Source organism: Vulpes lagopus, chromosome 21, assembly GCF_018345385.1.
Source record: "Vulpes lagopus strain Blue_001 chromosome 21, ASM1834538v1, whole genome shotgun sequence".
Taxonomy (NCBI): domain Eukaryota; kingdom Metazoa; phylum Chordata; class Mammalia; order Carnivora; family Canidae; genus Vulpes; species Vulpes lagopus.
In genome coordinates this window covers 37677444-37821622 of record NC_054844.1, presented here as the reverse complement: position 1 = coordinate 37821622, position 144179 = coordinate 37677444, and the positions used below count along the sequence as shown (strand labels likewise).

Genomic DNA, 144179 nt, shown 5'->3' with positions numbered 1-144179 from the left:
TCGGGTTATTAATCTAATAATATCAGTTTGGGATCAGTATACTTTGAAAAAAAAAAAAAAAAAGGAAGAAGTATTTTTGCTAAAGAGGAAAAGAGTTCCCAGGTTTACCTTTTTTCTTCATCTAGCCAAAGCCATATTTCTGGCTAAAGGTGTCTCTTACTCACCTTGTTATTCAATTCATGGTTTAGAGATGCCCTGGAGGCAGAGATGATTGCTGAAGGCTTATGCTATCCAGCCCTATGACTCATCAATCCTATGAGTCCACAGTTTGTAATTATAACATAATGGAAGATATTATTTTATGAAAGGAGAAGCTATGACTTGTCCAAAAAAGGAATACAGCTTATAGTAAATATAAGAGGAATTAGAACACAAGTTAACAAACACTTTCCTTTTGTATGAACAGGATTTGAAAGAGTCATTTTAGATAGGAAACAGAGACGCCTAAAGCTTAATTCATTATTTAAAACATTTGGTTTATTCTTTATGAAAAAATTATCCTAAATTATGTGGGTTTTGCTCTTGAGAAATTAAGCTTTTGAAGAAAAGGGTTTAAATATTTTAATATTAATTAAAGTGTATTTTTACTTATTCAGTTACTTAAGTTTATATTTTAAATTTCCTTTTACTGTTGATATACTTTCACTTAATTAACAAAAAATGCATCACTACCATAATATAAACACACGTGTTTCAAAAAAAGCAAGTGATCTGCCAATATGATGAGTAGCTACATTTAAAATGCAAATCCTTTATGAACCAACTGACTTACAGTAATTGTGCTGTATTTTTCCATTACAGACAAGAGCATTTTGGACTATCTTATGAATTCAGAGTCCAGGGAATTCCAATGAGATAATGTCATTGACCTTGAGTACAAATAATCGGTGGTGAATATTGTAATATGATAATGTGAAAGTTGCAAGGAGTTCATTCTCAGACTCTACCAGAAAACCTGCTAAATCAACAATAGGATGAGACACAGTGTGAACTAAGAGAGCAGAACTCTAAGGCATGTTACCTAAAATAGAAAGGCTTCTAAACAACTGAGAGATTAAGTGTGAGCTCTCACGATTAACTGCTATTAAATTAGTTTGGCTTGTGAGCATCTATCATGTACCTATCAGCCCTGTGTCACTTAAGTGGCCAAAGGTAAATGTCAACTTTCAGCTGAGCGATTCTCATTGGGTAGTTCCTTCTGCCTATTGTATCACTTAAATCAACTAGTGTTCCTACCACTCGGAAAGCATGCAGCTTCCTCAGAAATGCCCCTGTTTCTGCAAGCAGCACAGTCCTCTGTGTATAAAAGACAAATACTGACTCTTTAAAGGGGAATACCATAGGAGAACGGGATTATCTGAGCCACGCTATGTATGTTTACACCCACAGGCTGCCAAAAAAATCCTTGATATTTGTCAGAAATGCAGTTGTAATTAGGGAAAGCAGAAGAAAACCAACCTCAGTTTGCTAACTGACCTGAGGCATCTAATTTATGTACATGTTCATTTTGTTAAAACATGCAAGCAAAGAGCTATTGGAAGCCATATGCCATTCGTTATGAAAAGCACATTCCTTTAGTCTTTGTAACAAAAGCCATATGGCTTTCCGAAAGTTAATTATATCATAAATATGCTGTAATAGTGGGGAGTGTGGTCTAGCAATTGCTGGAAGAAACTTTTGAGACCTGGCTTTGAGTCAATTTCTCAATGGATTCCATTTAGAACCTTGGGGGAAGTGACATGGTCATTGTGCCTCCGTTTTCCAATATTCAAAGTGAAGACCATAATAATATGGAACCTACGTGGGAGAAGAAAATGGAAATGTCTTCCCACTTAAAGGTAAAATAATGCTTCAGACTATAACTCGGGTCAATAAAACGGTAAAGCAGTAAAAGATTTTTTTTTGAAATACTGATTGGTTCATCAAAACGGTCTCTTCCTCCTTCTAATACATCCTTCCCACCGTTGCCAGAGTAGTCTTTCTGGAGGTTGTTTAACTCCATTGTTAAATGTTACTTATAAAATAGCACTTGAACTCTATAAATGGCCTTTATAGTCTGCCCCAGCCTGCTGTCCAGACTCATCTGCCAGCAGTCTCTCCCTGCCCTGACACACAGGCATACACACCACATCCCAAGACAGATCATTCTCATTTATTTCTCTGTGTGTTTCAAGGTCTGCTCCTCTGGCCTGCTCCCTTGGAAGAGGCCCTTACCTCCTCTTCTCCACTTATCTCCTATATGTGTGTGTCAAGACCCGGACCGTCGTCTTACCCATGGTGAGATGTTGGACTTCCTTAGGCCATTTGTAGTTCCCTGCTCGAAGCTACCATGGCACTTGCTGCATACCTTCTTAAACACTTATTAGAATGTGCAGTCTTTATTTGTAAACATACCCCTTCTCCTCCACCAGAATTGGGCTTCCGAAGTAGAGAGTCTAAAGCCTGGCAAATAGTAGGTACTCAATAGTATTGAGTTTACTAGTTTATCGTCCACTTTTTAAAAATAGAGGCAACTGGCTATTTGACCCCGGGAGTCAAGTTTTTAACTAGTTTCCATATTCATTTCAACCTTTCAACTCTCCCTCCATCTGTAACATTTTCTAATAGTCCAGAAAATGACCCCAAGGGACTCATAATGTTCTACCAACAACAGACTCTTCCACTGCGCTATCTTTTTGATGCAAGAAAATGAAAGGATTTTAGAACATTTTTAAACAAAGATTAAAGCCAAGAGTTTTCTGGTTAAACTTCAGCTAACCAAAAAATTAAATGAAACACAGTCCTCATTCCTGAAGCATTTCAGTTAATCATGGTTTTATGGAAACTTAATCCAGCACAGAGGCTGAACTGAAACAAGACAGCCAACAAGTCCAACAGATAATTACATCTCCATCTGACATAACCAAACTGGGTATAGTTGTGCATGGCGTAATAGTAATGAATGTAAATTGTCTAACATTAAATTCTCATCTCAGCGATACAAAACATTGCTCTAATAGCCTAATTTGACTTTTTAAAAATGTTACTTCATTATGCTTCTGGTTTACACTTAAATGAGACAGAAAAACCTCTCTCAGATTCCATAGGATTTGGATTTTCTAAAAAGTGGGTGTCCAAAGAATCCTCGTTCAGAAACTAAATCATCTCCACATGTGCTAAGAGTAGCAAAAAGAAAGAAAGAGAGAGAGAGAGAGAGAGAGAGAAAGAAAAGAAGAAAAGAAAAGAAAGAAAAGAAAAGAAAAGAAAAAAGAAAAGAAAAGAAAGAAAAGAAAAGAAAAGAAAAGAAAAGAAAGAAAAGAAAAGAAAAGAAAAGAAAAGAAAAGAAAAGAAAAGAAAAGAAAAGAAAAGAAAAGAAAAGAGAGAACATTTATGTCTCTGATACTCACATAACTTGGAAAAAAACCAAAAGAATGTCTGAAAGTTAAAGAGGAGAGAGGGCAGAGAGTCTGACTTACAAATTGGTTGGGAGCTATTTTATAGGGAACAAGTTTTAGGATCTGATTTAAGGGCAAGGCAACAGGGAAATACTAATAATAATAAAGGCAAGAGGGAATCATTGATATAGTTGAGCTCCAAAACTTTAATCTCCTCAAAATAGTTTCCAGATGGTTAAGAATGTCTTTCTATGTACAGTATTTTCAGGAGCGAAATAAAGTTATCCATTTGCTTACATGGTAATTTTTCAGCAAGATGCCACATTCATTTTAAATTGTCATTGCTGATATCAACCCTTTGATGTTGGAGACACCTGCCTGGGGGCCAGCAGCATACTCTATCAGAATGTCAGGAACTGTCACGAGGACCTGGGCCCTGGGAGACAGGGCTGTGCGTCATGGATATGTAGCAATTCTGTGCTTTGATGTCTACTTTCCCTCCAGAAGGAGAGTACTAACCAAATGTCTCAAGATTTTCTCCTTTCTTCCCTCTGCATCTATAGGATGCAAGTCATGGAATGATTACAGGGGAGAAGTAACGAAAAGATTACAGAGGGAAATAAGGTGGCATTTCTTGATTCTTCTTTTCATCTCAGTGACAACAGACCCAGACTGGGACTCAGAAGACTGGAAGCTCATCCTCAAACCCATTTCTTTGCTAAATTAATGAATTTCTCTGTACTTCACTTTCTCTGCCGTCCTTCTATTTTCTTAATAGAAATATGACAGTATGAATAACCCTATTAACTGCATGTGCATTTCTTAAAAGTCTACTATATACACACAACGACTTTTTAAATTACCAAACCATGCATTTATTCATTCATTCGACAACTACTTTTGAACGCCCACTATATATCAGACTCTGGTTGCTGAAATTTAATGGTAATTAAAACACGGTACCTCTTCTCATGGAGTTTAAAGTCTAATTTGGAAGCCAAGGACTGATCAAATAATCACACACATAGGGAGTTACAAACTGGTGTGTATATAATTATAATACACAGTTAGTAGCGGTGGTGGTATTCTCTTCATTCTACAGATAAGGAAACTGAGGCCCACCCCCCGGGATTAAATAACTTACCTGCTGTCATACAACCAGTAAGTAGAGTCAAAATTCAAGCCCAGCCTCTTGTTCCTACCGTTTGTCTGCTGAAACATGTCGAAAACTATGGTTTTTTGGTAAAATAATCTAGACAGCATGTTCAAAACCTATCTCTGTCCCCTCACTGTTCTGCTGGTGATTTTAACTGCCTCACACAAAGGATAAATTCCACTTGGTAACTCTTTGTGAGAGTTACATTTAAAACAAAGAAAAGCAAAACTTTCAATTCCTTTCAATCAGAAATTTGATCTACTAGGATATAAAAAAAAAAAGGAGATGATTTCCTAATTGCTTTTTAAAAACAGGAGGCTCCGTTGCTCATGTTTTAGCAAAATGTCTTCTCCCATTGTCCTTGCACAGTAAGATGTACACAGGTTGATAGAATTTCTACCCTGAAGGAAATGATTCTAAAATTTGATGCAATGCAATGTGAAATGGTGCCATCAGTCTAAATTTGATTCTTAAAAATAAGGTGGGAAAGCCAGACCTGAACAGACCTCGTTCTAGCTCCACACCATTTTGAGGCTAGAAACGCATCTACAGAAGGTATGTTGACAACTACAACATTTTCATCTCAAATCATGCTGCTTCCCAGGCTTCAGCCATGCCAGAAGATTTCAAGAGCCAAAGAAAAAAAGGAGCACAGCAAAGGAGACGTGCTCTGACAAGTTAGTGTGGAATGCCTTTTGACTTTTTCTTACAGCGGAAAGATTCTTTGGGGGATGAAGATTAAGCAATCATCAGAAATGAGCCTCCTCATATGACTAGAGAATTAGCACGGAGACTATTTTTTGAACTTAAAGCATCAGAAGCCCAGATTGAAATGAAGAATTACTACAAACAACTAACCATCGTTATGCTTGATACTGCTTACAAGACAAAACAGGAATCTTTTGGGCAACTGCCATCAAGATGTGTTAGGGAGCAGGAGTTTCACTCGTGCGCAGAAAATTGAGAACATGAAAAATTGTGTATAGTTGTTGAGATGTGTAAACATCTAAAACAAAAATAACACAAAAGAATCTATAAAAGCACTTTTCTTCTCAGCAGGGTCCATGAAATACATGGAGTGCTGATTAGTCCTTATTTTGTAAATGGGGAGGGGTGGGGGGGGGGGAAGCTCAGCTCTAACATGACAAGTTAATACTTTAAGAAAAAGAATATACCAGAACATGTGGGCCCACATCACTCCTTAGCAGAACTCCAACTTGAATCTCCTAAACTTGTCATGAAAATGTTAGCTTTAAGCAGCTGCGCTTTCTCAGGAATGGGAGGGGTCAAGCTAAATAATTGGTGATTGGCCACCAGGAAGCAAAATGTAAATGAGGAAGATAAGTGGGGGAACCTCCCCACCCAGTATCACATTAAAAATAAGTGTCTTCACATAGGTCAGAATGGCAGACTATTTTCCATTCCCTTCACTCGACTCTTTAGTCCTGTAAATAAATAAGAATGCTCTTTCTCCACATCCTCTCCAACTTTGGTTGTTTCCAGTCATGTTAATTTTTGCCATTCTCACTGGTGTGAGGTGGGATCTCATTGTGGTTTTGATTTGTATTTCCCTGATGGCAAGTGATGTGGAGCATTTTCTCCTGTGCTTGTTGGCCATGCGGATGTCTTCTTTGGTGAAATGTCTGTTCATGTCTTTTGCCCATTTCACGATCGGATTGTTTGTTGCTTGGGTGTTGAGAAACGAACAAAGGGTAGTGGAAGGGGAGGCGGCGAGAGGTGGGGTGACTGGGTGACGGGCACTGAGGAGGACACTCGATGGGATGACCACTGGGTGTTATACTATATGTTGGCAAATCGAACTTCAATTTAAAAAAAAAAAAAAAGAAAACAGGTAAAGCTTAATAAAGTTACTTTCAAATGGGTAAAAAAAAAAAAAAAAAAGAATGCTCTGAGCAAGATACACCCAGCAAGAGACACACCCCTTTCAGACAAAAGCTAAGCTTTGTCTGCTTGCTTTGGCCTAGATTTTACAGCTAAGATACTGAGGTGGGAACAATTGGAAGAACTGCCTAAACTAACTTTCTCCGCCAGAAATGGGCGTAGGAATGATGTAGGAAATAAAGGGATCTCCCAGACCAGCTTTTCCTGTTTTAAGCCACTGATAACCAAGCTTAGGGGTCTTAGTACATAGGAGCCTGGTGACTGGGTTTCAATTTGAAGAACGAAATGATTTAGAATGAAATGCAGCCAGCCGCAGCACCGCATGACTGAGTCCACTGAGGCAGACCTTTTGTCTATTAACAAAAGACCTAGGAAGTGTTATGCCAAACAAATCAAAGTTCTGTCTTTAGGGGAACTTAACAATTGTCTGGGAAGTGCCCACGAAACAGCCATGCAAATTTTCAAAGCAACAAACGGTAAAAGCGAGCCCGTATGGCTCAAACTGGGTAATAAATCACAGCCAGTGTTTATCAAATGCCAGACACTTTACAAACATCTTAACCTCCATTTCACAGATGAACAAACTGAGGCTCACAGGGCTTATTTGCCTTGCCCAAGGTTACATAGAGCTTGGCTACATATCCTGCTCTTCTCTCTACCATCACTCCCCACCCGTAGATACAGTGCCCTACTACTATTGTAGTGCAGGTAACCTGGAAAAGTCATTATAAAATAATGTTGAATAAAAAAAATAATATGAACTGTGTACTTCACAATCATGTAAAAGTTCATATGCAGGTAAGAAAGAAATGGAAGGAAATAGGAAGCACATTTAAAAGTCGTGTTAGTGTGGTAGGGTTACGGAGGAGTCTTGAAAATTCCTCTTTATGTTTTTGCAAATAGATAAATACTTGTCAAATGTTTAAATGATTATGCACTGAGGAGGGTGTTCAGAACCAGGTAAAATCAATCACCAGGGAAGACTGCCCAGATAAGGCGGGTTTTCATGACCATCTCGGGTTTATGTTGGCCAAAGGGAGAAAGAAGTTGCCAGAGCAGTGACAAGACTCTTAATTCAGCAAATTCAAAGGCACTAAAATAAAGCAAGGCCAGTGTGGCATGGAGACAGTTGTCGGGAAGGACGAGATGTCTGAATTTTATAAGCTGGAAAATAAAGAGTAACACCATGACAGCGTATGAGGAACTTTATTCTAACCGCTGTGTGCAGGATGGTTGAGAGGACAGAGACCAGGGCAGGGAAACCACCAGAAAACTGTGGAATGAGAAAAGCATTTGATGTGGTGCAAGTTTCCAGTCTTCCCTCAAAGCATAGCATTATCTAAACTACCCCATAAACTACCCTCAGATAAGCACATCCGCTGCATGTTACTCTTCTCTTAAGTGAGAGTTGGGGTACCTACAATCTCAGTGATCCCGTGAGACTTGTACCACACCAGGGTGATCACACGCATGAAGCTCTACGGGTATATAAATAATATGAATTAGGACTATTCAATGCACTGAAGTGTTGCTCTTCCCCTGCCCTTGAGAAACCCAGGAGAGCTTGAATAAGCCTCACGTGTGAGTGGGTATCCACGACGCACCCATTAGAGAAATAATGTAATTAAAGTGAAATGCTCTGACTTGCATTTCATTAGTCACCGATAGATAAGCCAAATATAGCGCAAAGTTTAAATATGTCTAGCTGGGTGGTGGACAAGCTGCTAGAGGTAAGTAAGTGAATAAATTGATGTTTAAAAATAGCTGCTATTTTAGGACCATACAACACAAGGGCTTTGTGCGCTCACTTTTGTGTGACTTCACACCACGGTAGGAGCACATACTTCAGGACGACTGCTCTTGTTCTAATTATGGAAATGACGGGACTGATCGAATTACTCACAGCCTATCTTGCATTACACCAAAGAAACGACTGGGCTTTGATATGATGACTGAGAATTACAGCCATTTGATAGGATGATTGAGAATTACAGCCATTTCTCCAGGCCTTTGAAGGAAAGGAAAGCTCAACTGATGATACAAACGTAAACCAGGGCGGTGGAAGGTTGTTCGACCTTCCAGACCGCTCAGGTGGGCTTGGTTGTTTTTACCCTTAGCTACTCCTGCCTCATTTAAAGGAAACTAGCTCGTAGGAAAAGGAGCTATTGTAATCTGGACAGAACTACTATTTTTTGATGGTACTTTTTATAGGTATTTTAGATGGGTGTCTCCTTTGTATAGTATCGGCTAGATTTTATTTATTTTTTTAATAAATTAATTTTTATTGGTGTTCAATTTACCAACATACAGAATAACACCCAGTGCTCATCCCGTCAAGTGTCCCCCTCAGTTCGGCTAGATTTTAAAATAAGCACTTTGTCCAACTAAAAAGGATCGGGGGAGAGGTAGAATGACTGATGAGCCTGTAGTGGCCTCATGTCCATAATCTGATTGGTTCACTCCGCATGTCTTTGCTCCTAGAAATACCACCAAAGGATTCAGAAGCTTCGCCTACCTCATGGGTTCGGTGGCTTGCTGTGGGTGGTGTGGTTAAGAAAACAACCAGGTTGGTGGCGGGGGACCCCCCTTCATTCCTGAAGCTGAAACCCTGGGCTCTTGTGCAAAGGGAGAGAATGAGACTTCTCCTGGGCTGCCTGGGGCAGGGAATAGAAAAATCAGTGGCCACACGGACACAGCACAGTCTTGTCCCTTCATGCCCCAGACACTATTACATGCATGATAATACGGTTTCTGCTCACATTTATTTTCACCTCCAGGTAGATGGTGGTTATTAAAGAGTCAATTGATCCACTTTCTTGGGCAATGCCCATTCATTTTTGACATTCACCCTTCCCCATCCTGCAGGATACTCCTCCACACGCACAAACATGTGCCAAAAGATGAGAAAGCCAAAGTTCTAAGCCAACGTGTAACAGGATAGCTTCCCAGATGCCAGTGTCTCAATGGTAGAGTCATAAATGACCCTCCCCACGGTGCTGCAGGTCAAGTATGGAAGGACACTGAGACGTCATGGCTCCAGATCCGGTTTTTTTCTCCCCTTCTCTGGTTAGCCTAAGCTAGGGCAAAGGGTAATGAACAAATGCATGAAATAAATTTCTACCAGCCCATATGCACGGAACTGCATAAAAATAGCATAATGGTTAACCCCGATTGGTGTGTATTTTCCTGCCTTTCCAAATCAGGTTTGCTTCCTCTCCCTGCTGACCCGCACTGTATTCTCTCCCGCCCTACCCTCAAAAAGTGTTCACAAGAGGGGAGTCAGAAGACTGATGGTCCTTCAGGACAGAACGACTAATGAGGCTTTCAGTGGGCCCTTCTTTACAATAAAGAGCTGTAGGTCCCTGCAGCTGATAAGACGGGGGCCCAGGAAAGGTCTGCTTGGAGCCTCTGAAATGCTGCCTGCCTTCCCCCAGGATTCACACACATTCTTGAGTTGGCCCCGATGCCAACTGCCAGGAGAACCAACTAGCCGCTCGTTGCTTATATTTCATTTATATCCATTCCACCAATATTTATTTCTTGGTTGCTGTGGCAGCATGTTTATTTGGAGTTCAGTATTTAAAAGGAGACTGTGAGGGTAACGTCCTTAACCAAGAAATGTGACCAGTAGCTTCGGACGCCCGGCCCCCGTTCTCTGTTGGCATTCTTCCTAAAACTGGAAATACTGACCCAAAGAATCGTGCTCCTCAATCCCTCCTTTACCAACAGCGACTCTGGAGGAGGCAGGAGAGCACCATGATGTCAGCAGGACGTTGACTGGGACCTTCTTGGCACCTCCTTCCCCGCACTCACCAACACCCCCAGGTGAGAGCAATACGGCTTCCGTGCAAGCAAAACTCAGCACAGAACTGGCCGGGTTGGGTTTATGTGGGCACACACTTATGCTGCGTGATCACCATCTTCCCCCTTTCCCCCTCCGAAGCTTCTCGTCCTGGTCCCTCAGCCCCAGGCCACAGTGACTGATGGCATGAGCTGGGGAGACGGATACTGAATTCAAATCCCAATGCCATTGACTCCATATCAAGTTTTGGGCAAGTTTCCTAATTGCTCTGAACCTCACCTTCTCCATCCGTAAAATGGGGATATACGACCACTCTGCAGACTGATACAAGGATGAAATGGAATCATGCGTGCAAAGCAGTATGCCAGCTACCTAATAAGCACTCAATGAGTGCCAGCTACTATTATTAATGAACCACCATATATGTAGGTGCTCAGTTGAAGTGGTACCCTAGGCACCATTCCACTTTTCCTTCTCTGTAGTCGACCTGAACTTTGGGCCAATTAATTCTACTTCCTAAATCCCAGTGAAATCCATTTCCTCCTCCCCTTCCCTGCGACAATAGCTCAACGTCTTTTCTACTATTATAATCTTTTAACTTACCTGGTACATTCACCCTCTTCCAACCATTCTGCGCACTTCCCAACAGTGTGAATTTTCCAAAATGGAAAGGTGTTCCTGACATTCCCCGTGTTCGGGTCCTTGGGGGGCTCCACGTGTTGCCTTCAGGATGCAGTCCTGGTTCCTCCGAGCAGCATTCAGAGCAAGGACCGCATCTCACTGCCCCCTCTCCTTCCTCACAGAATGGTTTCTACCTCTTACAACAGCCTCAGGTCCAACTGCCTTTGCACAGACTGTTCCCTGTACATGTTCTTGTCTTGACAGGATGGACTCCCATGTATCCTCTTTTTTTTTTTTTTTTTAAGATTTTATTTATTTTTTCATGACACAGAGAGAGAGGCAGAGACACAGGCAGAGGGAGAAGCAGGCCCCCCTTGGGGAGCCTGGTGTGGGACTCAATCCCAGGACCCCGGGATCACACCCTGAGCCCAAGGCAGATGCCCAACCACTGAGCCAGGCGTCCCCCCCCCCCCCCCCCCCCCCCCCCCGTGTATCCTCTTAAGACTCCATAGCCAGAGTTCTTTCCCAACAGTCTTCCTAACTCCTCGCTCACACATTAGACTAGTTTATTTTCTGTTCACTTGTCTGTCTCCCTTTGTTTAGGACTGAGTTCCTTGAGGTGAGGGGCTGTTTATCCTGCTGCATCTGGATCCCCAGCAACAAACACAGATGCTGGGTCAGTTCATCCAACAAACATTCAGTGAGCCAAGCGCTGAACTCGGTGCTAGGCACACACTTGCTTTCCACCACTGCATAGGCCCCTGTGGCTCTGTGAGTCTTGGTGCCACAGGGAAATGTGAGCAGGATCTGACTACCTAAGCTCTGTCGTCAGGATTCCCACGCAAACCTCAGTAGCTGCCCACTGGTAGATGCAAACCCTTCCGTGTAAGTGTTGCCTAAATTTAGTCTCACAAAAACCCCGGAAAATATTACCTAAGTTTTGCAAATCAAAAAGCTCTGAGAGACTTAATGGCTTGTCCAACGTCAACTGGCTGGTGGTTAGCACCCCTGGGTATTAGGAGAGGCGGCCTTGCAGGCAGCTATGAGATAGCTTTTGGAGCAAGACCAATACCAGTTCAAATCCCAGCCTTTCCACATCTGAGCTGTATGGGCTTACAGAAGTTACTCCATCCCTTTGGGCCTGAGTTCCCCTCTCTTGGAAAGAGGGGGAAATAATACTTATCTGTCAACTTCACATGGGTTGTGTGAAATCCAAATTAAAAACAACATAAGCTTTTGGTCCCAGAGCCTCTAAGATTCGCAGGGGGACCCAAAATCATTTCAGAGCCCATATTCTTAATCATTCCATGGTTCTTACTTTCTGAAGAAGGATTGAGACTGAGAGGAGAAAAATCAATTCGATCTGAAGTTATATAGGGAACCTGAGGTCCAAACCGAATGCTCTGTGTCCAGTAATCAAGGACACCAAGAAAATGACCTGTGCGTCAAGTACATTCTAGATATTTCCTAGAGAATTCAGATCTTGTCTGCCACCAAGTCACGAGGCTTTGTGAGGCAGGGAAGTCCTTCAAAAAGTACAAATAGACAGAATTGTTTTCATTACTAACAGTCTGAGTTGGGGCCTTCTGAAGGTCCGGTGAAAATGTCAGGTTATCTAAACATCATCTCCTTCTCCTATCAATTCTGTGGGTAGTAGGCATTTGAATACCCACTAAAATTAGTTGTCAATTTTGTCAGGTAGAGTATTTTGGTCCCATTTTGTGAAAATAACGTGACCTACTTATAGGTGTGGTATAAACGGAATAAAATTGTTTTCACCATTAATCGTAATCTTAAAGCTCTAGACAATGATAATAATATTACACAATTATTAAGCTCATACTATGTGCCAGGTACTGGGGATTTTTTTTTTTAAATACGTTATTTCACATAATGGAAGAACCCAGTGAGCTATCTGAAGCCTAGTTATCCTCAGCCATTCTGTACAAAGTACCTATTAGATAGTAGGCCCTGGGCTCTCAGGGACCCAATATAAGTAACATGCCTCCCCTGTCCTCAAGGGACTTACCATGAAGCTCCAACTTAGATCTCACCTTGGACAAAAGGAGGGAAAAATAAATACCTAGGTAGACTCAGTGGAGTAGTCCGCCTTAATCTAATACAAGCCAATGGGCAAAGGAGGGTAAATCATCACTGCAGTGTAGAGGCAGTAGGAAAGGAAAGTAGAGCTGGGAAATTAGGAAAGTCTCCATGGAAAGACACTCTCTGAGATCACGAGGCCTCCATAGGATCGTCTTAGCTCTCGACTCCAGTGTCCTTTGCTATTCTCATTAGAATTTCCATTCTATTTATAATTTTGATCTAAGTCCCAGCACCTGTTGTGACTCTATCTCGCAATCAAAGTAAGAGGATCTGGCTTGCCTCTCTGTGTGTGTGTTCACAGGGTTGCTCCCTTGCAAACCCTATTTTCCCATGATCTGCCTCTCACCCTTGACATAGTGTGACTGCCACCAGAGCACAGGTCCCTTGGTCCGTACCTCACTGAGTCTGAGTCACGGAAACATTCCAAACGAGGATGGGAAATGACAGAAGGAGTTCCTGGCTTCAGCAGGATTTGTCTTCTTTGTGAGGACAACGTGACCTCAAATTAGACTGTGTCTTTTGGGTTGGGATATCATACCATTTTGTGAAACTGCTTCTAAAAATCATGTTTTATAATAAGACCAAGTTTTCACTAAACAGTGAAGCCTTTCATTTGGCACATTAGACGGTGTTCTTTAAAAACCCCAATATTCAGGAGGCCTGGGTGGCTCAGTGGTTGAGCATCTGTCTTTGGCTCAGATCAGGATCCCGGGGTTCCAGGATCAAGTCCCACATAGGGCTCCCTGCACAGAGCCTGCTTCTCCCTCTGCCTTTGTCTCTGCCCCTCTCAGTGTCTCTTGTGAATAAATAAATAAAATCCTTAAAAAAATAAAAATTAAAAAAAAATTAAAACCCCAATATTCAGTAGTAGTCTTAGGATTACGTTTACCTTTGAGTTGGATCTAACAAAATTTCACCTTATTGGTAGTTCTGGTGTTGACAGACTACTCAAATGCATTAACAACCTGGAAACATTCACTCCGAATATACAAATAACAACACTTGTGCATAAGCCGATATAACTCATCCAAGATTTAAATCATTGCATTCCTTTGTCCTAATACGTCTTCCTGGTTTGGGGAGGCTTTGAATTATATAACTCAAAAACCACACACTAGCAACTCAGACACAAGCATACACATGCTTGAGGCTTGTGTGTATTTGCAGGCTGTAGACGTGACTTTTATGCCGTCCTATTCCCCCCTTTTCAGGGTAGCCTCGAGCTGTAGAATGTGCCAGAAGCCATTTCTCAACAAGGCAGATCTGGCCAGGCCCCTTGCCCACATAGAACCTCGCCATCAATTACCGAACCAGGTTGAAGCTCCCTAAGGAGGATGAAGGTCTGCCACGGTGTCTCCACCTGAGTTTCAGCAGCTTCCCCAGCTGCCCCAGGCACCTCAGGATTTCCAGCCTTCGGGAATGGACCCCCTCAGTCCCCTCCACAGGCTCCAGCTCGCCTAGTCTGTACCCTTTGCCCAGACTCCCCCTCAGCCTACAGGGCCTCCTGTCTGGAGCCCTTCCAGGCAGACCTTTGTCCTTGTCCTAAAGACAAATTCAAACGCCAGTCTCCCTGAGATGGCTGTCACTCCTCCCCACGTCCTTCCTCGGGGCCACAGCATCCTCTCCCACTGCCCCACCTTATGACAGTTCGTACACGGTGCTGTCACTATGGGCTGACGGGGCTGCCTTTCCTACGCCCGGGCCCCCCAGGCCGAGATGACTTCTTCCCCAGTCTCCATCAATAGGGCCCATTCGCAGTAGATGTTTCTCAAATAAATAAGTGAACAGAATAGGTGAAATCGATCTTTCATCTTCCTCCACCTTCCCCATCCCCGGCTGCCCTTCCTCACCCTTCCTCCCACCCCTGCCCCGGCCCTGACTTCCCGGCCCTCGTCAATGCCCACTCTCAGTCCCTAGATGTCCATTCGGTTCCAGCCACCACACTCCTCACCTGCTCTCATTAATGGTTTTGATAAACTCATGAGGCCGGTTGATAAACTCAGCGATCATGTCAATGCTGACGTGGGGTTTTGGAAATTTGCCAGGTGACAAAAGCTTTGGCCAAAGTAATGAATGTCTAACTGTAGGACTTTAGGCCAGTCGGAGGCTCTCTCACCGTCCCTGCACCCACGCCTGGCATTTTGTGTAGGAGCTGACTTCTCATGACTGTTACAGGTGCCAGTATCTCTGTAAACTCTTGGCTGTGCGGACCTAGGCACTGGGGAGTCAGCCGGCCTCAAACCGAGGGGCCCAGCCATTCTAGAACTACCAAATTATTGAAGCTGCTTGAAAAAAATAGATGTTTTGGGTTTTATTTCATTTTGTTTTTTTAACAAGGGTCCTCTCGTGTAAATTACACATAAGGGAGGCTTTACCTCTGAAAACAACAAAAAAATTAAACTCAGCAGACCTTATTTAAACACATTAGTTCATTGCATCTTCTTATTTGGTGAACAGTTGAACACATAGTTATTTCCTAATGGGGGAAGGGGATATAGAACCATTAAAACCCTGGTGAGAGCTGAGCAGAGGAAAAACTCTATCTCAGTGGTCTCTGAGTAGAGATAACAAGGTAAAGGGTAAACAGAAGATGAGCTCAGAAGAAAACCAGAGTTTTCAATGAACATCCAGCTCTGTTGCCCAGGAATCTGCAAGCTCCCTCTGTTGGGTGAGACACCCTCTTAGGAGGATAAAGGACGCATAGTGAGTCCTACCACCTGTACTGCACATCAAAAGAGGGCATGAACTATATGGAAGACCCACTCTCCCCAATTTCTGTACATCGGGCTGCTCGAGCTATAAACAGATAAAGAGGATACCGCCCGCCTTAGCATCCTCAGAATGGCCCCTGAAGCCAAGGCCACACTAACCAAAGCAGGAAAGCCAATCACAAACCATCTGGATACATAGAAAGATCCTGAACTCACCTCCCCCCCAATCCCCAGACTGAGTCCACAGCTACAGATGGAACAGTTTCCTCTTCAAAAACCCTAAAGGCTGGCTGAGTGACAACTACATGGTAGGTAAATGAGAAGAAAACTGGGTGGGAGAGGCTGTGACACACTCTCACCATAAACCCCATCCCTGGCGCAGTGACTCATCACTGGGAGGGAACTCAAAACCCAGAACTCCTTCCTCCCTGAGGAGCAAAAGGCTCAAACCCTACGTTGAGCATCCCAAATTTTATGACACACACATAAGAGATGACCCTCCCAAAGATCTAATTTTGAAAACCAAGGGGGCCCACGGTCCCAAGAGCCATGAAACAGCTGTGATCTGAGACAGGGCTCTTAAAGGGTCCACTACTCACCAGGGCCAGGGCCCAGCTCACAGGTAGCCTTGGCACCACACTTTAGTGAAGGAGGCTCACCCACTTCTACTAAGCCCTGGCTGAGAAGCAGGCATCTGATTGACGACACACATTTAGGAGGTGGCTGGAATGCTGTGCAGGGACAGGCACTGGTGGCACCATCTAGGCACTCCCTTTGCATGCTCCAGAGCACCAGTGTCTCCCAATAGGGAGACTTTAAATGCATCTGGTGCCCTGATTTTTGCAGTTGCCACCCAGGGGATGCCTGCTTCTTGATCACCTGGCACTGGAGGCCAGGGGAGCTTGTGTTCCTGTCACATAGCACTGGAGTAATTCTCCTGTCCGGCACCCCAGTTTTTGTGCTGCCAGGGGATGCCTCTTCATCACCCGGTTCTAGGGACCAGCAGGGTTGATGCTGGTGGCCCTTCAGAACTGTATGTATTTGCATCCTGTTATAAAGTGTTGCCTGAGAGTCTGGCTTGAATGTAGGTGCTGAGATCCTCCCCTTTGGGACACTGACAGGTCTTGGCACATCCTCCACCGCTGGGTGCCACTGAAAATATATTAGGCTGTTTACACAAATACAGGAGTTTGAGGAACAACCAAAAGCTGGGGCAGAGCTAAACAAAAAGCTTCAACTCCTACATGAGGCCGCTCCTTCGAGACCGGGGAGCTCTTTGTTTCCTTATTTTCTCAGGTGTTCATTAAAAATGCCCCTTTCCTACGGAGGCCTTCCTTGGCAGCCCCAAGTAAAATCTCAACCTCTCCTTAATACTTTCTAGCCCCCTTCCTTGTTTTTCTCGAACACATTGCTATTTAACATGCAAAATATTTTCATACTATTTTGATTTCTCCCACATTACAACAAAATCAGTGATTTATATCTATTTTTGCTTCTTTTTTTTTTTTTTTTTTTTTTTACTGCTTAGCTCCTTCTTGTAGAGCAGCACCTGACATATGGTAGGTGTTCTATACATACATAGCAAATGAATGGATAAACATAAATATATCAGCCTTCCACATATGTGTGGGTTTGTTCCTGGGCTCACTTTCTCATGCTATCATTCTCATTGTTTACCCTGCATAAATATGGCACTGTCTGATTACAGCTTTGATATAAAAAAGTCTTCATATCTGGTTAGGAAATTTCCTGCCTCTTTTGCCCCAATTCTGTATCTTGACTTTGCTCAAAACTTTTTGTCTTATAAAGGGGCGCCTGGGTGGCTCAGTAGTTGAGCGTCTGCCTTTGTCTCAGGGCGTGATCCCCAGGTCCGGGATCAAGTCCCACATCGGGTTCCCTACAGGGAGCCTGCTTCTCCCTCTGCCTATGTTTCTGCCTCTCTCTGTGTGACTTTCATGAATAAATAAATTAAATCTTTAAAAAAAAACTTTTTGTCTATTATTGCTCTTTTGCTGTTTTATATATATTTTAGAGTCATCTTGTCAAAACGCTATGGGGTTTTTGATTTGCAATTTATAGATGAATTTGGAGGAGGATTCACATTTTCACAATATCGGGTCTTCTTGTCTGAATTGTAACAGGTAGTTCAATAAGTGAAAGAGCCCAGATGAGAATCCAGGTCTGTCAGCCTTTCACAGCAACCAATTCTATTTCCTTCTGTTGAACTTTGTGAAACTGATTATACATGTGGCAGGACTCTGGAGCTCACTCTGCTTAGTGTCAGAACCACATCCGAAAATGCTGGCCGACTGCCCTCCTTCACTTGTAACACGTTCTGTAATTGACTCAAGGGGCTGTTGTCATCCTGTGGTCAAATGCAGTCGGTCCTCTATGTCTTCTCTGAGTGTGGCAATGACCTTCACCTCTGGAAAACATCTTTGTAGTCACCCTGGGAGGAGGGTTTTTGATTCACTTTTAAATTAATTGCCTTGGGAATAAAAGGGAAAGTTTAAAAGAAGGTAGTGACATAGCACCCAGGCTCCTCTCATTTTACTCTGCTAACATGTTCCTCATGAACCATGAGAATTCATGAGGCAATAATTGGAGTGCTTGAGCAATCCCTTAAGGGATTGCAAGTTCCTGTTAATGTGTGCTGCCACTCTCCTGCCCCATGCCAGTGAGAGACTGCTAGTCGAACATCATCCTCTTCACCAGTGGGCCTAGACGGTCTTAGAATCCTTTCAATAGGGATCCCTGGGTGGCGCAGCGGTTTGGCGCCTGCCTTTGGCCCAGGGCGCGATCCTGGAGACCCGGGATCGAATCCCACATCAGGCTCCCGGCGCATGGAGCCTGCTTCTCCCTCTGCATGTGTCTCTGCCTCTCTCTTTCTCTCTGTACGACTATCATAAATAAATAAAATTTAAAAAAAAAAAAAAAAAAAGAATCCTTTCAATATGGTGCTCCAGTAAGGTCTACTAATTGATTGGCTTTGGTAAAAAGGGGAAACCTATTTACCTTTTTCTCTTTTAGTCTAATAAGTTTTAAAACACTTAAAACTGGGATGAGGACAAAGTCAGGGTCTGCTCTGTGGCTTTGGAAGGACACTAGGAACACTCACTCTGAAAGAGCATGTCAGCCCCTTTGTGTAAAGGCCTTGAGTGGAGGAGCCATCTGAATTTGTGAAAGCAGAGGTTTGGCTCTGATAATGGACTAGATAACAAAGTACGTGTGGGTGCCCAGAGGGTACAGAAAGAACTGGGCTTAGTAGCAAAAGCAGATGACCCAGCAGGTGGTGTTGGTCCAGAATGCAATGTATGAATACTGCCTTTCTTCAAGAATAGCAAGGGACATCACCGGTTGGGTTATAGAACTACTGTCATGTTAATTTTAAATAATAAACTTGCACATCAGTAAAATCATATTTAACACCAAAAGTAAAGGGATTCCACTCTTACTTTACTATTATTGATCCAAACTGCCTATTATCCTGTGGATCCAGGATTGACGCTGAGCAAGGCAGTACTTGAACACGGCTGAGCTCTGCTGGGGTCAGACATGGGTTCAAATCTTTGCCACTTTCAAGGCATGTGTCTTGAAACAACATATATAATCTCCTTAGTTTCCTCCTTTGTAAACCAGGGATAATAATAGAACTTACCTAAAAGGGTTGCTTGAAGATTGAACTACTGCATTTTAGTGCTTAACTTGGCACCAATAAGCGCTCAACCCTGTATTAGTATCAAAAATTTCTCTGTCTGTCTTACTCATAGACAATGAGCTTAAAAGTGATGACAGAGTTTGGGGGTGTCTGGCTGGCTCAGTCAGTGGAATATTTGACTTTTAATCTTGAGGTCATGAGTTCAAGCCACACATTGGTCATAGATCTTACCTTAAAAAAACAAAAAAACTTAAAAGAGAGTTTGGGACTGATTAGAAGAATGGATTTTCTTGATGTCTGAGTCTTGAATCAATATAAATGTGACATGATCTTTGCTGCTAAGAGCCCGATTTGACTCACAAATTATACCTACACATTTTAAAGAATAAAATTTGGGCTCTAAGTTACAAACTGTATCAAAAAATTCTCTTGACTTTTAATGTCATCATTTTAGAATCATGGATTCTTAAAATCATTTTAGAATCAAATATTGACAGGTTAAAAAGAGTTTTGCCTGAAATATTAAAAGTTAAATATTGCTGAAGGTATAGTTTTAGTTTTAGTTTACATTTTAGTCTTAAACTTTCAGACTATTAACAAAATAAGCATTAGGATAACTAATACAGTTTAGAAAAAATAAGAAAAAATGCAAGGGTTAAGAATTTCTGATAGGTCTATGTGATTTAAGAGACATGAAAATGGGAATATTTCATATATATTTTTGACAGAACAATTTCTTGATGCCCTAAAAAGGGGACAGAAAATGTAAACTTTGACTTAGTTCTCTGGAGAGGGTTTTGATTTACATAACAATCCTTACTGTATATATGACTAACAATCAAGTGTCAAAATATGTAGGCAAAAACTGATAAAATTGGAAGGAGAAAGAGATGAATCCACTATCATTTTGGAGATTTGAACATGCCTTTTATCAGAAATGAACAGATACAGCAGACAGAAAATCAGTAAAGACATAGTTGAACTCAACAGTACCATTAATCAAAAGTATATAATTGACATTTATGGACTATCTCATCCAACAACAGCAAAATATCCATTCTTCTCGTGCTCACATGGAACATTCACCAAGATAGACCATATTCTGGGCCATAACACATGACTTAGCAAATTCAAAATAATAGAAATCAGGAGTGCCTGAGTGGTTCAGTCAGTTGAACATCTGACTCTTGGCTCAGGTCATGATCTCAGGGTCATGAGATGAAGCCCTGCATTGGGCTCTGCACTCAGTGAGGAGTCTGCTTGAGATTCTCTTTCTCTCTCCCGCTGGCCTTTCCCCTGCTCATGTGTGCACTCTCTCGCTCTCTCGCTCTCTCTCTCTCAAAAATAAATAAGTAAATCTTTTTTAAAAAGTAATAGAAATCATACAGGGTCTGCACTCAAACCACAAGGGAATTAAACTAGGAACCAATGAAAGGAAAATATCGGAAAATGCCAAAATACTTGGAGATTAAGCAACATACTTCTAAATAACATGCATCAGAGAAATTTTGAGAGGAATTTAAAAATATTTTGGACTGAGTGAAAATGAAAATACAACTTATCAAAATTTGGAAGATACAGTGAAAACACTGCATAAAGGGAAACTTACAGTTTTGAAGATATGTTTGAAGATAACAAAGTTCTAAGTTTCCACCACAGAAAACTAGTCCAAAATAAGCAGAAGAAAACAAATAATAAATAATAGAGCAGAAATCAATGAAATTAAAAAGGAAATCAAAAGAAAGTCAATGAAATGAAAAGCTGATTCTTTGAAAAGATCAATAAAATCAATAAGTCTCTGGACAAAGAAAAAAAGACAAATTACTAATATACTAATTACTAATAAAAGACTTCATACTGTCAAGATGTCAGTTCTTCCCAACTTGATCTATAGATTTAACACAATCTCAGTCAAATTCCAGGCAAGTTTATTTCATGAATATCAATAAACTGATTCTAAAATTTATATGGAGAGGCAAAAGCCCAGAATAGCTAAAAAAAAAATCACTGAAGAAGGACAAAGCTAGAGGACTGATACTACCTGACTTTAAGACTTAATATGAATGTATAGCAATAAGATAGTGTATTACTGACTTATACACACACACACACACACACACACACAAATCAACAGAACAGAATAGAAAGCCCAGAAATAGACTCACATGAATATAATCAAGTTGCCTTTGACAAAGGAACAAAAGTGATACAATGGAGCAAAGATAGTCTTTTCAACATGATGGTGCAGCAACTGGACAATCACAAGCAAAAAAAAATTAATCTAGATCTTCATTGCTTCAAAAAAACTAACTCAGAATGGGTTATAGATCTAAACGTAAAACACAAAACTACAAAACTTCTAGAGTATAACACAGGGAAAAATCTAGATGACCTTGAGCAAAGTGATGACTTTTTAAATAAAACTCCAAAGGCACAATCCATAAAAGAAATAATTGATAAGCTAGACTCCATTAAAATTAAAAATTTGGGGGGCTCCTGGGTGGCTCAGTCAGTTAAGTATCTGCCTTCAGCTCAGATCATGATTCCAGTTCCTGGGATTGAGCCCTGTGCCCTGTGACGGGCTTCCTGCTCAATGGGGAGCCTGCTCCTCCCACTCCTTCTGCAGCGCCCTCTGCTTATGTTCTCTCTCTCTCTCTCTCCCAAATAAAATCTTTCTTAGAAAATTAAAAACTTTGCTCTGGGAAAGATTCTGTCAAGAAAATGAGAAGATAAGCCACAAACTGGGAGAAAATATTTGCAAAAGACGTAACTGATAAAGGACTATTATCCAAAATATACAAAGAATTCTGAAAGCTCAACAGTAAGACAAACAACCCAACTATTAAATGGGCAGAAGACCTGAACAGAAACCTCACCAAAGAAGATATATAGATGGCAAATAAACATATGAGAACATCTTCAACATCATCGCCATTAGGGAATTGCAAATTAAAACAAGATACCAGTACACATCTGTTGGAATGGACTAAATTCAAAGTGCTGACAACACTAAATGCTGACAAGGATATGGAGCAACAAAAACTCTCATTCATTGTGGTAGGAATGCAAAATTGTACCCCCATTTTAGAAGACGGTTTAGTGATTTCTGACAAAATTAAACATTCTTTTACCATGCAGTACAGCAATGGTACCTCTTGGTATTTAATCCTAGGAGCTGAAAACTTATGTCCACACAAACACTTGCAAACAGAAATTTACAGAAGCTTTATTCATCATAATTGCCAAAACTTTGAAACAACCAAGATTTCCTTTAGTAGATGAATTGATAAATAAACTGTGGTATATTCAAAGAAAGGAATATTCAACACTAAACAGAAGTAAACTATCAAGTCATAAAAAGATGTAAACTTAGATGTATATCATTAAGTAAAAGAAGATTTAGCAAAACTATGGAGATAGCAGAAGGATCAGTGGTTGCAGGGGGTAGGGGGGATGAAAGGATGAATAGCAGAGCATATAAGATTTCAGAAAGCAGTGACACCACTCTATACACTATAAGTACATGTTATCATGCACTTGTAATAACCTATCAAATGTGCAACACCAAGAGGGAACCCTAATGTAAGCAAAGACCTTTGGAAAATAATGATATGTTAATATAGACTCATTGACTGTAATAAATATGCCACCGTGATGAGAGATGTTGATGGTGAGAGAGGCTGAGCCTATGTGGGGATTAAATAGTACATGGGAACTCTGGACTTTCTGCTTAATTTTGCTGTAACTCAAGACTACTCTAAAAAATAATCTATTTTTAAAACCTGTATACCTAAAAATGTAATTATTCTTCTTTCATACACATGCTGTATCCTGTTTTCTCTCATTTTTCTTTCTGTCCTTCGCACTAGCTAGATATTGGACGTCTTAGCTTATCCTTCTAATTTTGTTCCCTTTTCTTTTTTTTTTTTTAGAAGATTTTATTTATTTATTCATGAGAGACACACAGAGAGAGAGGCAGAGACATAGGCTAAGGGAGAAGCAGGCTCCATGCAAGGAGCCCGATGGGGACTCAATTCAGGATCCCGGGATCACACCCTGAGCCAAAGGCAGACAGATGCTCAACTACTGAGCCACCCAAGCGTCCCTGTTCCCTTGTCTTTCCATTGCTGTTGGTTTGTCTTTTTGTTCTGCTTTCTGAGAAATTTCTTCATTATACTCCAAACTTCTTCCTGATTTTTTCCTGCTATAGCGTTTTTAAATTTCTGTATGTTTCTTGTTCTCTGCATTTTTCCTCCTCCTATCCTCTACCTCCCAGCCCTAGATTCTGTTTATTTCTTATAATATCTCCTCTTATGCATAGGTCTTATGTATACAGTTTTGGTTTTGTGTTTTATCCTCTTTCCTTTTTTTTTTTTTTTTTCCTCTTTCCTAAAATGTCTTGGGTTTTCCATTAAGTTGTAACTTTTAATGCCTATGTGTTTTTCATATTGGAAGTTTTCCTCCTATATCTGCACATTGTCTCTCTCTATTCATATTCAAGAGTGAAGCCCTACGAAGTTGATTGTGAACTAAGTACATGGCATCACTGTAGGATGATAGGGCTGAGAGTTACCTTTTCTGTTAATTGACCCACGAATATGGTACCTATGGCTTTTTAAGTATCTGAGCTTGGTTAGTTTTGTTTCTCCATAAGAGTTTCCAATTTTTTGTCTTGCTTATATCATCCTGGCTGCCAGTCAGTGTTCTGGAGGGATCTCATCTCTACACTTACAGACTTTCACTCAAATCTCCATTTTTTAGTCTCTTGTATCTCATGTAGCTTTTCTCCTGACCCCTGTCATCCTAGACAATCACAAGTCTACAAGGGTTCTCTGGTTCATTTTCTCCAGAGAATGAATTATCTGTGTCTTTGGATAGGAAGGGATAGTCTCTTGGCTATACTCTGTTTTTGTAAAATCCTCCCATGTGATCCTGACCATTATCATTATCATTGTTATTATCATTCCTCAAATTTAAATGTCCAATGTTTTATTTATTTCAAGTCATAATCATGCTTTTTAGCCAGTGAGGTTATGGGGCCACACTTATTTCTGTGGTTTAGTAGAGTCAAATCATTCAATCTATTTGGTCACAGAGTAAAGTAAAATTAACTAAGTTGGGTATGCCCTGCATTACTTTGGGGGGTCAGGGGATATTTTACTGTTTTGTTGGGAGTGGAATAATTTTCATGTTTTATTTGTTTTGTTTTTGGATAAAGCTCAGGAGGTCATGGTTCCCAGCTGTTTTCCAGCAGCCATGGCATTTTGTATAGCTTAGAGCATTTTGTGGGAGTGTATTTGCTAAAATATGTCCGTAGGTGCTGGTTATTGTTAAATTATACAGCTGGAACCCTGAGATATAAAGGCATATTATCTAATTTTCAAGCAAATGCAATTTTAATGAAAGTAATCATTCAGGGATTTTCTTCGCCACATTTGCTTTTTACGTCTGGGCTACTTTTATGAAAGGAAATGGGAAAAATAATTTGAGAATCTAAAGTAAATCAGACTTTATCCACTGATATTCTTAAACTGGACTATCTGAACTCATAAATGGTGGAATTTACAATAAATTGCATAGAAATGATCAGTTCTTCTTAAACAATTCTTAAAGCCTTCCAGATCGAGAGTAGAGATGTGTTCTAGACCTAGCCCTGCCACTAAAAAGCTCTAAGATATTGCTATTATTGCTATTAATAGCAACTTTTATTGAAAGCTTAGTATATACTAATCATTGTGCCACAGGCTCTACATGCATGAGCTCTTTTCATCTTCACTACACCCCCATCAAAGGGTTGGACTAAATAACTCCCCATCCCTTTTCCAGGCTTAAATGGTTCCAGGAGCTATGTCTCTGAAGCCAGACCACAGTCCCACTAGCAGAGAGGGGAGGAGAATCAGAAAATGAAGAAATATCTTCAGTAAAAGAAATGGGTAGACAAGCTATTTGGAGCCTGAGATGAAAAATTAGAGGCAGGGCTACCTGGGTGGTTCGGTGGTTGAGTGTCTGCTTTTGGCTCAGGTTGTGATCCCAGGGTCCTCATGGGGATCCAGCTCCTCATGGGGAAACTGCTTCTCCCTCTGCCTATGTCTCTGCCTCTCTCTGTATGTCTCTCATGAATAAATAAATAAAATCAAGAAGAAGAAATGAAAGAAAGAAAGAGAGAGAGAGGAAAGAAAGAAAGAAAGAAAGAAAGAAAGAAAGAAAGAAAGAAGAAAAAGAAAGAAAGAAAGAAAGAAAGAAAAGAAAGAAAAGAAAAAAGAAGAAAAGAAAGAAAAAAAAGAAAAGAAAAGAAAAAAAGAAAAGAAAAGAAGAGAAGAGAAAAGAAAAGAAAAGAAAAGAAAAGAAAAGAAAAGAAAAGAAAAGAAAAGAAAAGAAAAGAAAAGAAAAGAAAAGAAAAGAAGATCCCTGGGTGGCTCAGTGGTTTAGCGCCTGCCTTCAGCCCAGGGCATGATCCTGGAGTCCCAGGATCGAGTTCCGCATCAGGCTCCCTACATGGAGCCTGCTTCTCCCTCTGCCTGTGTCTCTGCCTCTCTCTCTCTGTGTCTCTCATGAATAAATAAATAAAATCTTAAAAAAAAAAAAAAAAGGAAGAAAGCAAAAGAGAAACATTAGAGCCATTTTTTATTATAAACCAATATATAGGGGCACCTGGTGGCTCAGTGATTGAGTGTCTGCCTTTGGCTCAGAGTATGATCCTAGAGTCCAGGGATCGAGTCCTGCATCGGGCTCCCTGCATGGAGGCTGCTTCTCCCTCTGCGTGTGTCTCGGCCTCTCTCTCTTTGTCTCTCATGAATAAATGAATAAAATCTTTGAAAAAATAATAAACCAATATATAATCTAATATAATGTATATTATAATCAGATGTTTTAAATGGGTTGTTGTGGTAGCCCAAGCATCTGATATCCAAAAATAACACTGCCTTCTTAGATCACGGCCTACTTAAATTGGGCAAGGAAGAGGTGGCTTGTAATGACTTGCCCGTCAATGTGGGGTCTTGTGTTTGACTACTTTGCCAATAACTCTACCAGTCAAGTGGCATAATGTCTTCCATCACAGTAATACCACCACCACCTCATATTTATAAAGCCCCTTGGGGTTTTAAATGCATCTCCTCGCCCATGATCTCATTTGATATCTAGTCCTCAACACTGTATCATTATATTACATGGCTGGAAGGTAAGAACTTCTAGAATATTATTTTTACTGTCTGAGTGCAGGAGTGTGTCACCATCCAGTGGATTTAGGGAGGGAAGGTAAAATCCAGAGACTTATTCTCAGTTCTGACTCAGCAGACTGAAAGTTTTCACTGCCTAATGATTCCTTTTTTCCTTCCTTCCTTTTGTTTTTCTTAACTTTTCTTTTTTCTTTCTGGTTTTCTTTTTCTGAAATTTTACTTAAAAACAGCTCACCCACTTCCCCCACCTTCCACCTCCTGCCCCTTGTAACCACCAATCTGTTCCCTGGATCTATGAGTTTAATTTTTTGTTGGTTTGTCTAGATTCTACATATAAGAGAGATCATGTGATATTTCCTTTTCTCTGTCTGACTTATTTCACTTAGCATAATGCCCTCAAGATCTACCCATGTTGTCCTAAATGGCAAGATTTCATTCTTTTTTATGGCTGAGTATTATTTCATTGTAAATGCATATCACATCCTCTTTATCCATTCATCTGTGGATGGTTAAGTTATTTCCATACCTTGGCTATTGTAAATAATGCTGCAATGAATATGAGGATGCATGTATCTTATTGAATTCATGCTTTCTTTCTTTTTTTTTTTTTTTTTTTTTTTTTTGGCTAAAAACCCAGAAGCAGAATTACTGGATCATATGGTAGTTCTATTTTTAATTTTGGGGGGAAATTAATCCCCCCAAATCCATACTGCTTCCCATAGTGGTTGTATTAATTTACATTCCTACCAACAGTGCAGAAGTTTCCCTTTTCTCCACATTTTTGCCAACACTTGATACTTCTAGTTTTTTGTCAACCTTTTGATGACAGCCATGCTAACAGGTGCTTAGTGATAGATCATTGTGGTTTTGATTTGCGTTTCCCTGATGATTAATGATGTTAAGCATCTTTTTATGTACCTGCTGGCCATATGTATGCCTTCTTTGGGAAAATGTCTATACAGATCTTCTGCCCCACGTTCATTTTTTACTTTTGAGTTGTATGAGTTCTTTAGGTTTTTTGGATTATTAGCCCCTTATTGGATACATGATTTGCAATTATTTTCTCAGTTGTCTTTGCATTTTGTTGATCACTTCCTTTGCTGTACAGAAGCTTTTTTGGTTTGATGTGGTCTCACCCATTTATTTTTGCTTTTGTTGCTTTTGGTTTCAATTTTTAAAATGTCAGATTACAAAAATCATCTCCAGGACCAATGTCAAGAAGCTTACTGCTTACATTTTCTTCTAGGAGTTTTATGATTCAGGTCTCATGTCTGTCTTTAATCTATTTTGAGTTAATTTTTGTGTATGGGGTAAGAGAGTTTCATTTTTTTCATGTAACTGTCCAATTTTCCCAACACCATTTATTGAAGATACTATTCCTTCTCTCATTGTACACTTACTCCTTTGTCGTAAATTAACTGACCATATATGCATGAGTTTATTTCTAATCTCTCTATTCTGTTCCATTGATCTATGTTTGTTTTTTTTTTAATGCCAATACTATACTGTTTTTGGGCAGCCCGAGTGGCTCAGTGGTTTAGCGCCAACTTTAGCCCAGGGCCTGATCCTGGAGACCCAGGATTGAGTCCCACGTCGGGCTCCCCCTGCCTGTGTCTCTGCCTCTCTCTCTCTGTGTCTCTCATGAATAAAGAAATAAAATCTTTAAAAAATATATATTATACTGTTTTAATTACTATGCATTGTAATATAGTTTGAAATCATCATGGTGAAACCAACATGGAGCATGGTGCCTCCATCTTTGTTCTCTTTCAAGATTAATTTGGCTATTTGGGGTTTTCTGTGCTTCAAAAAAAAATTTTAGGATCATTCCATTTCTGTGAAAAATGCCATTAGAATTCTGATAGAGATTGCACTGAATCTGTATATTTCTTTGAGTAGTATGGACATCCTAACAATATTAATTCTTCCAATCCATGACCACGGGATTTCTTTCCATTTATTTGTGTCTTCTTTAATTTCTTTCATTAATGTCTTATAGTTTTTATTGTAGATGAAATTTACAATGGGATTGTTTTCTTAATTTCTCTTTCTGATAGTTTGCTATTAGTATAAACACAACAGATTTTTGTATATTGATTTTATATCCTACAACTTTACTGAATTCATTTCTTAGTTCTGTCCAGTCTTTTGATGGAATTGTTAGAGTCTTCTATATACAATATCATGTCATCTGCAAACTGTGAAAGTTTTACTTCTTCTTTCCAGTTTTATTTCCTCTTTTTTTTCTGGCCTAATTGTACTGGGTAGGACGTCCAATACTATGTTCCGTAAAAGTAGTGAGGGTTGAACCTCCTTGTCTTGTTTCGGATCTTGGAGGAAAAGCTTTCGCTTTTCACCATTAGGTATGATGTTATCTATGGGCTTGTCATCTGTAGCCTTTATTTGTTGAGGTAAGCTCCCTCTATGTCTGCTCTGGTCAGAGTTTTTATCATAAGTGGATGTTGAATCTTGTCAAATGCTTTTTCTGCATCTTTTGAGATGATCATATGTTTTTAAATTTTTTTATTGAAGTGAAGTATAATTAACATACAGTGTTACACCAGTTTAAGGTATACAACATAATGATTCAACAAGTTGATACATTATTTGGTGCTCAGTATGTAATTGTAGTCACCATCTATCACCAAACAATGTTATTAAAATCTTATCAACTATATTCCATACACTGCACTGTTCATCTCCATAACTTATTTATTTTGTAACTGAAATTTTGTACCTCTTAATTCCCTTTATCTATTTCAGACAGTCCCCTGCCCACCCCTCTTCTGGAAACCATTAGTTTGTTCTGTGTAGTTAAGAGTCTGGGTTTTGTCTTTTTTTTTCTTTGTTTGGTTTCTTAAATTCCTTATATGAGTGAAATCATATGTTATTTGCCCTTGTTTGTGTAACTGATTTCATTTAGCATTATACTTTTTAGGTCCATCCATGTTGCAAATGGTTAGACCTCATTATTTATTTATTTTTAATTTTTTTTAATTTTTATTTATTTATGATAGTCACACAGAGAGAGAGAGAGAGAGAGAGGCAGAGACACAGGCAGAGGGAGAAGCACCCCCCATGCACCGGGACCCCGATGTGGGATTCGATCCCGGGTCTCCAGGATCGCGCCCTGGGCCAAAGGCAGGCGCCAAACCACTGCGCCACCCAGGGATCCCTAGACCTCATTATTTATTATAGCTGAGTAATATTCCTCTGTGTGTGTGTGTGTGTGTGTGTGTGTGTGTGTCTCACTTGGGTTGCTGTTTATCCTTCATTTTATTAAGATGGTATATCACAGATTGATTTATCCTTGCATCCCCAGAGGAAAGCCCATTTGATCACGGTGAATGATCCTTTTAACGTATAGTTGAATTTGGTTTTTATGTTGTTGAAAATTTTTGCATCTAGGTTCATCACTGATGTTGGTCTGTAATTTTCTTTTTGTGTGCGTGGCATCTTTGTCTGGTTTTGGTGCCAGGGTAATGCTGCCCTTATAAAATGTGTTTAGAAGAGTTCCCCTCTTTTCAATTTTTTAAGAAGAATCTGAGGACTAGTATTAATTCTTCTTTGAATGTTTGGTAGAATTCACCAGTTAAGCCTTCTAGGCCTAGACTTTTGTTGATTGGAGGGTTTTGATGACTGATTCATTCTCCCTGCTGATAATTAATCTGTTCAGATTTTCTATTCATAATGATTCATACTTGGTAGATTGCATGTATCTAGGAATTTATCCATTTCTTCTAGGTTGTCCAATTTGTTTGCATAGAATTAATTGTTCATAGTAGTCTCATGATCTTTTGTGGTTCTGTGGTGTTGGTTGTAATATCTCCTCTTTCATTTATCATTTTATTTATTTGAGTCCTCTCTCTTTTTTTTTTTTTTTTTTTTTTGGTGAATCTAACTGAAGTTTTGTCAGTTTTATTTATCTTTCCAAAGAATAAGCTCTTACTTTCATTGATCTTTTCTGTTGTCCTTATAGTCTGTTACATGTTTTCTGCTCTAATATTTATTATTTTCTTCCTTCTACTAACTTTGGGCTTCATTTGTTCTTTTTCTAATTACTTGAGGTATAAAGTTAGGTGTTTGAGACTGTCCTTGTTTCTCGAGGTAGGCATTTATCACTATGAACTTCCTTCTTAGAATTACTTTTACTGCATCCCATAAATTTTGGCATGTTACATTTCCACTTTTGTTTGTCCCAATGTACTTTTTAATTTTCCAGTTTTCTTTATATGATTAATTTCTAGTTTCATATCACTGTGGTTGGAAAAAATACTTGATATGATTTCAATCCTTTTTAAATGTAGTATGACTTGTTTTGTGGCTTAACATATGCTCTATCTTGGAAAATGTTCCAGGTATACTTGAGAAGACTATGTGTTGTGTTGCTTGGATGAAATGTTCTGTAAATATCTAAGTCCATTTGGTCTAACATGTCATGTAAGGTCAATATTTTCTTATTGATTTTTCTGTCTAGATCATCCATCCATTGATAGTGGTATTAAAGTCCCCTACTATTACTGTATTACTATTTATTTCTTCAAGACTGTTAGTATCTGGGTCATATATTTAGGTGCTCCTATGTTGGATGCATAAATATTTACAAATGTTATATCCTCTTGTTGAATGGACCCCTTTGTCTTTTAATAATGTTTCTTTTATTTTAGTTTTTGTTTTAAAGTCTATTTTGTCTGGTATAAATATAGCTACTTCAACTTTCTTTTCATTTCTATTTGCATGAAATATCTTTTCCAGTTTTACTCTCAGTCTGTGTGGCCTTACATCTAAAGTGTATTTCTTACAGGCAGAGTATAGATAGGTATTGTGTTTTTATCTTTCCAGGCACTGTATACCCTTTGATTGGAGAATTTGGTCCTTTTACACTTAAAATTATCATCAGTAAATATGTGCTTATTGTCATTTAGTTAATTGTTTTCTGGATGTTTTTATAGTTCCTCTCTTCTTTTCTTGCTATCTCCTTTTACAGTTTGAAGATTTTCATTAGTGGTACAGTTACATTCTGTTCTCTTTATTATTTGTATATTTACTATAGGTTTTTGCTTTGTGGTTACCATGAGGCTTCCACATTACAATTTATATCTATAAATTTATTGTAAGTTGAAAACAACCTAAGTTTGATCTCATTCTGAAGCTCACTATTTTTACTCTCCTTCCATGTTTTATGTTTCTGATGTCATGTTTTACATCTTTTGAGCCCGTGTATCCCTTAGTTAATAATTGAAGTCATAGGTATTTTTCCTACTTTTGTCTTTTAACCTTCATACTAACTTTATAAGTAATTAACCCACGATCTTTACTACTACCTTTACTTTTCCAGTGAGATTTAATCTTCTTTCGTATATATTCTTATTACTAATTAGTGCTCTTTATTCAGCTTAAAGAGGTCCCTTTAATATTTCTTGTAAGGATGGCTTAGTGGTGATCAACTTCTTTAGCTTTTGCTTGTCTAAAAAGCTTTTTCTTTCCTTCAATTCTGAATGTAGGTAGAATATTCTTGGTTGGGAATTTTGTTCTTTCAGCACTTTGAATATATTGTGCCACTGGCTTCTGGCCTGAAAAGTGTGTGCTAAAAAATCTGCTTGTGGTCTTATGGGGGTTCCCATATCATTGTACATAACAAAACAAGTTTTGTGGGTTTTTTTTTTTCTTGCTGCTTTTAATATTCTTGTCTTTAAATTTTGACATTTTAATGTGTCTTGGTGTGGGTATCTTTGGGTTCTTCCTATTTGGAAGTTTCTAGGCTTGCTGGATTTGGGTGTGTGCTTCCTTCCTGAAGTTAAGAAAGTTTTCAGCCATTATTTCTTCAAATAAGAATTCTGCCTTTTTCTCTCTTTCTTCTCCATCTGGAAGCCCCAAATTGCAAATGTTAATCCATTTGATGTCCCATAATCCCTTTATACTATCTTCACTTTTTTTTTAATTCTTTGTTTCTTTTTGTTGCTCTAATTGGGTGAGTTCCACTGCCTTGTCTTCAAGCTGACTGATCTTTTTTTCCTGCTTCATCAAGTCTGCTATTGAACCCCATAATGTAGTCTTCAGTTTAGTTATTATATTCTTTAGCTCTATAACTCCTAATTGATACTTTCTTACACCTTCCACCTCTTTGTTGAAGTTCTCACTGTGCTCATTCATTTTTCTCCCCAGTTCAGTATCTTTATGGCCATTACTTGAACTCTTTATCAGGTATTTTACTGATCTCCATTCACTAAGGTTTTTTCTGAGCTTTTATCTTATTTTTTTCATTTGGAATATATTTCTCTGCTTCTTCATTTCACTTGACTCTCTGTGTCAAGACACAAAAGCACAAACCATAAAATAAAAGACTGATAATATGATAACATGATAATAAAGAAAAGATCTAAACATAAAAAGACAGTATGAACAGTAAAAAGTAAACAAACAAACAAATGCCAGACTGGGAGATAATGTTTACAAAGCATAATGCTGGCATTTGATTTGCATCCAAAAAATGTACTTTAAAAGTCAAAGAAAGGATCCCTGGGTGGCGCAGCGGTTTGGCGCCTGCCTTTGGCCCAGGGCGTGATCCTGGAGACCCGGGATCGAATCCCACATCGGGCTCCCGGTGCATGGAGCCTGCTTCTCCCTCCGCCTGTGTCTCTGCCTCTCTCTCTCTCTCTGTGACTATCATAAATAAATAAATAAAAATTTAAAAAAAATAAAATAAAATAAAATAAAAGTCAAAGAAAAAGAAAAGATAAAAAGCTAAATTTAAAAATGAACAAAGGGTATGAGTAGGCAATTTTAAAAGATACATCAGGGAAATGCAAATTAAAACCCGACATCTTACAGATTAGAAAAAGTTTAAAAGTCTGACAATTCCAAGTATTGGCAATGATGTAGAAAGATGACTCTTACACTCTGTTGAGAAGAAGCATAAATTGGAAGAACCAGTTTGGAAAGTGTACCATAGACACCAAAATTACACTTCTAAATATAAGTTCTCTAAAGCCATGATTTTCAAACAGTAGGTCTCAATCCATGCAAGTTAATAAATCACACTCACCTTTTTTTTTTTTTTAATGAAGTAAGGCAAAAATAAAAAGAACAGAATATGCCACAGAGGCTCACAAATAGTAAAAGTTTAGTTTTGTGAAACTTTTGTTTCAGTTATAAATTTTCAGGTAGGTGTATACTTACACATATATGGTTATTCTGAGCACAGCATACAAAATTTATTTCTTATTGGGAGTCATGGTCAAAAATATTTGAAAACCATTGCTTAGAACAGCAGTTCTCAAAATGTGGCCCAGAAATTCCTGAGAGTCCCTAAGACTCTTTCAATAGAGCTACAAGTTAAAAACTATTTTTATAACAATACTACAATGTTAGTTACCTTTGACTCCCACACGGGTACAGTGGAATTTTCTAGAAGCTACATGATCTATAATATCAGAAGAGAATAAATGCATTAGTAGATATGAGAATCCAGCTACCTTCTATTAAAGAGATTTATAAAAATCTAAAGCAATGCTACTCTTCACATTATTTTTTTTTTACTTTTATAAAATATATCCTATAGCATACTTTATACTACTTTATAGGGTTTTTTAAAATTTTTTAAAATTTATTCATGAGAGACATAGAGAGAGAGAGGCACAGACACAGGCAGAGAGAGAAGCAGGCTCCATGCAGGGAGCCCGATATGGGACTCGATCCCCAGTCTCTAGGATCACGCCCTGGGCCGAAGGCGGTGCTAAACCGCTGAGCCACCCGGGCTGCCCTACTTTATAGTTATTAAAATAATTGTTATTCATGTTAACATATAATGGGTTTATTACATTATTTTAAGTGAGTTAATAAATTTCAGGTTTAATTTACAATGTGATAAATACTAGACATAATAGACATAACTCACATAAAGGAAGATCTTTGGGGTCCCTAATAACTTTTAGGAGTGTACAGCAACCCTAAAAACAAAAAGCTTAGGAAATGCTAGCTCAGAGAAACCTCTCCCATATGTTCCCAAGGTGACAATTATGAGAATTTCATTGGCACACTGTAATAGCAAAAGAAAGAAAAGAAAGAAAGAGAAAGGAAAGATGGGAAAAGAGGGAGGGAGGGAGAGAAGGGATGGAAAGAAGCAATTTAAATACCCATTTACAGGGAAATGATAATTAATTTTGATATATTCATACAATGGAAGATGATACAAAATTAAAAATTAACTAGAGGTACATATAGCTTGATAAAAATATAATGTTGAAAGAAGAAAGCAAGTTTTAGAAGGACATATACAAGGATAACACCACTTATATAAAGTTTGAAAACACTCAAAATAGTACTATATGTTTTTTATATGTATATAAAAATGGAAATTATGAGTAAGTATAAAGTCATGCAGAAGAAGATAAACAGTATATTCAAGATGGTGATTCCTGGAGTGGTGGTAATATCAGGGGAATAGTTGAAAGTGATATGAGATTGGGAAGAGCTTCAGTGAGAGGCTTCAACCACATTTGCAAAGTTTTGTTCCATAAGCTGAATAGTATGTCCTGGATGCTTATTATTTCATTCACTATACATTTTATATTTTTTAGATATTTCAAAAAGGTTTGCATTTGTATTGGTTTTGTGTTATATGACTACATTTGACTTGGGGTTTAACAACTATTTAGCTTTATACTATGTCATCTATGAAAACTGGAAAACTATAGGATGAGTGGCAAAAGGAAAAGGGAATTTGTGTGCCTACCTATGTGCCATCACTGCACTGGATAGTTTTTTTTTTTTTTCTTATTTAATCTTCACAACAGAATCATAAAGTACTGCACTGATTTTAATAATGGTAGAAAGAGGGGCACCTGGGTGGCTCAGTGAGTTGAGTATCTGACTCTTGGTTTTGGCTCAGGTCATGATCTCAGGGTTGTGGGATCAAGCCCCATGGGGGCTCTGTGTTCAGAAGGGACTCTGCTAGAGATTCCCTCTCTCTCCCTCTCTTTCTGCCTGTGCCCCTCCTCCATCTCTCTTGCTCTCTAAAAGTAAATAAATCTTTAAAAAAAGAATCTTAAAAAAATGGTAGAAAAACTTTCAAGTTGAGTCATCCTCTCAAAGTCATCACCAATCATTACAATACAACTGAAATGTTTAGATTATACAAAGTGTTAATGGTAGGTCTTCATGAAAATGATTTTTTTTTTTTATTTAATGTTGTCCCAGCACACACAGACCTGTGACTTATTTTTCACAATTTATGCGACTGATTTCATGTATTTTGACACTTTGGAAAATGCATTTTTTTTCTTTCTGATAAGTTGGGACAACTTGTGCCCCTCCATCTCTATGATATAATTATAGGAGCAGTGCTGAGGCATGTATTACACCAGTATAAACAAAAGGGCCACATCCAGAATGAGGGATAAAGATTTAATCCTCAAAACTGGTAATTGTCAAAATTAGAGATGTGACATTTTTCCTAAGCCAAAATCTCTCAAAAATAAGGAGGAGCACACACACACACACAATTAGCAAATGATAGTCATATGTAGTCCTATTCTCTCTGTTAAATAAAAAATACCACACTAAAATCATGAGATATTATTGTTTTGTCTTTCAAGGTAGCAAAGATTTTTTTTATAGGAAATATTCCATGCAGCAAGAATTGGACAATACATACAGAGTGAATTCATACATTTTTTTAAAGGAACAGAAATATATGCTGTATATACATTGCAAGCAATATATATACAATATGTACATGTGTATGTACATGTATACAAGTATACATCACCTATAGACACTGTATTACATAACATATGTAGTGTTTCCCAGAGTTCCTTTGCAAAGCCTTGGCTAGGCACACAGGTCTAGCACCAGGTACAACACTAGCACTGTAGAGTGTTGAAAAGCATTTGGTGACAAGGTATTATCCTAGTCTAATGTGACTGGGGAACACTGTGTTAAACAAACTTAAATAGATTTTCTTTAATAAGCTGATGTGCATAATAATAAACCTCCAAAAGATGATCTTTTGAATGCAGCAGTACCCAAACTTATTTATTATGATACCCTCCTTTCAAGGAAATTTCCTTGTGAATAATCTCACTAGAACACAGTCCAGGAAATGATGCACCTCACCATCCACAGTGCTCCATATCTCTATAATCTCATCCCTAGAATCATAAAGGGAATTGGCACTTGTGTAATAATTCATACCGTTGGCAAGGCTGTGCTCCTGTATAGATGCTGTCTTGTTATTACAATTGAAAGCATAGAGGATTTTGTTGATATTCTTTGAAATAAGACATCACCCTTTACAATGAAAACTTCTGTCTTCAAGCTCTCCTCACTTGCTATATCCCTAATAGGGACACTTCTCTGCTGTGAAAACCATCACTGAGAAGATACACAAATAGGGAAGTTGGAACTTTTTCTACTTTATTGGCAAAACACAGAAATGTCTCTAGAATTTTTTTAGACACAATACCTGTAATTCTTCCATGAAAATGTTAAATACCCAAAAGAGAAGAATTGACTTTACAGAAGTCCACACACGGATTCATTCCTGGCCTGTAACGTTAGATTTGCCTGTCTCGGTAGACTAGTTGTTAGCATCCCTGCCTGAGGGAGTAGAGCCGGGTGGGGGGAGGTGCAGGGAGGGGTGTGGGGCAGGTAATGCCATCAGCTGTTGCATGTGGAACTGCACCTGTGTGCCTACCCAGAGCTCTTTGAAGAAGCGTAGTCCCATCCAGAATATTTCCAGCCACTTGAATATTGGTGAAGACAAGTACATTGCTCCTTACCTTTGGCAAAAATGCCCGAGTCATGCTGGCTCCTCTTTCTTTTGGACTCTTACAGAATACTAATTTCAACTCAGACAATCTTGGAAAGGGTAGAAGGAATTTTTTTCCTCCTCTTCTCTGCACCCTCCAGCCAAGCTTTATTTATTTATTTATTTATTTATTTATTTATTTATTTATTTATTTTCCCCAGCAGAGGAGTCCTCAATCCCCTCTATTCCCTGCCAACCCAGATGGCCTAACTTTCCATTTGGTGAAACTATTATGTCCAAACCCTTGACCATGGCCACCCACTCTGTCTTCCTCTTCTCTTCTAGCTGACTTAATTTTTTGTCTTCCTTCCTTCTCTCCATCTAGATCTCAAAGCAAAACCCCATTCTTTGCTTCTTGTTTGTACCCTCTTTATTATTTTCAGGGTGAAGTTCCCAGCAGTCCTCCTCGACTTCCTGCCTCGAGGTAGAGAAGTGTCAGACAGACCAGGGCTCAAACTCCAACTCAGCTACTGTGTGGATTTGTGCTCTGGTTCCCTCATCTGTACAACAGGTATTTACTTTCCAGAGTTTGGGGAGAAATAAATGTATGCAAAGTACCTGATACTTAATTGGTGCTAACGAAATGGGACCAATTATTACTGTTGTTACGTTAATTATTATCACTTCAATCTACCAGTGATCCTTTTTCCCTGGACTTGCCCTCACTGTGCTCCGATCACTGTCCTCTCCCTTCTCCGATAGAGGCATGGGGCCCTGAGCCATCCCAGAATTCCTAGGTCTTTTGGCCAAGGGCATTTGGTTACTAACAAGAGCTTCTCCTCCTCCCATCTGCTTGGGAAGTGACCCACGGGTCACAATATTTTGCCGGAAGGCAATTACAACTAAATGAGAGTAGGAGATTTCACAACACCAGGCCACTACCTCTCCTGACCAAAGTGAAAATGTGGAGACTTTGGCCACAACTGGGAGTAAGGACTTCCGGTGCTTTCTCCCGTTAATTTCAAGGGCGAGGCCTCATTCCAGATAATCTCCAGGGCAAGAGGCTTCCCTCTCTCACATTTTAACTGTAGCCCCTGGCGCCAGACCCTCCCTCCATAGAGAATGTGGAGAACTCATTGTCTGGCCCAGAATTTGCTAAACTGAGGAACCTCGCCCTTACTAACCTGCTGTCCTGGTCCAGTTCTCTCTGGAGAACTCGGCGCCCCAGGGGGGGTCCAGCACAGCTGCGGCCTGCGGAAAGCAGCCCCTCAGATAAACAGGCACCTCCCTTGCCAGCACTGAGAGAAAAGCCAGGCCCCCGGGGCTCGGGGCCAGAGGAATTTAGAGGGCCTCCTCTCCCCTGGGTCAGCCATTTCCCTGAGCCCCAAGGCCCTCCGCACCCGCCCTTCCTCTGCCCTCTCCAGAGGGGCCACAGCTCCTCAGCCCACCCGTCCACTCCGGCTCAGCCCCCTTGTCCACCCCAACCTGCCTCCACCACTACTTCTAGGCTTCTCCTTGCTCCTCCCCGTACATGGAAAAAGCCAGCACAGTCCCTCCCATTCTGACCTACTACCTTGGAAGGCACAGATGGAGAGATTTTTTTTTCATTGTGCAACCGTCTCGACACCAGCCCTGTTTTAGGGAGAGAGGAGGAGGGACCACCAGTGTCTGGGTCTTTCCAATTTCTCTGTGGTTGAGCTCTCCTCCATGGGACTCAGTTAGCAAGACTGCGAATAGTAGAGATGACAGCTCTCAGGCGGACTGTACTAGATATTCCTACTTTTTTCTAGAAAACCTGTTCTGCTCACTGTCTGACAGAGGCAGCTTTAACTTTCCACAAGATCTTAACTGCACAGGCCATGACTGATTGGATCACAGGTTAACAGCTGACCAAAAGAAAAGCCAGTCGACTGGCTGGGCCATGGCTGGTGACTCATGTGGCTGGGCTCAAACAAAGTGGCCCAGTCCAATTTCTCTCATACATTGTGTGTTAAAACACACAAGTCTGTTGCAATCAATGGTGGCTAGGAAGCCACTGGAGCCACATGCAAGATGAGTAAGCAAAGGAATCTGGCCAAGAGAGAGGAAGAGAGTGCAGAAGTATGGGCAGAAGCACAGAGTGGAAGGCCACATAGGGACTGAGGAACAGAGAGCTACCCCTGTTGTGGGTCCCAGCCCCCAGCAACCCCTCTGAGCCTGACTTGACCGTTCATCTTTGTCCTGTGAGATTCTTCTATAAACTCTCATTCACACCTCTTCTGACCGGAGCTAGCTCCAACAGGCTTTGTTTCTTTGCAAGCATAAGAATCTTGACTAAAACAGTTTATTCCGAAGAGACACCAATGTCTCCAATGATTCCTCCAAACATGCTGCATTACAGTTTGAGTCTCCTGTTAGTTTGTCTACAAGAGTAAAAAACATAGCCATCACTTCCTGAACACTTTCTTTCATGCCAGGGAATGTGCTAAGAGCTTCATACACATTGTCTCACCTCTTCTCATCTCAGCCCTATGATGTAATATTATTATTCCTGTTTTACATGTAAGAAAACCGGCACCTTGAGAACAGATGTAAATTGCCCAAGGTCATGCACTTTCCCAGGAGCAGAACCCAGCATCGAAGTCTAGTTGGTATGATTCCAAGACTGTACTCTCCACCACCAAGATTTGTCTCCCATATAATCTGACAAGGCAAGATGAAGCCACGTCACTGCTACCTACAGGCATGTGGTTACAGGCCTCCAGAGGCTCTCCTGAGAATGACCCAATATTCCAGAGCTACAAACCAACAGGGATGCCCAAAGCGGGATGCAGAATTATGGAAACAACTACAGATACTGCTCACAACGCCTAGTGTCCCACAGGTGTGTCCTAAAGGACATGAGACATGTACAGGCCCAACCCCCTGCTCACTGCAGGCTTTCGAAAGCAAATGTGGGGGCGCCTGGGTGGCTCAGTCTGTTAAGTGCCAGACTCTTGATTTCAGCCCAGGTATGATCTCAGGATCTCAAGGTAGAGCCCACAACAGGCTCCTGCTCAGTGCGGAGTCTGCTTGAGAATCTTTCCTTCTCTGTCCCCCACTATTCCTTCCCTGCACCCCAGCTTGTGCTAAATAAATAAGTAAAATCTTTTTTAAAAAAGAAAGAAAGAAAATGGAATTAAGCAGGTTAGAAAAGGCAGCTACACCTGCAAAATTACCTACAGCAGTGATGACCTTTTGAGGAACAATTTCAAATATACTGAGTAATAGATCCATTTGATTTTTTAAAAATCCTCCCTCAGTTTACCCCTTGTGAACCCTAAGCATTGTTTAAAATTGACATTTTCTAAAGTAATTTCCTGGGGATGTTTTTTATTGTTAGGCTCCCATTTCGTTGCTATTCAACCCATTAAACCTGTCCATTTGTGCAGGAAAAGATAAAAATAGGTGCAGGTTGACGCTCTTATGAAGTATAGATGGCAGCAAAATATTCACCAAGAGGCTCAAGTCCCACTTCTGATCAACGACTATTGATTATCCCTCCAGACTATCTTCTAGGATAATGGAAATCATACTAGATGAAATCGTTTTATTGAAAAACACATTTATCTTTTCAGGGCAGCTGAGTGACTGGTCCAGGGGGCCATGCATAAGTAGAACACTCGTATGGGAAGGAAGGCGATGATAAAGGCAGATAGTAATTAAATGTGCCCTAGAAGTTGCTGGGGGTTTTTTAAACTAGATCTGTAATTATAGGGCTACTAAAGATGTGAAGGATATAGTTAAGGTTTCGTCAGCACTTTTATTGTAATACTTAGTGGGATTAGTCATTTTAGTGTTGCCTTTCTATGCCAAAAATGGAAGACAGCTGTTTGTGCTCCAAAAACTGTTTTTTAAAGGATAGTTCTGTTTATCAAGTGTCTTTTGCCACCAGGAAAACGTATGTTAAAGCTTTTGCACTGTCAAAATGAAGTAAGTCGGAATGATTACCTTAGCTGTTCTGTTACTCCAAGATAATGACAGGAAGCTTTCAATATGCAGAAAAGCCATGCAGGGATGTTAGGGAATATCGGGTACACAAGTATTCCAATTCCCATCTCCTGCCAAAAGGTATTCCTGATGGCACTGGTCGGTCCCTAAGTGCATTCCCTGAGCTCGAAAGCAGCGCAGGAATATTGAGAGGCAGCTGTATGAGGGCTTGGTGACCTATATCAAAGCCATCTTGTCACCCAAGGACAGAAAGCCAGATTCTTTTCTAAGACGGCACCTCTCACTGAATCAGATCTAGATCCAGGAGTTGTGACTGGCCTGGATGTAGTCCTCTTCCCAAGTATAAACCTCAAGAATGTGTTTCCACTAGTATATTAAATATTTGCAATCTCACACACCAACAAATCTGGAACTTAATTAAATTTTAAACAAAGTTCATGTTTATCATTTGTTCTTGGTTCCAACTTGTCAAGTTTCTCCAAGAGAGGTCATATTTATTTATCTCTCTTCTGTGAATGTTTTGAAGACTGTCTTATTCTTTCTTCCAGAGGTACCCAGTTATTTTGTTTCTCAATTCAATCAGTGACCGAACAGGAAATCTGATGTGTGGCTTACAGAAGGGGTTAAAAAAGAAATCCATAAAATGACCCTGACTCTTTCATTTTTTTGTTTCCTTTTTACCATATATTATCTTGTTTGGGATTTTGTTGTTGTCCTAAGGCACTGACTTTTAATAAGGTTATACTCCAGTTAGTGTATAAAGACATAAAACATTTAAATGATGAACACAAATCGGCATGCTAAAGGTGCTACTGGCACAGATAGGGCCACGCAACTCAGATCCCCCCTTCCAGAAAGGACTCACTGCCCCACTGCGAGGACTATGGTGAGCCTGCAGCCTCCAGCTGTAGCTCCCTCAGCTTTCAGGTCAAGGCCATGCTCCTCTCAGGAGGCCCCCAGAGAGCTGAGCAGCACAGTAGTATAGGGTCTGGCCATTTCCACCCAATGAGTAGCCCTCTAGCAGGCCATCTTTGCCCCAGGACTCTCCATTGGGCCGACACTACCAAGTCAGCGTGCAGGGCGATGGCTCCCTGTGCCTGATTCCACCTCCCCTTCTTTTCCTTTCATGGAGATCACTCCTCAGTAAACTTCTGCAATTCTAACTGTATCTCAGAGACATACCCTAACCTGCAACAATGTCAAAATGTTAACAGAAATCAAGAATGGGTTGGGACCAGGATGCTGTGGGTGTGCTTGTATGTCAGGGGGTGTTAGAAGGAATATTAAAGTTCCCCAAGGGAATTGTGAGGACTCATGAATTTTGGGCTCCACTGCCTTGAAAGATACCTGCACTTGGAAGCCAGGGAAGATCAGGAGCCAGTGAAGGAGACACCTGGGCAGACCGGTCCAGTGCAGGTCAAGGCAGAAGGGCACCGGGCAGTCGGCCCTTCCTCCCACCTCTACTGAAGAGACCGTTGCAATGATGCAGTGGGGGCACTTGCCTATCTCGCATTCAGAAAAACTTACCTTGAGTCCTAGCTCCCTGATGACCTGTGTGACACTGGGTGGATCCCTTCACTTCCCAGGACCTCCTTTGCTCACTGGGGATGATGCTGATTCTCCTGGCCAGTCCTACAGAGCGGTCAGGCTGAATCAAGTAAGACAGTGAAAGCGCTCCGTTGGCTGAGTGGCCCTAGGAAGACGGAAGGTATTATTACCGTGTCACTTCTGAAAGGTTAGGAGGAAGCTTGTATAATGGTAGCCCCAGGGCAACAGCACCGCCTCCTCCAGGCAGTGAGGTATGCAGAGCTTATCCACCCTGGTGGGGTCACTCCCCTGCCTTGCAGCACCACCCTGAATCTGAACATACATTTAGCTTATCTGAACTTAATGCTGAAGATATATTAGCATATCCCTACCTTTTCAAACGTATATCAACTAATCATTTTATTATTTTCTTCCTGGTAGAGTTGTAATTTAACCTGGTGATCCTGGCATCAAATATATATTCAATAAATATTTGTCAAATTGAATTGAACTGACCCTTTCATTATTTTGTCTCTGGTCTCTAAATGCTTTGTGACAGCTTTCACAAACTGATCTTTTATGGTACTGTACAATCCTGTTCTTTATACCAGAGGGATGATTTAGCCCCTGGCTCTTAAATAACATGTTAGCTACTCCCTTCACTAGAATTTATCAAGGCTGTGTGAAAACAAATATTCACGGGCTTTAGCTTATCTTTAGTGAATTTTATCCTGAAAAAGCTGGTTAGGATTCGAAGGTATTTCTTATGATGTATAATGTATGATGTAAAAATAATTGTGTTCTAGACAAATGGTAGATATTGCCATTTACTCTGGTTTGGTTTGATTTTGCTTTTTCCTACTCAGAATCCCTTCCCCCAATTTCTTCTGATAATTACACTCCCACTTTTTTGGGAGAACCACTCTCCTTACCTCCCCTTAGCCTTGGTGAAACTGCCAATCCCAGTAAGTGTGGCCCTGGCCTCAGAGTGAGGCCACAGTCCAGATGTACTACATCATGGTATTCATCCCTTTGGCCTAGGAGACTGGATCCAGGAATGTAGATACAACCCAAGCTGGACAAATTGAAGTAACTTATAGATGGTTGCTAGAAAAGTGGAGATATCTTCTTCCTGTAGGGTCAAGGCCAAAGCTGGTGTCAACATAGAGTTATCTATGGTCAAACCCCTCCTTTTCCACACAGGGATGTCTGTGTGCCCTGCATGAAATGAGGTCAAACTATAAAAGAAGCAAAACTGAGGGAGGGAGAAAGGAAAAGAGAGGTAAAGAGAGAAAAGAAGGAGAGAGAGAGGAGGAACAGAGAAGAAAATAGATTAAAGTGGAAAAGAGAAGAGATTATGTGCGGGCAGAGGGAGAGATGGGGGAAGAACGAAGAGAAAAAGTAGCAGAGAGGAGAAGGGCGAGGAAAGAGAACAGGGCATTGGAGAGATGGGTAGAAGTGGAAAGAGAAGGGAAAGAGATTAGTAAAGACAACAGTATAAACACACTATAGACAAAGTGAAATGTCTCTGCATTATCATGGTGGCTTACTTGCTAAATCACCAAAGAATTTTTGAGAAAGTACATTTTGTGATTGAGAAAATAACATACTTTTCTAGACTAGGGAGTACAAATAATCATAGAGTAACTTTAGGATCGTGGCCTTGAAAACTTTTGAAACACCATGTCAGACAATGCAACTTTACTATTTCTCCACCTTATACAATTAGGTGATTAAGATTCCTTAGTCAGAAATTACACCTTTATTCCCTTCCGTGCCTTGGACACAGTACTCAGTGAATGTCTGTGAAATTAATGTGGGATGGATGGACAGAATGAACACACTGAAATTTGGAGGCTCTCAAATTGCATCCTAAAGGCTCCTTCTAAGACCCCTTAATAAAGTGAGAAGTAACATTTGTCTGTGGCTTTCTCAGCCTCCTCTTTATGGATACTTTCATCCCTTTTTGGCACCTGCTCCATCCCCCAGTGCTTTTCCCACTTCCCATATAATAAAACCTGCCTTCAAAGCACAATCCAACACCCCCGCTATAAGAGTTGTAAATAGCCAGTAGAACTTAATGGTCTGTTCTTCACGGGTCCTCCTAAGGGCATTTTAAGAGGAGACAAAGAAAGAAAAGCTTTAAAATTCACAAAAATAAATGTGTAGTTCTGGAATTTCTGGCCTAAGTGAGCCAGTGCTAGAAGCATTTGGAATGATGGCACAGGAAGGCAGGGGCCTCCTGGGATTCCTGTGGTCACATGAGTGGTTTGGGTAACTGTGACACAAAGTCAGGGTTCAGGTTCAGAATTCCTGAAATACTGACCACTGGGCCCCAGAAGGAAACCCATCTGTTTGAGTCTGATTTCATCTGTTTACGTTTTGCATTTTTTTCTGGTAGGAAAAATACATAATTATTTTGGCCATGTTGTGCCCACTGAAATCACAGAATGTTTTCCAATGCTTTTAATGTCCACCCTGAAAAGAACAAATTTATTATTATTCCACAACTAATGACCAGAGTGTTTCTCAGAACCTATAAACAAAATATTCCTTATTAATAAATGAACACATACAGAGAAAAACAAAAAGGAAGGGGAGGGGCAATTAAAAACGCTCATCAATGATCAATTTGAACCTTGTTATAGAATGCTTCCAGTCTGCTTCTGCCTTGATTTACTGATGAAGAAAAGCATGGCTTTCTCGAAGAAGTATCAGGTAATTTCTGCCTCAAATCTAATGTTCATCTTGCTTGCCAACTCTGATGAATTGCTAATGGCTGAGTACAGCAGTTTATTGACAAGGTTGCCAAAACCATGTCCAATACAGTAGGAAAAAATGTACCATGATCGATTATCATCTGCCCTGGATGCAGTGGGACAAAAAGGTAGAGCACACGCCCTCAACTGTATTTGCCATTCTTCTTCAAATAACTGAAACCAGATTACCAGATTTCCCCTGGGTAAACAACGCAGCCTTCCAAGCAAGCCCATATACATCATAGAAGACCAGGTCTCAGCTAGTCAGTATTTCCTATTCTCTGGATTATAATTATAGGTTTCTGAATGATCAAATGACCCAATCAGAGCCAATGAAACTTCAGGGGATGCCACAACAGTGCCTTTTTTTTTTTTTTTTTTTTTCTGCAGGATCTCAGCTTGGAAAGACTTTATATTTCTTGGTAACTATCTTGCCATCATGGAAGAATCAATTCCGAGGAAGTAGAACCAAAATCTACTGCGCAAGAAAGAAATTAACCCGGAGGAATGGTACCAAAATTGACATAAGCAACTCTCGGTGGCCTCATCTTGGCCCCTATTGAAAGCCAGGCCTGAAGCCATACTTTTGCTTTGCTTAAGCTACTTTGGGTTCAATATTCTATTACTTGCAGAAGAAGAATACTAACAGGAAGAATACTAACAGACATAGCTGTCAATTCTATTTTCTCCCTCAGCTGTAACCTTTAGCAAGTTTCAAAATTAGTTTATCATAAAGAAGATATCAAACAAAAATTGAGGGTTAAGACTTGCAGGTACAATTTCAGAGGCATTCCGTAATTCTGGGGTCTCACGTGCCAGAGAACTTCGAAACACTCCAAGCCAAAGAAATATAAGCTTCACGAAGATTCAGACTTTACCTCCCATCTACCCCACTGGACATCCTCACTCCACTCTAAGAAATTCTGAGAAGTGACTGGAGGGCACAAAAAGGAATTCCTGGAATATGAGGGTGTTCTTCTGTCAAAGAACCTTGATATAATCAATGACTATTTACTGAGCACCTGCCACCTGGTAGGCCTGGTAGGCCCTAGTCAAGGAACTGAATCTAAGAGATGAAGATAGGGATCCCTGGGTGGCGCAGCGGTTTGGCGCCTGCCTTTGGCCCAGGGTGTGATCCTGGAGACCCGGGATCGAATCCCACATCAGGCTCCCGGTGCATGGAGCCTGCTTCTCCCTCCGCCTGTGTCTCTGCCTCTCTCTCTCTCTCTGTGACTATCATAAATAAATAAAAATTAAAAAAATAAATAAATAAAAGATACTTGCTTGAAGTATCTTTTAAAAAAAAATAAGAGATGAAGATAAAATATAATCTCTGACATCAGAGAGTCTGTGAGGTAGCACAGGACACCAACCTATATAAGCCACCTCATCAGCACTCCAGCTGTGTCTGATCCAGCGCTGTGAGGAGAAGTCCCAAGTTTATTTAACTCAGGTTCCATGCACGGAGACTAGAGGTATTTTTTTTTTCTCATAATAACTCATTTGAGTACACTCGGTACTCTGTAAGGAAAGAGAAATCTCTTGGATTAGCAGCACCAATGGAAAGAACCATTTCCCTTACTGGTTTATGTTTTCTTCCACCTTACCAATGAGCGTTCTCAAAGTGCCAGTCTCAGAAGTTCCCCACACCCTTCCCCTAAAAAGACTATGAAGACCTTGCATCTTTACAGCATCACCATTGTAGGGGTGCCATCAGGACTGAGAGAAACAACGGCTCGCTTTAACACACTTGTCTCAATGCGTTCTGGTCTAGTCTCGCAATGTGTATCTCCACCCCCAGATTCTTTTCCCCATCACCAGACCTGTAATGACTACTGGACACCTCTACTTGGCTGTAACAGAAGCATTTAAAGTACACTATGCCGTAAGTGGAACTACTTTTTCTATCTCAGCCTGCCCTACCCCATCTCAGTGATCAGCCCTGTCATCCACCGGGCTGCCCACACCAGAGCCTTGTTCCATCCTCACCTCCACTTATTCACCCCTCATTTCCCGCCAAACACAGCCTGTTGATTTCTTGTCTCCATCACTTCCTTCCATGACCACCAGCACCGCTTTGGTTCGGTCCACTGCTCCACTGCTTGCTCTCTCTCAGATTCCTGTTATTCTTCTAACTAGTATCCCCACTATGGCTCTAGTCCAGTTGCCACAGTAGTTTTGATAATTCAAAAATATATGGGATCCCTGGGCGGCTCAGTGGCTTAGCACCTGCCTTGGGCTCAGGTCATGACCCTGGGGTCCCAGGATCAAGTCCCGCATGAGGCTTCCTGCAGGGGGAGGGGAGTCCCTCTGCCTGTGTCTCTGCCTTCCTCTCTCTGTGTCTCTCATGAATAAATAAATAAAATCTTTAAAAAAATTCAAAACTATGATCATGTATCCCCTATTTCAAACACTTTAATAAAACCTCATTATCATCAAAATAGTCCTCACCATATTTTTCATTACATGACTTCTTCTGATTGCTCTAGCTTCACATAACTCCCTATATTATTTGCCACAATAAATAGGATTCTTTTTTTTTAATGCAGGACCTGAACTCACCCCTGAGATCAAGATCTGAGCTGAGATTAAGAGTCCCCAGCTTGGGATCCCTGGGTGGCGCAGCGGTTTGGCGCCTGCCTTTGGCCCAGGGCGTGATCCTGGAGACCCTGGATCGAATCCCACGTCGGGCTCTCGGTGCATGGAGCCTGCTTTTCCCTCTGCCTGTGTCTCTGCCTCTCTCTCTCTGTGTGTGACTATCAAAAATAAAAAATAAAATAAAATGTCTTTAAAAAAAAAAAAAGAGTCCCCAGCTTAACTGACTGAACCACCAGGTTCCCCAATAAATATGGTTTGAATTGCAGTTCTCCAAGTAGAAATTGCCCTTCACTGCCTCTGGGATTTTGCACACTGGCTGAAATAATCTTTCATTGCCTTCTGTCTGTCTTTTCCACCAACTCCACATTCCTTCATTTCCTACTTTCCCCTGCATTTTAGTTGACATGTTTACTCACTACATATGTGTTATATACTATTTCTCAATCATCTCATTTCTATTTCAATGACCTTGTGGTAAGCATATGACAAGAGGATTGAGCTATGAAGACACTGTTCCTTGAAACTAATGACCTGGTATTGCAATAATTTCTCCTACAATCGTGCAAACTATAGCTATGGAGTGTATAAGAAACCACCTGAATTTTGATTACCTGTGTGTGTATCTGTGCGTGTATGTGTGTGTCACATAAAACTTTAGAAACTGTAATTTCTAAATTCAACACCTCTCATGGGTGCAGTAACCCTCACTGTCCCCTCTCGGGGCCCTGCCCTTGATGGCCTCTGAGACAGGTCTGCACTGTAATCCTGCCCCTCTCACCCCAGCTCCTACATCCAAGGTAGCCTAACCCACACCGGCCCAACAAGACTCTTTCTCTTAAGAACAGAAATCTGGTGCTTATCTAATGTCCCTAGAACTGAGTCCATTTGACATGACTTCTAAATGTCCATAGTACCTCATCTTCAACTCACCAAGCCCACCTGTTCAACTCCTACTTAGGGCTTATGAGAATCTTCAGAATCGTTTAAGTGAATTCTCTCTTTTTTTAAAGTTACTGTCTGTGACTTCTCCCTAAAAGAACCTTTCTAACTTATGCAGCAGCAAAGTTACGAAAACCTATGAGGACTATATTTTCCTTATTGGTTCAGGTTTCTCAGTGGTGATATTATTATTAAAGGCACTTCATTCCATGAGTTACAGAATGCCTTATTAGATAAAAGGAAAATAATTCAATTGTATCTTGTTAAAGGTCTAAATTTCAAAAAGACATTTTTTTTTTAATTTTATTTATTTATGATAGTCATACAGAGAGAAAGAGAGAGGCAGAGACACAGGCAGAGGGAGAAGCAGGCTCCATGCGCCGGGAGCCTGATGTGGGATTCGATCCCGGGTCTCCAGGATCGCGCCCTGGGCCAAAGGCAGGCGCCAAACCGCTGCGCCACCCAGGGATCCCTCAAAAAGACATTTTTAAGAAAATCTTTCTCAATCATTTTTAAACCTTATATCCTGAAGCTTCACTTTAATGCTCTACTCAGAGCCCGTGTTTTGGAATCTAATGAAACCCTAAGAGAAGAACATGGCCTGAAAGTTCTACAGAATCTCTCATGTTGGGCAGCCCAAGTGACTCAGGGGTTTAGCACCGCCTTCAGCACAGGGCATGATCCTGGAGACCCTGGATCGAGTCCCACGTCCGGCTCTGCATAGAGCCTGCTTCTCCCTCTGCCTGTATCTCTGCCTCTATGTGTCTCTCATGAATAAATAAATAAAATTTAAAAAAAAAATCTCTCGTGTCAGAGGGGCAATCCTTATATCTTCCTTAACATGTAATCTGGTCCTAAGTGAAAAGACTATGGTGTATTTCATCAGTTTCTTCTAGCAATGACCAGGCATATTTTGAATACTGACTCCTTTCTCAGAATCCTTTCTATATTGAAAATATTACAGCAAACTGGGTTTTATAATTTAAAGCTGGCATTGAAAAGCACAATGATAAGACAATAAGAAAGGTCTGTAAATTCTGAAGGAATAATGAGTCTCTATTAATTTATAATTCTACTATATGTGTTGCTATTTGTACTTCATGCTGCTTCTGCTAAATGATCTTTTGAGTGTCCTTAAAGCTGACCTTTCTGCATCACACACAAAAGCTATAATTAGTTGAAGAAGAGAAATTCAAATTCCAGATGTCTGAGTGAGTATTTTATTTTAAAACCAAACACTTCCCCGCCACCCTACCCCACTCACCCCACACACAATCTTCTATTTCTTTTTAATGAATATGCAAGTAAGAAGAGGCTAAGTTTTTTTACATGGTTTCTTTGATAATTTAGGTTTGGGTTCAAAAATGCTTCAGACTCTTAGAAGTTTATCAAATTATACTAGACAGCAGAAAATAATGAAAGTAACTTTAAACTCAAAGGTTTTGCCTGTTAGCAGTGGTGCCCAACTGATCGGTGAAATTGTTCTGCACACAGGGAAGGACGCAAGGAACATCTTTACCACCAGCTCCCCACATTTGTCCAGGGTCCACCAAGCCCACCCGGGGGCAGCCCTCATGACTTCCATACCTAATGAACTTTTAACAATACTCCATAGGATGAGGGCAGCCCCAGTGGCCCGGCAGTTTAGTGCTGCCTTCAGCCCAGGGCGTGATCCTGGAGACCCAGGATCGAGTCCCACGTTAGGCTCCCTGCATGGAGCCTGCTTCTCCCTCTGCCTGTGTCTCTGCCTCTCTCTGTGTGTGTCTCTCATTAATAAATAAATAAAATCTTAAAAAAAAAAATACTCCATAGAATGAGCAGTCAAACCTACAAGTGGCCAAAATTCATCGAATTCATCGAAGTCTTTGTAGATAAACATGGGTCTCTCTGGGTTAACTATAGTCCTATGGAAAGGAAACTTATCATAGACTTCCCCAAAATGAGGCTTGCTCTCTCCACTAAGACAGATCATTAATGTCCAAAACTTTTGAAACATTAACTATTCACTTAAATTTTGGGAAATTGATGTTACCAAAAAGTCCCAGCAATTCGAGTCTCCTTCAGAGAGCAGTGATACTGGCTGAACACCATGATTTACATTCCATCTTCAAAGCGAGATAATGCAAGAATGCCAAAAATTCAACAGAGCCTTCTCAAGTAACAATCTTGTCCTTGAGAGAGCAGTGGGATTTTTGAGTTGTGGGATTTTCCACTCATTTCTTCTATCGTTTTCCAACTTCCTTGCCTTCAAGTGTCAACTGGCTCCTCTCAGTCACAGCTGTACAAATCACAAGGACTTTCATTGGCATGAGACATATATATTATTCATCTATCCGGTTTCATCTGAAGGAAATCCAATAAAGGCACAATTTTACTTTCCAATGAAATATTCAAAGCTGCTTTTTCCCCATGAGAAACTGGGCAGACAACTTCATCCATGATCAATGTAAGTACAAAACTTTTTTGCCTATTAGAGCATGTATGAATTTGATTTTATAAAATCCATGCCTGCTTTCTTCCCCTATGCTTCATAGCACTTTGTGTATAAATATGTAGCAAATTCAATGTTTTCACTAATTTATGAAGCCTTCTGTAACATAATGATACCAAGAATGAACACCCTGTCCTCTTCCTTGCAAATATTGACTTAAAAGGACACCTTGTTTACATTTGTGCTACATCCTTGATAGAATGCTTGTCCATATGGCAGGATTTGTTTTCCTCTAGTTGTAAATACAGTGGAGCAGAGTGGCGATACATTAAGTAATTCCCTTTGCTTCTGGGTTGCTGACTGAACTAGAACCCAGGTTTAAGGTCATCATGACCCTCACTTAACAGGCCCTCTGTTGCTAGAGGAAGTAGCTTGTGCCAAACTCAACACACACACACACACACACACACCTTCCTACTTGACAGAAGCCAGTTCTGAGTCCCAAAATCCCTAAAGAAGAAAATGAAGCTAACACTGGCACGGAGGTGTTTATCAGCCCCTGCATTTGCCGCAATCATGAGTTAATTATATGCTATAAGGAGACACCTTTCTCTCCTCCAGAAGATAGTTCACCACCCCACTCTGTGAGAAGGTTGTGGGAGACACAGAGTAGCAGAGAGAAACGTCCACCTGTCCCCCAGCCCCATGTCCTCACGTTCAACCGAGTTCTCTATGACTGAAGAATTACATCCTCAAATAATAACCATCAACCACTGAACAAAAAAAAAAAAAACAAAACACAGAGCAAAAGAAAAAAAGATGTGAGATCCATGCTCTCTGTCGGAAGATAAAAGTTACATTATAAAAGAGACAGCCACGTCTTTATAAACAAAACAGAACTTTCTCAACATCTCAGAGCCATCTCATTAGCCAATGCTCTCTCATCATGAGTGATCATGGTTATTTAGAGTCACAAGCAAAATATGGAGAGATCTGTCTGTAGGCAAGTGGAGACAAGGCATAATAAAGGAAGAGCTAGGTGTGTGAGGAAAATGATGAAGTGGACATACTTCAGTGCTTAATTCATAAGGAAGAAAATGTATCAACTCGAGCAGGGATTTAACCCCTTCTGGTTGGAACGTCAAATCCCCATGTAAACAGTTACTTCTATTTCCTTCAGCATAATCTGCTCTATATGGTTTGAACTTGACTTGGGTTTATTTCAAGCCTTGGTAAAGTCATCTCATAAAACTTCAACATGTAAAACGGTATGCATTTCAGTATATATAATTGTTATTTAAAGCTCACTGATTCCAAGTCAAGAAAGTTATAATCTGTGATGATTCAGTTCCGAGCCGCAGCAAGGTGTACTGTTGAACTCACTGCTGGGCACCTCAAATGACAGATGGAGAGAATGTCTGGGGGAGCTAAGAGGATGGCCCTGCAGCAGCTGATGTTGAAAAAGACCTTAATGTCAAATAATCCAGTGCCCCTAGAACACACTTTACCAGCATCACACAATCAGCGAGCCTATCTCTTCTACAAAGGCTTGTTCGCAAGCCTTGATGTTTATTGGTGACATCACCTTACTATTTCCCCATTTCAGGTTGCCCTCCTATTCATTTCCACCTAATTTTGTTGTATAAACATGTTGGGGCAAGGGAAAGAACTTTAGACTTCATATTCCTTTGTAAAGCATTTCATATTACCTCTGAGAAAAGGGTCCAAAAATGAATATTTTAAGAAATAAGTGGGAGGGAGAAGGAGTAGTTATTTCCTTCCCTGTTTTTCCCAAGTTAAAATGTTTTGAAGGGTTAGCACACCTGATGTTTATATATAAATAAAAATGATAATGATATGTGGCTTTTGCTTATCCCTGGAATTAGGCTAAGGTGGAGCAGGAAAGGGTAGAAAAGGCTATGACGAGACAGCCTTAGATCCACAGAGCTTAAGGTAGGATGTAAATGGGGGAGAGGGCTGCTAGTTGTGGAGAACTAGCACAAACTCTCAAGATCAACTGATTCAACCCATTTGTTTGAGAGCACAGAAACTGAAGCCCAAAAACAAAGAATAAAACAGTGAGGGTTATTATATAAAAATTGCAAACATTGTGGGAGCACCCGGCTGGCTCAGTCAGAAGAGCAGGTGACTCTTAAAATGTGAATTGTACATATTGGCCAATTGCTAGCTGTGTCACCTGGAGCAAGTTACTTAACCTCTCTGTGCCACAGTTTCATCATCTGTAAAATTAAGATAATAATGGTGCCTACTTCTCAGGCTTACTGGGAAAAATCAAATTGGTTACTACTTGTAAACTACCTAGAACAGAACCCAGAAACAAGAAGTATTTGATCAATGTTAACTCTTTTTATTTTTTTATTCTTATCATTACCACTATTATTGATACTTCAGGCAGGCCTTTCCCAACTAAATGTGGTTTTGTTAATGACCTGGAAAACTCAATCCATTGTGGATTGGCATGTCACATTGGCATGGATGTCAACATTTTGGGATACATTGGGTTGGGGCCTCACCTTGGCTTAGACCCAAACACAGGTGGGGGCAGGATGAGTCTCATCTCCATGACTAATCGCCATTCATACTTAAAAACACTTAGATAGCAACTCCTGAGTAGCCTTAAAAAAAAAAAAAAAAAAGCAACTTCCAGGAATGGAATTGAAAACCCAAGCTTTCTTGAATCCCAGTTTTGATTTTTTAGGAACTTTGGCCAAGCCGCTTCCTCCTACTTGGTAGTTTCCATATCTGTTGTTAATAACAATCTTCACCTGAATTATTGTAATGATTAAATGTTTTGAAAGAGCACTTTATGATCAAGAAATTTTACAGAGAAGCGTTCATCCTTAAAAGCACAGTGTCTTATAAAATATTTCTCTTATTTTGAAATCATAGGAAAAAAGTCATTCTTGCTTTCTTTCAAGGATTTAGCGTTGACCATGAAAATAGAATATGTCATGAGAATGTGCATGGAAAATGTATTCAAAAGAGAAAACACTGAGCTGGCAAGCTTAAAGGTTTGGGTTTTAACTCCAGCTTTCCCATGGACACGTCCTATAGCTCCAGGCAAGTCACTTAGACTTGCTGGCACCCAGCTTCCTTTCTTGTAAAACAGAGGGTGAATTAGATGAGCTCTCTCCCCTCTAAATCTATAATTCCGAGTGTCATATATACGTTTGCATGAATCCATGAGTCACTAAAACCTGGTAGATTTCAAAAATTTACTTAATAAACAAAATGTCTTATAAGCAATTCAAGAGATCTTGGAACTGACTCTCAAAACATTGCATAATCATGTTTAGGCAAAGACTTCAAACCCAAGAAGAACATCTTGGAATTGGGCCTCTCTTCACCACTACTGCAATCTACAGAAGACAGGCTGTCAGTTCACGTGTCCACACGCCTTCTGCCCTGAGGGCTCAGAGCACTTGAATGTCTCATTAATTCAAGGAGGACCTTAATAAATAGAAAATGGTATTGCCTCGTTCAAAATGAAATGAAAGCCTAAAAGCATGTTTTATTTCCATGACATTCTCAGCATCTCAAAATACTTCGATAACAACTTTAGCTTTCTCTCTCTCTCTCTCTCTCTCTCTCTCTCTCTCTCTCTCTTCCTCTCTCTCATATCTGACTGACTTGATCAATGTAACAACTTTGTGAAGTAGACAGGGCCCAGGGATTATTGTGCTCATTTTACAAATGGATATCCTGGGACCAAAAAAATAATTTGCTTCCTACTAAGAGTTGATGGTCCTCACACTTGGATCTCCTGATTCACAAACAAACCCCCAAGTCAGTTTAGGAGGGACCCACTGGCAATTATACACCTGCCTGGACTTGACCAGCCCCTCCCAATGCTTGGCTCCACCCCTCCAAGGACAAAATGCTTTCCTCTCACTTACTGGCCCAACTCACTGTCTGGGACCCCCGATGCAATGGAAGTGGTTCTCTGAATGCTTTAGCCCTTTTACAGGATTTCCATGGAAAAATAAAATTCCCAAATAGGAACAATGGGCTTACTGATGAGTGAATTAGACCCTGCTTCCCATACCCTGTGGTTTCTCCCCATAAATGTTTTTCCAGTAATTCAGTGGCTGCTTTGGGAGAGCTGTCCAGAACACTTTCATCAGGGCTATTTTTTCATCCTACAATTTTGGCCATTTCTCAGTTTATTTTTCACAAGGGGAAGGGGGATGGATCATGTCCTAGAGAGAAAGATCCTACAAAATCCTAAACATCTTAAGTCCATGAGATAATTAAGCGGATTTGAGAATTATAACTCCATTAACTGACTGAGGAGTGGATCAATGTCAAATCACAAATACAGGATTCTGAAAACAAAATGTAATTTAACATAACTCGCTTCCCAGCCCATGTGGTAGAAATAAGGCTGTGATATGTTTGATGTGCTTGCCCTGGGCTTGGTTGGCAACTAGAATCCAACAGAGCCAGTGGGTTGGGGACAAAAGATCACACAGAGATAAGCTCCACAAGAAACATGCCTGTGTTTGCGTAATATTCATGTTTCTACCTTCATAATACCTTAATTTTATTTAATCCCAAACTGAGTGGCAGAGGCAGCTACTCATCGTGGTATATATGGTTACATTGCTTCTTTTGATGGTCCTTTGGGAGAAGCATTATTGCTTTCCTTCTAGCTATTGAAGCAGAATAAACACAGCTTTAAATCTTTGACTCGTTTTTTCACTTACAATAGAAGATAGTGGCAGCCAGACACATCATTTCACCTGAGTCAGGTCCACAAATGTTGAGAACCTACTGGAGGCAAGGCATCATTTTAGATGCTTTGTGAGGCATTTTAAATCTGAGCAAGACACAGCCCCATCTCCCAAAAAGATATTTTGAAGTTTCCAAAAGGGGATGGTTCTTAAATCAAAGGGCTAAGAAATGGTTTTGTGAAGGAAGTGGCATTGAAAAGGAGTCCTGAAGCTTGGTAGATTTTTAGTAAATGGGTAAAATGATAGCAAATATATATATATAATGCACAACTTTAAATGGCACTATTACGTATATCATGCTACTGCTTAAGACAAGAAGAAGGAGTCCTGCCAAGAAGAAGCACACTATACACCAAGGCAAGGATAGGGAAGCAGCAGACATTTATAGGAATTAGCAAATCCGTTTTCATGCTCATGACAAGACTTTAGTAAGCACCCACTGTGTTCCAGGCATGCAGTATAGGTGATACAGAGATTCTGAGGCATAGATGTCTGTCTTCAAGTGTCACACAGCCTGGAGGAGAGGCTGATGTACTCAGCTCAGAAGTTAGGTGTCAGGAGGTGGTAGGAGATGAAGATGTCAGGCTACATCAGGACCATGTCAAGAGTGTCCTTAAAATGAAGTTAAGGGTCAGTACGTAATTCTGTGACAACAGGATTATTAAATATTTGGGGCTGAGGAGTGACAGTGATGGGTTAAATACAGAATTCACTTAGAGCAAATGCAATGCATTCGTTCAGAGCAAGAAGTGAGGAAGAAAGACAGGTTCAGAGGCAACAGCAAAGGTCCACCAGGCTACAGGCAACAGGGCTCTGAATACGGGAGCACAGGAAAGGATTAAAGAGAATGAAAAGGAGAAAGACTCAACCAAAATAGACAGTGTAGGACACTGACTTGCTTGAAAAGAAAACGTTTGAGATCAGGACACTGACAGGATATGGAGGGGAGGTGTTCCGGCAGCAGTTGGACATTCAGATGTAGGGTACCCAGGTGCTGGCAAACAAGATACATTTTGGTGCTGTCCACAAGGGAGTGGCTATTAAGGCCACAGCATTGAGCAAGATAGCTGAGGTAGCAAGGGCAGGTATAGAAAGAGGCAGATGGACACATTCCTGGAGGGTATTTACATTTATAGGGTAGAAGTAGAAAGAGAAGCTCGTGAAGAAGATAGGAGACATGAGAAAAAAGTTGAGGGTCAAGATAGTGCAGTACCAGGGAAGGGGAATGTTTTAATGAGGAGGTGTCAACAGTCAGATGCTAAGGAGAAGTCAGGAGTTGTAGACTGAGATGACATGAGCCATTGGATCTAGTGCGGAGGAGGTCACTGGCTGCATCTGAAAGAGAAACTTTAGTGGAGCCAACAACAGAGAAGTCAGCACTCAAGACAGGAAAGGGTGAGCAGTGGACAGCAAGGAAGTGGACTTTAGGAAGTGTGATGGAGGGATATAAAGTGGAAGATGTAGGGCACCTGGGTGGCTCAGTGGTTGAGTGTCTGCCTCCAGCTTCAAAACAATAAAGATGTAAATGAAGAGGGAAGGACTGATGGGGGCGGGGACAAGGGACTAAGGTTTGCAGAGAGGGTTAGCGCGGCAAGGAAGAGGGCACATACACCTCCAAAGCAAGTTCAAGAGAAGAAAGCCTGGGAGAGGAGGTGAGAATACAGAGGCTCTATCCCTAGATCATCTAGCCCACACCTGCGGCCATCATCGCCACCTCTCCTTGGGACGACTCACTAATTTCCACCTCCTGACCTAACTAAACTCCTCCTGAGCTCTTGATCTTTACATAAATGATCTACTGGACAAGTCCACCTGAGTGTCAGAAAGGCACCTCAGACTCAACCTGCCCACATCAAATTCATGAACTTTTCTCCCAAAAACAGTCCTCTCCCGCTCCCTTCTCAACAAACAGTATCATCATCCACCTAATCGCCCAAGTCAGAAAGCACTTCTACTGCTCTCAAACCCTCACACTCCAAAGTTTGAATTCATCTCCTGAAATCTGCCTTTGCCCCCTTCAAAGCTCCATCTTGCATCTAGACTGACCTCTTCTTGACTCAGGTCTGATCACATCCACCTCCTGTGGCTTCCTCTTCGTCAGGGTCAGAGTCTGACGTGACTGTCCGGACCCTGCCCACTACCCCCCCCGTCTCACCTCTGACCCTACCCAGCCCTCATGCCCTCTCTTTACTTTCTCTTCCTTCCACTCTTTTTTTTTTTTTTAAGATTTTATTTATTTATTTGAGAGAGAGAGAGATCACGAGCAGCGAGGAATGGTAGAGAAGATCGCAGAGCAGGGAGCGATCCGATGTGGGACTCAACCCCAGAACCCTGGGATCATGATCTGAGCTGAAATGAAGGCAGATGCCTAACTCGCTGGGCCCCCAGGTGCCCCTCCACTTCTGTGCTCTGTACACGCTGTTCCCCCTGCCTAGTACCTGCTTCCCTCCATTCTTTTCACCTGGTTAACCTCTATTTCAGGCAGTATGGGAAATAGTCTGCAGAATGGTTAGGACCAGCTCTGCCATCACACTGAATTCCAAGCCCACCCCTCTGCTCACCGGTGCTCTGCTCACCTCTGCTCCTCTGCTCAAGGTGCTTACTGTCTCCACACTGAATTTTCTCACCTGTGTGTGACGGAGTCCATACCTCACACAAAATTCATTGAAAGCACTGAAATCTGGGCCCAGCACATAATAACCACTTAGCAAATGTCAGCTATTTTTAAATCTTCTTCTTTACCACCTTGAGTCAATCACCACTTCCTGGAGAAGCCTTCCCTGACCAGGTCACTGCCCTCAGCCTACACTCTGAGCCTCCTTCTTTTTATCACAGATTTTTATATTTATTGGGGAGGATGAGTGGCTCAGTCAGTTAAGCAGCTGATTCTTGACTTGGGCCCAGGTTGTCATATCAGGGTCCTGAGATCAAGCCCCACATCAGGCTCCACACTCAGTGGGGAGTCTGCTTGAGATTCTATCGCCCTTTGTCCCTCCCCCTGCTTACACACACACACTCTCTCAATTACATAAATCTTTAAAAATTTTTGCATTTACTTCAAGATTTTTAGATTATGTCTGTCTTCTCTACCAGTTTGAAGTCTCCTTGAGAATAGGACTTTACCTCCTTTGCTCACACATACAGCCTAGGCACAGAATAGACACTCAACCAATATTTGTCCAATAAATAAATGAATAAACAAGCAAACAGGAGCAGCCCAACTGTGGCTAGAGTATGCAATAGTTAGCATACCCAGCTTGTCTTCTATGGAAAAACCCAATATTTTGCCACTTAGCCATTACATCCCTGCTTTTGCAGGGGCTAGATTAGCAGTGTTTTGTTTTTTCTGTGAATACCAGCAAATTATTATTAGCAATATGTATTTTTTTAGAAATCAGATGAGTCTGGGATAAAATTCATATTTGTGTGGCCCTCACTGACCCAGGACATTTGGTCATTCACGGTTGAGGTTGATGAAGATGATGATGACAATGATGACAATCTCATAATCATTAACAAGGCTTATGCATATTAGCATATTAAGTCCCAGCTACATCGGGCTCATCAGTGGCAAGTACAGGACAGAAAGCTCTTGAAGGTCATCTCATGTGCCAAATGAAAAACACTGAGAGAGCCAACCTCCTTGCTCCCTTTAGCCCATCTAAATTCTCCGTTGTAGATACACACACAGATGTCTACCTGGATGTGACATTCTCCTGTCTTCTAACCATGAACTGTGACCTTTGGGCTCATGAGGCAGGCCACATGGTTCTGCATCCTCCCCTCCCACCATGTCACCTTTCCCCGAGGTCTTTTCCAAGGAGGACCACTAAGATGGCTCAGATTTTATTCTAGGGAATGTTTTCTGAATAATTCTCTTGGTGTCTGATAATGGGTTGATACTAACCCCCTGAGAAACTCCTACACAACCCTGGACAAATATGAGAAAAGCAGATGAAGGATCCCTACAACTCCCAATAGATTGCTTTTACTACAACATGCAAATCCTTTAATGCCTCCCTTTGCTTCTACTAACAAAATGTTCTCTCTCTTGGATGAACAGCTTGGGAGCTTTGGAATGACACAGTGAACAACAGATTCTGTATTGTCACTAGAATGTATACTATTATCAATGACCTTTCTTTTATTGAGTCCCTAGGAAAGATGGCAAACCACAAGGCCCTAGGTGTGTTCCCTTCCAGAAAACGAGTTTCAATGCCTTGAGGGTAAACTCTAAGAGACTGTGCTCTTTATAGAACAAGGGAGGAGAATCAAAGTCTTCTTAGTGTTCACAGATATGTCTTGATCTCCTAGGGTTGTTTATCCTAGGAGCTCCTTTTGGCTCCTGGCAGACTGTTGTCTTAGTTGCAACAGTAAAAGTACGATTAACCACAATATGGTAATGTGGAAAATAGCACTGAAAACCCTTTGATTCCAGAACTTAGTGAACCTTTTTGGAGAAATCCATTATTGCCTTGCAATTCTATTATAAAACACATTAGGGTTTCAAAATGCAAAGTGACTGGGAAAAAAGGCTTATGTAACATTAGAAGTGAAAAAAAAAACAGATTGTAAAGTTGTGTCTATGCAAAGATTGTAACTATATGAAAATGAGATAACATATTGACAGTAACTGGAAGGAAACATTAAAACAGCTGGTTTTTAGAATGGCAAGATTACAGATATTTTTTTTCCTCTCTTTTTCGCTTGCTTGATTTCTGTTATTGTCATAATAGCATTGTTTGTACAATAGAAGGTTGTCAGCTAAACATATACTTTGCTTAAAATATTGTAGAAAATCATAATTCACTTGTAGCACAGACATTAAAAATTATACTCTACCTTAAAATTGAATATGGAAAACACGGAGCTACTCTATCTTATCTTTAAAGGCTACTCTTTATTTTGCAAAATAAGACATAGAACAATTTCTAGCGTTATTCTTAAAATTGGTAGAAAGGAAAAAAAAAAAAAAAAAAAATTGGTAGAAAGGAATTTCATTTACCTCCTTTGGCATCACTGACGACAGCTTCAAAAATTTTATTTTCTTCAATGAGAAATGATAGAACAAAATAGTTTTTTGTTAAATTTTCTTTCTATTATCTAGCAGACCAGAAAACCTCTAGGGATACCTGGTTGGCTCAGTTGATCTCAGGGCACTGGGTTCAAGCCCCACCGTGGGCACAGAGTTTACTTAAAAAAAAAAAATTAAGAAAACCACTCGGAAAAACTATCATCCATTTGCGGAATCCTTAGTAGGCCTGGGTCAGAAAATATTTCATCAAAAACATGCCATGTGACAGCAAATGCTTACAGACAGAATGCTGGCTGGGTGCTGACCACTAGATTGGAACCACTGAATTACAGGTGTACAGATTCAACTCCAAAACTAACCAGACAGTTCCTCCATTTCTTAGCCTTCTGGTTATTCAGTGTTTCACCCCACAGCAACCTATTGCCTATCAACGACACTGAATTTAGGGTTAGGATAAATCCCACACCAAATGGATGTTTCCTTCTTTGCAGAAATTTCCATTTGCATTTTAATGAAATGATGCTTATCCATAAGTACAGAATGCCTATTCCCTCCAGCATGTCATTAACAGGTTAAGGTAGTCTGTGGCTAGTTTGGACTTTATGTGCCTTTTAGAGCTCAGGCCTCCCCTTCTGTCCCTTCTATGCAATTGAATCCAACAAAAATATACCCAGCTGAGTGACTTCCAGAGCTTTGGGTCAATAAGCTCTACCAGGAGGCTATGGAAACACCATACTGGCTCTTGGACACAGCATCTCACACACATTAGTAGTTAGCACAGCTCATGCTGGACTTCTAAACAGTTCCATCAGGAATCGGCTGGACTGCATGTTCCTAACCTTCTTCACATGACTGTTATAGGTGGTAAGAGTTATCAGCTGCAAAAATAAATAAGCCCAGTGCTACAATAACAAGCAATATGCTGAACAAGAAATGAACATCCCAATACTGATAAACTGATGGTCACACTGAAGATAATAAACTTGGACCTGGGGGCAACAGGGGCCACGGAATGACTTTTGAGGAGAACAGGGATAATAATAACCTAGGTTTAGGATAAGAGCTAAACTGAGAAGCTGGATGAATGTAAACTAGAGAGAGGAGAAACTGGCTAGAATCTGGGAATTAAAAGGAAGCGATGGGAAAGGCTGAATTGGCTTGAACCCATGCAGCGACACAGTCATGGAAATCAAGTAGAGACGAGTTTAAATGGATAACCTGATGCCACAGATATGAGGCATGTTAATGAAGGAAAGCACGATGTAAAGAGTGAGTCAAAAAGAGTCAACATTTCTAGAAACTTGTAAACATATGCATGAAATTTTCATTTATATTTTTTGTCTGTTCTCCCTCTTCAATTAGAACGTCCGTTTCTTGACAGCACGTCTTATTCCCCACTATATCCACAGTGCATGGCATTTAGTAGGATCTCCATAAATAACTGTGAATGAATGAATGAATAAATGAATGAATACATGTGGAAACCCGTGGATCCTTAAAGATAAAGGATTTAGTTCCAGTAAGATGGAACACTGACTCAGAAATAATTCCATGCTGTTGAGCTACTCTAACCTGGATGTTTTGCTGAGGTAAGCCAATTAACCTCTCTGGCCCCCATTGTCCTTCTTGCTAGAACAAAGCCAACAATTGCCACTCTCTTGCTGAAGACGGAAGCAACGAAGAATAAGCAAGATGAAATCTGATGAGTGCCTGGAGTTTTATAAGAGGAAGACACTCTACTTAACTCTTCAACCCACCATCAAGATGACAGACATAGGCCAAAACAGCATAATGAAAGGCTCCAAAGTCACTCAAATAATTGGGCTACAAATCCCCAAACAGCCCTGAAACAATAATAGCCTCTCTGAATTTCCACCAAGCTGCGGTGTTAATGTAAACCCCAGGATGACAACTCAGTGTGGTAGTTCCTGAAGTACGAAAAACAAGGCCACTCCCCAGAGGGATTAATGATTGCAAAGAGAACGCACATGCCCTAGGCCAGAGCAGGTCAACTCCAGTACACAGGAGTCCACTGCTGCAGCAATGGGTCAGCAGCCCCAAGAAAGCTTACTTTCAGATCTTTTTGAGATCTATCCAACCAAATTGAAAAAAATAACTTAGTCTTAAGCTTTTTTATAGGTCCCACAAATGGAAGGGCAGCCCTGGTGGCTCAGCGGTTTAGCGCCGCCTTCAGCCCAGGTTGTGATCCTGGAGATCCAGCCTGGAGCCTGCTTCTCCTTCTGCTCCCTGCATGGAGCCTGCTTCTCCTTCTGCCTGTGTCTCTGCCCCATTCTCTCTCTCTCTGTGTGCTTCTCATGAATAAATAAATAAAATCTAAAAACAAAACAAATGGAAGCCAGCTTTTTAAGTATAAGATAATGGCTCAAGTAGGGACAGCTCTGACTTAAGCAAAATCACCATGAACCACCCTATTCTATACAGCATCTTCACTGCCCTTATCACTATGAGAAATCACCTTGTTCTTTTATTCATTTGTTCTTTGCTTGTCACCCACACTCTAGAACTGTGCTATCCAGTACCATAGCCACTAGCCAAATGTGGCTTTGTAAATTTAAATTTTTTTAATTATATAAGATTTTAAAATTCAGTTCATCAGTTGTCCTAGCCACATCACACAGGCTTAAGAACTACACGTGGCTAGTGGCTAACATTAGACAGCAAAGATCTAGAACATTTTAGAACATTTCCATCACTGTGGAAAATTCTTTTTTTTTTTTTTTTAAGATTTTATTTATTTATTCATGAGAGACACACAGAGAGAGGCAGAGACACAGGCAGAGGGAGAAGCAGGCTCCAAGCAGGAAGCCCGATGTAGGACTTGATCCCAGGACCCCAGGATCATGCCCTGAGTCAAAGGCAGATGCTCAACCACTGAGCCACCCAGACGTCCCACTGTGGAAAATTCTAATGGACAAGTTCAGCTCTGGAAAAAAAAGTTTCATGCAGAACCTAGAAGAATGTTTTTCAAACCATAGGCCTTGTTTCATTCATGAACTGAGATGTTCAGTGGATTATAACCAATATTAGTGAAATAGAAGATAACAAAACATATCACATTAAACACAGAGTGAGAATTCCTTAGGAGAATTTGTTTATATGTATGTATGTCCTAGTTGGTATTATAAATTGTATTTTTTATCATATATCATAGTTATTTAAAAAAAAGCTTCTGTGTAGTATCTGTATAGTATGGGCTGAAGATGTTTGTCGAATCAATCAATAAATGAAATGTTTTATAGAGTTTATCTGATTTAATTTACTCCCAACTACACCCCTGTGAGGTAGGAATTATTATGCTTTTTTAAAGAAGAGGAAACTAAGGTTATGGGAGTTAAGTGACCTGCCCAGATGACCAAACTTAAAAGGGTTGGAATTAAGAGTCAAATGTGAATCTCATAGACCGGAGATACTACGATCTTAAGAAGGGATCCATTGCTCTTAAAGCGCTCGATGTGGCTGGCTCTCCCACAGTGGGACAAGATGAGGAACTTGGGGAGAACTGAGAGAAAATCCGGCACCGGGAAATGGGCAAAGAGGAAGAGTCTTGAAGACCACTGAGCAGCCAGGGATAGCCTGGAGAAGGAAGATATGTCAGAAAGGAGGGAATGGTCAATGACAGAGTGGCCCAAATTTGAGGGGGAAAAAAGACTAGAAAATTTCAGTAATTTTAGCATTGAGGAAGTCACTGCTGACTTTGGCAAGGGTCAATTCAGTGAGGTAATAAGTTCAGAACCTACCACTGAAGGCTGAAGGGCAAGTGGCAGGTGACTGTAGACAACTTCCAGAAGCTTCGACTGTGAGTGGGAGGAGATAGGTGCAGTCAAAGCAGAGTCTCTGCTTATTTATTTACTTTCAAAATAGGATCTTCTGAGCAATTCCATATTGATGTGAACGGAGAGGCTGATATAAAGAGCAAGGGTGAGGAAAGGAACAGACTTCCGGAGCAGACAAGAGGTGGTGGAACCCAGGGGAGAGATGGACAGAGAGCTCCTCCCAGCTGACAAGGAAGAAGGGAGGAAAGGGAACTCACTGGAAGCAGGACATTGCAGGGGCTCCTCTCCAGTGGTCTCTTCTTCCTCTGGGAAGCAGAAGGAGCCTCTTCGTGTTTTGAATGGAGAGCAGAAAAGATGTGGAAAAGGTGTTTTTGGAAAATAAACAACAAGGCTTTATCTACTTTCCAACGTACACAAATCCTCAAAAGCCCTGTTCACAGTTGTCCTAAATCAGAAAGCCAGAACTTCCCTCCATCACAGCACAATAAAGAGTAGAAATACAAAATGTTGACAGAAGCACGCTCTAACCAGGTGAAAATGAAAGACAGAGCTGCCAGCAGCAAGCAGGACGGGAGGGCAGCATGGAGGGCCCGGGGAAAGCTGGAGCCTGTGAACTTTTAGCGACACCAGTCAGCAAACTTCCTGGAAATGCCTGGACAATCTCTTAATCTAATTGAGCCATTTAACACATCAGACCTTTAGTAGTAAGAACCTGACCTCATCTCTCCTGTGAACACTAAAAGCCTAAAGAAACAAACATCTAGCTAAGAGCAGAAGAAAAATGTAATAAATGTAGTCATTTCTGCAGGACATAAGAGGCCCTCAGGTACATAAAAATGAAAATTAAAGTTGGACTTTTTTTGTATCCAACTAAGAGTACCAGTACCGTATGTGTTCACTGAAAGTTGCCAATCCTGCGCTCAGAGGTGCATAGGATGATGCTACTATCACAGAGTTTATCTGAAGTTAGATATACTTAAGCCCTTCATATTCTAAAAATTCAGTTCAGTCTACCTCCTGAGTAGGAAAAAAACCAGTTCTTTCCTACTGTGTGTTTCCCTCCTGTCTATCTATCTCCTTTACTACCCACATGACACACTTCACTTCTGGTCACCAAATGTGTGGGAGGTTTTATCCACATCAAGGGCATGTTCTCCATTGCCAGCTGGGTGCCCTACAATTTAACTCAATTCTGGCGAGATCTGCCAGGAGGTAGCATCAGATCCCACAATATAAGGACGCGGTCTCACTAGATTGTCTCTCACTTCAGATGCCACTCATAAGTCCATGTTGTCACCTGTGCTTCTGATCGATTGGCTATAAATGTGAGGTTCCCACAACCCCCTCTTCGGGTTCAATTAATTCTCTAGAGTGGCTCACGGAACTCAGGAAAACAGTTTACTTATGTTTACTTGTTTATTACAAAGGGAGATGATAAAGCTTACAGATGAACATCCAGATGAAAGAGACGTATAAGGCCAAGTACGTGGGAAAGGCACTGAGCTTCCATGTCCTCTCTGGGCACATAGTTCCCCCTGAACCTGTACCTGCTCCCCAACAATTAGGACAAGAGATGCTCCTAGCACTTGTCTCACTTAGGAAATTACAAAGGTTTTAGAAGCTCTGTACCAGGAATGAGGGCAGAGACCAATATATTTTTTTTCTGTTATTTTACACCTTCCAAAACCTGTTCAGAGTTGTCCTAAATCAGACTTTTAAAACCTCCTCCATCACAGTGTAGTGATATAATAGGAATACAAAATATTGAAAGTAATTCCATTCCCAATGGCAACAACAGCCCTTGTTTCTCTTTTCTAAAACGTTTGTCTTCTCTACTTACACTGCCACCCTCATAACCTCTCACTCCAGCTCCCTCTGCTCCAGTGAGTCAATATTCTCTTCTTCCCATAAAAGTCAACATTCCTTCCAGAGGCCTCCCATGTCTTGATTGCAAACACACCGGCAATGGGATGGCACACTACCTTGTACTCTTCAGAGCCCAGTGTAGCTCTACAAGGCAGGGTCACATCTTCTCCCCCGCCGCAGCCATACCCTACCTAGCTTAGGGATGCCCAAAATATAAAACTCAGAAAGTATGCAAAAGGCCCCCACAACTGTCTTGGAGAGAAAATTGGATTCCTATCTCACACCAGACACCTACAAAAAATTCCAGATAGATCAAGATTTAAATGAAAAAGTAAACCATAAAAGAATGAGGAGGGGAAAGGTTGGAGAATATTTTAATAACTGCAAAGTGAATAAAGCCTTTTTAAATTTTGCCATAAAACCGAGAAGGTACAAAAGCAATGATTGATGGGTTCAACTCCATAAAATTTTTTAAATTTCTGCATATTTCAGAATACCATGAGCAAGATCAAAAGAAATTTTACTTTGTATCACAGACTAAGAACTAATTTTGCCCATGAATAAAGAGCTCGTACAAATCATTTGGAAGAAATAGTTTAAAAATGCACAATACATTCAAAATAAAAGAGATGTAAACTGAAATTACAATGAGAGACCAGCATTCAACAATCAGACTTGCAAAGACCAAAATATTTGAGAATATTATGTTGGCAATAATTTACAGAAACAGGTACATTGCTGCATCGCTGGAGGGAATATAAATTATCATAACCTCTTGGAAGGCAATTTGGCAATAATCACTAAAATTGAAAGTACATGTGTTACTCGAACCAGCAGTTGATTCATGGATATTTATCCGTAAATATATTCCCACAGGTGAAAATTCACTTTTTTATGCAATAACAAAAAATTGGAAGTAACCGAAATGTCCTTCCATGCAACATTGAGATAATCAGTCTGAACTGCCTGAATTGTCATGCATTGCGACGCGTAGATCTCCAAGATATAGCTAAGAGGAAAATGATACAGTTGAGAAGACTATATAAAATATGTTACTATCTGTATGAAAAGAGAATATATATACACACATATACTTATCATCTGTATGAAAAAATATGAACAAATGTTTGTATATGTTTATAAATATGTAACAGACGTCTAGAAATATATGAGAAACTGGGAACAGTAATTGGGAACTAGATGGCTGGAAAATAAGAGAAGGAAGATTTTCTATTCAATACACTTTATGTGGACATTTTGAATCTCAAATACATGTTAACCAATGTCCAGCAAACTAACAAGGATACCACCAACTTATATAAACATAAAACTCGCTTAACACTCCATAAAACTATAGGAAGTCTGATAAGGGATCAACTGACATCATCTCTGAAAGAACAGAGCCCAAAATAGGGAACCCTGAGGTTCTTCTCTAAATAGGAATTATGCCTGAACATTACAGCTTAGCATTCCTGTGGGCACAAAAACACACATGTGCAGTGGTCAGTAGCTTCACTGGTGGGCAGAACAGAACAATTCAAGTAGCTGATGTATGAGCCAAGGAAGCTTCCTTGCTCAGCCACCATTACATGACTCTGGCTTAGTTCCAATCTTAATTGAAGGTTAATTTTTTAATACTTTATACCAAGATAATCGCAAAAATTCAAACAATCAGAGAAAAGAAAAATCACCAAATTGTCCTGACTTGATCAGAAGGAGCATTTCTTCTGGCTCCACACCAGGAAGAGCCAAGATGGCCTCTGAGTTAAGTTTGAGTCTGATTAAAACTTCCTTCCCAAGACTGTACTTAGGTTGCTTTGTGGACTGCTTGTCATCAAAGAAATCTGGCACATTATGTAGAAGAGAAAGATTAATGTGATTCCCAAGTAAACCCAACAGTGAAATTCAACCACAGTTACTCAAGTTGATAAATGATTTGGAGTACTGGTACACTGTTGTAAAACACAACTGACTTTTTATAAAACAGGGAAGCAATTTCTTCTCTTACATTTTCTCCTCCAGCATTTCTGAGCAGTTACATTAGGAAGTGGCTGTTTCCCCTGGCAGCTGGGCTCCATATCTTCACCACTAGAGAAGCAATTTCCAGTGCTCCAAACATCTGGAGAGCTGGCTCACTTAAAAAAAAAAAAAAAAAAAAATTGAACTTCTATTTCATTAAACTCTAGTGTTAATCATTGCCAAAAAGGCAAGAGTAGAATGCAGGTAAATTGAGCCTCAACCCAAACTTTGCAGTACCTTGGACTCTAGGTCTTATGAACAATGAGGCTAATGAATCCAGCACCCAGCACACATGTGAGTGTCAGGAGCTTTCCAATTCCTTTATAATTCTAATAATTTATCTTACTGCGCTACCAAGGTATGACTCTTCTTCTCTGTTTCCTTGTCAATAATAATAATAATAAATAATGTCTTGTCTACCTGTATTAGGGTTGGGGTAAAATTCAGTTTACTGTGCCTAGCACCATATCATCTCTGGGAGGACTAGCTCATAAAATAAATACCTTTTAACATTGTAGGCAAAAATGAGAAAGTAAAAGGAAAGCCATTTTACCTATCACAAAATTTTATAGCATAAAAGATATCTATTCAACTATACTCACAAATCCATATGTAGTAATTTTTTCTAATTTGCTTATACATTTCTACTCTTTTCTAACACAAACAGAAGAAAAAATTATCTCTGGATACTTCCCAAAGTGGATGCATTTTTTTCTTACCTGGGCGTATAGCCAATAAAGATTAAACTGGGGAAGGAATTGATATGACCTTGGGTAAGCACGTTAACCCTTCAGGATCCAGTTGCCTCTTCTGTAAAATAAGAAAACTGGATAAATAAGTACTTCTCAAGCCACAGTGTGTTTTGGAATTGCCTGGGGATCAGGCATCTTGGTCACTAGAGGAGGGTCTCTGCATCTGTCTTTTGTTTTTTTTTTAATGGGCTCCCCAAGAGACTCTTCTGATACATGTCAAAGTTAGAGAATCTCTAAATCCAATAATCTCTGAAGTCATTTCCTGCTCTAACAATCATTAATCTTTTTTTAAACATACTTTCCCTGTGTATACTGATAATCTCATAAAAATGCAAAACTGCAATCATAGCATGCTGTAGGGACATTTTCTTCTATTTTCCTTCTTTTGTGGGGCTTCCCCTTCTGCTGTTCATCCCTTTCTGCCCACAGCTTTCATTCTCCTTCCACAGGACCCTAGCTGAACACTCTATCAGTGATAAAGCAGGCAGAGTCCTGCTGGTCCCTTTTTATGGAACTGGATGCGGAATCCCAAGCCTCAGATGTATCTTTCTTAATCTAACTGAAAATTCTGTCTCCTCTCATTCCATCTCCCTGCCACCATCCAAATAACCCCATCTAAACAGCAATTGCTCCTGTGCAATCACAACTGGTTGCCTCTGTCTCCAGGGCCTACCTCGGTGCTTGACAGGCACTTGGTATTGTTTGTTGACTGACTAACCGGCTTTGAAAGAAGAAAATTTCAGGAAATTTGCTATGATTGCTTTGTGAGTCTTCATGAGTCATTGTCTTTACTGAATAGTTGAATGTAAAACTACCCAAGATAAATGAAGGTTGCAAAGGATCCAGAAAGCCAGAAGCCACAGTCTCCCATGAGCCCCATCTCTCTCAACTCACAGGCAAAAGAGACTCTGAAAATGGACATATGTGTATATAAAAATAAGAAGAAATAATGGCTCCCTTCAAAATGGTTAGAGTCCTTCAAAAGATCATACCCAAACCTAAATAAATACTGTGTGAAATCTCATAAAAGGTTTTTATGCTCAGTTTCATTTTATTATACTTTGTTAAATGCTTACATTGGGCAAGAAATTAATAAATATCTTACCGATGGATGGAAATCTTCATGAGACTGAAATTCAATTAGTTTCCTTTGGCAAAACATTTCCTTTGCAAATCTCTATGGATAAGAAATTGAGGTGTATGATTTGCCATCCCATGTTCTGCACAATGCATTGGAGCTCCCTCACCATGTTTTATTTTGTGTCCACCCAAACCACCCTGAGGTATGGGCAGGCACAAGAGTGGACATGACATCGCATTGCCCATCTCTGAAGTGCCAGGAAGGACTGTGCCAAAACCATCAGGGAAATGGACTGCACCGCCTACCTTGGCAACACAAACCTGTGTATAATAGCCCTCCTAGTCAGGTCACTCTTCTGGTGCTGTTAACATCTATTACAAATTGAATTAAGAATTCAGCGAAAGAGCCAAAGATGAAAAGAGTATGGCTCATGACACTCTCTCAAATCCTGAGGGAAAAAAATCAACATAGAGCCCAAACATTGACCTGTTTTTGAGAACACTTGCAACGGTGTTATGCATACTGGATAGCTCTCACAGAAAAGACTTTGGTCCTCAGAACTCTCAAGCAAAGCTTCTGGTACAGCCTTGCAATAAACATTAATCTGTTAAGTCAAGATTGGGACATAATACAGAGTCCATTAGGACCACACTTTCATATTACAACCTTCCCATGTCTATGAGTCACAGAGACCATGTGCAAGCATGGAATGAGAAAAATCAGAGGAAGTGGACAGGAAGGTTCCTCTGGTGAATTATATCAATTTCTGCTCCTGTTTGTAAGACTCTTCATAGATAATAGCAAACAGAGTTCATTTCTTTCTTCCAGGTGTATAATGACCTGCATAGTTCTCAGAACCTAATGTAAAAGGGTGTTTGTATTCACTCTCCACTCCCTTAAGAGGGACAGAGCTTAGTGGGAAGTGTGAATCTTGGAATGTAAATATGTCTGAAATGTTTAATATGGCTAATCCACACTGTTTAGACAAATTTTCCACAGAGTAGTTCCGTTAATGTAGAAGCGTGAACTGGGTCTGAGGTGAAGCAAGGAAGTCAAGCAGTTACTATATGTGAGATCTAGACATAAACAGCCAGTTAGATTCTATTTTCACTAGCCTCCATATCTGGAGAAATGTATCTAACATAAACTTGTGTCCACCAATTTTTTAAGTTCCATAAGAGACATCAATATCTAGAACTACAACAAATATATACTAATTCTTATTTTTTTAATTCTTATTTTTATTAAAATAAATGTTATCTATAATATACTACTAACATACATTTACATGCATAGTCTCCAGCTCTTCTATCAAATCACCCTTCATCCTATTGCTCGAACCCAAAACTTAGTCCCTGTGGTTCCTTGCTTTCCCTCAATCCCACACCCAACCCACCATTAGCTCTCACACAAAATATATCTTGATTCTTTCTACCTCTCCCCAGTTCTCTGGGCACCACTCTAGTCTGAGCCAAAAATCATCTCTCCCGCGTCCAGCCCTGCTCCCATTCCCTCCCATTCACAGATGAGCAACCCTGAGAACACTCCCTAATAAATTCTTACATGCTGGTAGTTTTCTGCATCAGTTTCCCAGGATCCCAGTATACAACAGTGTCATATTCTGGACATGTCTTGAAGGTATAACCAACAAATTTGCTGCTGAATGTGATGAAGGGCATGAACGAAAGGGAAGAGGCAATAGGAACCCAAGATTGGTATCTTAAGCAACTTGAAGAACCAAGTTGCCATTTACTGTTATGGGTAACTACAGAAAGAACATGGCGATGAAACTCAGTTTGGTTCTGTTCCTATGTGATGCCTATGAGGCACTCAAAGGGAGTTTCAATAACCACTTGGACTAACAAGCCTGGATCTCAAGGGAGAAGTCAGGGCAGAAAGAGAAATATGGGAATTGTTAGCATGTGGGTGGTAAAGGCTTACAACTGGATAAGAATACCTTTTGATCAAAAATATATATCCATCATAATTTTGGCTAGCCTTCCCAAAGTAGACTTTCTACATTAGTATGACAGTATTTCACTTTTGAAATTTGAGACTTACTTTGTCACTGATTAGCTATTCTATCTTAAATAAATCATTTAATTAACTTATTGACCTCTTGGTTTATCCATCTGACATGCAGAGACAAATAATAATTATAAACTCCAACTTCAGGGGTGGATCTGAGGATCAAATGAGAAGATAAGAAGGCATTTAGAAGAGTTAAAACATTACCCTAATGAGACATTTTATTTCTATTAGTTTTTTTTTCAAAAATATAGTTTCTTTGTTAGTAGGAATGAAAGTGAGACAAGAATTAAATTAAACATCCATTAAATTTCATGTAAGGGAAATAACAAAAGAATCATCCAAAGGGAAATACAAAAGTAAGTGAAACAGCATTAACAAAAATGGAAATAAACACATTGGAAAACATTGAAATTCTAGAACAGCTAAAACTCAATTTTTTAATAAGTTAAAAATACAAAAACATTTTGCAAATTAATAAAAAACAAAAGATGAGCTTACATATGACAAATGAATAAAACATAAAAGATTTTTGAATAAAGTGATTATCAAAAGTATGTTAATTGACTTAAAAGCTCCATTCAGATGATAATTTTTCATCTTAAAAAGAACATGAAAACAAATTTACTTCTCCTGGAAATTAATTGGAGTTCCTTTGTGCCTGAACAAGATATCATTTTGTGTTGTCATTTTTGTTTCACATCACTTTTTAAAATGAGAAATGGAATTCTAATTGTCTAGAAATATTTTTAAATTTTTTTAAATGGGAAAATATCACCAGACTAACTTAAAATATAAGGCAGTCCCATACTTCTGATAACCCTTTTCAACTATGCTGTGTAGGTGCACCTCATCCCGCTCCACCCACTGCAGTGTTGCTGGGTGAGGCTCTGCACAGAAAGGGTTGACTTGGAAGATGTCCAAGTCCTTTTCCCGTGGAGAATAAGGCTCTGGAAATTGAGCAAGCAGAGGGCTTGGGTACAAATATTTTATGTTCTTAACTTTAAGATATAATTAGAGATGACTGGGGCCCTTTCATTCTGGAATAATGTACTATCTTTGCCATGACAAGTCAAGAAGGATAAGAATTCTGATCATCTTGGCAACAGCCCTTCAGAAAGGTAGAAGTCTCTTTGGTGGAAATCTTCAGATGTCTTTTTCCTAACAGCATCTATTTCTCCTGAACTTGCCTCTCAAACTTGGTGTACCCCCTTTGGGACCAGTCCTCTTCTTCCTCCTCTCCTTCTCTCAGGACTGTACTCAGCTCCTATGTATTACTTTCCTATGCTACCTGCTGATGGAGGCTCTGTCCTAATTCTACCCCCCCTAAACAAGATGGGGTAGTCAGCTCAGGCTACCATAAACACCACGCACTGGGTAGCTTAATCAGTAGACTAAGATCAGGGTGCCAGCATGGTCAGTGTCTGGTGAGACCTCTCTTCCTGGCTCGCCAGCAGCTGCCATCTTGCCATGTAAGATCATCTTACGTGATCTATTCTTTGTGCCTGGGAAGGGAGAGGCAGGGCACTCTGGTGTCTATTCTCATGAGGACCCTAATCCTATCCTATCAGGGCCTGTATGACCTCATTTCTTCTTAATACCTCCTTCTAGGCCCTTCTCCAAATACAGTCTCACCTTGGGAGTTAGGGCTTCAGCATATGAATTAGGCAAGGGGTGTGGGGGAGGGGGGTAGGTAGGAGAGGCACAATTCAGTCTATAACAGACTAGGAGAAAATTCTAAAACTAATCTCAGAAACAGTGTTTTGAGATTTCATTTAATCCGATATAAATTTACTTTTACTTTCTGTTCTTTCATCCATCTGCACGGTCTTCCTCACTAACACAGGATGGGGATATACAAGATTCTCTTCTCAGAATGTAGTAGTATTTCAAAAATAGAATTACTTTAAATTCAGAGAAAGATACCAAACTATGAACAGCAATTACTTCCCAGGTGGAACTGGTGGAAAAAGGTTTGTATGAGGGTTGGGAGCATAATCTTGTTGTTTCCTAGTCTATATGATTGATGCGTTTTTTTAGATTATGACAAGAGACATGCATTCCTTTACAACTGAAAAGAAAAATAAAATATAAATATGGAAAAAAATTCATTGAATCAGAAAGCCAAAATTTAAAGATATTTGCTGTGAACGTTAAGGCTACAGGGGAAAAAAAAACAAACAGTTGCCTGCTTTTTTAGCATATTGTTTAAGCAACTCTGACCCAGACTTCTGAATTTTCCTACTTGTCATCCATCCCCTTTTATGTCCTTTTTTTTTTTTTAAGATTTTATTTATTTATTCATGAGAGACACAGAGAGAGAACGGCAGAGGCAGGCTCCATGCAGGGAGCCCGATGTGGGACTCGATCTCAGGACTCCAGGATCATGTCCTGAGCAAAACCCAGACTCAACCGCTGAGCCACCCAGGCATCCCACTCTTTTATGTTCTTTGCATGATTTTAAAGCTGGAAATAGATTCCTTAAGAATTTTAATAAACAAAAAGCTGGAAATTTTTAAAAAGAGCTTGCCTTATTTTTTTTTCATTTTATCTCCTGTTTCCTTCTGCATTCTTTTAAAGAATCCAATCTAAATCTACATCCTTAGGTGCACCTGGCTGGCTTAGTCTGTAGAGCATGTGATTCTTGGTCTTGGGGTTTGAGTCCCATATTGGGTGTAGAGATTACTTAAAAATAAAATCTAAAAAAATAAATTAAAAATAAACCTGCATCTTTTTTAGAGGTGGTAAGACAAAATCACCACGTTTTTTTAAGAATACCTGTTTAAAATAACATTTTAGATCTTATAGCTACTTTACATTATTCTAAGTCATGCAAGGATGACATGGAGATGACCTAAGGGGAAAAAATGAGCTAAGGAGGATGGATGGGTTGGTAAACAGTTCATCTGGCTCATCCATGAAACGCCAGTCAAGTGACCCTAGTTTCATCACGTGGTAACTCATTTTTTCTAGCTGGGCAACAGTCAATTTCCATAATGTGTGACGTGGGAACTGTGAAGATTCAGGAAAACTTGTCCTCAGTAGAGTATTTACTTGAAAAACTATGGCTGTTCAAGAGAGCCCAACACATAACAGGTATTCAAGAAGTATTCAGTAAATGAATCAAATTGGTAAAATTATTGATAACCTTACAGATGTATGATATCTCTAGAAATTAAATTTCTAAAAATTGCAACAGTTCAAAGACACTAATTCAAAAAGCTATCATTATTCTGAATTATTCTTTTTTCACTGGATTCAAGAAGGATCGGGGGAGGATGGAAACTAACTCCGATGATCCGAGGGGAAGAAAAAGAAACAGGAACATCTGACTAGGCTACTAGTACTAGTTCCAAGAGCTACTTTTTTAATTGAATCACAGGTTGGAAGTTGTTTAAATGACTTAATTTCTTTGAGCGGTCCACAGTTAGTGGACAAAGTGTGCCCTCTCCTCAGAATGAAATAGTTTGCTCCTACCCCCATCAACTGAGCCTCCTTTCTCCCCGGTATTTTTAGACTGCACAGGAAACACTCCACCGTAAGGAGGTTGCAATGTGACTGACCTTTTACCTGGAATGATACCAGCAGCACTGGCATGTGCCACCAGTGATGTGAGAACAGAGCTGACGAGAACTCTTCGCTAGACAATTGAACAGCTTCTTTTCATTTGACCTGATGTCTATCCCTTCAGTTTTGCAATGTCCTATAACTACACCAGACATCACTGATTTTAAAACAGGCCATACCGTACTTTATAATCTACTCTTTTTTTTAACAAATCATAAGAATGGATCATTATTTTTGACTGAAGATCCAAACGAATTAATGAAATGGCAGTCTAGCACAACTATCTTCAGCATGTACAGCTAGACCATTCTCTGCAGCCATCCAAGACTTCCCTGCGTGAGGGATCTGGTTACTATCTCGTTAGGATAGCCTGAGTAAATGTCTGTATCATTCCAATGTCTGCTCACATAACATAAAGCAACTGTCCAGAATTCTGGTCACTAAGATTTAATAGTGCAGCGTAATTATCCTTTGAATGTCTTTCACACTTAGCCATGAAATAACTGTTGGATAACTTTGGGCCCAATTTATAGAAAATCTTATAGGATACTTGCTTCCTTCATACTTGTAAACCAAAGAAGATGATAGCATCTTCCTTTCCTCTTATTTAATTATATGAATCAGAATCAGGTTTTTAAGTCACACCAGGTAATAAGTATACAACAGTACCTACACTCATTTTGCATATATTAACTGAAAACACAAATTTATTCTATTACCCTAAAATTCCCCTGGCAGGATTCTGGAGGTAGTAATCACCAAGTCTTGCTGAGGACACCCCCCAAGCTGCTCATCTCCCTTGCCAGTGGCACCACTCTAGTGGCCTGAGCTGCTACCATCACATGCCTACATTACTGCAACTGCCCACTGACTATCCTTCCTCTTACCTCCTCTAATGCATTCTCTGTTCCACCAGAGAGAACTTCCTAAACTCTGATAATGAGTCTGGAGTCTGATAATGCCTCTCCCAAATAAAACCCTTCGATAGATGCTCACTGCTCTAAAATAGAATGTTGGATCATGAAGATGGTCTAAAAATAATTGGACCCCTATACTCTGCCAGCCTTACTCCTCACCCTATTGTCAAACCATGGAGTATTCTCACTTTCGGGAGCATTCACTAAAGAAAATGTATGTTCAGGAAGCATCTAGCTTTTGTAATAATAGAGAGGTGGCTACTTTTATATTATTATACAGAAAAAGTCATCCTTATCAATCCCTAGCCAATATAATAGCTATAATTTGTTGAGTTTTTAATATGTGTCAGACATAGATATGTACTTCACATACATAAATCCTCATCTAATTCTCCTAATAAACCTTTGAGATAGGTAACATACCATATCCATTTTACAGATGAGATACCTAAGTGCTAGGACTGTGGATTCGTTCACTCAGTTTTCATTCATTCTCATTGGAATTTTACAAAGACAAAAACGACATCTCCCAGATATCCTTGAAGCTAGGGCTCTGGAAGTAAATTGGGTCCATAAGACATGGAGATATAGAAGGTAGAACTGAGGCAGACACTCCTTTCCTATCCCTTCTTGACTATTTCTGTGGGCAAGGAAATGACACCTCCTTGGCACCAGGCTACAGGGCCCATCCCATAGCCACCCCGGTGTTCAAAACTGTGGTGATGGCAGCAGGTTCTTGATCCTGGCCTAGTTCCACTGCTGGTCTCAGAGGTAGGAGCTCCCCCGGTGGGCCAGTTATGTTAAGTTTTGGAGCCATTCCTGGACAACTTTGGGACAACCTAGAATCTGCTTCTTCAGCCCTTTTAATGCTTTCATAATGCCTCGTCCTCTGTGTTAAATCCCTTCCTGTTTAGAATACTTAAAGTTGTTGCTTTTTCTTGTATCGAACCTGACAGTGTGCAAAAACCTAAGTGTTAAGCTGCTGAAACAGACTCCTCAAAAATAGAGTGGTTTAGGGGCGCCTGAGTGGCTCGGTGGTTGAGCTTCTGCCTTCAGCTCAGGGCATGATCCTGGGGTCCTGGGATCGAGTCCCACATTGAGCTACCTTCAAGGAGCCTGTTTCTCCCTCTGCCTATGTCTCTGCCTCTCTCTCTCTGTATCTCTCATGAATAAATAAATAAAATCTTTAAAAAAAAAAATAGAGTGGTTTAAATAAAACCAAAGTTTCCTTCCACATAACAGTTCAGAAGTGGGTGATATCACACAGGCTGGCCGGCTCTCTTGTCATCAATATGCAGCTTTTCTCTAGGGCCCAGAGAAGCTTCTGTTTTTATATTATTTCTCAGCCAATAGGAAGAGCCGGGAGATGGAGAGAGAGCAAATACCCAATGATTTTCAACCACATAAAAACTCTCTTTCACAAGCCATTGGCTAGAAATGAGTCACAATCAATACGTAATCACAAAGAAGGGTGAAGGAATATAGTTACTAGGTAGATAACTGTGTACCCTGCTAATACTTGGGGAGGGAAGGGGTAGGTGGTGGTGAAGATATCCTCTAAGAAAAAGAGAAAAAGAAAAACAGTTATCAGGGTAACTTACCAGTCTCTGCCATGTTTACCACTCTGCGCAGTATCCGTGCACACATTCTTCTTCCTGCGGATAGACCACATTCACCCCCACCCTGAAGCAAGATCCCAATCTATTGGCTTCCTTGTGAAAGTAACAAGAGCCAAAGATCTCTCTGGTCACAGCCCTTGAGCCAAGTCTCCTCTTTGATTTACTGGCCTTTAGGCTCAGCCTTTTCCTCTCTTTTTCAACTTAATGTTGGCTACCTTTGGTGAAAGCCATCCGAAACTGTTGGGAAGGCAATGTCTTTAATTCAATCTTTGCTCTGGGCTGACTTCCATTGTCTGGCCAAGCAGAACACTTAACAGAAAGCTCAGGAGAAAGACCTTCATCATCAAATTTACCTGCGGCTATTTGGGGATGCAGACAGATTTTTCCAACCTTGTGTGGCCCAAACTTCTAAGTTCTGAGTCACATTAGATTACAAACCATAAATGAGAAAGTCTCTATTATCAGAGCTCTATTCCTTTCTGTCTCTGCTTACTGATTAATGCTTGCACAACTTCCCTTTCCTCTTATAATACACTATAAACAGAAGTGAGAGCTAGCCAACATAACCTATGTTCTGAGCTCTTCTCCTTGAGTTAAAGGTCATTAGGCGCAGGGCTCATCTTCTAGATATAACCCAGGTTATAGTAGGTGACTACTTAAGCAAACAATATGCCACAGAATAACAAGTGTTACTGATTTTCCTAGCTAAAATATTGTGCCGGTGTCACGTTTTGCCTGTCGCTATCCAAAGCCACAAACTTTAGGTTTTTGTTATGGTAACATCAATTTCTGGTACCAATTTTTATATTAATTAGGGTACATGCTAAGGTCTTTAAAAAAAAAAAAAAAAGATCCCCTCAAATACAATGTCTTCATAACACAGAAGTTTGTTTCTCTCTCACCTAACAGTGCAGAGGCAAGCAGTCACCAATATGTGACTTTCCTCTCTGGGCTCCTTTTAGCTGTCCTATTATCATTTCCCAGCCAGAGGAAATGTTTTTTAAAAGTAATATCCAGAAGGTGCTACATGACTTCGGATGACACCCCACTGGTAAGAATTTAGTTTTGCAGCTACAAAGGATGCTATGAAATACCGTGTCTAGCTGAGTATCTGTGTGCCTTGCTAATACTCAGGAATCCCATTACCAAGACAAGCAGAGGAAAAGGGTCCCTGGAAGATTCTCAGCAGTCTCTGCCACCATGGGGACTAGAGTTACAATTGTTTGATTCCAAGATACCAAAGGCAAAACTACTTCCAAAACCGCCTTCCAATATTTTTAAGGAATGTTACGGCTCTTAACGCTACTCTTTCCTTTGATGACACATACTCTCCAGAATAAGAAAGTTATGATCCTTTGTTTCTCATCTTGTTTTCACTGGCTTAATCTTTCATTTATAGATTTATTCTAGCAGCCATCATTTATTGAATCCCTACCATGTGCCAGACATTCCGTTAGACGGTAGGAATACACAGATAACTAAGAATCATCTGAGATCCTTACTTAAGAGCTGCTATTTACTTGGATTACTTAGAAAATTCATACAACCACAAAAATTTGTTTAGAAGTAACGAATTCAAGGGAAACACACAAGAGAGAGTTTTATTTTTCACTTTCCTCAATTTTGTACTACTTACATCAATTGGCCTAACTAAAATTATAATTTAGTGTAAAATGAATCACTTAAGGTACAGAAATCTTGGCAATAAGGACAAGATTCAACTCCATTACACCTACACACTCTTACTAATCAACTGCTATGTTGATACCAGCTTTCCATCATGACAATGAAGCTGCAGTACACAGAAGACTTTCTCCACTAAAGGCCCCCAATTTGGAATCCTACTTCTTATGGATCGAAGCCAACACCAAAATATGCCCCAAAAGAAGCCAGACACAAATGAGTATGTACTGTTCTATTCCATTTATACTTGAAATATAAAAACAGGGGGGGAAAAAAACAAATATATGCTGTTAGAAGTGAGGATAGAGGTAGTACTTGGTGGAGGAATACAGGATGTTTCTGGAATGCTGATAATGCCCTATTTCTGTATCAGAGCGCTGATTACACAGGTGTGTTCAGTTTATAAATTCCATTTGATAATTTACTGAAAATTCTGAAATCACTGTCCTTATTATTTAGAAGGATCTGGAGAAACTTATGGGGTACTAAGTATGGTGCCAGTCACTGTGAAGGTTTTCGACAACATAAGGTATATGTGCCTTTCTGTTTCCCATAAAACTGAGGCAGGTGCCATATGAAAGAAAATATGGGGAATCAGGAACTCTAGCATTGTGTATCCATGTGTAAGTCCAAGCTGATACTCACCCCTTTCAGCCTCTTTTTTGAGCTACACCTGAACTCTAAGGCTCTTCTCTCTATAAATCTGTCTTGATCAGTCATTGTTGCCATTTTTCTCTTTTGATCTAAAGCAGCTTTTTTTTTTTTTTTTTGGCATTCAAATCATCAAATTAGGTAGACACTGAAAAAAAATTATTATACCATGACAAATCTGCATAGCTCTTTACCGAAGGCAGGACACCCAGGCTGAAAAACCCTGGGACAGGGTACTCCTTGACACAATGCATGGCCTGTCATTTTTCTGGATCTGTTTTGTCATTTGTAAGTCAAAGGAGCTGGATTGGATGATCCTCCAAAATCCTTCTGGATCAACGTTCCATTTCTGAGTTAAATTGTTCAAACCTAAGAAGTAGCAGAACCATAAACTCTGGGTTTACGGCTCAAGCCCAGTTTTCTTTCTACAGAAATGGATGTAAAAAAGCAACTTTAAGTCAGATTTTAAAATTCTTGTTGCCCAGAATGTGCTGGATGCTGACATCAACCATGCAAGGTAAATACATCATACTTGCCTTTCAGATGAGGAAACTGCCCCTCAGGTGGGCAGCTGACTTGCCCCAGTATGTGTGCCTGACCGGTGCCAGAGGCAGAATGGAAAGCCTCACCCTGCAGATTTCAGGGCCTTCCTCTCCCAAAACAGGCTTGCAATATGCCCCCAAATCAAGAAATAAGCTAAAAATAAATCCAGTCCAAAGCAAAAATAGTCCTTCTTTTTCAAGTTTCCTCCAGTTAAGAAAGAAAAACCAGAATTGGGAGTTTTGTTTATAAGAACAAAATATCATGTAATTTATTAAAATGGTAAAACTATGTACAGTTGTGTAAGGTCTCACAATGGCTTCAAAGCCCCAGCATGTTTTCCTATTTGATATACGTGTCTTTTTACTGCAGTTTACATTTTCTCTGGGAAGATATAAATTCTTTGGGGGTATAAAAGGCATTATAAGCGCGGAGTCAAAGATCATCAAGGGTTTTCTTTTTCTTTCTTTTTTTTTTTTAATTTTCAGGCAGACCACTCAACCTGCTATGACACCCCTACTAGGTGTCATGTACGACATGAGCCTGTCTTCATGGAAACAATTCTAGGACACACAGGAGGCATTGTGAACAAACACTCTTAGCAAACTTAGAAATATTTCTAATTGTTGTTTCAAGCTGGCTGATGATTGTTTTAGAACAAGTCTCCCACCATAGCCTGGAACTTAATCTGCAGAATTCCTTAAAAGACACTGAGACCAGCAGACAGTAATATATCATATGCCCAACAAAGACCAAAAAAAAAAAAAAATGTCCTGGACGTTGTCATAACTCTCCAAGAGTTGTTAGAGTTCACTTAAGTTCTTCTAAAAATACGACAGGTTAAACTTCCCCAGCTTGCTTCCTTTAGATGGACCATCAATAAATAGACAAAGAACAGTTGTTACAAAGTAGCTTTGAGAAAAAAAAAAAGTACAATATTTAATCAGTCCTTATTCTGTGATTTATCTGTGCTGTATCTCCCATTCATTTTTTATCTCCAAATTCTATTCTAAACTGAACCCTGAGGTTTGGGGCTAACACTGCATATAATAGGAGGAGTTTCTAAATCAGGTGTCATGAACCTGCCTACTTGTTTTTTTCTGTAGTTGTAAAATGCATGAGCATGTTCCCATTAAAGCTGTGTTCTCATGTATCCCTCACCCCCACCCCCCTGGCATGGTGACCTTATGGAGTGCGAGGAGAACACCTCTTAGAAACTGCTTACGTCCCATAGCACTTTCTAGTGTTCCATGTATCATTTGTGAAACATATTTTTAGAATCTATTATGCCAGAGGCCAGGAGTGACAAACATAGCACAGCACGTTGGACACAGCCCTGTCTCCACAGAAGTGACTGCCAAAAGGGATATGGCCAGGAACCCTGGGGTGCCCACTGGAGGGAAGTGGAGGGTCCTGCGGAAGCTCGCTGGAGGCCAGTAGAGGCTTCTTAGGAGAAATTGTGATTGGGCTGAGACTTGAAGGGCAAGTAAGAATTCACCAAGTGTAGAAGGGACATGAGGGGAGGGGTGCAATGTGTGGGAGGGCCTAGAACTGGAGAAATAGGATACCTCTGACAGGGCCCTGAATGCCCCATCTGAAGGCGTGCAGCAGCCATTTGCAGGTAACAGTCTAAGATACTGATGAAGTGGATAATGGATGTTCTGAGGCACATGGTGCTGAATGAAGACCCTGCATGCAGGGCCCCAGTCAGGGTCCCACCACCGAGGAATGCTCCTCCACGAACAGGACCCTGAATTGTACTCAATACCCATATCTCTTATCAGCATGTGCAGTTCGCACCTTTATTTGGGGCCCTGGAGAGCACAGGGACAGGGGAAGCTCTACTGCCCACTCGTCTACAAGCTTGCATTTGGGGAACGCTCACCACGTGGTGGGCCGTCCAATGTGTGTTGTGACTAGTAACAGCAAACTCTGAGTCAGGCACTGTCCTAAGCCTTTGTCATACGCTCGTGAATTTTTTTTCTTTTAATTCTTCCAAACTCTCCCTGAGGTAGTACACACTATTATCCCTTATTCTACAGATAAAGAAACTGAAGCACAGGGAGGCAGAGTAACTTGTCCAAGGTCACACAGCTCGCTGCTGTGTAGCATTTGAACCCGGACAGCCCAGCTCCAGCCTGAGCAGTTGGGCCCTGGGCCCTATGCTTCTCCACTTCAGCACAAGGATGAGCACACCAAGCCTCTCTTCCCTCCAGGCTTCCAGAATTTTTCATTCTGCAGGGGAAGGTGGACACAGACACCAGCCCAGGGTTCCAGAAACACCAATCACACAAATGCAACTCAAAAAAACAAAGTTCAGGAGGCATAGTCCATAACATGCATATAAAACAGCGTATATGGGCCACAGACAGATGGCTACCACTAACTTGGGGTGCTTCCCAAGTACCTGGCATTTCGTTTAAATTACCTCATTGCCTTCTTATAACAACTATGCAAGGAAGATAGCATCTGTTCATCTGATGTAAGAGGAAAGTCAGGCTAAGGTAAGTTGTGTCACCAGGTCCAGCTGAGGAAGCTGAGGTTCTTCTCCTGCTCACTGTGGCCTCCTTAAACTACAGTGCTTTATCCTTACTCCTGAGAGTCGGAATCGATTTCAGGTAACCTCTCTTTGTTGTAGGGAGTAAGGGGAAGTACTTCAGCTCAAGCAGTTGCCAGATTCACTTCCCAAATTCTACATCATGCTTACAGCTTCCTGATTACTTAGAGAGAAACCTCTAGCTGCAGACCACTCCATCTGAGGCTGCCAGGAGCCCTGCCCAGAGCACCATAAGGTAGAAAGGCATCATCTTGGAGTTCCAGATCCTACTGGGCCAGGGGAGAAGGGGTTTGAAGAGGATCACAAAGCAAAAGGGGGGGGGAGAGAAGAAGGGGAGGGTAGAGGAAGGAAAGGAGAAGGATGGATCACATCCACCCAGACAGCACAGCACAATTAAAGTTTTAATCCTTCCAACAAGATCTTCCTTCAACAGCAACAGGTGCCTAACCTATGCTGGTCAATCCAACCTCTGCTTTGGTGGCCAGGTATTCCAGGAAAGAAGACTAGGAAGCAAGGGTTTATATCTAAGGTCTCAGGAGGGGAAGATACATTTTAACCCTTAAGAACATTGCATCAAAGAAAAAGGAAAAGATGAAAATTATACCTTTGTTCTTAAGCATATATTACAGTTTTATAATAACATCTTCCTTTCCTCCTTCCTCCAGTCCCCCAGCCATGTGGACTAGTACAGTCACATAACCTGAAGATCAGTTTATATTAGTTTTTAACTTCTTTTGGAGAATAGAAAAGGGTCAAGGTATCAGACTTTCCAATGAGAAGAAAAGAGAAAAGAACATAGAGGCAAAGAAAACCAACCAAGCGTTTGGGCATCGAGAGTAGCAATGATTCAAATTAGAGTATAACAAAGGAGGGGGTGTGCAGCTGAGTCAAAAATGTAGTGATGTGTGTGATAAACAAAGGGAAGTGAATCTTGTCCCTTCTGGCCCGTGAGTGCAGACAGTGTGCACGGAGCCTGGTGGCAGCCTGCTTTCCCCTGGGGCTGTTTGGGGGATTAGGTAAATATAAACATCTTCAAATAACCCAAGATGTAAGAAATCGAAAGCATAACAAGCTGGAGTAGTCATCAGATGATATATTTAGGAGAGCTTATTTTGCAAGCTAGAATTACAGAACAGCAAGATGTGGTCAATTAAAAGTATTTAAGGATGAGTTTTTATGACTGGAAGGGAGTCCTGATCTCCGACAAAGAACAAGAAGAGACCACCATTCTCCGAAGATCAGGCAATAATTTTAACAAGCTGGCTCATTCAACCATTGCCCCAACAGCCAGTTTCTACATCAAGACTAGTTCAAGATTTCAACAAGAGGAAGTGGTTTACAAAAGAATTACCAAGAACTCAGAAGTATTTAATAAGGAAAAAAAAAAAAACCTGCTATACAAGGAAAAGCTTTCTCTGTATACCATTTAGGATACACATATTTTTCAAATTGGGGGGTGGTGCTAGTAAGAGGTAGGACCTTAAAAAGCAGATGCTACCATAAAATCACTACATTCACCAATCCTGTGCAGCCTTGAGGCATGGTCAGGCCCCTCACCTCCCTGGAGCCTCATAATTAGCTACTTAGGTAGAACGAGAATCGCACAGGAGGAAACGGAGGCTCAGGAAGGTTAGATATATTGATAAGGTCACACAGCTAATAAATGCAGGACTGAGATAATCCAATTTTTTTTTTCCAAAGCCCATGCTTCCCCCCATCGGGGCCATTTGTATCTCAAAAAATAAATTCTGAGATCAAGGATGTTAAAAAATTGAAAGGATTTCAACTTCTTTGACTTGCAGTTCAAACCTGTGTTCTAGGGGCCCCTGGGTGGCACAGTCTGTTGAGCGGCTGGCTCAGGTGGTGATCTCAGGATCCTGATCTCAGGTTGGAGGATGGAGCCCCGCTTGAGGCTTTGCACCCAGTGTGGAGTCAGCTAGTGTTTCTTTTTTTCTTTTCTTTTTTTTAATTTTTATTTATTTATGATAGTCACACAGAGAGAGAGAGAGAGAGAGGCAGAGACACAGGCAGAGGGAGAAGCAGGCTCCATGCACTGGGAGCCCGACGTGGGATTCGATCCCAGGTCTCCAGGATCGCGCCCTGGGCCAAAGGCAGGCGCTAAACCGCTGTGTCACCCAGGGATCCCTCAGCTAGGGTTTCTAACTCCCTCTGCCCTATCCCCCAACACTGCCTCTCTCTCTCTCTCTCTCATAAATCTTAAAAAAACAAAAACAAAAAACCGTCTCCCAAGTTGCCTTGACTTAGTTATCATAGCTCTTCTCACCTCTTCTGATGCATTTTCTCACTTCTTTGCCACTCAAAATGACCCCATTATCTACATGGAGCTTTCCTGAACACTGCAAATAGCGTCTCCCTTCTGGTTCTAAAGCAATGGTTACTTCACTTTCCCCAGCTGTCAGGTTTTGCTAGGTAACCTTTGGCCTGTATAGGATTTGCCTTACCCATAAAACTGTATGCTTGGGGGTAGAGGAGTCATACATGGGTTCCCTTTTGTGAGCCACCTGCCTTACTCCCTACAGCACCCACCACTGTACCTGACACACAGGAGATGCTCACTAACTACAAACTGAATTGCAAAGAATCACTCATTCTCTCAGCATTCTATTCTTGCATGATAAATTGCTTCTTGGCATCATGTAATTTGGGCATTACAATAACTTGTATGATATATTGTGGGAAATTTATCAATTTCATAAAATATGTTTCAGTTGCATGAGATTCAGGTTGCTGACTTTGTTTTAGTCAAAAAATTTATCTTAATTTCATCTGCCTCCATCATAGGGAAGAGTGGAAAAACAGTGATAGAAAATAATAAGAGTAATAATAATAATAGCTGATATTTATTAAGTGTTTATCATGCCAGACACATGCTAAATTATTTATATTTATTATTTCATTTAACCCTCATAGTCCCTCTCCTGAATTTATAGATGAGGAAATGGAGGCAAAGGAGAGAGAAACAACTTACAGGTCACACAGTTTGTAAATGGCAGATTCAAATCCCGCCCTGAAAGCCACATTTTAAATCAGTCGCTTGGTGCAGTTACAGAAACAATTACTTGGTAGTCTTTTCTAATGGTTCTTGAGTTGTAATCACCTTTCAGGACTTCTCTATTTAATTTGCACAGAAACACTTGAGATTTGTAATTGTTTTCTTCTGAATCCAGCATTTAATAAGCTCTGTAACTTTGAGAACACTACTAAAACTGAGGCTTTCTGCCTCCATTTCCTCCTCTTTAAAACACAAATGTGATTAGTTATTATAATGATTAAACTAGATTATGCGTGGAAAACACCTGTAAGCAGCACCAAGCTCCCACGCCCACGGCAGAGCTCTATTGGCATCAGCTTCCTAGCACTGTTGCTACTGCCTATGGCCCACCTTCCCCAACACTGGTACCATCTCTATTGTAGACATTCACTTACTACCACACTGAAGCATATTTGTGTGTCTCTCCATTGTTCAGGATGTGCTTTAAAACAAATTGGTTTGCCAAATATAAAAGAAATACGCCTAGACAACACTCTATGCTATTATAAAATATAAATGCACCTAAAACGGTGGCACATATTATTAGGCCATTGAATATTTGATGATAAATGCATAAATAAGCGAATGGATGGCCTAATAAAGGAATAAATGATCAAAAGCTCAAACAAGAAAGTGAATGACTAATAAAGTTATGAAGTTTAAATGGCTATGCATAACCTGGGAATAAATGAATGCAAAGAGGAATACAATGGAAGGCACATTTTTTCCCCAAGAACTGTATTTCACTGTAAGCCATGTCTCTATTAAAATGCAATTAATAGTTTCCCAAAATAAGTAGTAGGAAGTAACATTCAAAGCTAATGAAGTCTATATCCAATTATAGGAGAACCTCAATGAGATCTCACTCAAAACTGAGGAAGGAAGTCTATGGTCAGGTTTTTATTTCATCCTTAATTTCCCACGCTTTTCAAAGAGCCATATTCTAACTCTTTCTCAAACATTTGCAAGGAAGTATTGAGACTGTGAAAATAGATACTCCAAATACCTACACTAAATATTTACATTCTGCCTTTTTAGTTAAACAATTGACTTTGTTCTTTAACATTTTGGACAAAATACTTAAATGTTTTAAAACATCAATAACAAGAGGATATGGTTTTTCACCAGATAGTCTAAACTTGCTGGTTTCAGCAAAAGCTTCACAAGCAGAAATTGGGCAATTAAAAAATGTTAATGCGCACACGCCCTGAAAGTAAGAAAAAAAGTGGGTGGCAGTTGGCCATTTATTTTTTCTAACACAAAAACACACCTCTTCCATCTCCCTATGTTTATGTAGTCAAGACTTGCTGAGCATTTACATTCACTTATGTCACTGTGACAATAACCTCAATTTACTGACTTTACATAGGATTTATTTCAAAGGAGGTCTTAGTCTGGCATGCATTGGTGTATTACTTTTCAGAGCATCCCTGTGCATAGGGATGTAACTAGTATCTTATCTTTATCACACAAGGTTCAAACTGTAGGTACTAGTGGCTTGCCCAAAGGATACAAAGTCACGTAACTATTATCTTACGAGACTTGGCTTAGAACTCATGCCTTCTTTCATATTATAAGGTGTTTTCCCACAGGATTATTCTTCTTTTACATGAATTTAAGCAGTCACAGTGCACAGCTGGGCAGGATAGACATACTACCTAGGCAATTGCCAAGAAGGTTTTTGGAGGTTGGATTAACGTGACCCAGCAGGGGTTGTGAGATGGAGGAGAAAGAGAAGTGAGGCAGATAGAACTGTGCATGTTGGGTGACATTCAGTGAGCAACTTGTAAATTATCATGACCAGGTCAGCAAAAGGCAACTGTGTAAGAAAAAGTGAGAAACAGGAGCACGTTATAACATACTTCTTTCCCCAGTGGCCTCATTTGAAACTTCCACCCCAGCCCTCAGTTTTATATCCTTACCTAAAGGTCAGCCCGAACTTGAGCTCTCCTACCTAGGCTGGGGTTGCCCTGGCAGGAGCCAGGAGACCTGGATCTCTAGCAGCTGACTTGGGGCAGGGGGCTTTGTGAGGGGAGACTACAGATGGGGACATCCAGTTGCACCAAACCAGTCATATCTATGACACTGGAAATGGCACATTCTTTGAGGATGAAGCCATTCAAAGGTTCTCTGCTATAAAAGTCACAAAGGCATTTGGAATCCCATGGTCACCTCTTTCAAACCTGACTTGAGCTGCCAGGACTGAGTCACTTTCTTTCACTGTGGGTATCATTACTGCTGGCTAGTTCCACCTGTTTTAATATTTGGTAGATGACAAAAGTGACCCTGGAGAGCTGAGTGACAAGGGCAGCTGAGCAGGCTTCCAAACCAATTGTGAGAGAAACCAAGATAACCTTCCCATTACAAATGGGACTATGAAGGCAACTAGGCCAAAATAACATGTTCTAATAGGTACCTTTGTCTAAAGCTCTTTCCTGGGGTTAACCAGTAGTGGGGGGAGGGTGTTGTGGATCAGTTTAACAGTAGTGGAAGATGAAATGAGCTCAACTTCCAACAGTCAGAATGCAGGGGAGATATATGAAAACACCTCTGGACACATAAAACTAACAAGAGAGAAGAACGGCTGGACAACACAGATCTCTAAAAGAGACAGCTGGAAGCAAGATCCATCACAAGCCCTTCTAATGCTAGAATTCTCTAGAAGGAAACAGGCTTCTGTCAAATAAGGCACCTTGGAGAGAAGAGAGACAAAATCCTCTGCCATCTTGAAATACTCCTCCCTTAAATCCCCTTATCTTTGCCCTCCATGCAAACCCCACCATCACCCATTTTGTAAGTTAACGGCTACATTCTGGGATATAATACCAGAAACAGATTTCTTCCAGCAAAGCTTTTTATCCCACACAACTTCTCAAAAGCACTGGATCTTTCCAATCATCTCTCATGAGTGGATGAAGTGACTAATTCCTAACTATTTAAGCAATGAAGTTCTCCTCTGTCTAAATCTTGCAAATCCAAGAAAGGGTTGTTTGCTCTCATAGAAACAGGGACCAATGTCTAGGTGTGGTAAACAACTACTTAAAGAGAAGCTCAAAAGATCTGGGGTTTTATTTCAATCTTGCCGCCTATTATCTGTGTGGCCTTGAGTTAGTAACTCAACTGCTGTGTCTGCTTTCTTCCTCATAATATCTGCTAATGTCTCCTCTTTATCAAGCATTGTAAATAACAAGGATCCAGGACTCAACACAGTCTTTCTTCCTCGTGCACTTGGTCATTCACACTAACCGTTTCAGGTCACTCCCTAAGGACACTTTTGTTTCTGGAATGTGTATATTCTGATCATCAAAATCCCAGAAAAAGACCACAAACAGGCAAGACCACCAAGTTCAAAGTCGTTCTTTTACAAGTGGTTATATGATGTTAATTATATTCACCTCTCTGAAATCTAGTTTATCACTGAAACAATGTACTCTATAGAACAAGAATAATGTTGTGATTAAAAATTGTTTCAAGTTAAGAATTGTCAGTGATTTCAAAGGTAGACTTGAGGTAATTGTGTATTGTGTCTGAATAATCTGTGACGTTCTTGATGCCTTTTTCTACTGCTACAAGCACTGATATTTTCAGGATATTAAAACATCTGTGTTGGGGTGCCCAGGTGGCTCAGTGGGTTAAACATCTTCCTTTAACTTGAGTCATAATCTCAGGATCCTAGGATCAAGTCCCATGTCAGGTTCCCTGCTCAGCGGGGCATCTACTTCTCACTCTCCCTCTGCTACCCGCCCCATCCCCACTCATGCACGCTCTTTCTCTTTCTTTCTCAAATGAATAAAATCTTTTAAAAAATAATAATAAAAATAATGGTAAAACATCTGGAGTGAGTGGGGTGAGCTTGATGGCTGGCGGTGTTCAGGGACTCTGAGGACACCGTGACTAAGAGCCGGAAGGTAAAGTCCGCCCAGGACGAGATGTCTAATAAAACTTGCTCTCCTCAGGAACACTCAGAAAAAAAATGATATATTTTATTTAGGGGCGGGGCAAGATGGCAGAAGAGTAGGATCCCCAAGTCACCTGTCTCCACCAACTTACCTAGATAACTTTCAAATCATCCTGAAAACCTATGAATTCAGCCTGAGATTTAAAGAGAGAACAGCAGGAACTCTACAGAGAGAAGAGTCTGCACTTCTAACAAGCCACTCTGCACTGAGCAAAATGACTAGAAAGAAGAACTCACCACAAAAGAAAGAACCAGAAACAGTATTCTCTCCCACAGAGTTACAGAATTTGGATTACCATTGATGTCAGAAAGCCATTTCAGAAGCACAATTATAAAGCTACTGGTGGCTCTGGAAAAAAGCATAAAGGATTCAAGAGACTTCATGACTGCAGAATTTATTTATTTATTTATTTTATGACTGCAGAATTTAGATCTAATCAGGCCAAAATTAAAAATCAATTAAATGAGATGCAATCCAAACTGGAGGTCCTAACGATGAGGGTTAATGAGGTAGAAGAAAGAGTGAGTGACATAGAAGACAAGTTGATGGCAAGGAAGGAAGCTAAGGAAAAAAGAGAAAAACAATTAAAAGATCATGAGGAAAGGTTAAGGGAAATAAATGACAACCTCAGAAGGAAAAATCTATGTTTAATTGGGGTTCCAGAGGGCACCGAAAGGGACAGAGGAAGAGAAAGTGTATGTGAACAAATCACAGCTGAGAACTTCCTTAACTTGGGGAAGAAAAGAAGCATTCAGATCCAGGAGATAGAGAGATCCCCCCTAAAATCAATAAAAACCATTCAACACCCTGACATTTAATAGTGAAACTTGCAAATTCCAAAGAGAAAGAGAAAATCCTTAAAGTAGCAAGAGACAAGACATCCCTAAACAGAGAGCAGAATTCTAGGCATGGGTGGTTGACTCTATCTCCTCTCCTTGACTGTGAACACATACACCCAAAGGAATACAGACTTTTCCCCGTGCCTCACAAGAATTAGAATCAGAGAGGTGGTCACACTGTTTGCCCCTCAGCCCCCTATGCTCTACAGGTAATACTCTGAGGCCCACAGAGTTCAGGCATTTGCCCAAGATCACATAGCTAGACAGAGAGGTCTCCCTCAGCACGGCCCTTTCCCAGACCCTGCACCCCCCAGTTTCATCTTCCACCACCATGCAACCAGAATGGGCTCGCTCATTCACTCAGCAAAAATGTACTAAGAGCCCATCAGCATGCTAAGCCCTATGTATAACACAAGTTCTCATCAGCTAAAGCAGGTTAGGTTACCCTCCCTCCCCGGGGCGGGGGTGGGGCAAGCTAAAAAATCAAAATGAGCAGATAAATAGGTGAGAATGAGCCTTAACACAGTCTTTAAGGTTACGCAGACCTGGATGCGTAGCCTGACTGTACCCTTTACTCACTGTAGGACCTTGGACTTCGGTGTCCTCGTGTGTAAAACTAGGACAATTTCTCAGAGGTGTTTTGTAAGGATTAAATAAGATAATGTTGCCATTTTTTTGTCCACAGTGCATGGACAAAAGGTCTTAATAAGTGGTAGTAATTACTACTGCTACTGAGCAAATCACATGAGGAGTGGATAAGTTCTCTTCACTCCTCCATTCCACCCCCTCCCCAAACCTGCTACAGAGCACTCAGCTCCGGCCACCTGTACCACGGCAATGGGGCAAGCAATGGGGAGCCTACTGGGGCTCGCCAGGCCTCAGGTCCTGGCTCTTCCACAGGACTTCCTAACTCTCTGTCTCTCACTTTCTCATACACCATGACACTTAAATTCCTTGGAGTCTATGAATCGTCCACCAGTCCAAACTTGTACACATTCCTGCAAGAAAAATTCAGAACCTTGCCTAATATGTATTTAGTTAACAAGAAGATAGCAGATGAAGATGAGAACTGCTATCCCAAAAAAAAAAAAAAAAAAACAGAAGAAGTGTATTGTGAGCTTTCCCCAACACACCCTTTACCTATTGTCTCTGAAATGCATTTAATATGTAGCAATGTGGGGCATTACATGAAAAGCAGCCCTGGCTCCCTATCCTCCTGAGATCTCCTGGAGGAGATCGGATAAATACTGGTAAACACCCAGTGACGGATATGGAGACACAAAGGCAGTCTCGGCTATATAAAGACAAGCACCTGTTTGGAAAGGCTTCAAGGGAAAGAGTTCTAAAGGGCAGTGGGTGCTGGGCAGACCTCAGAGCTGACCGGAAGCAAAGTGAGGCAGTAGAGGGCAGCAGAAAGAGTGACCCCCTCGGTAGCTGAGGGCGAGAGTGAGGGAACCTGCAAACTTCTCCAGAACACCTTAGCGCCCACAGAGTTAACAAGAACCAGGGAGCTGAATCAGATTAGAAGACAGACGTAAATTACGTTGCACGCTCCACCTCCCATGTTTATCTGTATTGATCAGGTAATGAGTCGGCTCTGTTTACCTTTACCATAAGTGGGAATGCGAATGCCCCAAACCCAAGTAACTTCAAAACCCCAGAAGTGACTTCTTGGCCTCATCTAGATCACTGATGGCAGAACTTTTTTTTTCCTACTAAAGGTATAAGAAGAGCTAGAGAACTGCAAATCTATCTATGGTCTTAAAAATTACATTTTTATGAGATCCTGGGTGGCTCAGTGGTTGAGCATCTGCCTTCGGCTCAGGTCATGATCCCGGGGTCTTGGGATCCAGTCCCGCACCAGGCTTCCCTCAAGCAACCTGCTTCTCCCTCTGCCCGTGTCTCTACCTCTCTCTGTGTGTCTCTCATGAAGAAATAGATTTTTTTTTTTAATTACATTTTTATAAATGTTTTTGTTAACATGTCTTGCCACATAACATGGCAAGTTTTAATGACCAGAAGTCATTAAAGTTTATGTTTTTGCTTTATTTTTATTTATTTTTTTATTTTTTGCTTTTTGGACAATGATCTCTAATACGGCAACATGGTGTTGTCAGTGGATACTGTTATAAATACTTGTTGACTAAGCTGGTCATGCTCCTTACTCAGGTCATAAGGCACACACATATCCCTTTTAAGAAATCTTGATTCATTCCTCCACGAAGGCCCTGCAGGCCACACTGGTGATAATTTCAAGAGTAAAATAATATTTCTCCTTTAACAAGTTCATTTGACGTGACAGGCGCTATTCTAGTACTTTACTCATTACTTCCAGTCCTTGCTGATTAAGGAATCCCACCCTATGATAAAGCAGCTGTCATTACAGATGAGAAAACAGGGCCTAGAGAAGAGAAGCAATGTTCCCAGGTCACACAATTAATAATAAGTCACTGCAGGAGACTACAGTCCAGCTTTATCTAACTCCACACTGCAGCTGTAGGGTCTTGCTCAAGAATGAGACAGTTGAGGGGAAGAATCTGGGAAGACTCTCTCATCCCTATCCTTCAAATTTAAAACAAAAAACAAAAACCCCAGGGGCACCTGGGTGGCTCAGTGGTTGAGCATCTGGCTTTGGCTCAGGGCTTGATCCCAGGGTCCTGGGATTGAGTCCCGCCCGCATCGGGCTCCCTGCATGGGAGCCCTGTGCCTATGTCTCTGCCTCTCTCTTTCTGTGTGTCTCTCATGAATAAATAAATAAAATCTTTTTTAAAAAATGTCTTTGTAGACCTTTAAATTGTCTGTCAAATAGAAAATGAAATGAAATACCCAGTGAATGAGCCCCAACAATCACCACACAAGATTGAAACCAGACTTAAGCCAATGAAGAGCTCTTTTCCCAAGACATGACTATGGAAAAGAGGTCAGGTTTCTTCGGGCTCCCCAAACACCTTCTTCCACCTGCCAGGAGTTCTGCTGTCGAGGTCTAACACCAGCCAGGTTGAAAATAATTGCAGTTTGAGGGCTCACTTCACCACTGACAGCCAAAATAAATCTCACTTGTCAAGATAATCTCACAGGGAACAATCCACTGTGTCATGCAGACACTTGCCACTCAGAAAGATGGATCTTGCACAGCCACCTCCCTGCCCACCCTCCAGCCCCAGGCTCTGCTTGCAGTGAGGAGTGCCTGTGAGCTGGGAGCGGCCGCCAACTCCAACAGCAGCCTGGACTCCCCCGGCATGCTGGCTCCACAGCCCTCAGGAGGGTGCCTGGCCAGGGCACAGGAATAACATCAGTCTCTACAGAGGCAGCAGGGCAAGGCCAGTGTGTTCAAACTGTTGTTTCTGGATCGGTTCAGCAAGTCTGGGCCTTGGGAAACACAAAATTGGGCTGAAAGAGGCCCTTGTTAAAATGGAGCTGCCTCCCTTCTCTCTGCACATAATCTGGAGCGCGCGGCCTTTAGGACTCCTGTACCCCTCCCACCATCTGATCTGAACTTTGAGAAAACGACAGCCACCACCTTGGGAATCCACTGTGCCAATGATGCCACGGAGATGACACTTTCAGCTGACGAGCAATCCGAGCAGTGCTCGTGGAACTCACTAAATAAAAAAGTGGAGGTGAAGTGAGGTATGAAGCCCAAAAGACAGGTGACTTTATTATTTGAGAGAGATAGAGATAAGAGACTGGCCAGGAGATACAGCTCAACCTAGACAAAACCAAAGTAATGCTGGTCACTATAAGAAAGAAAGAAATTAAAAATCTAGAAGGAAAAAAAAAACCTGAAAAACACATCATCCTTCTTAAAGAAGGTACAGATATGGAATTCAAACCAGTTATATTTTCCAACCCAGAAAAATGTTGATCAGACTGCCCATTTATTTGGGGTTTCGATGCCACTCTATAGCCTCTCTTTCCAAATACCCTTCTTCTATTACTATATGAGTAGACTTTTTAAAATATTGACAATTCGTTTTTCTGAATCTCTCCCTCTCTTCCAGCTTGAGTCTCCAGGAATAATAATAATAATATAAAGGAGAGAACAATCTTTTTTAAAAGAAAGAAGAAAAAGAAGAAAGAAAAGAGAAAGAAAGAAAGAAAGAAAAAAAAATATCTGAATTTTTTTAAGATGTTATTTATTTATTTGAGAGAGAGAGTACATGCACGAGCCTGGGGAGGGGTAGATGCATTGCAGAGCAGGGACCCCGATATGGGTCTCGATCCCAGGACCCCAAGATCATGACCTGAGCTGAAGGCAGATGCTTAACCTACTGAGCCATCCAAGGGCCCCGGATCTGAAATGTTTTAGATATGAATTATGGTTGCCTGTAGAGGACATGATTTCTTTCTACACTGACTTTATGAACATATGCTCAGCAGTGGTTTCATGGTTTAATCCCTGGCTACTTTTTGCCTCTTGCTGGGGAGCTAACTACTATTGTTTTCTCTGCCTCTAAGCTCACACTCTCCAAGCTGCCCAGCACCCTGCTACCCAAGCAGCATTCTAAATTTTAAATCTCTCCATCTCTCTCTTAACATTTTTCAACAGCTACCCATTACCTAGAGCAGAGGTTCTTAATGTTTTCGAGACACCTGATGAGAGCTTTGGTTACTGTTTTCCACTTCTTGAAAGTGAATCACCCATAATATACCTAAAGTTCTCCAAAGAAGAAAGGGAATCTACCAAAATTGGAATGAATTGCATCCTATGTACAATACGGTACCATCTGTGGTTAATTTTATAAAATTAAGTCCTTTATGAAGTGGATTCTTCGCAGTTCTTTTAAAATAGATTTTTAAAGTTTATTCCCATACCTGTTTGCTAGTTATGTTGTGTCAAATACTTAAAAGAGTTGTCCAACTAAAAGATGACTTACACATTTTTAAAAATATTTTATTTATTTATTCATGAGAGACACAGAGAGAGGCAGAGACGCAGGCAGAGGGAAAAGCAGGCTCCATGCAGGGAGCCTGACATGGGACTTGATCCCGGGTCTCCAGGATCATGCCCTGGGCCAAAGGCAGATGCTCAACCGCTGAGCCACTCAGGGATCCCCAGACTTACACATTTTTTGTTGGCAAAGAATGAGGCTCTCAAGTTGTGTGACCTTTCTGTGCTGACTAGTGGCTGCCAGGATCACACAGATATTTTCAGAAAAATAAATATGCTTAACATATCTCTTCAAGGTAAAGATGACATATTCATCGTAAATAAGTATTTTTCTAAATAAATCTGCTATTTTGAAAATGGGTGTAGTAGGCAGTCTCTGAGACTGTCCCTTTCCTCCTTGCTCCCCCACATCCCCACCCCTCTCCCTCCATCCTTTCTTCCTGGTTCTTGTATAATTTCCTCCACTAGAGTACAGGCTGGATGTAGGCACTGACTTCTAACAAACGGATTTTTTTTTTTTAAGATTTTATTTATTCATGAGAGACAGAGAGAGAGGGAGAGGCAGAGACCCAGGCAGAGGGAGAAGCAGGCTCCATGCAGGGAGCCCGATGTGGGACTTGATCCTGGGTCTCCAGGATCACACCCCGGGCTGCAGGCAGCACTAAACCGCTGTGCCACCGGGGCTGCCCTTCAAGGCAACTTTGCAGCAAATTTAAAAGCAGACCCTCCAGGTAGAAGGCCTTCTACCACCACCCACCGACACTGCCCCCCTACCCGTCCCCATGCCCACCGAATAGAACTCCTACTTCAACGCCCAGCTTACAGGTCAACCATCTCAGAACATTTCCCGCTCCAACCCTCCCTCCTCCTCTCAATACCCTCACCATGTGGGGTATAAAGAGGTATAAAGGAATCTGTGATGCCTTTATTAGAGGACTCACCACGCTACGACATATTTTAAGGATTTGCTTATTTTTCACCTCCTCCTACTAAACTGAGGGCTTTTGACAACGTTTGCTCAGGAGCAGACAGTCAACAAACATCTGTTGAATAGATGAATGTACGGATTAATTCTTTTTTTTTTTTCAGATCGTTTTTCTGTAAGGCTCAAAGTGCAAGCTGAGAAGGACCTCTCCATCTCATCCTGGCCGGCTATCTGGCTATCTCACCACCAGGATTCAATTTCATAACTTTTTGTTTTTTCTCAAAAAAAATTCAAAAATTGCTGTAAGGATCAGATCCAGCAATTCAGATATCGTGTAAGCGGCGCTGCTGGGTGATAAGGAGCCAGGCCACCTCGGGTTCCATCCACCTGGGTCACTTGGCGCGAGAAATAGCCTCACTGCTGCTCAGTGTCCTCCCCCGATAAATGGGAAAAGGGTAACGCCTGGCAGCGGTGCCCCCCGCAGTCCCTGGATCCCGCCCGGCGTCCCGGGGGTGGGGGGGACCCCAGTGGACCCCGTCATCAGGGGACCCGCGGACCCGCCGACGCCCCTTCCTGCAGCCTCCCACACACACCAGGCCACCGTGTCCTCAGCCCCTCGGGCCCGGGCGGCCGGCACCCTACCTGGGGGTCTGCTCCCGCCCCGCCTGCCCCGCACAGGCCCGAGAGGCCCTCCTGCCCTCCTGCCCCCCACCCCGGGGGCCTCCCGCGAGCGCGACCTGGAGCCCCGCAGCCTTTCGGGCCCCCCAGTCCCCCTGGTGCCGGGGCTGGTGCCTGAGCCCCTCCGCGGAGCCTCTCCCAGCCGTGGACCAGGGGAAATAATAAAGCTTTTTGCAGCAAAATAATATAATAATAATAATAATAATAATAATAATAATAATAATAATTAATGCATATAGGTGTGGCACAGAGTAGTTCGATAAACGTTGATTATTAGCCTACTGCCCCGGCAGAGACATGAAGCAAGCAAGTAGCAAGTGCTAAATACACTCCCAGACTAGACGTGCCCTGCACCTCCGGTGAATACACACATGCACTTCAGATAGAAGTACCTGAAGGGCAGGGACTCTGTCCCCTTGGACTTTCCTTGTCGTGGTCCCATTGCCTGGCATATAGTAGGTGTGCAATTAACGTTTGTTGCTTTATTTCAAAACTGCCCATGTATTCCTGCCTTGTACAAATTTGGATTCACATTGTGTTTCAGATCATCCTTTGGAAAGCATTCTTAGGGTATCTATTGTCAGAAACAGGATGTGGGAAAATAGTTAATGTGGCTGATGTCTCAGGAAAAGCTGAGAAAGACTTGGGAGGAAATTACAGTCAATAGAAACCAAAAGTCAATCAGTAATTTAATGGGAAATGATTCACAAAAGCAGTATTTACACACAAGGACAGCTTGTCCCAGTGACTTTAGAAAGTAAAAAGAGTTTATTTAAAAACCAACAAACAAATAGCAACTTTGGCAAATTCTGACACAGAATAAAAATGTTTGCAATTAAATCAATTCTATTGTCAGAATTCTTTGAATTGCAAGTGACCAATAGCAAATTAACTAGTATAAGAAGTTAGTGGGTTCACATAAGTGACAGTTTTAGGGGTTTGTTGCAGGGACTTACAAACTGTCATTAGGTGGGTCCTTCGATCTATCTATCTACCCCTTTATCCCTACATCCATCCATCCATCTCTCTGACTCCTGATCCATCTCTCTAGCTTTCACTTTTCTTGGAGGCAAGCTTTTTTCATTTGGCAGAGAAAAAAAGGGCAAAGTCACCAAAACTTCAAGCATACATCATCCCAGTTCACTGGCCAAGAGTGGAAAGTTTCTTTTTCCTCTTGGGTCCGTATAGGGTAGAAAGGAATGCAGGGTAACCCAAACAATATTTATCTACTACATCCACAACGGAAAAAACACTCCGAATCCAACTACTCCAATGCACAAAACCCCTATCCATCTCATATTTTTTTCATGTGATATTTTGTCATAAGCATATTACCTATCGCTACATAGACTTCATAATAATCACTTTTAAGTGTCGATGTGACATTTAACTAAGTCCTTAGTCACTATGCAACAATTTACTTACGTCCTTAATGATTAAATTTTTGCAATTTCTAGATGTCGCTGTAATTTTAAAATATGGTAAGTATTCTCTTACCTATAGCACGTTACATTTTAAAAAGTATTTCCTTAATATAATTCTCAGAAATTGGATTAATGAGTAAAATTGTAAGAACATTTGCATAGATCTAGTCCTTAAAATATATAACCAAATGTATGTACCAAAGCTGTACCAATTTCCAGTGCCTCTAGTGAGGTTTTCACGCCACAGCATTGCCATGTCTTCATCAGCTTGGAGGTGAACTTTCATTAAGTCGTGGTCCCCAAACCTCACCAGTTCCTAGCATCTTCGCTAGCCCACTACCTTTTTAGCCTGACTCTCTCCTCTGAGGAAGCATAAGGAGGTTGCCTCGCCCCATTGCTAGCACATAGTAGGCATTCACCACAGGTTGTAAATCTGCAGCTGAATCTTTTATGATCCTATCCACGTTCCTAGGGAAAACTGCCTTTTGAAATGCTGGCTTTGAGCATACAAAGTATGGAACAAAGAGAAAAATGTATCCGCGGGGTTGTTTCTACAAAAAACTATATAAGAGGAAGGACTTACTTTTGATTTGTCTACTCTCTTAAGCTTATCTGTTTTGGCAGACAGATCTGAAGGAGTTATTCACACACAAGTGTAATGCAATCTTCATTGGTCCTCTTCTAAAGAAGGCTGGGGGGGGGGGGTGTTTTGTTTTGTTTTTGAGATTAACCACACCAACATTGCTCAATGTTGTGGGTCAAAAGCCTGGATGCCTGTCAGAATGACCTGTAGAGAGTTTTTAAAATGCAGATGTCTGGGCCCCATCCCAAACCCTCTAATTTAGAATACCCACAGGGTGGAACCAGGTATTTATGACTTTTTAAATCTCCACAGGTGATTCTGACAGCCAGGGTATAGGGACCAAATAAATCAACCAGTAATGAGGTATTAGTATTAACGTCAGTTGTTCTTCATCCTTCTATTTAAATTGAAAACAAACTTAATGAGGGTTTTCTTTCCTTCTACCTTTCCCCTGTCTCCTGCCTCCGAGGGGGGGCAGGGCTGGGGGGAGCTTTGTGGGCAGTCTGAGTCCCACAGGCCGTCCGCCCACCTCTGTGGATCAGCTCCTGGCTCCTGCACATTCCTCTCACCCAGAGGAGGCCTGAGCTTCTCTAGGTTGCCAGTGATTGCACCCGGGGCCTTTGCAGTGTCTGAAAACCTGGGAAGTTTCCTGGGCAAACAGATCCACACCATCTTGTCCAGAATCCACTCAACTCCTGGGTCCCTCTCGGAGTCTCCAAGGTCCTGACTCAGCCAGGAAGAGGGGTGCTATTTCTTGGGCTCCTTCAAAAACCCCACCAGTAAGTGGTCCATTTACAGAGCTTTATCTGCCTTCCTGGACCATGTGCTTGTTGAGGACAAATTTGCACATCTCCCCGATGGTGTGTAAGGCATGGAGCCTGGCACCTAACAGACATCAGTCAGGTATGTGATGAGCAAAATATGAGGGGAAAACTGACATCTACTCCATACCTGCTCTGGGCCCAACATGACGTGAGGCCTTTAGTTACATAGTCTCATGTACATAGTACATCGTCTCATAGTCTCATAGTCTCATCACATCCCTGTGAGGTAGGACTCATTAGTCTAATTTGCAGGCAAGAAGAGAAATTGTCAGCAAACGAAGTTCATTTCGTCAAAAAGGCAGGAGCCTAAAAAAAAGTGAGAATTTATTCCCCTCCTTCTTCCCTCTGCCTCATTTTCTCGAGATAATTTAAGCACACAGCTAAAAGTCTAGAGATCCTTTATATGACAGATGTACAGTGATCTAGAGATGATTGTCCTCTTGGTTGCAAATTATCAAATTGATGAGGTCTAACCCAGACAAGTGCCCTCTCTCTTTCTACATTGTTCATTATCGTGAGATCTTGGTATTTCAAATAGGATTATGCCATTTGGGCTGGGCTCTTAAGATTTCCCTAAGGGCCAAGGCTGAGTAATTTTCAGGTAATGAGCGTTAATGTCCAAGGAAAGAGACATCCTGAATCACCTTCTGAACCTGTGCCATGGAGCTGCTGTAATAGTAGCAGTAGTTCTAGAACCTTGCTTAATTGATCTTGTGACTTGAAACTGAATCACTTTCAAGGCTTCTCCAATATGGTTTTTGCCCTCCTGAACTATACTTTATTACAGTTACTCTTACCCAGACAAATGAAGAGAAAGAAAATGATAATTCTCCAGTGTTCCCACCTTCACTGAGGGGTCTCCAAAGTCATCCTGAGCCTCCTTTATCCACAAGGGCAGAGGGCACCACAAGCAAACTTTTCCCCGGCCTGAAAAATTATTGAGAGTGAGATGTAGAAGAAAGGGATGTTCTTCTACAGACTCAGGATTCAAGTTTCTAGTTCTCCAAGGCCTCTGAGGCACCACCCCAAGGAAGTAACCTAAGTTATACAAATCCTTGTGCACATCACCAGAGACAGAGTCTATATCAGTGTGGAATATCAGTATGCAACGTATAATAAAATTCACTAACCCAGACCCTGCTCACTTAAAATTTGAGGTCACAAAACCTTCAACCTGGCGCTCTTTCCTGGGACACTTGAGGACACAGAGGCTCAGAGAGGCTAAGTGACTTGCCAGAAATCACACAGCTATCAAGTCAGCAGCACTGCGGTTTGAGAGGTTTAAAATTTGAGTCCAGTCCTGCTCTGTTTATGAAAGTACTGCCCTTAACATGAAGGGAAAGATGAAATTTAACCTTCTTTTAAGGTAAAATAATTTATCATCTAGAACACAGCATAACTGAGGAGGGTATAGAGACGAGGGTAGACAGGAAAAATGTATGCTTTTCCCACTGGAAAAGAGATTGTTAGGCAGGAGGAAGAAGTAGGCGGTAAGAATTAAAAGGCTACTCTTCAATTTGCCAGCTGGGTAATCTGAGGAAAGTTAGCTGACGGATGTGAACTTCAAATTTTTTCATCCATAAAAGGGACCTACTCCCAAGATTACTATAATATTTAAGTTAAATCATACAGATAAACTAGCTGAAACTTAGTTGCTCAATAAATATTACATCCCTCCCTCAAAACAGCTATAAATTAATCATTATTCTTCTCCAGTCATTAAAGAGTGACCCTTAATTTTTTCATGGCCCATCATTGCATTTCCTTATTTGCTCAATTGTTTATTTTCTGCCTCTTTCTACCAGGAGGTAAGCTCAAAGAGGACAAGTCCATTTCTGTTCTCATCCCCAGTTCCTACTACAGGGCCTGGCCTACAGAGACAATTAGAAAAAACTGACAAATGACATAAAATAATTAAAAACCTCACAGGGAGAAACTATTTTTCCCTGCCATTATTTTTTTAGGGAAAGGTAATATTTTACTAATTCTTTTATCCTAAGTGTGTCCTATGTAAAGATTGTGTTTATATGCATATTTTATGTGTGTGTATATATATGTACATACATACACACACACATGAATCCAATATAGTGTACACTAATATAATATGTGTATACTAATAAGTCATGTAAAATATTAGGTTATGTATAGTATCATGTACTAATAAGTATTGCGTATATATGCACATTATACATGTAATTTATTACATGTGTAATAAATGATATAAACTAGATATTAAAATAAATTATGTACTAAATATGAGATACTATTTGCCATCAGGGAGAGGTAAAGGAATAGGTACTTGGAGAGGAACAAAAAGAAACTCAACATTAATCCCTAAATGTCTTATTTCTTTTATATGAAAAAATGATAGGCAGAGTAAAAAAGAAAAAAGCTAATTGAATAAGGGAGAAAAACTCGATGGGAAAGAGGCACTGATGTGAAAGAAATTAGCAGAAACTGACTCTGCCCTAACAACCTTATGAAGTAGACAGTCCTATTCCAAGTTTTCAGATGGGGAACTGAGGCCAAGCAATGTGTTCCAGGTCAAGTAGACAGCAGGTAGCAGTGGGGAAGTGAAAACAGAGGGTGTTGGACACCAGTCCCTGCTCCTACCTCTAGGATTCAGCTTGATTTCGAAGCTGATCAGATTACCATCCGAAGAATTCTCAGAGGATGTGTCTCTGGAAGAACCTACATCTTTATGAGAGCAATGTCACTCTCTAGAGGACTGGGATCACTGAGCATCCTTCAGGCAAATACTTGGGTTTGTGAATCGTTGCCCTATAATAAATAAGATAGTGAATTAGCAAGTTTTCACTAGATTATAGTCATTAATAACCCCCAAATCTCAGTTGCTTTTCAACAACGAAGATTTATTTCTCAGTCCCATTTCATTTGTTGGCTATGGCTCTGCTCCTGTTTTTTCATGCAGGATCAAAGCCAAAGGAGCAGCTTCTCTAGGAGACACACTGGACATGGCAGGGGAGAGAAAATAGAGGCCAAACTGCAATGGCCCTTGGTGTTTGCCGGAAACTTCCACTCAGACATGGCATACATTGCTTCCTCTCACTCTATTGGCCAAAACAAATCACATGGCCCACCATGATACCAAGGGGACCCAAAAGTAGACTCCTCCCACAGAAGCACTGTAAGTTGTATGGCTGTCGTGTAAAATTATTAAAAGGTGCACTAAAAAAAATCAACAATAATACAATATTCCATAGATTCCATGTTCTCTGCTTTCGGTAATCAATAGGTAAAGTTTCTGTTTTCATTCCCAACAAACATACTGACACTTTTTCTTACAATTTATTTACTTATTTTTAGAGAGGAGGGGGTATGGGAGAGAGAGAATCTCCAGCAGACTCCTTGCTGAGTGAGGAGCCTCAGGAAAGGCTCCGTCCCACCACCCTGAGATCATGACCTAAACTGATATCGAGTCAGATGCTTAACCAACCAAGCCACCCAAATAGCCCTAACACTCACTTTTTATCATTTACATAAATTATTTCTTTCAGAGGTTCAGGCTACTGAAAAAAAAGTATTTAAATATTCCCTGGAGTTCCCAGAAAGTTCTCTGCAACTTTCTGAGAGAAATGCCATAAATAATAAACAACCATCACCTGTTTTAATACTCTATGGTTCTTTCAAAAATTACAGCCACACCCTAACCCTAACTGATTTAAATATATTCTCTTAGAACCACAGATGTTAGTTGTGTAAAAATGACATTTCAAAAGAAACAAATGGCATAAGTACCCAAACTGGGTTCATTTTGCTAAACAATGGTTTGGAATGTTCTCATTGTGGGTGTTGCAGTCTAAATGAAAGGAAATTCAATTAGAAGTGCCTATGCTTGATTTAGTACTCTTGTCTCTGTATTCCCATTCTTAATATTTTTGAACAAGTGATCTGCATTTTTGTTTTGCACTGGACTCCACAAATTGAATAGACAGTCATGCTCAGAATAGATGTTCCCTCCCCTGGAACAATTTCTCTGTGACCCCTTCAGTAGAGTCAGGTGCCTCTCCCAGGTACATTCATAAGGCCCTGTGATTATGGCCCTTGATACCCTGTACTGACTTTTTCTATATTCTTTCTTTCTAATCTCTGGGTTCTTTGAAAACAGGAACATTGACTAATCCATCATTATATTTCCAGCATCTACTACCAAAAAAAAAAAAATACTTGATTAATAAATGATTATCAGACATGGCGAATATTTTCTTAAAATTCCCAATTTTGTGAAATGTTATTCTCCAGTGGAAAAGAAACCATTCAATCCTGCCATAGCATGCCTCCTGTGCTTCTTGCCAGGAATTGCCACTGTGTGTGTGTAAATATACACAGAGACCTTATCTTCTTTATCCATTTATCCATTAATGGACACGAAGGTTGCTTCCATGTCTTGGCTCCTATAGATAAATGCTGTTATAAAGATGAACTCCTTCAGCTTCTGTTTGTTCAGGAAAATCTTTATTCTTCCTTTGTTTCTGAAGGACAGCTTCTCCAGGTATAGAATTCTTGGATGACAGTTATTTTGAATAATCATCCTGGCCTGAAAAGTTTCTGTTGAGAAATGCAGTCAACATGTAGCCACTTCCCTCATCCTTCTAATGCAGTCTATCTTAGTGTCTGTGGTATAGGGGGTGCCTCAGCCTCATCCTTGTGTTCTGTGGTTCTCTTAGCACTGTCTTGTTCTTGAATAATTGTTAGTTGTTCTTGTGAAGGAGAGTGAAGTCAGAAATGACCCGTGTTGCCGTCCTGGTGACAACATTTCCTCCTCCTTTGAATAAAAATAAATGTCTGGGTATCTTAGTTAAGCCTCAGACTCTTGGTTTTGGCTCAGGTCATGATCTCAGGGTCGTGAGATCGAGGCTGGCATTGGGCTCCACTCTCTGCTCTCAGAGCCAACTCTGCTTGACACTCTCTCTCCCTCTTCCTCTGCCCCTCCCTGACCTCTGAAAGAAAGAAATCCTTTAAATAAATAAATAAACTGGAGTATGTGCCATGTGTTTTCAGAAGTTCTGGGCTGTTAACCAAAAACCAAATTGGGACAAATTACATAACATCAGCATTACTTTGGGATGGAGGTATGCATCATGGTAAAGCATGTAGGTCAGCTTGGGGCCCAAACATTCCTGAGTTTAAATTCTGACTCTGCTATTTATTTGCTGTGAGAACTTGGGTCATTTACTTAAACTTATCCATGTCCATTTCCTCATTTTTTAAGAGAAGATAATAATATCTACCACCTCCTGGGTTTGTTAAGGAGAATAATGAGAAGGCATAGAACACTTAGCACCGAGCCCAGGAAGTACAGGGAGACTCAGGAGCAGCAGGCACATCCCTCAAGTGGCTCAAATGCCCTTCTTCCCAAACACTCCTTGCTTTCCCTCCACCCCATTCATATGCTATTCCCCTCATCACTTCCTTCAAATAAATCTCTGGGTATAGACTCAGTTAATCTTCAATCCACAATGGTCAATAAAATATCATTAGAAAGGAATACCCTCCACCCTTGGGTTTCGTAGAATGATTCCTTTGGTAACACCTTTAGTAACAGAGGACTTAACGTACTCTAAAAATATATGAATACATCAGGGTTGCCTGCTCTGATATCAGTAAGGAATTCAAAGTCAAAAAAAAAAAAAAAAAGTCTTGCTTGCTTTCCTGAAAAGGATATGGCGTCACTGGTAACTTTCTGATAAGAGGCGGCTTATGCACAGAATGAATCTCCTAGGCCCCACCCAGGGGAATTGTTCTCTGTGACATTTTCCTTTCCAGTTGTTTTTAACATTCTTCATAAATAATATTTAACAAAAAAAAAACTCAATAGTAAAGCTATTTTTAAAAAACCTTTCATCAAAAAAGCATGTTTTATTTATTTCAGTTGATTGGGGTGCTTGAATGAAACCTGTAAAGGAAAAGATTTTATAAAACTATACAAAGAGAAAGTGATTTTTTGTTTGTTTGTTTGAAATGCCTTAATGAACCAAAGTCCTGGTCATGTTCAAATGCTACAGTAACCTGAGGTTCACAGATGGACCATCACACCTCCAGCAAAGTATGCAAACATATGGGTGTACCCACACATGGACATTTTTTTGAGTGTGGGAGCCATAGTTTTCATGAGATTTTCCAAAGGATCTTAAGTTCCACACCAGCTTCTCGCCCTTCCCCCAAAAGTTAGGTGCCATCATTCTGATTTGGTATCTTCATTGATACCAAATGATATTCATTGATATTTATAAATTGAATAGCCACTTCTAATTCTATAAATTCAGATTTCTATTTTAGGAATTTTTTCATAAAGGCATCATGTACATTTGGAAAATTTTAAGGTTAGAAAGAAAACTGGACTCTAAACTGGTTTGATGTGGGCAGCCTGGGTGGCTCAGCGGTTTAGTGCCACCTTCAGCCCAGAGCCTGATCCTGGAGACCCAGGATCAAGTCCCGCATCAGGCTCCCTGCATGGAGCCTGCTTCTCCCTCTGCCTGTGTCTCTGTGTCTCTCATAAATAAATAAAATCTTTTTAAAAACATAAAAATAAAAAATAAACTGGTTCAATGCAACGTTTCCATGCAAACAGGGATGGGATTAAACAGTTTAATATCCCTTCCCATTTTAAGGACTTAGTTACTGGTTTGCCACTTATTTAAAGGGATGACTTTGAATCACCTTAGAAATATCCTTGGCTCTGAAATAATCAGGACATAATAGCAACTCTTCATAAAATATTGTTCACTGCAATGTTGTTTATAACATCCTAATGTGAAAAAAAATCAGCAAGTGATTGGATTTCCTACGGTAGATTACTCTGCAACATTTTTTTAAATGATGCTTTCAAAGAATTTTAACAGCATGGTAAAGGTTAACAGAAGTAAAGTAAGCTTAAAACAAAGGGAACAAAACTATAAATATACATTTATATTTATATACATGTATAATATACATTTATAGTATAAATGTGTTGCAAAATTATAGGTAATGTTTGTATATATTCCAAAGCTGCCTCTGTTATAAGTAGCCTCAAAGGACAGATATCAAAATGTTAAAGTTGTTATCTCTAGATGGTAGGATCATAGATTGTTTTGTTTACATTTTGCTGTTGGTGGTGGTGTTCTCTTTTTTTAAAGATTTATTTATTTTTTTTATTTTTTTTTATTTTTATTTTTTTTAAGAGAGAAAGAGAGCATGAGAGTGGGGAAAGGGCAGAGGACAAGCAGACCTGAGCCTAATGCAGGGCTCCATCCCAAGACCCTGAGATCATGACCTGAGCTGAAGTCAGATGCTTAACCAACTGAGCCACCAGGTGCCCCATGTTCTCTTCAATTGTTCTTGTCTTATTTTTTTTTTAAACGAAAATACTTTTTTTGTTTCTGGTTATCAAATAACCATAAAATATTTAGATAGTGCAGAAAGACACCAATTAAAAAACAAAAATCAGGGCAGCCCGGGTGGCTTAACGGTTTAGCGCCGACTTCAGCCCAGGGCCTGATCCTGGAGACCTGGATCGAGTCCCACGTTGGACTCCCTGCATGGAGCCTGCTTCTCCCTCTGCCTATGTCTCTGCCTCTCTCTCTCTCTCTCTCTCATAAATGAATGAAAAATCTTTAAAAAAAAAAAAAAAAACAAGAAAAAATCACTTAGAATCCTGACACTGGAAAATGATACTATGAACATTTTGACATAATCATCCTGAGTATTTCTACACAGGTCCCCCTATACACACTCACTCGTGCAAACACACACACTACAAAAGAGAATTGTACACACGTGATCTTTATAAGTTTTTTTTTTTAAATACACCATTTCTTAGAGCAGTTTCAGGTTTACAGAAACATTGAACAGAAAGTAAGAACAGAGAGTTGATGTATATTCATTCCTCACCCTCCACCACCCAGTCCCCCTATAATGAACATCTTACATCAGTGGGGTCATTTGTTACAACCGATGAACAAATTATTATTATTATTATTATTATTATTATTATTAATCTAACGTTTACATTATGATTCACTTTTCTATGGGTTTTACCAAATGCATTAGACTATCACACAAAATAGCTGTCCTGTCCTAAAAGTCCCCTATGCCCCACCTACTCATCCCTCCCTTCACCTTCCCCCAGCCCCCAGCAACTTCTGGTCTTTTCAAGGTCTCCATGGTTTTGCTTCTTCTAGAATGTTACACATCATGTAGCCTTTCGGACTAGCTTCTCTCCCTTAGCAACAGGCATTGATGGTTCCTCAGTGTCTTTTCTGTGCTTTCCTGATGTGATAGCTCATTTCTTTTTATCACTAAATAATATTTCATTGTCTGGATATACCACACAGTTTACTGATCTATCCACCTACTGAAGAATTGGTTGTTTACAATTTTGGGCAATTATAAATAACACTGCTATAAATATCCACGTGCAGGCTTTTGTGTGGACATCAGTTTTCAACTCCTTTGCATAAATACCAAGAACTGTGACTACTGGATCATATGGTAAGACTGTGTTTGTTTGGCTTTGTAAGAAACTGCCAGACTGTCTTCCAAAATGACTGTTGTAGTCTGCTCTTTAATTAATGATTTATTGAAGACATCTTTTCGTATAAATAAATAATAACTGCATAGTATTCTACAGTCCATAGATCCTGTAGCTTAGCCATTCCCCCTATTTATGAGCATCAAGATCACTTCCAGTTTTTTGCTATTGCAAGCAATGCTGAGATAAACCTCTTTGATCTGAGATATATACCTCTTTGATCATTTGTCCAATTATATCTGGAAAATAATCTGAAAAAATTTTAAAGGCTTGAACATATTTAGTTTTCGTGAATGGCTACACAAATGTGCACTCGCACTTGAGAACACTGTACCACCCTTGTCTCTCATAATTAGTCCTCCTCAACCTCACCAACCCAATTGGTAGAAATGTCCATCTCAGTATTGCTCTGGCTTATCTTTTTTAGATTCCTCAGAATATTAGACACGTTTTCACTTTTGTTGGCGATTTGTATTTCTTTCTTTGTGAATTGTGTTCATATTCTTTTTACTTTTGCTATTGGAGTACGAAAGAGAAATTTCTTTGTTTTCTAAAATTCTTTGTATACCTTATTTCTGGTTTCTAGCAGGCAGTTTATTAGAATATGCACTATTAATTTAATAGTTCTTAAGAGCAAAGGGAAAGAGACATTATGTATACACTAACCTTGGAAAGGGTGAAAAAATAAGGAAATACAGTGTTTCTGTGATATGTGTTGGTTTTTGAAAGAAATCTAACTTTCGTGGTGGCAATTTTGATTTTTGTTTATTTTGTTTTGTTTTTGCCACATTAAACTTTTATGGTCAGATTTGTGAGCCATTCATTTGCATTTTCTGGCCCTGTTGTCACGCTCTCACAAGCCTGCTCTAGTCACAGAGTGTGAGTATAAAAAGGTTCACTTGGGCAGCCCAGGTAGCCCAGCGGTTAGCACCGCCTTCAGCCCAGGGTGTGATTCTGGAGACCCAGGATCGAGTCCCACGTCGTGCTCCCTGTATGGAGCCTGCTTCTCCCTCTGCCTGTGTCTCTGGCTCTCTTTCTCTCTATGTCTCTCATGAATGAATAAATAAAATCTTTTAAAAAAGTGAAAAGGTTCACTTTAAGCGTTGTCTAGCAGCTTAATGTGTCTGTGTTTTTTAAGATTACACATCTTTTATCCATTTGTAATTTCTCTAAGTACAATCCCATACTTTTTTCTCCCCAAATGGCTATAGCAAGTTGTCCCAGCACCATCTATAAAAAGTCCATCTTTTGGGCCACTTTATCATATGCTAAATCTCCATCTATATTTGGGGCAATCTCTGAACTCAATATTTTTTCCATCCTTCCGTGGCTTTTTGGAGCTAAGACCACACTGTTTAAATTACCATAGCTTTTAATATCCCAGATAACTTTATGACTCACCCCCTGCAAGTCTTCACTCAAATACCACCTTCTCTGAGAGTCTTCCTGAGCACCCTACTTACAACCACAACTTCCGTCTACCCCCACCCTGCCCTGCGCCCTCCTTCTATCTAGTCCCTTCTTTGCTTCATTTTTCTCCTTAACACATGTCACTAGCTGACATCCTACATAGTTTACTTGTTGTCTGCGTTTCTAAACTAAGTTCCACAAGAATAGGGATTTTGGTCTGTTTTATGCACTTTCGCGTCCTCAGTGCCTAGAACACTGCCGAGCACAGAGTAGATCTTCAAAAATAGTTGTTGAATGAATGAGTATCTGGTAGACAAGAGCATCTTATGTATAACCACGACCCTTTTTTTGAGAATTCACCAGCTCTTTTTACAAAATGATTTTTCCATGAAATATAGACTTGATCTGACCAACTAAAAAAGAAAAATCCATGGGTTTCTGATAAGATTACTGTTGAATAAAGAGATTGTTTTAGAAAGAATTGACAACTTTATAGCATTTAATCCTTCCAAGTATGAACCAGTTATTTTCCTTTTTTTCCTAGTCTTCTTTTACATCCCTCAGTATACTTGAGTGATTTTCTTCATAAAGGTCCTATGTATTTCATATCACAATGGTTCCTAATCATTTGGGATTTTGTTTTGTTTTGTTTTTTAAAGATTTTATCTATTTATTTGAGAGAGAGAGAGAACAAGCAGAGGGGTGAGGCAGAGGGAGAGAGAGAAGCAGACTCCCTAAGCAGGGAGCCCCATGCAGGGCTCTATTCCAGGACCTCAAGATCATGACCTGAGCTGAAGGCAGAAGGTTAACTGACTGAACCACTCAGAAGCTCCTCTTTGTGATGTTTTTTTGTTACTACTTACTCATTTATTCGATAAATGTTTATTATTGTTTACTATGTACCAGGCACAGCTTTGGAGCTAGGGAGACAGCAGTGAGCAAGATGGTGTCTGCCCTCATGGAGTTCACGTTCTAATGAAAATGGAACTCTTTTTTTCTCTTATATTTTTTAACTGGTAATTTTGGGTAGATAAGAAAGCTACTGAATTTTGTGCATTTACTTTTAACCTATCTTTTTACTAAAATCACTTGTTTCCAAAAGTATAAAGATGGATTTTCTGGCTTTACCAAATAAACAACCACATCACTTGCACTAGTGATAATTTTGTATCTCCTTTCCCACGGTATGCATCTCTAGATCATTTTTCTTTCTTTTATCCATTAGCACAATGGAGTTTTCCAATAGTCCCTATATTTACCCACACTTGAATTTCTGGAAACTATTTTTACAGTAAAAAAAAAAAAAAAGCCATATTTAAAAAAAATCTTTAGGTTCGTATAATATACCAGAAATTTTAATTTAGATGAATCAAAACATCTGATATGATACAATTCACATCCATTATATGCAACTGCTGTAAAGGTCACTTTGAGAAAATCTTATGTTCCTTTCTCTTTACTGGCAGATTTTTGATATAAAATTGATAAAAAAGGAAAGAAGACTGAAGCTGATTTATGTTTAGGTGGCTAATTAATTTATTGAACCAGCTACTGCTGAATCTAATTGTTTTTTGAAACAAAACATAAAACCATATTTCTCCATTGAAAGTTAGAAAATATTAAATCTTCTTACTTTTTATATTATTTTAATTTACTAATTCCTTATGTGAATATTGCAATAGCCAACTATTTCATTTGCATATCTAACCACATTGAAATAAGGCAGCATGAGTAAAGTTTTATGCCACATTTGTAAACTAAGATTTTCTGGGGAGATTCATTTGTCCTATTAAAATAAAATAGAGATTAAGGGCCATGATACAGTGCCCATTTCTACAGTTAAAAAAAATGAGACTCAGGAGTCCTATGTGTCTTGCCCATGCTCACACAGTAGGTCCCAGAGTTCAGACCTAAACTTTGATTTTCTGTTACCTGTGAAATATTCTTTCTACATGCTCTTCTTTTCACTTAGTATTATGCATGTAATTAGAAACACTCAAGTGTGTTTCCTCACCTACTTAGAAGATTTTGTCGACTGTTAGAATTGCATATTTTAGGAGGAAGTTAATTCTTATAAAATCCACATGCGATTTTTGATTTGATGGCACCCTTTTCCTGGAGGTTCAAATAATTAAGGTATGTTTGAGAAGAGTAAATTCTTACCACAGTCCTGTGTATGGGGGAACAGAAATGATGAGTCTCCTATGATATGAATCAACATTCTAATCATTTAAAAAATAGGTGCATTCATTCATAAGTGTCACAAAGCCCTCCCAACTGAATAGGAAGGAATATCTGAGTGGAACTGATAACAGCTAAGTCTGAAGAGGAAGCACAACAGCCCATTACAAGCTATTGAAAAATTCCATAAAAAAAAAAAAAAAAAAAAAGAAAGAAAGAAAAGAAAAAGACATACGGCAGGAAATTCCTGACCAGTAGTGTAATCTCTTACATAAATGTGCTGGCAGATAAATGGATTTTTATGATTTTGCTTACGCCCGCTGCATATTGCCTCTTTAGATATGTCACCTTGCAGATGTATTATAACTTCACTCTAGCGCTATTAAATGGTCAGATTCAATAAATTGTAGGTTCATTTTAATCCCTTCAAAATACTCTTGGCCCTTAGCCCAAAAGTGAGGGGAGGGGTGAGTAAACTAAAATACCCAAAGAAATTTGCTTTAAGTCTCAGGAAATATATTGAGAATTCAATACCCTAATTTACTATTATACATAAGGAATTAGGTAGTGGAAATTTTTACGTACTAATTAAGCCTACAGCTATAGAATTATAAACATGGCAATGAGAATAAAGAGCTAAAAAGTAAATGAAATAAATATGTACTAAGCTTCATGCATATGTTAAACACTGACCTGGATGTTTTACCTACATTATCTCATTGCATTTTTAGCAATACGGCACGCAAAATGACTATTATGTTCATTCTACAGATCAAAAAACTGAGTTTCTAAAACATGAAGTTATATAATCCATGCTCTCTCACTTCCTAGGCCGACCTAGATTTAGTCATTCCTGGCTCTATCACTTTCTGCCTACGCAACCCTGTATGAGTCTTGAACCTCTGTGAGCCTCAGCCTCCCTCTCCTCACTTGTTAAATTAGAGTGATGAGACCCACCTCACCACCTCAGGAGGCTACTGCAAAAACACTGCAAAACAAAGCACAGGTGGTTACTACTATGGACACTAGCAAACAATAGTTAAGGTAATAAGAGAAAATGACGGGAATTGATTTCCAGACTGTTTTCTCGGACACTTTGTTTTCAAATGTTTGATTATGCAATACTGTGCTATTTTCCAGGCAAGGTCTTTTGGGTTGAGTATCAATGAATCATTTCCTTCATATTCAGATGAAAGATATGCCTGGGTAACTCAGGTTCCCACCCTGCTTTATCTTAACGATCCATACATTGCAGGTAAGCAAACAATTAGTATTGTTAAGAATTTCACTTATAAGAGTCTAAGATTCCCTCTCTACAGATATTTCCAGCATAAAAGAAAAGGACTATTGTATTGGGCCATTGACCTACTGACTCTTGGTCTACAATAACAAGCTCTATGCCAGCAAAGAGAGAGACAAGAGAACCAAATCCAGAGTTTTCAACTTTCCTTGTTAACTAAATTTTCTTTTTTTTTTTTTAAGATTTTATTTATTTATTCATGAGAGACAGAAAGAGAGAAGCAGAGACACACACAGGCAGAGGGAGAAGCAGGCTCCATGCAGGGAGCCTGACATGGGACTCGATCCCAGGTCTTCAGGATCACACCCTGGGCTGAAGGCAGTACTAAACCGCTGAGCCACCCAGGCTGCCCTAAATTCAGTTTTCAAATTAAATTCTATGTGGATCTACAACATAAAAAACAGACAATAAAACTAATATTTTATTAGAATATTTTATCATTTCAAAATTGATACATGTGTTTAATGTAAGATTAATAAACTGAGAACAGTGAGTTTTAAGGAACACAAAAAAATTGAAATTATAGGCTATTCATGGTAGTGATACAGATCTTAACCTCTGTATCAAAATATCTCATTTTGTTGTTTTGTTTTCACTAAAGTGAGATAAGCCTGATTCACAAGATTGCATAGGAGAACAGTTTTTGTTAGCTGGTTGTTTTGTTTTGCTTTTGTGGTTGACTGTAGATTTGGTTGTTTTGTTGGTGTTCATATTTTTTTTTAAAGATTTTATTTATTTATTCAGGACAGACATGGGGGGTGGTGAGAAGCAGAGACACAGGCAGAGAGAGAAGCAAGCTCCATGCAGGCAGCCTGACGTGGGACTCAATCCCGGGTCTCCAGGATCATACCCCAGACTGAAGGCGGCGCCAAACCACTGGGCCATCAGGGCTGCCCTGTGTTCATATTTAATAGCATATATTGCTTTTCAGTTAAGCAGTTTGCCAAGAGAGACTTTGTTAGAAACTATGCACATAAGTTAACCGAACCATACAATTTAACATCATCAATAATTTAATATTGTTCTGAAGGTATGTGCAAGTAAGTGATTCCTTAGCTGGAGAATTCAAGAGAATCAGCTGAACAACTATTACAAACAATGAAAAAATCAATAAAGAAACATAATATGGAAAAACAATAGTCTTCATACATACAAACAGTAACCAGGAGACATAATAGAAGGAATCATTACCCAAAAAATTAATAAAAAGATAAAAATTCCTCAAGATAAACTTAACAGTCATTTTTTAAAAGACTAAAACAAGGGTTAAAAATAAATAAATAAATAAATAAATAAATAAATAAATAAATAATAAATAACAAGGGTTGCGTGGGTGGCTCAGTCGGTTGAGCATTTGACTCTTGGTTTTGGATCAGGTCATGATCTCCCTGTTATGGGATGAGCTCTGGGAGTCAAGTTCCATGTTGGGGCTCCCCAAATAAAAAACAAATAAAATCCTTTTTTATAAAAAGACTAAAACAAAAATATCATTTTTTGGTTTTAAAGACTCATCATCTTAAGATGTCAATTCTTTCAAAGTGAACTTATAAATATTGTGCATTCCACTCTCAAAATTACTAGTGGGATTTTTTTTCAATCTAGACAAGTTGATTTTAAGGTTCTGATATAAAACTAAGTCAGCAGTAAGAGCCAGGAAAAAGCACTTAGGGAAAAATAAAAAGAAGAATTAGGAAGGACTGATCATACCAATTATTAAAGAGTGAAAGAAGAAAGGGAGGGAAGGATGCAAGGTGAAAATGTAAGCCTGTATAATTGCTTGTGTCTGCACTGAATATCTCAGAAGAAATTGGCTATATTGGTTGGTTCTGTAGATGTCTTTTGCTCCATTTTAAAATTTTGCATCATATGCATGTATTATCCATCTAAAAATTAAAAAGATAAAATAATTTTAATAGGTAGATGTTAATTGGATAAAGATAATACTTTTCTGTTCTATCAAACTAAAGAAAGCATATCAATTACATTTAAATGTCTGGAATTCACTTGTGTATAGTAGGCTTACAATCTTAATCAGAGATTAGTTATACCTCTGTAATAGAAAATAGCTTATAATGTGGTATATTTTGAAAATTTCATCTTAGAATCTAGGACAGTTGAGGCTTCCAAAAGCCTTAGCACTCAGAATAGCCACTTAAAAAAAGGAAAAAGAAAAAGAAAGAAAAGTACCTGTTTCTATAACGGCTGCCTAGGAGATACATTAAAATACAATTTTTAATACAAATACATTACTTTTCTCCTTTCCACCTCACTAGTACACAAATTTTATAGACTTAATGGAATAAATGAGAAATTATCTTATGATTAACTACTTCTTTGTCTTGAATTTCAGCAGAACTTCAATGATACTAGGAGGCATAAAATCTGTTAAAACCCTTAATATTGTCCCTGGTACACAGAGGCACACAAGAAATACTTGTGGAATAAACACTAGCTACTAAAGATACTTGGTGAGTTGTCTTTTGAGATCCTAATGCCATTAAATGCCATTAAAACTATGCTAATTGGGATTTTTTTCAGGTGTAATTTTTTTTTTTTAAGATTTTATTTATTTATTCATGAGAAACACAGAGAGGAGAGAGAGAGAGAGGCAGAGACACAGGCAGAGGGAGAAGCAGGCTCCATGCAGGGAGACTGACGTGGAACTCCATCCTGGGTCTCTAGGATCAGGCCCTGGGCTGAAGGCGGCGCTAAACAAGCCACTCGGGCCGCCTGGTGTAATTGATATTTTTAAACTCAATTTTGAAAAAGTTGAAATCATAGAATTAGTACCAAAATAGTATCAATACAAAAGTAACCAGGAAAGAAAACAAAGCCCATATTTTCCAATAAATATAGCAAAAATATTCTAGTTGTTCTCCTATGATCATTTGGTCATTCAAGATCCTTGAAATGTATTATTATAAAAAGACACATCATTCCTTGAAGTATTAGAATAGTGGGAGCAAAAGTCTGAACACAACCTAAATATCTATCAGTAGAGAACCAATTTTGAACAAATTCTAGTATCTTTATGGAATGGAACACTATGTAGCTATATAAAAGAATAAATTAGGGATCCCTGGGTGGCGCAGCGGTTTAGCGCCTGCCTTTGGCCCAGGGCGCGATCCTGGAGCCCCGGGATCGAATCCCACGTCGGGCTCCCAGTGCATGGAGCCTGCTTCTCCCACTGCCTGTGTCTCTGCCTCTCTCTCTCTCTCTGTGTGACTATCATAAATAAATAAAAATTTAAAAAAAAAAAGAATAAATTAGGTTTCTATATGCCAGTGTGGAACAAACAAGATATTCTGTTAACTTTGTTAAGAGCACAAAACTGAACAAGGCGGCCTGGGTTCTCAAGTCACTGCATAAAACTGCACACAGTTCAAACGTCCCTCCAAGATCCCTTGGAGCAATGCCAGTTTGGAGGCTCACAAACCCTCTCTCCGTAAATCCACAAACCCTCTCTTGGTAAATCCTGCATTGAGCTGGCATTCCTTTGGCACCGAAAGACATTTCAGTTCTTCAGTTACACATTAGATGAAGCTGAATTCCCTTTAGGGGCCATGCTGTGTGATAAATACAGTCTTTAAAAGCTAGCCGCTCTTCAGCCACAAAGAAAGAAGAAATTCCTGCAATATGCAACAACATGGATGAATCTTGAGGGCATTACACTAAGTACAATAAGCCGGTTACAGAGGGACAAATGCTGCATGATTCCAGTTATATGAGGTCTCTAAAGTAGTCAAATTCATAGAAGTAAAAAGTGGTGGTTGCCAGGGGCAGCAAGGAGGAGAAAGGAAGAGCCGCTAATCACCAGGTATAAAGTTTCAGTGGTGCAAGAGGAGGAAGTTCTAGAGATGTGCTGTACAACACTGCACCTGTAGTTAACAATATTGTACTGTGCACTTTAAAATCTGTTGAGATGGTAGATCTCGTGTGTTCTTACCACAGTGAAATAGAAATAAAAAGTGAGCCTCACCCTCGGCTCAGGCTATGCACACTCTGAGGGTAAGCCCAGCTGAAGGAACAGGAGGTTGGGGTGTCGGTCTCCTGCCCACTCGCTGAGTGAAATGGCAGGTGTGGTCACCAGCACTGATTCTCTCCTGATTTGGTTCCTTTGTTTTGTTTCTTTTACTATTAATATGTTTGTTGCCTACTATATACAATTGATTTTTTTTCACTTCAGATATTTGCAGTTGATCTAATAAATCAGGTTCACTTATAGCGAACCTCCTCTGTAAAATTCTCCCACTTGTATAAAATAATTAAAGGACACATATCCACATATGTACTACCTGTACATGAACTATCTAGAGGGATCAAGAAACTGGAAATGCAGGTTACTTTTGCCAAGAACAGAGGACCTGAATAACTGGAGTCAGGATACTGTTTTGGTATATTGTGTATTGTTTGAATGTTTTACCATGTATAGCACTGTATTTTTTAAAAAAACCTACAAATAAAATACTATGTTTAAAAATGTACACAATATGTAAAGGTTTAAAATTATTTAAGATTTAAGCATAGGCTGAATAACTATTTACCTCCTGTTAATAACTACATACTCCTCTACCCCAGTTCTTAGCTTTCAGGGGGCTCATGGAATTTTTGGAAATTTGATAAAAACTAAAGCCCTCCTCCCAGTAGAATACAGATAGATCCATACACATAAATCCATGAGGTCCATTAACTCTAAATGCATAGCTATTATACCACAACATCCACCTGGGATTCTTGCCAAAAATGTTTAACCTGAATCTATTCATGAAGAAATAATTAGATAAATCCAACATATGGGACATTCTTCAAGGTAACCAGCCTAAATTCTTCGAAGATTCAATGTCATGAAACAAATAAAAACAAAATATAAATTCAAAGAGGTGAAAAGACACAACTAAATGGAATGTGGGAACGGTGATCAAATCACGAATTGGGGAGGGAAAAAATCTGTAAAAGACATATTTAGGACAACTGGGGAAATTTACATATGGATTCTATATTGGATGATATAGAATCATTGTGTATCTCAAGGGTGTGATCATGCCTCTTAAACAGGCAAAATGTCAAGAGCTCTGTAACCTACTTTTATGGTTCAAAAAATACACAAATAGTGCAAATAAACATGATAGAATGTTAACAATTGATACATCTGTGTAAAGGGTATATTGGTACTCATTGTACTATCTTTCTAAGTCCAAAATTGTTCAATTTAAAAAACTGAAGGAGTGGCACCTGGCTGGTTCAGTCAGTAGAGCATGTGACTCTTGATCTCGGGGTCGTGAATTCAAAGCTTCACATTGGATATAAAAATAAAATAAAATAGGGGCGCCTGGGTGGTTCATTTGGTTAAGTGTCTGCCTCCAGCTCGGGTCGTGATCTTCAGTCCTAGGATCAAGCCTCACTTTGAGCCTCATAACAGGCTCCCAGCTCCCTACTCCCTGCTCAGCGGGGAGTCTGCTTCTCCCTCTCCCTCTGCCCCTCCTCCTGCTCATGCTCTCTCTTGCTCTCAAATAAATAATCTTTAAAATAAGATAAAATTTTAAAAATAAAAATAAACTGAAGGGAAAAGTTCCCTTCAGTCTCTTCTAATACACCACTACCACCAAATTTTCCCTGCCCTCCTAACTTACCCTTTGGCTTTCCATTTCTGCTTGTCAAAATGGATTGTTAGTGCTGTTCAAGAAATCTAGTACTTGATTCATTTCTTCCAAAAGTAATATGAAGTACAATGTCTCAACCTGAGCCCATACTTCCTTTGCCTTTGTCTCTCCTGGCTCACCTTGTGAGCTTGGTGTAGTCAGGAACTTGCTCTTGGCATCTTCATAACCTGTGTTGAAGCACAGTAAGGGAAGGCAACAAACGTGAACTGAGCTGAGCCTCTGGACCAGTTCACGGATCTCTAGCACATCCTTTGTTAACCCTTTAGGAAAGTGGCTAACAGATTTCATGAGAAGAAGGAAAAAATGCTGAAACCAAATAATTAAAATGAAATTCTAGGGTTACCCCTTCTATGAGGATGCATAAAGAGAGCCATGCTTACGGTAGCTTTGCACTACCTTAGTAAGAATATGGAAATACAAAGCATGCCTGAAGTAGAATAAAGTGAAGGTTTCTGCACTGCCATCTGTGCGTGCTGCTGGCTCTATCTGACTTCCACCTGTTAGCTTTTTATTCCTTAATATCGTGCTGACGGCATTTTCAGTGGTGATGGAGCTGAAGAGCCTGTCATTGGCAACATAGCACCATCCTACTTTAGAGCAAATAAAACTATTTCAAGCAAATTGGGAACTAAATGACAGAAAGTGCCACAGATGGAACACACTGGGAACAGGAGGGGAATGCTGCATTGTTCATAGTCCCCACTGCCCAGGAATGGAGTGTCTCCAAAATGCTGGCAGCGGACCCGAAGCTGACTATCACCATGTGTACACAGAACATGCCAACTGAATCGTATTCATCTTTGGGAATAAGAAGAAGCTCCTTTATTCTGTTACAACAGGAATCAAATCTATCCACTGTGATCAGTTTTTCACTTTTTTCTTTTTATTTTTTTAGAGAGGGCCTGGGAGAGGAGAAGGACAGATAGAGAGGGAGAGAGAATCTCAAGCAGATTCCATGCTGAGCGCAGAGTCCCATGCAGGGCTCTATCTCACCACCCTGAGATCAAGACCTGAGCTAAAATCAAGAGTCGGATGCTTACCCAACTCCGCCACCCAGTATCCCCCCAAAAAGGGTTTCCTCTTAACTTTACTCATTGCCTGTTATTTTTCCTTCTCCTATACCCTCTCCTCTCTTCAGAGATGTCTCTAGAAAGGAAACACATGGCCCTCAACCAGTCGACATTTAAATTCTGCAGAACCTTCTGAAATATATTTTGTTTACAGTCAGGTTTAAGAGACCCAACAGAGCCTTTATGAAATTCATGATGATTGGTTAAAAACAAAATTAAATTTAAATAAAAGTATTACTAAGAGTATCAGGAAAGGTAAAAAATAGGTCTGAGGACTTTTTCTAGAAGAACCTAAGGCTAACATTAAGTTACCTGGTTTTAGGAAATTGCTTATTCTTTTTACAACCAAGTATTCCTTTATTTCCTGTTCTCCTTTTTTTCTATTAGTCCAGGAAGACATCAGAGGAGAATAAAAGAGGAAAAGGGGTTTAAGAAAACAGAAAATGAAAAGGCCATTTCTTTCCAAGCAGTAATCAGGCCAGAGCCAGTCCACTGAAATTCCTAGATTTAGATCTACCAATGCAGGAGGTCTACTCTGCCTAGCTCTGGACAAAACATGCATAATTGCCCCACACTGGTGTGTGACCTGTTGTGTTACCTGCCTCTAATTATACAGTGGATCCTACCTCTTGCACTTCCTCTCCCAATCACTACTATCAGTTGTTCTGGGCCCGGGAGATCAGATATTCAGATTCACCATCTCCAGCTCCCTGCTAATACCAGAACTCTGGATCTGGCTAAAGGAAGGAAAATGGTGACTCACTTTTCACTGCTGAATAGTTTCAGCCCTGACTTCTTTCTAATTTAAGAGTCCAATAAAACCTAATCTCTTGATTAAGCTTTAAAAAAAAAAAAAAATAGGGCAGCCCGGGTGGCTCAGTGGTTTAGTGCCTGCCTTCATCCGAGGGCGTGACCCTGGAGACCCCGGATCGAGTCTCACGTCGGGCTCCCTGCGTGGAGCCTGCTTCTCCCTCCGCCCGTGCCTCTGCCCCTCTCTCTGTCCCCTCTCTGTGTATTCTCATGAATAAATAATAAAATCTTTTTTAAAAAATAAATATAAATATATAAATAAATAAATAAATAAATAAATAAATAAATGAAGGGTCGCCTGGAGGTGCTCAGTTGGTTAACCAGCATCTGCCTTCAGCTGGTTAACCAGCTCAGGTCTGCCTTCAGCTCAGGTCATGATCCCAGGGTCCTGGGATCAAGCTCCGGGTAAGGCTCCCTGCTCAGCAGTGAGTCTGTTTGTCCCTCTGCCTCTGCACCTTCCCCTGCTCAGGTTTTCTCTCTCTCTCTCTCTCAAATAAGTAAAATCTTTATAAACAAACAAATAAATAAAGATGTTTGTAATAGCAGAGCACACTGGCCCAAGACAGGGGTTAGGAACTAGGAGAAATGATTGGTGATGTAAAATATCTTCCCTATCCTAGCCTCTTTTGTATCTCCAGGTCCTTTCTTCTGCATCTACCTGCCCTCTCCTCCTTTTTTAAAAACTTCATTTTAATTCTAGTATAGTAAACATACACTGTTAGTTTCAGGTGTACAACATAGTGATTCAACAATTCCATACACCAACCACCCAGTGCTCATGTTAAGTGACTCTTAATCCCTTTCACCTAATTCACCCGTTCCCTCCCCCACTCTGGTAACCATCTATTTGTTCTCTATAGTTAAGAATCTGGTTTTTTGTTTGTCAGTATTTCTCCTTTGTTCATTTGTTTTGTTTCTTAAATTCCAAATATGAGCCAAATCATATGGTTTGCCTTCTTTTGACTGACTTATTTTGTTTAGCATTATATTCTCTAGATCCATCCATGTTGTTGCAAATGGTAAGATTTCATTCTTTTTTATATGGCTGAATAATATTCATATATACGTGTATCTATCTATCTATCTATCTATCTATACCATATCTTCTTCATCCATTCATCAGTCGATGGACATTTGGGCTGCTTCCATAATTTGGCTATTGTAAACAATGCTACTATAAACATAGGGGTGCATATATCTTTTCAAAATAGTGTTTTTGTTTTCTTTGAGTAAATACTCAGTAGTGTGATTGCTGGAACATAAGGTAGTTCTATTTTTAATTTTTTGAGGAATCTCCATACTGCTTTTCAAATTGGCTGTACCAATTTGCATTCCCACCAACAGTGCTCACAGGTTCCTTTTTCTCTGTATCTTCACCAACACTTGTTTCTTGTGTTGCCTTTTTTTAAGCCATCCTGACAGGTGCGAGGTGATAGCTCATTGTGGTTTTGATTTGCATTTCCCTGATGATGAGAGATGTTGAACATCTTTTCATGTCTCTGTTGGCCATCTGTATGTCTTCTTTGGAGAAATATGTTCATGTCTTCTGCCCATTTTTTGATTGGTTTATTTGGTTTTGGGGTGTTGAGTTATATCAATTCTTTACATAATTTGGATACCAACCTTTTATTGAATATGACATTTGCAAATATCTTTTCCAATTCAGTAGGTCATCTTAGTTTTATTGATAGTTTCCTTTGTTGTGCAGGAGCTTTTTATTTTGATGTAGTCCCAAAAATTTAATTTTGCATTTGTTACCCTTGACTCAGGAGACTTATCTAGAAAAATGTTTTGTGTCCACTCCCTTTTTGTCTCTTTCTTTTGACCTCTTTCCCACCCTATGCTGGTGTCAATTAGTGACTGCTAAAGGCACCTGACTTGCTAAACTTACTGTCTCCTGGAGTCAAGACTATAAGCTTCCTTCTCCTTGTCACTCATTTGTCGGTTAGTACACAGCTAGTCCAGTAGTTCTACGTGCTCTGATGTTTATTGACAAATGCTCTGTACCAAGTACAAGTGAAGAGAAGAAAGCCTTATCCTTGTCTGCAAGAAGCCTGTGCCCAACAGAGGAAAACAAACATATACAAACAACTAAATCTAACACAAAAGAGAATCACAGGGATGCCTGGGTGGCTCATATGTTGAGTGTCTGCCTTTGGCTCAGGGCATGATCCTGGAGTTCCGGGATTGAGTCCCACATCAGGCTCCCTGCATGGAGCCTGCTTCTCCCTCTGCCTGTGTCTCTGCCTCTCTCTGTGTGTCTCTCATGAATAAATAAAGTATTAAAAAAAAGAGAGAGAATCACAGAGATGAAAATACAGAGGAGAAAGTGATTAAATACTAATGAATAGTAATTTCACCAATCCCTACCCAGATTACACTGTAGAAAAAAAAACTTTTCTAAAAACACTTAAACAGACAAAAGTGCAAAACAAAGACTTGTTGAATGTCAAAGAAATCTCCAACCTCTCCTCCCAAATTTTTGAAAGGGGTGAGGCATTGCACAGTACAAATGCTTATACTTTACCAGAAAAGGAACTATATAGATAGAAGACCAGGGTAACTTCTTAAAACATTACATCCCACCTGTAGTGACTCTTATTCAAGATTAACATTTATTTCGCCACAAGATGCTACAAATAGCTGCTTAAATTGCGTAGCTCCATGAAGACAAGCAAAGGACCTAGGTCTACACAACATAAGCGGAGGTGGGGGTAGGATATCCGACTGGTAGTTTATTCCCCTTTCCTTCTTTTCCTTATTCAGGGAATTAAGGAAGTTCAGGGAATCTAGGATATTAAGGGAATTAAGGGAGAAAGTGGGCCTGAGTGAGTAACCTAATAAACATTTTCTAGTGTTGGGCAACCATGACATATGGAAAGGGCAACACCACTGGGAGAAGACAGGAATGCAGGGGAGAGAAGGGCCCAGTCAGAGGCAGCATCTGAAGCCCCAGAGGCCCTGACTATAAATAACTGCCTTCCTCCACATCCCCCACGTCTTCCCAAAGTTACAGTTAGATTCCTGGCCAAAGGCTACATCACACTCCTGTGGCTTCCTTTCCCAAAAGGCGACATTCCCTAACCCAGTGTGGTGATGACTGTCAGTGACCTGCAGGGGTTTGGGAGGCCAGTGCCTCCTTATTTGATTCCGGCTTCCCATTTGCCAGCTTTTTGAATCTTCATGCTCCCGCTTCCTCATCTGAAAAATGGGGACAGTGATGATGATGACAATGATAACCAGCAATCATAAAATAGACATTGTGCTAAGTGCTTACATGCATTACTTATGTAATCTTCAGAAAAAAACTATGAGGTGTTACTAATCATTACTATAAATAATTATAATACTTTCTCCTCTACAGATGAAGAAATTGCAATTCTGAGAGGGGTGAATTAACTTACCCAATGTCTGACCTCACTGCTTGAACCCTTGGTCCCTTATCCTATTGTGACAATACCTGTCTAAACGGGATGTTGAAAGGGTTAAGAATGTACACTGATTAATGCTCTTGGCATTATTCTTGGTGCTACTGCTATCGATGGTGATACTGTTTTTGTTGCTTTTCTCTCTTTCCAGATGCTGAGAGTTCTGAAGTCTATTAGGCACAAATTATCAACTTCTCCACTGGTAAGTCTAAATCGATGCCTTGAGGACATTTTTGAGCACCAAGAAACAAAACCAATATACCCATTAGATGTTTCATTATTAAAGTATATCTACTGAGAATAGATGAGAGATCAAGAGGCAAGGAAATGGGATTCGGTACCAGTATTTCAACTTACTACCTACCATGGTCCCCAATGCTTTTATTTTTAAAAAGTTCAGAATGACAAAATATTTGTACACTGTTCTTACACGTTTCACTTCAATTTCCTAAGTTAAAATACGTATCATATACTAATTTTTGACTATCCAACCTGTATTGCTCCATCCTTATCTTCTAATTCACTTTTCATTATCGTGGAATAATTGTGATCAACGTTTAAACTTCTGATGTGCTAACATGCCAGTCAAATTAAATATAACAAGCCTTTGGCATACACCTAGAGACTTCCCTAAGTAAAATAAAATTATTGCATTTCATCACTTCCTTCCTATTGCCAACTGATGTCCCCATGTCTGAAAGGGTCATTTTCAAGGTACATATCTATTTATAATACCGCATTGACTGTCTTCCTTCCTCTGGCACATTGTCGGTGACCTTGACCATTTCAGGACTGATAGAATAGTGCCATCAACATATGTTGATGAACCTCTAGACATCTCGTAAGAGATTTCATAGTTATTAAAAGCAATAAAGAGTGACAAGGACAGTTCTATAATGCAATACTGCCTGTCAAGAGAAAAATGTCACACTTACCGTAAAGTACCCAGAGGCATAATTAGGGGTGGAAAGAGGAGTGATTTCCTGAACACAGTAATGAGGGGCTAGGGTAAAACATGGCAGGAAGGGAAGGTGTCTTCTCTCCAACATGCCTGAGTAGGACCACCGTCCACAACAAAGGGCCAGGTAATAGTGGTGACTGCATGTCCAAAATGTGGAGTACCAGTAAATGCCCATGTTAGCAGCACATGAAGAGATGCCAGTAAGAATTTCTGTGTAGAAATAAGATGATCTGAATTGTCTAACTTTTCTTAATGGCATCAATATGAAAACTAAAATAATGAATCCTCCTGGGCACCTTCTAAGAACACTAAAGGAATTTAAACGTCAGATTTCCTGAATGCTCATACACATAAACACAAATCCATACACCCCATAGAGCTATAAATAAATTCTGCCTAAAGGTCTCGTTCCTGTTCACATATGTCTCCATAAAATCTGGTAGGATCTCCTCCCCTTTATCCTAGCCTTTATCCTTGTCATTCCTGTCTATTGGGGACAGGAGGTTAAAAAAAAAAAAAAAAGACAAATAAAATGGGCTCCAGATGCCTGTTCAATTAACTGAAAAAGTCTGCTTGTTTAAGACCAAAAGAAAAAAGTGTCCCTGTACCCCAGCATTAAGTGCTTATGGCACTTCTTCAGGGCTCCAAAGAAGTTTAATATATTCTCAGCCATCCATCTAGCTCATTGTGAGATTCCTGGTGCATGGCTGTAGACAAAGGTCTCAGCAGCAGTCCCAAACCCTCTGTCCTGGTCCTCTGCCTTCTGTTGGCAGGGCGGAGCCGGGGGCGGGGGGGGGGGGGGGGGGCGGTTGACACCACTCCTGCTCCTCAGTGTTAGCAGTGGCTTCAGAGATGGAATAGCTTTCCTCCCAGTGACCTTTCTAACCTTATAGACAAATCATCGTTCCTCACTTTTGCTCGCAGTCTTATTGTCCTGTCGGCACCCACTCCTATCCCAGCTCCTCCACTTCTCAACTATGGGACCTCTCTGGGCCTCAGTTTCCCCATCTGTAAAAGGAGGATAGCAATGGTGTCTACTGCTGCCATGACATTTATGTTGCTTAAGGGGCGGAACGTGCTTAGAACAGTCCATAAGACATCATGAGTACCAAGTCATTGCTCTAGCTTATATTATTCTTACTAGCGGTAATAGCAGTTAGCAGCACTAGTAATGATAGTATTCTCTGTCACCAACTCAAGGGATCCCAAAGCTGATATCTTTTCCTCTTTTAGATTACATTGAGGATGGGACGCCTGGGTGGCTCAGTGGTTGAGTATCTGCCTTTGGTTCAGGTCACGATCCCAGGGTCTTTGGATGGAGTCCCACACCGGGCTCCCCACAGGGAGTCTGCTTCTCCCTCTGCCTGTCTCTGCCTCTCTATTTCTCATGAATAAATAAATAAATTCTCAAAAAAAAATTACATTGAGGGTGAATCACTTAGATCCCCCTTTTAAAGAGCCTGGCTTAGAATAAAGCCTACTGCCAATGCTCTGGGACCTCTACCGGAAGGTTTTCATTTTCTCTTGACAGGAGGCACTGTCGAAAGTGTCCTTGCCACCTCTCTAGTATTAATAACTACCAAACGTAACTAGAGAATCATTAACATGTCAGTGATCTGATTCCATGGGTTTACATCATGATGGAAATAGTCAAGGTCACAAAAAATATGAAGAAGGAAAACAGCAGCTCCTTGATACCGAGCCTAAATTTTCCCCAGCTTTTCTGTCATGGGTACTTTTTTAGGATTTTTGTCCTATATACTGCCTGTGTTTGATGAATTAACTGTTCCCTGACTACATTTTGTTTTTTGAATAATGCCTCAGCTTATAGAATTGAATCCAGGTAATAACAGCAAATGGCAGAAAAATAGTGGTCTAAAATCATCCCCAAACCCAAGCCTCTTCTCTCAGGATGAAGTCCAGAGCTGTGGCAAATAGACTGGCACATTACTTGTTTCTTCTAACCCAAATTTCTAGTAACACTCAAAGGCTGGGGTTTTGAAATATTTTACCTAAGGTTTAAAATAATAATAGATCCAATCACTTAAGTTCTTTTTTGTTCATCCAATATTTGAAATCTTTATAAGCTCTAAAGTAATATGTTCTGGTTACTGAAAATTTCATTTTATGGGATCCTATAATTTCAATACATGTCTCAACCTAACTTATTCTTGTTTCACCCTAAATCTAGAGGGATCCTGACACCAGCCAAAGTAGACATGGTCAGAAATACTGACATAGACTTATTTACTTAGCCATTGTACACATTCTTCACTGGAGGATGACAGATGTGTTCAGAAATAAGTAACTGAAACAATAATAATAATAATAATAAAATATTATTATACTATGAAATTTCTTTCAAAATTAAATATATCCTCACTTCAGTGTGGTTGGAGTAAAATAGTCAGAAGACAATGTCTGCCTGCTGGTGGACTGATCCAAAAGCAACTCTTCTCAACACACTGTCCGCACTGAAAGGGCTCAGAAAGCTGTCCCGTGGATGGCAAGAGAGGCTCATATCCTACCACTACCTCAAATCAACACATCCCAAACCCAAAAGCCTATACAACAGGTTCTGCACTCAAATCCAAGTGATATAATCCATCTCATACAGTGATGCAATCCATCCTGTACAACATCAAAGTATGGCAAGGAGTTGAGAGTGGCATCCCTAGACTAACTCATTCCTAGGTACTAACCATACCTGGAGTGGAACTCACTCTCTTACTTTTGGGAACCCCAGATGGCACCTTAGCAACAGTCAGTGAGTGACCCCCTCCTCACCATCCTTCTATGCATTCTTTCCCTCTCCTCTAGAGCTCCTCTCTCCCTGTGGTTTCCACTTGTCTGGTGTTCTGACCATCAGAGTGGGTTTTCAGTAATACTCATTGTCTACTCCACATGGTTCTATGACTACATAGGCAAGATTCAGATGTCTGTGGGTGGAGGTGGTTGGGGAGGAGTCCCTTACAGTGATCTGATCTCTGAGAGAGACCACCTTACATTGCAAAAGTTACCCTCCATCTCCTCACCCATCTAATTGGCTTCCAACTCAAGCCCGTGTTTCCTCCTCAGTCATGACTCCTTCCTATCTGTAAGAGTCACCATCTCTGTGAAGACTTTTCCTTACCACTGCAGTTAGCAACTGTCATCCCCGTACATCACACCCGTGTGTCTCTTTATTCAGTCAGGGCTTTTCAGGTCCTTTTAGGGTCTCACACTTTCTTGAAAATCTGATAAAAGTCATGGGTCCCCTAAAAATCCACATGCTCTTAAACTTCTATGTAAAATGTCAGGACTCTACATTTTAAACCCTTTACTATAAAAAGCATCATGGTTATTTTGTTATGACTATTTATTTTCAAACCCGTCTGCCTTATTAGAATATATGCCATTCTAGGACATGTTCTTATCATGTTTTATCTTCTTCCTTCAATCCCTTTGTGTGTAGTGCTCCATTTAGTATGCATAAGGTACTAAAAAAGGTCAATGAACTGACTAGTACAATATTTAGGTATTAGGTTAATACAGCATTTCCAAATACTAGTCATTAGAGTAACACTCACAATTTTTGCCATATCTGCTACAATTTGTCCTTTTGTTTACTTTAAGCTTACCACTTGTGGTAGGTTATTTGCAAAATTATTGCCAAAGATTCTTTCCACCTTGGAACATGTGTGCCACTAACCTCCCAAAAATATATAAAGTCTGTTTTTCTTCCCTTTGGTTCAAGATTTGTCCTGTGACTTGCTTTAACCAATGAAATGTAGCAGGAGTAATGCTTTTTGACTCCCAAGTCTAGGCCTTAAGAGACTTTGCAGCTTTCTTTTTTTAATGTCTGGAGATCCACCTATGATGTAAAAAAGCCCAGGCTGGACTACTAAGTTATGAGAGGCCATGTGGAGAGAGAGAGGCTCAGCCAGCTTCATCCATTCCAGGCACTCCAGCTGGGCTGGCAGACATGACGGAAGCTGTCTTGGACCTTCCAACTCTATCCAAGTTGTCAAGATGAAGGAATGACCCCAACAGCAGACATCACATGGAGGAGAAGAATTGCCCACGTGTGCCTAGCTAACCCATAGAATCCTAATAAACTGTTGTTTCTTAAGCCACTATGTGCAGGGTAGCTTGTTTAAACATCAATAGATAAGTGATTTACTACTTTTCCTTAAATAAACTTTTTTCAACTTAAGTACATGTTAAAAGAAAATTTTGTCTCTTCCATAGATGGAAAATTAGTATCACTTTTTTCATAAAACTAAACGCAATAAAAAAAAGTAATATTATTCACTTCTAGCCAAATGCTGCTGCATACAGAAGTCTCTATATTAGTTCCAAAGGAAGATACCTAAATGTCAGACACGTATTAAAGGTACACCAGAAGTAAACTGGAAGTCTCTCTTTGCTGTAAACTGAACTGAAAACAAACAGAATGAAAATAACATGCATACTTATCCTGAAATGTGCTATTATTTATCACCAGAATTCATCATTTTGCAGCTATCGGTACTAAATAATAACAAAGGTGGTAAACAGCCACGGCAAAAATTCAGAAAGTTACTCAAATGACTGACATTTGGAAGATGCTGTATTAACCTAGCACCTAAACATTGAGACAGGCAGGCAGTCAACACCTTTGGTACCTTCTACACAACAACACAATGCTAAACAGAGAGGTTTAATGAAGAGGCGTTAATGCTAAACAGAGGGGTTAAATGGAAGATAAAACATAATGCAATCCTGTCCAAGAAATACTTATATTCTACTGGAGGAGACAAGAATGTGAATAAATAGTGTCAACTCATTAACCATGGTAAATGTAACTGTTAGATTGAAAATGTAAAACCCATGGACTCAGACTCCAAATCTCTTAACATTCTGCATAAAAGTTTGAGGGTAGATGGCTATTTCTGGTCTCATGACTTTCATCAGATCCTCAAAGATGTCCACTGGAGTCCCACTCCATAATTTGGGAAATACTGAATTAGATAATGCATACTATTGTTCTTGGTTCAATTGCTTCTACCTCAAGACTTTTCCAGATCACCTAGACATTCTTTTTTTAGTTTGTAATTCTGAAATCAAAACTCTGACCTTCTCTTTTCCCTTTATGGTTTTATACTTGTCTCACATAATTATACAAAAGTTCTTAAATTCCCTGATGACCAAACTCCCCTAAATATCTCAACCATATTTTAAGCTCTTTGAAGCTAGACATGTCATATAACTTCCTGCCTTCTATTTTATCAATAAACATCTGTTGAATGAAGAATAAACCTCCTAGAACTCCTGCAGGAAGTTTTTCCTGCTGTCTAGGACTGATTAAAATGTGTTTTCTATTGCTCAGACTATGAACACTGAATGTGTATTAAATCTGAAATGTTTGTATAATAAAATAGTTGGGGGGGGAAGAAAGCACCAAGTTCTTCCTGAAATGTTCTATGTGTACATTCATCCACATCTGCCTGGACTGGAATTCTGTGTCTATGTCTGTTTAGGTCAATGTTGAAAATTGTAAATGGTGTGGGGACTGTGCTTGTTTACATACTGTGTGACGCAGCTTTTGCCATGTTATTTACACACAGGGCCGTGGGACCTCTCCCAGGCATGAAAAGTGCTGCTGTTGACATTTATGCTTTTCTCATTCTTTCTTCTTTTATTCTCTTGCTTCAACATAGCAATTTTGCTTCTCTCTGGAACTGAAATCAATGAAAAATATAGATCTCTAAAATTTTAGTACTCTCATCATTCTTTAAAAAGTTAGCCATGTTGAGGACTGAGTGAGCTGAAGTCCCCTCTGTTCAGAGTTCTTGAGGGTTTGACATTTAAATTTATTCTAAAATAGTTTTTGCATGAAAAACCAAGAAAGGGAGGATTGTGGTTTGTACCTTGGCATGGAATTTTATGTGAGTGGGACAGAAACAGAGTGGCGGTGTTGGAGCTGTCTGCAGGATTTACTGGCACTGATTAGGGCAGGAGTGGTCCAGTGTCCAAACAAGCACATAATTCATATGACTAATTCTAGCTTTGCCTAATCCTCTACCTCCACACACCCCCACAACACACACGATCAACATATATGGAGATGTTAACAAAGCTATCATCTCATTCTCTTAGACTGTTTCTCCTCCATGATTCTCCAGGCCTGAACTTTCCCACAAAGGAAAGGGTCTTTAGGGCAAGAGATTGCAAAAGGCAGCAGATCAATGGGAGAATTCCTGCAAAACTTTCTGTGAGGGGACAGAATGAAACATGTTTTATTCCAAGATATTTTCAAGTGAGTAGACTTCTCAGCCATAGGAGCATCTGAAAATATTACATATATATAAGTAAGTTATATTATGTTATATATAATAATATATTTACATATATAAAAAAGTTTATATATATACATTCTATTATTTTTTTCTAAATAATTTTTAACCTTAACTTTCATTTTTTTAAATATTTATAAAAAAAAAGAAAAAAAATATTTTATTTATTTATGAGAGACACAGAGAGAGAGAGAGAGAGGGGCAGAGACACAGGCAGAGGGAGAAGCAGGCTCCCTGCAGGGAGACTGACACGGGACACGATCCCAGGTCTCCAAGATCACACCCTAGGCTGAAGGCAGCACTAAACCGCTGAGCCACCCAGGCTGCCCTTAACTTTCCTTTTTAAGGCATGTTTAAGTACCACGTAAATATACTCCTTGGGACACCTGGGTGGCTCAGTGGTTGAGCGCCTGCCTTCGGCTCAAGGAGCAATCCCAGGGTCCTGCGATCGAGTCCCACATCGGGCTCCCTGCAAGGAGCCTGCTTCTCCTTCTGCCTGTGTCTCTGCCTCTCTCTCTCTCTGTGTGTGTCTCCCATGAATAAATAAATAAAATCTTAAGATAAGTAAATAAATAATAAACAAACTCCTTGGTTACATGTGTTAAATTTTAGTTCTTGAAACATCCTTTTCATTCATTTGTATCCCTGAACTTTTTAAATAATAACACTTCCTTACGAGTTTGATCTGATTAGCCATGACATGACACAATAGTGTACAAAGACTTAATACACGTTATGCATGTGTAATAGAAAACACCTGCCACTTGGAACGTACAGCTCACCTAGCACAAAGTAGCAGATTTTGAGGAAAACACCTGGCACATGGGATAACTGCCAGATGCATGTTAAAGCCCTGCCTCCAGTGGCCTCACATAATGATTGCAGTGACAGCCCTTGAAATAGCAGGCATCAAGCTGAACTCTCACATCATTTTTCTCAGAGCTTCTTCCAAAAGAAAACAAAGCAGATGTGTGTGTGTGTGTGTGTTTTCCTGTGTTGAGGGTACAAAGTTCTAGAAGTAGATGTTCGACGGTGCCTGAGATATCAACATAGCAGATAAAGAAAATGGGGTGCATATGGAAAGGGTTAAACCAGAGATCCTGGAATGATTCCAAGTTCAAAAATCTATTGTGCTCTGGTTCATGGCAATTGAGTGAACACAAAACTCTGTTTCTCCCTAGACCTAATGAACAAAAAGAAACAGTAGAATGTCAACCAAAAGGTGGCTGGAGGATGAACAAGTGGGAAGGTGCAGCCCAAATGCAGCCCATCAAAGGCTGTGGGGAGTAGAGCAGGCTCTTGGGTGCTTTAAGCATCTGCTCTAGTGAATGGGATAAAAGGGCCATCTGTACGTTGCATGCGTCTGGATATGTCCTCCACCTGGTGAAGACATCCCTGTGCACCTGAATGGATTGTGCATTCACACAATCATCCCTGTGGTGGGATCCTCTGTAGATACGAGCCAGAAAAAGACATTGAATCTTAATCTTGGGAAGTAAAACATCCCTTCCTGTTTCCACAGGTCCATCCCGATAGCAGTGTGGAACAACTCAGAAACAGTCAAACTGTCTGGATTCAATTCCTTGCTCTATTGTTTATCAATGTGCGGCCTTATGTTATTGGCCAAACTGATTTGAGGCCAAGTTTGTTTTGTTTTGTTTTGTGTTTTAGAGAGAGAGAGAGAGCGTGCGCACACAAACAAGTGGCGGGGGGTGGCAGAGAGACAGAGAGAATCTTTGGCAGGCTCCATACCCAGCATGGAGCCCCATGCAGGGCTCAATCTCATGACCCTCAGATCATGACCTGAGCAGAAATCAAGAGTTAGAGGCTTAACCGGCTGAGCCACCCAGGCGCCCCCAAGCCCAAGTTTTTTTAAACTGCACAATGAACATAAATGTAATGCCTGCTTTACCAACATGAAGTGGTGAGGAGAAAGACAGCTTTGTGAACAATGCCTACATGTGTGTGCCCACAAGGGGAGAGGAAGAGGTTAGTCTTCCATGGAGTGCCCTGGTGCACATGATACACCGGATGTATGGCAGATGGCACCGTAGTCTAATATGCTAACTGCCAACGAAGTTCACCTGAGCCACACTGAGTGGATGTCTGTTCTCCCACCCATGTAGGTCCCTCTGTACTCACACCCCAGCCTCACTCCTGTAGCCATGTGCGAGTTCATGCTCCTGACACTTGTGCTCTGGAGCCCATCCCTTCTCACCCAGCACATTCCTCTGGCAATTGTCCACCCACTCCTGCATCATTGAGTTGTTGTTCCCTAGTGGATCATGCCTAGCACACAAATGTGCTGTAATAACTTCTTCCATTATAATTTTTTTTTAATTCTCCTTGTGCCACATCCTCCTCTAGCTACCATTCCATTTCTCTTCCTTTTAAGAGTAAAACTCCTCAGAGTAGTCTGCCTCCTGTCCAGCTTCTTCCACTCCCTCTGGAATCCATTTCAAATAGCTCTTACCCTCATTACTTTATTGGAATTGTTAGTGTGAAGTCACCAGTGATCCCCATGGTGCTACACACAAAGGTCAGTTCTCAGCCTCCCCTCACTCACCCTGTCCAACACTGGACACACTCGCTTATTCTCACTTCTTAAAACCCTTGGTTCACTTGACTTATGGGACTTTGTTCTGCTCAGAATCCTAGAATAGGAATACTTCTCACATGGAATAAAAAACAAAGCTTTAGAACGGCTCAAAAGGCCCTCTTTGACTACTCTTCTGTGAAGGTTCTTCCAGATAACCAAATAATTCATTTCCTGAATTCCATCAGCTCAAATACCAGTTTCAGTCTGCAAGTCTTTCCCTGACCCCCTAGGTAAAATAACTGCCTCCCTAACATATCTCCCTTATTTGAAGCTTAATATTACAATCTACATTATACAAGTATAGGTTTACTTATTTTATTTTTTTATTTTTTTTTTTTTTGGTTTACTTATTTTATATAAGCTTGTTTTGTTCATGGCCCTATCCCCAGCACCTACAGCAGTGTCTGCACATAGTAGAAATTCAGATACTTAAGAAGTGCTCCAGTGAAGAAATCCTAAGCCCTGGAAACTGAGCAGAGGCTGTACACACAGCCAGCCTTCAATGTTTAGTTCAGAAAGGAGAAGTCAAAATAGAAGTGGACAGTGCTAGGGATGTTCTGTGCTCTCTATTTATGTTGGATCAGGTAAATTTCTCCCTGTGAGAGTATGAAGTGGGATAAACCTTTGAAAAGATTCTACAGTACCAAAGAAAATGCTGATGTCCTGTTTGGTATCCTAAACAGAAGCGTATGAAGATATGATCTCTATAAAATAAGAGGAAGGAAATTCAAGAACGAATTGACAAAGATGAAAGGACAAGAGAGTACGAAGCCACTGGTATAAGAAAAAAATGCAAGGAAACTCAAAATCAGAATTAAAATGTTCCTTTGACGCAGAATCATAATATGTATTCAGAAAATTAATTGTTGCATCGGATCACTTGAGGTTCCCTTCCAAAATGCAGAACAAAAGTGGAAAAAATGCATTAAAAAGATAAAAATTATTAACAAGGTTATTATCTTCAGTGATTTTTGTTGTTGTTCCTATATACTTTTTTCTATTTCTAAATTTTTCGCAATGTGTGTGTAGAATCATAATAATCAGGAGGAAAGGGAAAGGAAAAAATTAAATATGTATCTTAACACTGTTTATAGCTTTTTTTTTTTTTTTTTTGAAAGGACAGGAAATTCTTTTCTAGCTCACTGGGCCCCTGCAGCCTACTAATGCTATTCTTTCTGTCTAGCATCCAGTGACATAATCTAGAAATTCCCCTAACACTTATTTTGTTGGATATCACTGTAGGATTTGGCTTTTTTAATATGACTAGATCTCAGAAGGATTCCGATACTTTGGATGAAATTGGGAGTATTGAGAAACAAACACAAAACAAAGGGTATTATTTTCTTCATTTTCCTCAACTTTTTAAAAAAGATTCATTGAATTACTTTAGAGACAGAGAGAGATTGGGAGAGAACAAGAGAGAGACAGCATAAGTGGGAGTGGCGGGGAGAGGGAGAAAGAATCTCAAGTAGACTCCAGGCTGAGCAAGGAGTCTGAAGCAGGGCTGGATCTCACCACCCTAGGATTGGGACCTAAGCCAAAATCAGGAGTCCGATGCTCAACCAACTGTGCCATCCGGGCACCTCTATCTCTACTGTGCCCAACCATTTTGTTTAAATGCCTATTAGGGCAAAGAGTGTCAATCCACTTAAAAGTATAGATTTTGGGGCTCTCTGGGTGGCACAGTTGGTTGAGCACCCATCTCTTATTTTAAGCTCAGGGTCTGATTTCAGGATCATGAGATTGAGCCCCAATCAGGTTCTGAGCTCAGCGAAGAAAGAGTCTGCTAGAATTTCTCTCCCACTCCCTCGGCCCCTCCCTGCACTCAAACACACACACTCTCTCTTTTTAAAATAGGTGAATAAACCTTTAAAAAAGAAAAAAGTACATATTTTGGGCAAGGGATAAGAAAATGTGCTTGGGCTACAGGGCCTATGTGATTGTTAGTGTTCTGATGGAGAATCTGCCTCAGGATTCTACAGCCCTTATGTGGTGGCCTTGGCTGTTTTGGGTAAGCTTCCAATACTGAATCAGGGTTTTTAAACTGCAATTGGCCCTGCTAATATATAGTGTTATTTCTTTCCCTCCTTCCCCAAATTTGCAAGCTTGTTTCTTCTTAAATGCGCCATGAGATGATGCATGAATGCATTTTATTTCCTCAATGGAAATGTAGATGCTGCACAGCTGTTAGACTTGAAATCACCAGGTGGTACTTGGAAGCAGGAACTAAGATGCTGTTGCCAGGGTAACCACACATTCTTCCAGCTATGGGAAGAGCTGCCATGTTTTCTATGCTCTTAGGAATATAGTTATAAAAGGATTGGCTTAGTGCATATGAATATTTACTATTTAAAGAGAGCACTCATTTCTTCATAAACCAGTAGAATATTTTTTGATTATTCATATGCCTCAAAAAGACATTTTATCTTTTCAGGGCATCAGGTGTCATCTTTCTTTGCCATTATAATTGTAAGGATCCAGTACTAACTAATATTTTATGGTACCAGTAACATACCGTAACATACAGTAACATGAATACATTAGATTCATTTTAAGTAAGCAATTAGAGCTTAGTATTTATACCATTGTGAATTCTGTAAGAAGAATGTATTTAATTCATCAGTCATCTCCCTAGAATCTGGGAGATCTAGAGGCTAATCTGAGATTCTCAAAATTGCAGGCATTTGACAAACCTATAAGGTGGGTTGGGACCACTCTGGCAAGGAAGGAGCAGTTCCACACCACTCAGAACAAAGCAGAAATGAAGCCAATGACACAAATATTCTTCCTTCCTCCCACCCTCCCTTCTTTCATTTTTTAAAGATCTATTTGCTGAGCCCCTAATTTGCATTAGGGCTGTGGCCAGGGCTGTGAAAGTTTCTTTAGAGATTAAACCCAGCAGTGGAGGTGATGGTAGTATGGCCAGCTTCACCCACAGTTCTAGGTTTTGTCAAATTGTTTTCCAAAGTGGTAGTGTCAGTGAAATCCTCCCATGAGCAATGCATAAGATTTCTGTTTGTTCTACATCCTTACCAACACTTGATCTCTGGTGGATGCAAAATCCTATCTTCCGACCTTTTAAACTTTGCATTGCCCTGATCACTGTGCTCTCATGACAACTCGATATTTGAGCTTTCTTTTCTGTATATTGCTTGTTCATATCCTTTACCCATTTTTCCATTGGGTTGCCTTTCTTTATTGACTTATAGGGATTCTTTATGTATCCTCTTCATGAATTTTTTTATTATATGTTTAAATCTCTTTCTTCCTTGCTTACTGGTCTTTCATTGCTTAAGCATCTTTTAATTTCTGAAGTTTCTCATTTTAACCTTATCAAGTTTATTTTTTGTCCATGTTCTTCTTTATGTTTTTTACACATTTAAGAAATCCTACCTATTCCAAGTTCACAAAAATGGTTTTTTAGATGTTTAAAAATTGTGCTTTTCACATTTATGTCTTTAAGCTATCTCTAGTTAATTTTTGCTTATGGTGTGATATGGGAAGCTAATTTTTCTTTTTTTCCCCTACTGTACCAAAATCCATTACTGAAGCATCAAAATTTTCCCCAATCTGGCCTCTTACATATACCATGTTTTCAGATACATGTGGATCTGTTTCTAAACTTTATTAGTATTCTGCCTTAATGACTATAGCTTCATAGTAAGTCTTGATATCTATTAAAGTAAAATTCTGCACCTTGTTCTTCAAAATTATCTTAACTATTATGGGCTCTTTGCTCTTCCATGTAAAATTTAGAATATCTTGCCCAACTGCTATTGTCATCATAAATATTTTACGCTATGGATTATGTGACTGATTTTTACACACAAAGATTAATCAAGTGCTATACAATATGATCAGCGGGAGCTTGGATGCTAATTAAGTTGCATATATGAATTCTAAAAATGCCATACGCCAAAATCATATCAAAAAATGATTGCTGAATGACTTTGGTTGATTATGGATATTGACAGACTTTGGATCTTTCCTCAGAAACAGACTCGGCCATCTCACTCTACTTTGTATGATGCTACCATCAGTAGCCAGTGGCTCACTGTCCCCTCTGGATCAGTGTTAGGTAGGCAGGAGCTTCCATGATTCCTGAAGGAGGAGGAAACCCTAGCACCAGCATCAGTATGGGAGGTGAGACTGAAAAATGTCTCACTTAGGGATGCCTGGGTAGCTCAGCAGTTGAGTGTTTGCCTTCGGCTCAGGACAGATCCTGGGGTCCCAGGACCAAGTCCCGCATCGGGCTCCCTGCATGGAGCCTGCTTCTCCCTCTGCCTATGTCTCTGCCTCTCTCTCTCTCTCTCTCTCATGAATAAATAAATAAAAATCTTAAAAAAAAAAAAAGAAAATGTCCCACTTCGTCTATACTACTACTCCCCTAGCACCTCCAGGCTGCTTGCCCCTCAGAGTTCTCAACATTAATCACACCTCTAGGATAGGATTTAAATTAATCTTTGTACATTCAGAAACTTCAGGCTTGTCACTGCTTCAGCAGCAAATGTACGAATCTTGGGGAGCTAAGATAATTTTACATGTATCTTTACATTCCTCTCATATATTTACTACATAACAGTACTCAGAAATACCTTTTTTAAAATTATAATAATGTATAATAACTTGGAGCTACTATAGCTATCGCAGTCTTAATCAAATGCTGGGTATGAGCTTTGAGCACATTTTATGCACCAAGCATAATTCTCAATACTTTGCATATGACTTCAGATCATCCTTACAACACTCTTGCAAGGTAGATAATATAATCCCAAACTTACAGGTGAGGAGATTGAAGACCAGAGAAGTTATTGCCTAAGGAAGGTACGTTATACTATAACGTATAAGTAATACATTATAGAGTGAAGATTCAAGCCCAGAAATGTTCAGATTTCAAAGTCTTTGATCCTCCCTATAACACTTTAGACTATGTTAAAAATCTTCTAGTTTAAAACAATAAACAGGGGCAGCCTGGTGGCTCAGCAGTTTAGCGCCGCCTTCAGTCCAGGGCCTGATCCTGGAGACCGGGCATCGAGTCCCATGTCAGCCTCCCTGCATGGAGCCTGCTTCTCCCTCTGTGTGTGTGTGTGTGTGTGTGTGTGTGTGTGTGTGTGTGTGAGATAAACAAATAATCTTTAAAAATAAAAAAATAAAACAATAAACATAGCATGGGGCACCTGGCTGCCTCAGTTGGAAGAGCATGTGACTCTTCATTTTGGGATTGTGAGTTTGAGCCCCACATTGGATGTAGAGATTACTAAAAAATAAATAAACTTCAAAAAATTAGAAACAGGATCCCTAGGTGGCTCACTGGTTTAGCACCTACCTGCCTTTAGCCCAGGGCTTGATCCTGGACTCCAGGGATCGAGTCCCACATCGGGCTCCTTGCATGGAGCCTGCTTCTCCCTCTGCCTGTGTCTCTGCCTCTCTCTCTCTCTCTCTGTCTGTGTGTGTGTGTCTTTCATGAATAAATAAATCTTTTTTAAAAATTGGAAACAATAAACATAATGTAACTATTTGCATTTTAGGGATACTAACTTTCAAATTGCCCTATGCTCATATGGTGAACAATTCATTTATTTGAAATGCAGTTAGTGCTACCTATTATATGCTAGGCTCTGGATAGTCTTTTTTTTTTTTTTTTTTTAAGATTTTCTTTATTTGGGTAACCTGGGTAGCTCAGCAGTTTAGCGCCTGCCTTCAGCCCAGGGCGTGATCCTGGAGACCCCGGATGAGTCCCACATCAAGCTCCCTGCATGGAGCCTGCTTCTCCCTCTGCCTGTTTCTGCCTCTCTCTCTCTCTCTCTCTCTCTCTCTCTCTCTGTGTCTCTCATCAATAAACAAAATCTTTAAAAAAATTTTTTTAAAAAGATTTTATTTGAGAGAGAGAGAAAAAAACACAAGCAGAGGGAGGGGCAGGGGAAAAGGGAAAAGCAGATTTCCTTGCTGAGCAGAGAGCTGGGGCTTGATCTCAGGACCCTGGGATCATGATCTGAGCCAAAGGTAGACACTTAACTGACAAAGCCACCTAGACACCCCAAGGCCCTGAATATTCTTAAAAGCAGCTCAAAATTAACCTGAGTGTCAACACACCCTGAGAAAAAGTTAGAAAAGGTGAAAATGTTGAATTAGCTGGGACACATGATAAGCACAACAAAAAAGAAAAAAGAAATTCAAGGTTCTCTCCAACTGATTACTTTGAAAAGCTGTAGAAAAAAAAAAAAAAAAAGAAAAGCTGTAGAAAAAAAAAAAAAAAAAGAAAAGCTGTAGATATGCTAACTACTGTAAATTTTGCTGAAGAATTGTGCATTATCCTTTTGTCTAGTTTGAGTTGAAAACCCTACGAATTTTAAACCATTCCAAAAGATTCTATAAGTAAGTTGGAACAAAATCACAGGCTAGCTACCAATATAGATATTTCCCACTACATGAACTGTGCTACACATAATCAAATGAGCAAAATATGTCTTAAAATTGTACTGTTGGGTAATTCTATCTATGGAAGGGGAATCTTTCACTTTAGTCAATAAAAAGTGAAAAGCCTGGATGTCTTCATAGCCTTTGGGTAGCACAGTATGTAGACCTCTGAGCTTTAGTTTTCCAGTTTGCAAAAAAGGAGAAAATCATAAAAGCAATTGCAAAATCTCAGGTTGATTACATGTGATAATGCATTTGAAGAGTATTTTTTTTTTGAAGAGTACTTTAGGAAGTATAATGTGTTGCATACATACGACTTATTGGATAGAAGTTTGATGATCAAAACACCTGTTTCCAAAGCTATGCTTGGACCATGAGTGAACTAAAAATAAAAAAGCAGAGTTCCTACTCATTTTAGAATGGAACAAATCCAGAGTAGGAGATGGGAATGAAAAATGAGGAGTTTCTAAATGAAAAGGGATAAGATTAGAACAATAGAATATATTCCAAGTTTCCTTAAGAATATGAGTAAATACAATTGAAACAATAAAACTTTGTATAGGTGGCACTCTCTTTGTGAGGGGATAGTAAAGATCCTGATCCACACCTTCCAAATTTCAGGACCACTGAAACTGTAATAAAAGAATCTGGAGAGATAACATTAAAGAATTAAGACTTTCTGCTATGTTTGGTTGAAGTCCAAACTTTAATGGGGATTTTAACCTATTGCATATCCAATGAGGAATCTGACTGTGGATAATATTGAAGAGAAATATTTGATGAGAAACAGAAGAGGCCAAAACTCACAAATCTTGTGAGGCCATTCCTGACATGATTCTATGTCGACAGACTGACTGGTTTACCCACGGTCCTTCCCAAGCTTTCAATCTTTCAGCTACAGCTTGCAAACCATTGGAAATAAAAATAAAATAGTAATAAATAATAATAAATAAAATTAAAAATAATAAAATGCATCATCTTAAATCATAAATGGATGTAGGGAAAAAAGAACCAATAGCATTGCAGAAATATGATTGATGGCTAAAAGGGTCTAATACTCTGGTGTGTCTTTCTCTTTGTTGTCAGACTCCTAAAAGGTCCAGTGGTACCTTAACCCTAAATTAAGTGTCTTAATAAAACCTCTGATGGAAAACAGCTGTGGACTGTCAGCAAGATGCTTGTGGATTATCCTAAGTAGTGATTAGCAATTGTCCATTGGATTCAATGACAAAAACCACTAAACCATCTCTTCCTCAACCCCAGCTATTTAAGTAGACTAAGTACAGAATGAACAACGCATACTCTGAGCAGAAGCATAGGAAGTGATATGCAAAAACCTGTCTCCGGAGCTATGGCATTCAATGTGTAGTTTGTGAATGGCACCAGATCCTGGAGAGAGGGGAGGAGGGGGCTGCAAGCCAACCTGTACTCCACTTGTCAGGTTCTACGTTCTGGGACAAGCTCTGTCAGCCAGCCTGAAAAGGAGTTGTCTCCAAGGGAAAGGCCCCATGCCTCTGAAGGGCTGCAATAGCATAAAACTGTCACAAAACTGTCACATAGACTAGTGGGCCCTGCTGACTCAGCAGTAACTCCCTATATGACTTAGGGAAAACCAGAACTTTTTCATTTCATCCAGAGTAAGCCCTTCATATTATTAAACTACAAATGTTTGACAATCCACACACTGACCATGTCCATCCATCACCCACTGATGGGTAACACCAAGGGTCTTTAGCTTTAATTGGAAATAACATAAACAAATTATCTAGCAAGGTCTCACTCTCTGAGGCTTTAAGCAAGGGCATGACACTCTGGTATACTTTCCTCACCTTCTTGTCTTCCAGCTTCAGCCCATTGAATGGAAGCAGCTAGAAGACAAGTCTTCACAACAGTGGATTAATTCCAAGGATTGTTTTTCTTTTAACTACTGATATGTTGCTTCTGCTGGTACTCGATATTAGCATCTACGACTGG

General features: G+C 40.2%; 2 long non-coding RNA genes and 1 pseudogene across 3 annotated transcripts; 1 reads left to right on the top strand and 2 right to left on the bottom strand.

Moving 5' to 3' along the window:
• Window positions 1-4595, bottom strand: part of LOC121479777 — a 5899-nt pseudogene extending 1304 nt beyond the window's left edge.
• Window positions 4596-42757: 38162 nt separating this feature from the next.
• Window positions 42758-70350, bottom strand: LOC121480311. Its single transcript, XR_005984932.1, has 4 exons — window positions 69666-70350; window positions 68936-69062; window positions 43684-43883; window positions 42758-42917 (listed from the first exon to the last, which is right to left on the bottom strand). It is a non-coding gene; the product is annotated as an uncharacterized LOC121480311 (long non-coding RNA).
• LOC121480310 lies at window positions 51232-137133 on the top strand. 2 transcript variants are annotated; one of them, XR_005984931.1, is made up of 4 exons: window positions 51232-51493; window positions 80682-80813; window positions 126063-126113; window positions 134712-137133. It is a non-coding gene; the product is annotated as an uncharacterized LOC121480310 (long non-coding RNA). The 2 variants fall into 2 exon arrangements; XR_005984930.1 differs by lacking the exons at window positions 126063-126113; window positions 134712-137133 and adding an exon at window positions 98172-99499.
• The last annotated feature ends 7046 nt before the right edge of the window (window positions 137134-144179 follow it).